This window comes from Indicator indicator, chromosome 20 (genome assembly GCF_027791375.1).
Source record: "Indicator indicator isolate 239-I01 chromosome 20, UM_Iind_1.1, whole genome shotgun sequence".
Lineage (NCBI taxonomy): Eukaryota > Metazoa > Chordata > Aves > Piciformes > Indicatoridae > Indicator > Indicator indicator.
Genome location: NC_072029.1, coordinates 6,353,576 through 6,497,129, shown reverse-complemented (window position 1 = coordinate 6,497,129; position 143,554 = coordinate 6,353,576). Strand labels below are relative to the sequence as shown.

Sequence of the window (143,554 nt, the reverse complement as noted above, 5' to 3'; positions counted from 1 at the left end):
ACCATGATAAGAACAAAGGATTTTTTTCACTGTCTTACTAATCTTAAAGTTTGATTGTATTTAGGTTTGCCTTTATTTGAGGAGAGGTTGTTGATATTCCTGATCTTCCTACAACTTTAATAGGGGGAGGGAAACCACAACCAAAAGTCAGTGTTTAGGAGTTAATATCTAAATCAATGTATTAATCAGCCTCACTTTTTGAAGCTGGCTTTCCTTCAGCAGTTATTTGACATATCCTATTAATCAGCTAGATTTAGAAATCCATGGCATGTGGTGAGAACAAGCCATATGCTGAGAGAAACTGAACTGGAGCACATCTAGGTTAGTTGAACTGTGTCTGAGGTTTGAAAGTAGTCTTTGACTGTGTTGAAACAACAACACAAAAAATATAAATAGGTGTGCTGCTGGTGATCATTTGTTACTTAGACTTGCAGCTCAAAGTGGAGGAATAGCCTTTATTGAAGAATTGAGTTTATATTCATGTTGAATGGATCCAGCATGATTTAAGGAGCACTTTGTCACTTACCCAGCTGCTTTGATCATAAAGTCTCAGCAGCAATAACATAAAACTTCAATCTCAGAAGCAATAAATGAGAGTTGACAAAAATATATAATAGATATATATTACAAAAACATAAACATATCTAAATACATAACTATATATAAATAGATATATAATACATAAATATTATAGAAATATATAATATACATAATACATAAATATCTTACCAGTTTTTTAACCAATTATCCTTCATTTTTGAGTTCTGCCTTCATTTGTTCTTGAATTTCAATCACATCTAAGAATTTTGACACAACAGTAAGCTCCACATTCCCTCCAAAACCTCTTTTTGTCCTTTTGAGGACCATATCTTTCTCAAGCAGGAGAAGATTTTATTCTTCAAAGCTAAAAGAAGATGCTTAAATACTGTGAGAACTGTCCTGCAACAGAATTTTTTCTAGTTTTGCACAGATGTGCATCCTACCCTCTGAAGATTATGTAGGGGTGGAAAATGAGGTCTCTTGAGAAACTTGGCTCATATAGCTGTGAAGCTGAGGAGTGTAGGGGATAAAGATCTGTAGGCAATAGTTAAGTCATTTCTGCATTGGAAAAGCCTGCAGTCAAGTGTTTCTGCATGCCTGGACTCTGACTGAAGGCTGCTTTCCAGCTAACCTTCCCCAGTGTCAGGCTGGTCTGTTTGAAAAGAGTAGAGCTGTGGAGCCAGATGCAGGGAAGGAAAGAAGTGAAACTGAAAAGGTAAAAAATTCCAGCTCATGCAAAACAAACAAACCAAAAAAATCACTTAATACTTGTGTATGAATCATTTTGTAGAGCTCATCTTTTATTCTGATAAAATTAAGAGTTTCACTTTTTCCAGGTGTAATTCTTGTGCTTGCAAATGCTTTTTGTCTCTTGCATCTTTTAGTATTTTGCCAATTTTCCTGTTATAAATGCATGAAAAAATCCACTCTTTATGGACCAAACTGTACTTGTCTGAAGATACCTGAGCAACCAAAGAAGCACTTGATAGTAGTTTTACCTTTAAAATGTTACTCAGAATCACAGAATGTTAGGGGTTGGAAAAGATCTTGGAAGATCATCCAGTCCAACCCCCCTACCAGAGCAGGATCACCTAGAGCAGGTCACACAGAAACACATCCAGGCAGGTTTGGAGTATCTCCAAAGAAGGAGAGTCCATAACCCCGCCCTGGGCAGCCTGTTCCATCATTTAGTTCTTCTCTTCTTAGAAATATTTTGAGAAGTCTTAAATACTGCTAACATTTTTCTCTCTTCTTTTAACACCTGATTCTCCTGACCTATCTGTCATCATCCTTGGCTGTATAATATCTTTTGACCAACTCACTGCTGCTGTCTCACAATCTTTTTCTTATGAGCTGTATTTATAAGAGTATCCTATGCATAATAAGCAGAGCTCTGTTATGTTCTCTCTGGTACTCATACTGTTCTTCACAGAACGACACAGAATACATCCAGCTGGAAGACACTTCCAAGCTCATCCAGTCCAACCCTTAACCCAGCACTGAAGGGTCAACACTAAACCATGTCCCTACATGCCAAGTCCCCAGGCTGCTTAAACACCTCTAGGGATGGTGACTCCAACACTACCCTCAGCAGACCATTCCAATGTTTGAGAACTTTTTCAGTGAAGAAATATTTCCTAACCTCAAGCCTGAACCTCCCCTGGTGCAGCTTGGAACCATTTCTTCTGCTCCTGTGTGGCAGTTTAGGCTGGGTGCCCCCTGCCACTGCTACATGAGATACACCTCTGGTGTCCTGGGTGCCCACTCAATAGGGGTGGACACAGGAAATGGCATATTTCTACCCATAAATCCTGTGCCCTATAAAGCCATCTGCAGAGTCATTCTCTTCCTCTTTCTTCCCTCTCTGCTCCCATGGGAGATGTCCTCTCTTATCGGGTAATGCCGGGGGAGTATCCTCAAGGCCTCTTAGGCCTGACTAGGCCTAATGCCAGGAGGAGAATGGAGGGGGGGGCAGTCTCAGACCTGGCCAGCCTGAGACTTGCCTAGCAGTGGGAGGGGGAAGAAAGAGCCCTGGGGGTTTGGGTAGACCCTCAGGTGGGAGGAAGAGAGGATTGGGAAGCCTTTGGGAATTCTGTGAGGGGTTCTGTATGCTTTAGGATGTTCTTTTCCACTATGCTTTGTAGTTTGTAGTTCTCTGTAGCTTCACCAATTGCTTTTCCATTTAAACTTTCCATCACTCTCCAATCCGTTTGTGTGAGTCTCATTCTTTTGTCCCTTTCGGGGCAAGAGACGATCTGTCTGGCCTCAAACCAGCACATCCTGTCACTTGACACCAAGGAGAAGAGGCTGCCCTCTCCCCACTCCAACCTCCTTTCAGGGACCTGTAGAGAGCACTGAGGTCTCTCCTCAGCCTCCTCTTCTACAGACCGAACACACTCAGCTCCCTTAGCCCTTTCCTGTAGGCCAGGTGCTCCAGGCCCTTCACCAGCCTTGTTGTCCTTCTCTGGACATGCTCCAGCCTCTCAGTGTCCTTCCTATAGCGAGGGACCCAGAACTGAACACAAGACTGGAGGTGTGGCCTCCCTGGTGCTGAGCAGAGCAGGATAATCACCTCCCTGTCCCTGCTGGCCACCGTGTTTCGAAGTGCCTGGTGCCTACAACCAGAATAATTACTATTGTGCTTTGAAGCACATCAGAGAGAATAGGATTTCAACCTGTTATGAAGTTAAAACTTCATTTATCAGAGCTGTGTGGGTTTATACTGATATTGATCAGTACTGGATTGATCCTACAAGATAGCACACGAAACCTCTGCACCCTTCCAATAGGAGCAAAGAACATTTCTTCCCTTCAGTCTCTTAAACATCCCCAGAACTGAGGACTCCTCACCAGCCATCACAAGGGGGATGTGAGGGAGTCCAGACCCAACCTGACATCCTGCCCATAGCTCTACAGTCCTGGGAGGATGGTGCCTCTCAGAAACCAGGTAGGCTTGGCCATGGCCTGAAGTGCTTTCAAGAGACAATCTGCTGTTAGCGAGTAAAGCAGTAAATGATATGGATAAGGTTCTGCTCTACAGCTTTTTAACTTCTGAATGCAGGTTTGAAGGAGCACACAATAGCACATTCAATGAAGTTCAATTACTTTTCAATTACTATTCAATTACTATTAAGTACACATATGGTGTTAGCTGATATTTTACTCCATGTTTGTACTGCAGCAGATTTGGTTGTGTGGTTTTGCTTTGTAGATAGAGCAGGGGACACCTGCATTCACCTCTAGACATTTTCATGTATCTAGACAGGGATTATATTTACACTGGAAAGGCCACTTTGTTAGAGATTCAGATTCTGAAAATAATACTCTCTTTCAGTGGTAGCTGGTGGCTGCTTACTTCACTGTTGATAAAATTGGAGATACATGCAATAAAAAATAGTATTTATTACAGAAATAAGAGACTAGAGATGGAGAAGAATACTAGATCATTCTATCTGGTCCTATCAATGGGGAGATTTTCTTCTTACTGAGTATTTTTCATTCTTTATTTAAACCAAATAATTCATATCCAAGTAATATCTTAATGGGAAGGGTATAAAAGTAGAGCAGAAGTAGTGTCCCAGGTAATAAGATTGCCAAACTTCCCCTAAAATCTATTTCATAGCCTCGTGTCTCTTACTAGTAGTTCAATCTCCTGGTTTCATTCTGGTTTTTAGCTTCCCTAAATCTCTTAGTACATACTGAACGGTTTTATTCCTTAGTATTTATATTCTTCAAGATTGTCATAAAATATTATGATAATATCCTAATTAATGGGAAAAAAAGAGCCCACAACATTTTTTAGAGTTGAAACCTGTCCTATTTGTAGTGTTGAGGAACATTCAATTTTACCAACCCTTTCTGAGCTTCAGTAGACTAAAAGGAACAAATTCTTTAGTATGAGAGGGGTGGAACACTGGAACAGGTTGCCCAGGGAGGTGGTTGAGGCCCCATCCCTGAAAATATTCAATTCAGGCTCAACAAGGCTCTAATCAAGCTGATCCAGTGGAAAATGTCCCTGCTCACTGTAGAAGGGTTGGGCTAGATGACCTTTGGGAGTTCCTTCAAACCCAAACCATTCTATGATTCTATGAATTTTCTACATGATCTTCGTGAATGTTTCTAAAACCATTTTGAATCCACTTGCATTGCAAATAGTGGAAGCTACAACTACAGCCAAAAAAAAAAAAAGAGGACAGTAACCTTTGGCTAGCACATAAATCATGAGAGTCTAGTTTGGTTTTTTTAATGCCTCAACTAATTGTAATTTCAAGACTGGAAGATTCTCAGTCAGGCCACTCTTCTACATTGGATATGAAGCAAAAGCCTATTGAGCCCTCTAAACAAGTCCATAAACCCATTGTATCTTCATCCATCCCCAGGTCTTTGTGGCTGTTCAGCCAGCAGCATTTAGGTTTAAAACCTTTCAAGCAAGTAGGAGGCTTGTGGAGGGTGAAATCAAATCATGAGTGTCCAACCCAAACCATTCTCAGAATCTATGAATCTGTGTGTCTTTAAAGTACACCCATGGATATGAAAGCCTTGTCACTAATTATCTTGATGTTAAATGCTGATGTGTCTGTGTCACCAGGATTGCTTCCACATGCATCAACCAGCTGAGACGTTAATAAGGCAATTTAAAAGATGCTTAAATCCTCCATACTCTGTATTTGTAAGGCTGCACCTTGAATTCCAGCTTCAGTTTTGGGCCCCTTACTCCAGGAGGGATAGTGAGGTGCTGAAGCTGGCACAGAGAAGGGCAGTAAGACTGGTTAAAGATCTGGAGAACAGGTCTGGTGAGGAGTGTCTGGAGGAACTGGGATTGTTCAGTCTGGAGAAAGCAGGGACAGAGGGGAGATCATCTGGTTCTCTACAACTCCCTGAAAGGAGGTTGGAGCCAGGTGGATGTCAGTCTCTTTTCCAAAGGAACAGGTGACAGGACAAGAGGAAATGGCCTCAAGTTGCACCAGGGGAGATTTAGATTGGACATGAGGAACAATTTCTTCATGGAAGTGTTGTCAAGGCCTGGACCAAGCTGCCCAGCATAGCAGTGGAGTCCCCTTCCTTGTAGAGGTTTCAAAGCCATGTAAATGTGATGCTGAGGACATGGTTCAGTGGTGACCTGGCAGTGCTGGCTTAGCATGTGAACCCACCAATCTTAAAGGTCTCTTCCAACCAAAGCTATTCTGTGATTCATATTTTGCAGAGACTAGGAGGAGGAGATGTTACCAAAACACCAGTTGCAGAATGCTCTTTCCTACTCAGTAAGTTCCAGTTGTAGTGTTTTAAAGTAAAGCCTATTTGAACAGTAGATGTAAAGCTTAATGAAGATGTAAAGTTTTACTTATTACATTCTTACCATGCTTAATTTGCTGAAAATTAATTATGATTACAGAGTCACAGAACGTTAAGGGTTGGAAGGGACCTCGAAAGATCATCCAGTGCAAACCCCCTGCTAGAGCAGGATCACACGGGAACACACCCAGGCAGGTTTTGAGTATCTCCAGAGAGAGAGAAACTCCACAACCCTCCTGGGCAGCCTGTTCCATATGGGAAGTATCTGAAAGGTCTTCCCTGAACTATCATTCCTATAATCACCATATTAATATACAACATCCTAACTTATGCTGTCAAGGAACTTCCCAAAGTTAAATGTTGGAATCCTGTTTAACAGAATCCATACTTTGATTTCCAGGCTTTATTTGCAAGGTTTAGCTTGAAGTTTGGGTCTTTTACACAGCCTGAGGTACTGAGGTGTGGAAGCCATGCTGCAAGACTGGCCAGCAGCTACTTGCTCTGCCAACACATGGTTAGTTTTCCCCTACACTAAGATGCACGAATCTATGCAATGAAATTTGGTGTTTTGGCAAACTATTCCTTTGCAGACAGCATGCCCTCGTGATTCCTGTTACATAAAAGCTTCCAGAAGTAGACAAATACATAGTTATGTGCTGGGAACACCTCATTAATCACCCAGAGAAAGGATTTCCTGTAGAACAGATGGCCCTTGGAGTGTTAACCAAACCGTTCCTCTAAACCAGCATTGTCTGGAACTTGATGCCCTCAGGCAAGGATCCGACCCACTTGTGGAGAGGCAGCATGCAATCCTGACAGATGGTCATGTGTTGAGGCAGTCCAAAGACCATGCATGTGTACCAAGGGTGGTTGTTGAGAGCTGAAGCTCACACTGGAGAATATTCAGTGGGCTTATGGCTATGGGGTGTCCTATTCTGAACAACATTCAGGTGGAAAAATGAAGGCACGTGAGAATTTACATTGAAGGGAAGGGATATAGCAATGGTTTCTGAGACCATCACCTGGGTTTCATTGGATAGATCAATAAGGGGCAGAAACTTGTTTCATTAGCTTCATTCAGAAAAGAATGAAGCCCTGAAGAAAAGGACCTGGGGGAGCTGGTGGATGAGAAGCTCAACATGAGCCACCAGTGTGTGCTTGCAACCCAGAAAGCCAGCTAGAGCCTGGGCTGCATCAAGAGAAGTGTGGCCAGCAGGGTGAGGGAGGTGATTCTCCCACTCTGCTCCACTCTGGTGAGACCCAACCTGGAGCATTGTGTCCAATTCTGAAGCCCCTATTACAGGAAGGATCTGGAGGTGCTGGAATGTGTCCAGAGAAGGGCCACGAGGATGAGCAGAGGGCTGGAGAGTTGTTCAGTCTAGAGAAGAGAAGGCTCTTGAGGAGACTTTTCTGTGGCTTTCCAGTATCTGAAGGGAGCTACAAGAAAGCTGGGGAGGGACTTTTTAGGGTGTCAGGGAGTGATAGGACCAGGGGGAATGGAATAAAAATAGAAATGGGTAGATTCAGATTGGATGTTGGGAAGAAGTTCTTCCCCATGAGGGTGGTGAGACACTGGAACAAGTTGCCCAGGGAGGTGGTGGAAGCCTCATCCGCGGAGGTTTTTAAGGCCAGGCTGGATGTGGTTCTGAGCAACCTGATCTAGTGTGAGGTGTCCCTGCCCACAACAGGGGGGTTGGAAGTAGATGATCCTTGATGTTCCTTCCAACCCTAACAATTCTATGGTTCTATGATTTAGCTTAAAGAGGTTATAAAATGTAGTCTTATCATTTTGCAGTGAGCTGAATGAGACAAGAATAAATACTTAGAGTAGTATTAAATACTTAGAGTGGTAGATTTCTAACATTTGAAAAGCCAAGCTGTAAAGGCACTAATGGTAGTTAGATCAGTGTCTAGTGTCTCTTGCATCTTTTAAATACAAACCTGAATAAAATCTTAACTAGTACTGCCTAAGGTTTTGAAGCTGAAAGATATGAAATGCAGTTCCAATAGCAAAGACTTTTCTGATCATTGGTTGCCTGCATTCTAACAAGGGTTGTCAGAGCTTCCTGAGTCCCTGCTACCAGAAGTGAACCAGAGCCTGAGAGCTCTGGGGCAAGATGTGGAAGCTGTAGGGTTTACAGCCAGAGGGAATTTGCTTGTGAGTGCTGCCTGGAATTGCAACACAGGAGAGCCCTAGCAGATGCCAAATGACTTCAGTACATTCTTAGTGGTGTCTTTGCTACTGTTGTAAGGATGAATCAGACAAACTCTATCTTCTACTTAATCACATAAACAATCCTATTTTATTCTTTCCAGGATCATTTTTTTCAGAATTTTAAGTTCACCTGGACTGATACCACTTTTTAAAGTACATTTCCCACCAACTGCACATTTTGCTGTCTTACAGACAGGTTGTTGGGTTTTTATCTCCACACCACCAACTGAAGACATGGAAACACAGTAATTCCTGTCCTGCAAACAGTGAACTGCCACGAATGTACATCCACTGCACAGCAAACTCTCTGTATTGTACATCATGCTTGTTTAGTTGGCTACAATATCTCTAAGGTCACTGGGGAGCTCCTCATTTAGTTCAGTATTTATTGAAATAGGCCCTGAGATATCTTCTTATCTGAAAATGGTGAGAATACACTGTGTTGATAACAGTGTTATCAGGGGCTTTAGCAATAATGCAAGTCTTTGTAAAAAAAAAAAAAAAAAAAGTTATTTTATTCTTACCAGGTCTACTTTAATGAGTATACACTGTGTTACCTGACCAGTAGGTACTAGAGGATTTATTTAACAGAGACCATTATAATCACTTGCTTAAATAAGAGATTCATTTGCCATTTTATACATAGCTAATCATTGCAACATCATAGAAACAGATTCAGTCCAATGAAAAGCCAATTAGTGGTGTGATATAAACAGGCTAGAAGAACATCCTTCTTTTTGCCTCAGTTTTGCTGATAGTTTATTAAAGAACCACACAGATTAGAAATGTGGTTTAGTGGTAATAGCTTAGCAAATAGTGGTTGGATTGTGAGCTCTATGTGAGCAGTTGGGCTTGGTGATCTCAAAGGTCTCTTCCAACCTCAACAGTTCTATGACTGATTCTGTGATTCTATGAAATTGTATTTTCTGGACATTGTGACTATCAAGGCAACAGATACTTGCCTTGAATTTAGCTTGTATGTTGGTTTGATTTTATTATACTAATTTCTTTCTTTTTTAATAACTATAAGATATGTGAGCCCTCATGTGGCCAAAGCATCTTCTGTGTTCTATGAAATCATCAAAACCTCTGTGGCCTGGTGGATGAAGTGCCTGAAAAGATACCTAGAGAACACTGAATGTCAATTTGTTTTGTTAGTATTTGTACTGTCAGCTCTCTTTCAGTTTTCATAGCAATCCAATCCATTTAAGTTTTCCTTTACAGGATCACAGGATGTTAGGGGTTGGAAAAGACCTCTGGAGATCATCAAGTCCAACCCCACTGCCAGAGCAGGACCATAGAATCCAGCACAGGTCACACAGGACCTTGAAAATCTCCAGAGAAGGAGACTCCACAACTTCTCTGGGGAGCCTGCTCCAGTGCTCTGTGACCCTCACAGTGAAGAAGTTCCTCCTCATCTTTCTTAATTCACTGTTTGTAGCTAAAATGCTCCTGAAGTCCTGAATTTGTGGCTAGACACAAACGTGGCGCAGAGCTACAAAGAGGGATTTTTTTACTTTAAAGTTTTCATGTATATCAGTGATTTGATTCATATGTGACTAAACATGACTGTCACTCAAAACTGTCTTTTAGTTAGTACTGAACCAGAGCTGAACTCTCTGGTGTTTCTGAATCATAGAAACAGAATCATTTTGGTTGGAAAAGATCTCTAAGATCAAGTCCAAACGTTCTCTAATCCTACCAAGGCTTTGGTTCAACCATGACCCTCAGTATCACATCTCTGCCTCTTTGAAACACTGCCAGGGTGGTAACTCTACCACCTCCCTGAGTAGCCTGTCCCAATGCCTGACCACTCTTTCAGTAAAGAGAGTTTTCCTAATATCCAACTTAAACCTCCCCCCAGACAACCTGAGGCCTTTTCCTCTTGTCCTTTTTACTAGGGAGAAAAGACCAACCCCCACCTCTCTGCATCCTCCTTTCAGGGAGTTGTAGAGAGCCAGAAGGTCTCCCTTCAGCCTCATTTTCTCCAGACTAAAGTACCCCAGTTCCCTCAGCTGCTCCTCCTCAAACCTGTTCATCAGCTTCATTACCCTTCTCTGGAGCCAGTCCAGCACTTCAATGTTTCTTGGAGTGAGACCCTCAAAACTGAACAAATTTTGAGGCAAAAGAGACTATATTTCATTGTCTCTTTTCACAGCTTCCTCACAAATTCAAAGGAAAATATTCCAACCTATTCAAACTACATCTTCTGTAAGAAAAATTCCTATCACCTGATAGAGTCATTTTCATCCTTTGTGAGATTTTTTTGCTTCCCTTCATTAAAAAGTTCTGCCTCTGCAGTGCAATACCTTTCTTTGTCAAGAAAGAGGAAAAACATTTGCAGCTGTTCAAATTACCTCATGCACTGGACCTTGAGAAATTAGGTAGCAATTAGATAAAATATCAGTACTCTGTGGTTAAAGTTATAGTAAATTTACAAGCAGGAACAAGATGGCATTGCAAATTCAAAGGGTGAATTCTACTCACCACAGATTTTTCCACTGCATGAGCTCTGTCACTTTGCTCACACATTTGACAACATATAATTAATGGAATTTTAATGTATATATGTCCTATGGATTGCTGAACACCTACTGCTTAATTGTACTATTTTTGCTAATCAATAGTGTTGCTTAATTATGTCCTCTGAGACATGAAAAAGATACCAAAAAGTACATTTTCTTTTCTATCTGGATATTTTAACGTCATACTGGAGAGTATTGGTTACAATATCTTCACCTCCTGTATCACAGTGATGTTTGTGGTATCTGTGGAGCATCATTTGTGACACAGTTCTATAGATGTGTTAAAGAAAAGCAAATTTTCTACCCATCTATTTACATTTTCTGGTTTATTCTGGTCTTTTATTTTGGTTTTCTGCTGTCAACCAAATCCTGGGCTGCATCCAAAGCAGTGTGGCTGGCAGGACAAGGGAGGTGATTCTACCCCTGTACTCTGATCTGGTGTGACCTCACGTGGAGTACTGCATCCAGCTCTGAACCCCCAGCACAAGAAGGACATGGAATTGTTAAAGCAGGTCCAGAGGACGCCACAAAGATGATCAGAGTGATGGAGAATCTCTTCTACAAAGTCAGGCTGAGAGAGTTGGGTCTATTCATTTGGGTCTGGAGAAGAGAAGGATCTGGGGAGAGCTTAAAGCAGCCTTCCAGTACCTGAAAGGGGCTACAAGGAGAGCTGGGGAGGGACTTTTGGCAAAGGAGAGACAGAGTGAGGGGCAATGGCTTCAGACTGCAAAAAGCTGGATTGAGATGAGACATTACGAAGAAATTCTTTACAGTGAGGGTGGTGAGGCACTGGAACAGGTTGCCTTGAGGAGTTGTGGAGCCTCCAGGCCTGGAAGTGTCAAAGACCAGGTTGGATGGGGCCTTATGCAACCTGATCTGGTAGCAGAAGTCCCTGCCCATGGCAGGGGAAATGGAACTAGACGATCTTTAAGGTCCCTTCCAATCTAAACCATTCTATGATGCAGAAACTTCCATTGAAAAAAATATTGCAGCTGAATTCCTATTATTTAAAGAATTCAGTCAATCTATGACTTATTACCCTTTGCTCTTCCCAATTACTATTTGCACTCATTCAAATTCTGAAAAATTAGACATATAACTGATTTTGGTGTGGTTTCTTTTCAGCACATTTGAAATAAAATTAAAAAAAAAAAAAAACATTAGATAGCCAAACAAGAATATTCACTGCAGCATATATTTTACTGAAAGAAAAATAATCCCTGAACTAGAGAAAATTACTGGAAACAAAATCATAAAATGACAGAATCATGGAATGGGTGGGCTTGGAATGCAGCTTAAAGCTCAAATCCCCTGCTGTGGGCAATGACACCTTCTACTAGACCAGGTTGCTCAAGGCCTCATCCAACCCGGATTTGAATACTTCCAGTCTTGGAGCCTCCACAACATTTCTGGGCAACCTGTTCCAGTGCCTCATCATCCTCATGGCAAAGAATTTCCTCCTAATGGCTAACCTAAATCTAATCAAATCTAAAATCAAAGTTCTTGATCATAGAATCATAGAATCATAGAATCATAGAATCATCTGGGTTGGAAGGGACATCCACAGGTCATCCAGCCCATCCCCCTCTGCAGTCAGCAGGGACATCCTCAACTAGATCAGGCTGCCCAGAGCCCTGCTGAGCCTCATTTCAAATATCTCCAGGGATGGGGCCTCAACCAACTCCCTGGGCAAGCTGTTCCAGTGTTCCGCTACCCTTATAGTAAAGAATCCGCTCCTGACCAACCTCATCCATTCTTCTACATCCAAGTTAATAGAAGTTTCCAGCCTGTTTGGCCAGATAGATTGTATTGTACCCTGTTTAGTCGTGGATATTGCATCTGGAGGGCATGAACAAGACACAAAATGTGCTAAGGAAATGGCCAAACTTTAAAGAAGAGACAAGCCCTATCTCTCACTTCTTCCCAATTTTGGGCATTGACCTACCTAGCTTTGATTACAAGTCACCCTTGCAAAATGCTTTACCTTCCCTCTGTGGTGGGACCATTGCCACAGACTTTCTGTGAAGATGTTGAACGTGCAGCTGTCAGCATGTGGAGGTAGAATTCAAGTGGTGTAAGTGGCTTCTTTCCAGAATGTCTCATTTCCATTTCTGTTATTGCATAGCTCTCAGTCTCTACAACTACTCGAAGGGAAGTTGTCTTGCAGTGCATGTTGGACTCTTCTCCTAAGTAACAAGAGGTGTGAGGCATTGGAACAGGCTGCCCATGGAGGTGGTGGAGTCACCACCCCTGCATGTGTTTAAAAGCTGTGTAGATGTGGTGCTTGAGGTTATGGCTTAGTGGTGGACTCAGTAGATTAAGGCTAATGGTTGGACTGAATGATGTTGAAGATCTTTTCCAACCTAAGTGGTTGATTCTGTGATTGATTCTGTGGTGCTGCATATTGTCTTTATCCAGTGCTGACTGCATAAGCTTTCTCTGGGTATCAGGGAAGATGCCAGGACTGCCCTGCTGCTGGGGAAATCTGAGAAAGTGTGGCTTCCACTTGTGTCTGACACTTAATTTCTCTTTTAATGTGTACTGGACAAGGAGGGAACTATGACACAAAATGTTCCTATGGGGGTCAGGAAAAGAGGGTTTTAGAGCAGCCTGAGCATTTTCTCTCAGGCTGGTTGTTCCTAACATGTTCCTGGGCATCTTCTCTTCTGGGAGAGAAGAGAGATTTGTAACCCTCAAGCCCCATTGAACCTATTTTAGCCCCACCAGCCTCAGGGAGAGTTTGGATTTGACCCAGGAGGCCAGGACTTGGTGTTCCTGCCCTTTCCTCATGACAGGCTGCTGTCCCCAGGCTTGGTGGTGGCTCAGAAGGGCACCATGCCAGCCTTTCTGACAGACAGGCCAGTGCTGAGGTTGTTCTGCCTCAGGGCAGAAGCCATCCCACAAAGACCACGTTCCTGCCAGCAGGAGATTATGTCATGACTTTCTCCACCTCCTGTTTTCCACATGCCAGACAGACACAATTTGTAAGCATGTGACAGGATTGCCCAAAAGTTCCTTCCGCAGAGTGTACTGAAATGATTTTTGCCTAGTGCCAAGTGTTAGATTGAGATGAAGTGGCCTCCAATTGTGCCAGAGGAGGTTTAGGTTGGAGGTTATGAAACATTTCTTTCCTGCAAGAGTGGTCAAGCATTGGAACAGGCTGCCCAGGGAGGTGGTGGAGTCACCATCCCTGAAGGTGTTCAAGAAACCTGTGGACATGGCACTTTGGGACATGGTTTAATGGCCATGGTGGTGCTGGCTTGAGGGTTGGACTCAATGATCTCAGAGGTCTTTTCCAACCAAAACAATTCTGTGATTCTATGATTTTTAATAACTTGGCAGCATCTATCCCAGGCTTCAGCTTGCCCATAGCTAAGAGCCGTCACCCCTGGACTAGATTGAGGCTGAGTTTTGTCTGTTCTTCTGAGTTCAGTCCCACTTTAGCCTGCAAGCATGGAGAAATATTGGAAATGTATAAATTGCAGCATTTGAAAAAAAAAATAAAATAGGCATTTTGTGTTCAGTTCTGGGGTCCCCTGTTCGAGAGAGTCTGACAGAGAGCCACAGAGATGCTGAAGGGACTGAGCAATCTCTCTTGCAAGGAGAGGCTCAGGGGCCTGGAGAAGAGCAGACTGAGAGTGGATCTTCTCAATGCTGATCAATAGCTAAAGGGTGGAGGTCAAGAGGATCAGGCTGGGCTCTTTTCTAGTAGTGCCCAGTGACAGGACAAGGGGTGACGTTCACAGACTGGAACATGGGAGGTTTCACTGGAACTTAAGGAAAAAACTCTTTGCTTTGAAGGTGCTGAAGCCCTGAACCAGGCTGCCCAGTTGGTTTGAGGGCTCTTCTTCTCTGGAGACTTTGAAAACCCACTCGGACATGTTCCTATCCAACCTTTTAGGCAAACCTGTTTTAGCATGGGGTTTGGACTAGATGATCTCTAGAGGTCCCTTCCAACCCCTACCACTCTGCAATTTTGTGATTTAATAACTTGGATATGTTAGGTCAGGAAATACTGAAAATCTGCACCTAGAAGTACCTCTCAACAATTGAAGGAACCTGTCCAGGGCATGGGATCCTTCATAGTCTTTTAATGAAGAGTTCCTCTGGGTGCAGTCATCTCTTTACAAGATGATCCATAAAAGCAGCTTTAAAGTCATCCCATCCAGGTCCACCACCTGGCAGGTGGGCTAATAATTAGCACTGTCATTTACAGAATGCTCAGAAGACTTGTAAAGCATATTTCACTTAAATCTGACAGTAAGGAATGATGATGCACAGAGATCCACCTATAGGAACTGCAAAAGGAAGCGTGCAACACTGGAGGGTGAAGTTTTGCCACAATATTTACCCTCTTCCTTGTTTAAAGATGATAAAGCCAAGCACCTAAACCCATCTATGCTCGCCATTGTATCACACCCACTGCTGTTGATTTTTATGTACTCAGGGAGAGTTTTCTCACAGTCCAGTGTTTGCATCTATTGACTTTGTAATCTGTAGACAGTCTCTTAATGAACAGAAAAGCCAAGAACCTGAGAGATAAAACCTTGGAAGAACAGTGAGCCTTTACAGCTTGTCAGTAAGAGAAAGCTCAAACATGAATATCTGATTTACAGAAGTAACACGACTTATTTTGATAGATTACATTGTTTCTGTTTCAAATTACTCTGTCAATCGAGGAAGAGGAGGTTAAGAGGTCATATAAAAAAATGTTTGAAAGGGCTCTTTCAAGGGATTTTTCAACCCCATACTTAATTACTTATTTGTGACAGTGCATAAGCTCTACTTTCCCTGACTAAGACGATGATCTTGTTCAACACTGCTTTACGAATCCCCTCAAACAGGCAGGAGCAGGATCAACCTCCCTATACACAGACAGAAGTGTGGTGATTTGCCCCACATGGCAATTCCTGGATGCTACCATGGTAGTGATAGGATAAAGGGTATGGGAGGAAAAAAATATTTCATCTTTCATATATAGGCTCCCATGGGGGTGCATGGCAATGTTTAGGAGTGATGTTGAGTGCCACCATGGCCAAGAGGGGTTTTAAAGCCTCCTTCCCCGCCTCTTGTTGAGTGAACACTGTTAAAAGCTGTCAGTGTAGATGACTCTCCACCATGACCTCACTTCAGCTTAAAGAGCCCATGTCATGGACTTTTTGACACAGATGAGGTTTCTTCTGTGTCTTCATTACACCTTCACATTTGATCTTTCTTACCTTGTTGGGTGAGGTTTTGTTATTGCTTTGAGCTGCTTTCCTTGAGAGCAGAGGATGTAGAACATGACATGGGCTTTTTAAGCCAGGAGTGAGGTCATGGTGGAGAGTCATCTACACTGACAGCTTTTAAAACAGTGTTCACTCAACAAGAGGAGGGGAAGGAGGGTTTGAAACATTGAGGCAAACATCCCTGTGGCCATGGTGGTGCTTAACATCGCTCCTGAGCATGGACACATACACCCACAAAAGTCTGTATGTGGGAGATTAAATGCTTTGTTTCTCTCATAGCTTTTACCCCATCACCCCCACAGTGGCACCCAGGGGCAGGGAGGACACCTGTCCCCTGGCCAGAGCCTTCCCCTCATCCTTGTCCTCACCTGAGGGGCAGAAGCTCAACATTTGTGCAGTACTGGGACATAGTGAAGATAAGTTTATCAGCAGCCTGTGACACAAGGGGGAGGGGGGCAGCCAAGGCCATTGAGGAGCTGCTGCTGGGGCACTGAGGCACCACGCTCTGGCTTGCCGTGCCTTGGCTGCTCCAAAGTGCTGGATTCCCCCCGGCAGCCGGCAAGAGGAATAAATTACAAACCCGCGTTTAATGTTAGTGACTCTTTAAATGGAATTTTTCATTCAAACTTTGTCATTACAATAGAAAGGCCTTTTGGCTGTGACCATACAAGCATAATAAATTGTATATGTTTGCGATACTGAATGAATCTTGCCCATATGCTGCACTGCAAGGCTACATGAATGAAGCATTTACCAAATCAAGCCCACCACATTAAACAGAAAAACAATCTTTATTCATGGTAACTTATCAGTTTCAATTAATCAACCCCAACAATAGAAATTCTGATGTGTTCAAGCAACTTGAAAGCAATAGGTCATCTCCAGGGCAGCCATGTTGTGTCTTTGTGCCTATGGTTTCAAACAAAGCAACATCTCCAATAAATGTACATCCCCACACACAGATGTGTGCCTATATCTGTACAAACATCCCGGCGTGCCAAGGGCCGTGGCAGACTCCTACAGCTGCATGGAGAAATCTTCATCTTTTGGTCAGACAAAAAAAAAAAAAAAAAAGTAATTGTTTTCTAGTTTGGGGGGTTGTTGGTTTGGGGGTTTGGGGTGGTGGTTTCTTTTTTTTTTTTTGGTGGGGTTTTGTGGGGTTTTTTGTTTTGGTTTTGGGTTTTTTGTTGGGTTGGTTGGGGGTTTTTTTTGGAGCTCGGCAAGTTTAAACAAAAGAAAAGAAATTTCCATTGGATGACCATCCTTTCAGTTTCTCTGCTGCTATGTGAATAGCATTGTGCAAACCATTCCAGTGGTATTGAAAAGGGGTAACCATTGGTTTGATTTGGTTACACGGTTTCGTAAAGAGCTCCCTCCCACTGCCTTAGGGTCTGTGAAAGGTCCGTGACCTGTTTAGAACTGCCAAGTGAAATGTCATGTCGCCCCTCCCAAATGGGAGTATCTGCATTCATTTGATCAGTATAAAAAATGATTGGGGATGGCGAGATCAGGGCTTTTGAATTGCAATTTATAGCAGTTTACAAAAATGCACATTGTTGGAGAAGAAAACATGGAAGTGTTGCTTTCTAAATTGCATTACCTGTGAAATGTCATTAGGGCTTTTTAGGATATTGCATTCTATTTTTTATGATCTCAGAGAGAGACTTAAATGAACAAGTTGAGTGTTTGCTGGAGATGCAAACGCGTGCAGCAGTACCTGCAGCCGCCGGGTAGGATTTGCCGTCAGCTGCAGGAGGCAAGTTTCCTTGTTCCTCTCCAGCCTGCATTTTTGGTTCTCGCTGTCATCACTTGGTGGTACCGTGTATTTCACCAGATCTTGTCATTTTAGCGAAGCGACACGAGGCTGCTGCTTTTCTGGAGGGTGGTTTGTTCCTGTCCAGGGCTCAGCATCCTCCCACCTCCCGCCGGGCGCTGTGACCACTGCCGCCTTGTCCGCAGACGGGTTCACTGAGCGCTTAATTTGTTACCCTTGCAATTGTCCCTCGCCGCCGTGCACGTAAAAAAAAAAAAAAAAGAAAAGAAAAGGCACAAACCCGAAACACGAGGGACCGGCTACACTTATTTCAAACTGTCCGCCCTTGAAGTTGTCGGTTCCTGCATCCACCCGGGTCGGGCTGCGCTCTTTATCCCACCAAGCCTGGTCGCTGGGGTACGCGGGGCCGGCGACTGGGCACCGGACTGGGCAATGTCCGTCCCCCTCCCTGCTCTGTGCTTGCCGCCGGCCCCCCGCACGGTTTAGCCCTCACCGTCACGGATGGCACCGACGGAACAAGGCGTGGGGCAGTGGATTACCCCCGCGGCACCGACGGGGCTGCTCCAGGAGAGACGCGGGATGGAGAAAGGCGGTGGGGAGGGAAAAGCTGATTGGAAGGGGTGTAGGGGGATATGTGAGAGGTAAAAGCGAGGGGTGAAGGTGCCCCAGGTCTGCCTGGGACAGCAGGAGCCCTTGGCTGGGCTGGGGTCAGCCATGCGGGAGAGGGCACCCAGGGTTGCTAGTGGCGGGCCCGGCAGTTGAGGAGGGAGACCGGGACCTGTTCCTCCTCCCGTAGGTACTGGGACTTAAGGTGAAGCCCCCCGCCTCACCTGGCGAGTGCTTTGCTGCCAGCAGCGCAAGAGGTGCCCACGACTTGCTCTGAACATCTCACCCTGTCCCCTGGACCAGCTCACCCGCGGTCTCGGGACTCGGCCACTGGGCCTAGACCGTAAGGCCAGGAGCTAAACGGTGCTTGTCTAAAGCTGAAACATCAACATAATAAGACCCTGCCCCACTGCGAGCCTGGGGAGCGGCAGCCCCAGGCTGCATCACTGCAGCGAGGACCCCGGGCAGCTCCTCGACGGCAAAAAGGGGACTGTGAGGGAAGCGTGTGTTCCTGTGTCCCCGTGTCACTGTGTTCTTTTGGGCTGATCCGGACCTCGGAGAGAGGGGAGCTGAGCTGCCGTCGCCAAGCCGGGAAAAAGTCTGACGCGATTTCCACCGCTGCGTTGGCTGGGTCCCGGGAGAGATGCTCTTTGTAGCTGTCGCCCAAGGCTTGAAACGTTTAAACGGGGCAGATAAATTATTAGGAGTAAAAGCCTTGAGCGGCTTAATTGGGAAAAGCAGTCCTGGTTCCAACCAATGTCCGTACAATTGCACACTGCAGTCCACCATTATTCGAGCTTCATCTACTATGCACTATATACCACCGCCTCCAAAGGATTGTTGCCCTAGAAACTTGTTTTAAATCTCCAGCTATATATCAACACCTTGTTTTAGCAGTCCTTGGCTGAATTACAGTTACACAGTTTGGCGCTTCTTTCAAATTTCCTCCCATCAGTTTGGCCAAAGAAAGGAATTTTTCTCCTTTAGAAATGAATTGGCTTAATTAGTAAGTAGATTAATGGCAATTGCTGGTGAGTTGGTTTCCAGCAGAGTTTCACCAGAGAGGGTTAATCGGAGTCAGGTCTGGAATCTTTCCCAGAACTGGCTGCCAGCCATTTCCGTCAACCAATCAAGCCCGCAAACAAACGCGCCATCCGCTGCCATCCAGTTTGTTCCTCACTGTCCCCCGGCCGGTGACACTGCCCCATACAGCCGCCACCTCGCACTGGGTTCGAAGTGGGTTCCCCTGAGCTGGGGGGCTGCTCATCTCCACCCATTTCCCCAAATACTCCGAAATCTTCCCCCGCCAAGGAAAAATTTGTTGGGCATATCGGCACGTAACCTGCTTCCAGCAGCCCCCGTCTGAGTTGTTTTTTCTTTTTTTTTTTCTCTTTTCTGATAATTCAAAGCAAAAAAAAACCCCATTTGCGTAACGGGGGGACCCAAAAACTCTTTTCTAAAGCCAGTTGCTCAAACTCGGAGCAAGCAAGAAAAACATCAGCATAGACTTTGACATCTTTTTTTTTCCAGCCTTTCCGCTTATTTTTTTTTCTATACCGATAAAACGCATTCATACTTCAGCTTGCAGCTGCATTAGTCTTGCAAAAAAAAAAATCCCTGCTGAGAAATGCATATAATAGGAAAAACAGATCGGCTGGACAGCAGCGTAATTAATGCCAGAAAGGGCTGAGGCCGGTTTCATAGTTTGTCTTTTGAGGATATCAAGACGAGACCTGGTGAAAAATGACGCATGCTTTAACATTTCAGAAAGCTGGCAACTAGCAGAGCTCTCCCCCCCTTCTCCGCCCCTCCTCTTTTTTTAACTTTATGCCTCTGAACAAAGGGGTCGGCAGAACTAGCTAGGTTGTAATGAGTTCTGTGTCCCTAGCACATTAAGTGCATCATGGAAACATATTGTATCGAAATAGTTTGGAGGAGAATACTGGGGATGAAAGAGAAAGGGTGCTTTGATCAGCTCCCTGGGGTCCTGAGTGCGCGCAGACCGACTTGCAAGGACTTATTCAGCTCCAGCGAGACACACTTACAACGCCATTCAAAGAAATTTGCATATCTGTAATTTATCACATTTGTCCCCAACATTTTTTGCAAGGTAAATAAAAGTTGGCTGAATAAAAAAAAATATCAATCATCACCGAGTGAGGGAGAGCGGGAGAAGGGCGAAGTGTTTGTTTTAACTAGACTTCCTGTGGAAAACTTTTTTCTTGAACGCGGAGTAAAAACCCACCCCGGAGCGGTTTGCAGAGGTTCTTTCCAGCCGGTGACTGTGCCTGTGGCTTGAGGCCGGAGCTCCGGCGCTCCGCAACCCTCTGCGCAGCGCAGCGCCCCGGTCCCCTCGGGCCGCCACCCGGCCTCTCCAGTACCCCGCAGAAACACAAAGTCCGAGGGGAGAAGGGGAAGAGGAGCAGGTAGAAGTATAACGTCAGGGAGGGTAGCCCTGTGGGCTTCGCGCCGGGCCTCCAACCGGCGGCGGCCACACTGCCATCGGCATCTTCAACTTGACCTTGGTGAGGGCTCCGCGCCTTCGCCTCATCTGTCACCCGCGCCCGGTGACAATGATGCATTTGGCGGCATTGTCGGGTTAGGGCACGGGGAGAGCCGTCGGGGACAGGACGGGGCCGGCGGCGGAGCGGGAGAGGTGTCTCCGGGCGGTGGCGGGGAACAAAAGTCATAGCGAGACGCCGGTGCGGCTAATTACGTGAAAGGCGCGTCCCGGTCCCCTCCGCAGGAAGGTCACTGTCGCAGGCTGCGCTCCGCCGAGGTGAGGCTGCAGGGCTCCGCTCAAACCCGGCCCCGCCGTCGGGACGGGCCCGCCAGCGCTCCCCAGGTGGCCGAGCACCTCCCGGTCCTGACACGTCCCGAGGGCTCCGTGTTTTCTTCCTCTCACCAAAACTCTGCCGGCCCGAGGCCCGAGCCGGCGGCGGGCAGGCTTCAGCGGGAATCCTCGTAGCGACCCGCAGGCGCGCTCCTCGACCGCACCGTCTAGCTTCGAGCCACTTCTCGGTTCCTCGGCGAGAAGCGGCTCCCGAGACCTCACTCCGGGGGCAGTCGTGGGGTGTCCGTGCCGCCCCGGGGTCGTGCCAGCCCGCCGTCTGCAGAGGAGTCGTCAGCCCCGGCCGACAGTTCTCGCACGGGACACTGCTGTTGCCGGGGCTGGAACGCGGGAAGTGGTAGCGGTGAGCGGCCGTCCCAAACCGGCCTCGGGCACCGGAGCAGTCTGGGGACAGGGGACGTTCGGGGCCCCCGGAGGGGACGTTCCTCCGAATGGGAAGCCGCCTCAGCCCGGCCAGTGAGTGTGGAACGCGGATGCCGTAGGCTCCCCTCCGCGCGGCCCTCTCACCGTGCCCTACAGCGGCAGCGGGCACGGGGCCCGCAGCGGAGGGCGGGGGCCGATGGCGGCTGCACGGACCCTCCTGTGCGACCCGCGCTCCCCGCTTTGCACCCGACGGGGAGCCAGGAAGTCAATCGCGCAGTGGGATGTGGCAGCGCCGTTCCAACAGGGTATCCCGGGGCAGCGAGGGACGAGTGCCCCAGGGCAGCCGTGGCCCGTTGGGGACAGGTAGGACAAGGCCGGGCAGAGTGGCCGAAGCCTCCTCGGGGCTGCGCAGCCCCCAGACCCCCCGCCTCAGCGCGGGGAGGGCGCGGCGGGGCCGGGCTTCCCTTGCCCTCTCCAAGCTGCCCGGCGTTATAAGTTGCGCGGAGCAGGTGCACCAGGAAAACAGGGTCCGCGGCGGCCCAGGGATGGGGGCGCGGGGGCTAGGGTGGGCAGGGGGGGGCGGGCGCTCCCGCGGAACTACCTCCCCCAGAGCCAGCTCCGCACCGCCCGGGCGAGCGCCGCGCCCCGTGCCGAGAGAGCCGAGCGCTGCCTCCGGAGCCGGCGCCACCGCTCCAGGGGCCGCCCCGGGGGGAGCCCCGCTCCTCTCGCCGGGGGCCGCTGGCAGAAGGGGCCTGGCGGCGCGGCTCGGCGGCTTCCGGCGGGGGCCCCTCCGGGGCCTCCCTCGGCACAGCCACCGCGCAGAGGCGGTGCCGCGATCGTCCCCGGGGCCGCCCGGCAGCCAGGCCCCCTCTTGGAGACCTCCATGCGCAACGCCGGGCCGGCGGTCGGGAGTGACCTGCCGCCGCCGCCCGCTGTCGCTCGCCGGGGCCTCGACGGCGGAGGGGCCGCCACGGGGGCTGATGCCGGGAGCCTCCTCTAACGCGGGGCCGCCTCGCCCGCCCCCTCCTGACCCGGGCGGCGGCGCGGGGGGCGGCGGGGAGTGGAGGGGCGCACGCGCGCCCGCGCAGGGTCCGTCCCCGGGGCGAGGCGCGCGGCAGTTTGGGACGCGGAGGCAGCGCAGGACCGGGGAGGGTGCGGAAGGGGGGCGGCGCGGGGAGCGGGGGGGCTGCTGGCGGCGGGGCTGGGGAGCAGGGGGAAAGGACACCCCTCCGTGCCCACCGGGGCGGCCCCCGGGCGCGGCGGCGCGCTCGGCCCCGCCGGGCGGTCTCCGGCGAGGGCAGTGGCGGCTCGGGCGCGCCTCGCTGCAGCAGGAGCCATTCATCCCCCCCGCCCCTCTGCAGCCCCTTTGTTCGGGCTGAGAGTAACGCCGTGAATTAAAAGAAATGACAATATTTCGTATCTGCTGGGCCGGCCCGGAGAAGGGCCCTTGAGGCTGGCAAAAATCAGGCGGATCATTCATCGTGCCACCCCGCACCTGTGGGCTTGGCATTGAAAACCCCGCGGACCTCTTCCTATTCAACTTAATTATTCCCCCAAGGCGCACAATGGTTGAAATGGAGCAGGTTGGAGTCTGTTTATTGGTCGTAAATGTTTTTCTGAAGATCTTCTGAATCTCATTGTTAGCTCGTTGTTTGAGGCTGCCCTCTTTCTTTCAGACGAGAGTAGCCTTGGACTTTTCAATTTTCAATCGTAACATCTGCTTAATCGTACGGATCAAAATATGGAGACACAAAACATATGTAATGGTTGATTTGTTAAATCCTGGTAATGAGTTATTAACAAGGGAAAACAATAGGGCAGGATGGTGAGAGCCTTATGGTAACAGAGTCACTTTATGTAACGCCTGACGTTTCCCTTCTTGATAAATGGAACTAAGGTCTGAGCGCCAGGTGATAGCAAGAAAATCAATGTCTTTAGGGGCCGGCACCGAGACTTTTTTTCTATGTGAAAAATTAGGAGACATAAAATTTAATTGGCTGATCAGGGGAAAGCAGTGGTCTTAAGTTTAATTGCCAGTAGGCTCAGCAAGGGAGACAAAACAAGATTTGGGCCTGTTTGTTTGCTTGCATCCCAGCGCCGAGTCCAAGTGTATCGTTGAAAATGTGTTTTATTATAACACATGTCATGCTTTACAGTTCCCATATTGTGTAAAGACAATAGTTAATGGTACATTAAAGACAAGCAAACCATGCCAACACGTCTTGGACACATTGTAAGGGCCTCTCTCTTTGCTCGCTTTAGGCAGCTGCAGTCCAGGACCCAGAAGCACAAAAAGAACAAGTTTGAAATACCAGGTGCATCCGAGAGAACCACGACAGGGATTGATATGTTATAGCCCAGGACATGAACCTAGCAATAAAGATATCATTGCGATTGTTTGCGGCTTCCACGCCATGTAAAGCCGGAGGCGCCGGAGCAGGCTGCTTTCTGGCAGCGGAGGCTCTGCCTCCCCGGGCTCCCCCGGCGCCCTCCGCCAAACCCGAGCACCTGTTGGCCAGACCCCGGCCCCGTCGTGGGAATCGCCTCCCGCCCACGCTTCCAGGTCCCGGCAGCGCGGTTTGTTGTGGAGTTATTTAGGACCATTCCCACCGGCTGCGGGATGCTTTGGAAAGCGGGAGGTTTACCAGGGGACACTCAACTGGTGTTTGTTCGACCTCGCAGCTGGTACTCGGTGCCCAGCGAGAGATGCGTGAATGAAAGGAGGGATGAGCTCCCGGGATGGGGGAGGCTCCACGCCCCGCGTCTCGCCGGGCGCCCGCCCGACTGCCGGCAGATGAGCGGCCTGGGAACCGCGGTGGGGCCGGTTCACAGTACCCGGGCAGCCTTGCCTGCGCACCGCGCTGCTCGGCGGGCACTCACAGCCCGCCTGGCCCCTTGCTGCCCGTGGTGGCCGATGGACTGTTGCCTCCAGCCCTGGGGCGTCGGGTGGGGCTTTTCTTGTCCATCTTTTTTTTTTTTTTTCCATTCTTCTTCTTCTTCTTTTTTTTTTTTTTTTTTAGTTTTTCTTTTTTCTTTCTTATTCTTTTTTTCCCAAAGAGACAATGTCCATTTCGAACAATTTAATTCCCTTCTCCCCTGGAGCACCACGGGTGACACTGGTCCTGGCGGGACAGCACCAGCCCACACACCCAGAGCTCGCACCTCCCTCCTGGGAGCCTGCGAGAAGCAAGTCGCTTGCAAGCGCCTCTAACAGCCCCCATTCCAAGACGAGCTGGGGGTTTCCCCCCCCCCTTTTTTTTTATTCTGTCCTGCATCACTTTGCAGTCCCCAGCCACTGTGGGGATGCGGGTAAAAGTGGGAGAAGGGGGGGAGAGCGAGCCAGTCCCAGGCCCGGCGTGCCTCTACTCGTGCTCCTGCGGTGCCGTCGGGGCAATACGGTGGCGGGGGTCGGCTCCCTGTTGAGCTGGTGCGGGGCTTGAGGTGGGCGGTGGGAGCTCCAGGAGTGGGGTAGGGGCGCGGGGGAGGAGAGGGGCGGCGCTAGAATGTGGCAGCGATCCCCTCGCTGACGGCCGCAGGAGTAAGCGGCTGGGAATGGGGACTGCGTCGCCATCAGTCCCGCCTGCCCCACACTGGTCCTTACCGCATCCAGCCGTGTTCGCCACCAACAAGCCCCCCTCCCGCCCACTCCAAAGCTGCCACAAAGGCTGCGAGCCGGGCTTGCGGGACCAACCAGGTCCCGCCGGGTCCCTGTGGGCTGGAGAGACCCGCACAGACGGTTTCCTCCTGCCCGGTGCGGCGGGATTCTGTGGCAGGAGCGCGGCGCCGGGGGTGAATGGATGATGGGTCGGTCAAAAGGAGCTGTCAGTCTCTTTGAAGATTGCGTTTAAAGGGACTTGCCAAGTCAAGACGGGAGAGTGACAAGATAGAGACCCTGGTGTTTTACATGCGAAGGGCCGGCTCTTCCGCTTCATCTGCACCATACTAAAGGATGTGTTGAAGCATTGAATCACCAAAAAAAAAAAAAAAGGCACGCCGAAGAAAAGGTGCCACATAACAATGATTGTAGTGTTTTAATTGTGGAGGACCGCATCACCAAAGCCAATTGAGACGGACGGGGCTGTACACAGAAGGAAACGGTACAACACTTCCATAACTTATAATTAAGCTGAAGTCCGACTAACATTTGACTTTCTAATGAGTGTAATGAGATTACATGCCTGATGGAAGCATTTGTGCAAAAGCGACTTTCTGTGTTTAATGAGGTCCTAATACAGGACAAGATCGAATTATAGGTCGGCTCTTTTTCTGGCTCAAAGAGCCCCGTTTAAGTTCAATGACACCCATGCCGCCCGCCTCCCGCCCGCTGCCGGACGGGGCGAGGCTCGCAGCCGGGCAGCCCGGCACGAAAAAGAGGCAAATAAATAAGCAAAGCTCCCTCCTCCCCAGCCCCCGCCCCGCCCCAGCCTTGGCGTGTTTGTATGGGTAAGTAGCTCCTCTAATTGCTATTGGAATAGATCCATGCCATCCACGCTAGGAAACTAAATGTGTCTAACTAGGTTAATGCAATTAGCATGCACGCAACATATTGCTCCCACTTTGCGGCAGCTTTGAAAAAAAAAAAGAGAGAGGCAGAGATGTACAGTATGTGATGAGTAATAATTATACCTTGGCTCACCCGGGCCGTTCCCATCCGCCTGGGCACCGCACGGGGACAGCTCTGCTCCGGCCGAGGGCCGGCCCGGGCATCTGGGGCTCTCCCGGGGGCCAAGCCGTCGGGGCTAAGCCGCGGGTACCACGGGAAAATCAGCACCTGCGGCGCTGGGACGAGACCCCAGCCTCAGCCCTGGGCCGTATCGTCCCTCCTCCTGCCCCGCCGGTAGCACTTGCAGCCCCCCGGCCCAGACAGCTCCTGCCGCCCCCTCCCCTCGCCCCCGGGCAGGTGCAGCCCAGTCTCCCCCCACACACCCCGCCAGCAGCCGGGCATGCTGAGTTGGGGCTACCAGAGCGACTCTGCCACCAGTTGCACGATGGCTTTGCCCTTCTAAACACACACACCCCGCCCCCAGCGGCATCTCCAGGGCGAAGGCTGCGCGGCTGTTTCCCAGGCCCACATAAGGCAGGGGGGCAGCCGGGGCCATGCACCCGCAGGACCCAAGGTTCCCGGCCCCCAGCCTGGTTCCCCCCTCCCTGGAACTTTTGGGAAGAGCTTTGTCCATTTTCCCCCATAGCGCCCATTCCCGTGGCTGCGGGGCTGGGAGTACAAGGCAGCGATGGGGACATAAACACACAAACACACCCCCTCGAAAAGTTGGTGTTTCGAGACCCGGGTCTTTTAGCTGGAAACCACAAGCAGAGCAGAAGCACTGAAAGGAGGGGACCTCCTAGAGACAGACAAAGACATCAGTTGGAAGCACTTCAGGACAGCACGTCAAAATGGGTGGAGAGAAGGAGAAAGTGTCCCCCGAGCCGTCCCCGTCCCTCCCCCGGCTGTATAAGAGCTGTCCGAGTCGGCGACGGGGCAGAGCGGGGCCAGCATCTGGTCAGAGGGAGCTCCTGGACCTGCGGGGACCCCGGGGCTCCCCGCTGCCTGCCTGGGACCGGGGTCGGCGTTCAGTGCGGGGCTTCCTCAGGATGTGGCGGGGGTCTCGGCAGCCGCTTCTCACAAATACACTGCTCCACAAGGTACAATCCGGGTTTATTATTAACAAACACAGGAAGAGTCTCACGTGCGGCAAATAAATTATTTTCACAGGTTCTGGCATTATTAATTTTTTTTCCAAAACCCAAAAAGGTGCTGGTGGAATTAACCTATTGCATATCTTATTAAAAAAAATAAATCAAGATAAATTATATAAATTATATATTAAAAACCAAACGATTCTACCTCATTATCACTACTCCGTAATAAATATATAAATAAAGTTGATTGCCCTTAAAGTCTGAATCTTAAATTACATTTACAATGTAAGTCTCTACATACAGCATGTACAGGCCGGGGCGGGGGCCACCGGGGGCCACCCGCACGGCGCCTCACGCCACGAAGTCGAAGGGAGGCTCATTCTCGATGTCGCTGAGGGAGGGTTTGTTGTTCACCTTCCGCGGGTCCTCGGGTGTCCACACTTTGGCTGTCCGGATGATGTTTTGTTCCTTAAGTTGCTTTTCATCAGTCCACGACAGCGAGTGACCGGCCAGAGGTGGAAGTCCGTAGTCGGGGTCGCTCGGGGAGGGAGATCCTGGGGGACAGGGGATTATTGGGGTGGGGGAGGAGAAGGGCAGGGAGTTATTGCTGGGAATGACGTTCCTGCGGAGCCAGGCCGGGCCGGGCCGGGCCGGGGCTTGCCGCCACTTACTTGTGCCGCGGTGGCAGATGATGATTTTCTTGGGCTGGCTGGGGCTCTCGCTGCTGGCGCTCCGCAGCGGCAGGTCGGACTGCACCAGCTCGCTGAGGAAGTTGATGTAGCCGATGGCCAGGCGTAGCGTGTCCACCTTGGAGAGCCTCTTCTCGTAGGGCAGGGTGGGGATGTGCGAGCGCAGCCCCTCGAAGGCGTCGTTGATGGACTGCATCCGCCGCCGCTCCCGCACGTTGGCCGCTTGCCGGAGCTGCTGCAGCTCCGCCTCGGAGCGCACCCGCCGCCGCCGCTTGGCCGAGCCCAGCGCCTGCAGCGGACCCCCTGGCGAGAGCAGCGCCGCCCCCGCCGCCCCGCAGCATTCGTAGGCGAAGCCGGGAGAGGCGGGCGACGGCGGGAAGGTGGTGGCCGGAGCCGAGCAGCGGTAGCCGTCCTCGGGGTCGCCGCTGTCGCGGTAGTACTCCTGCAGCTGCCGGCTGAGAAAGTCCACGTCCGGCTCCAGCAGTCCGTCGGCGGCCAGTGCGTCCCGCGGGGGCGGCTCGGGGAAGAAATCCTCCTCGTCGAAATACGGAGGCGAGGAGAAGGAGTCCAGCCCCCCGGGGAAGTGCTCCAGCAGCACCGTCTCCATGCTTGCGCCCGGCCCCGGCGGGGACAGGCCGGGACGGGACGGGGCGAGCCGGGACGGGGCGGGCAGCGCCGCGCCGGGACTGCTCCTTGCAGCCGCTCCTGCCGGCACCACTGGCCAAGCCGCCCCGGCGGTGGTGTGGTCCCCCGCCCCTGCCCTGCCCTGCCCGCCCCGCCGCTGGGTGGCCGGGAGGCCGGGCGCTGTCGCCGCTCTCCGGGGAGGGGCCGGACCGGCTGGCGCGGCGGCCCGGCACGCGAGCCCCTTATAGCGACATCCCCGGGCGCGTGCCGCTGCCCGCCGCCGCCAGCCAATCAGCGCCCGTCGGGGGGGTGGGGGGGGGAACACACGGTGGCGGGGGGAGACGGACGGGACAGCCCCTCCCCGACGTCCCTCCTCGGGGGGGACCCCGCGGGGCTCCCGCTGGGCGAGGGGCGGTGCCAAGGTGGGGACCGAGGCAGGTGGGGAGAGTAAGATCCGGCAGTGTTCCCCGCCCGGCCCAGCTCACCCCGCCGCCCATGGGTGGGCTTGGAGCCCGGCGGGACCTCTCCAACCGGCGCTGCTCCGCACGTAGGGCCAAGCAGTCCCGCTCCTTCCCCATAACCGCTGGTGAGCGATAAACGCGGGCTGGTTGGCAGCGACCTGCTCACCTCCGCAGGTAGTGCCCATGGCACTTTTCTCATTCCCAGGGGCCCTGCAGAGCCGCTGTGGGAGGGGGCACCAGTGGGTCGGCGCGTCCCGGCATTACCGCGCAGTCTGGGTGGAAGACAATTTTAACATCAGATTAAATCTCGGCAGCTCCTGCCGCCCGGCCCCGCGTCCAATCCCACCGCACCGGGCCCTGTAGTGTTTTTCGCTTCCCACCTTCCGTCGCCCTCTCAGGACGAGCTGGGTTTGGCGGAGGCTCTGTTAATCATTCCCCAACCGACTCTCACTGATTAAAGCCTTAAAACTTCTCACTAGGGTGAAATGGATTACCCGCCAGATTAGGGGAGGATTATCTCTGTCATTAGCGCTGCAATAGTTTGTCCGGCAGAGTCTGTCGAGGTTTATCGAAAGTGACTTTCCAGTGTGCCACCAGCACGGGCAGAGATCAAACCCCGAGTGGAAGCGTACCCCGCTCTATCAGCAGGGCAAGACAGGGCCAGCTCCGGAAACGTAATAAATGACTCGACTTCAAAGAGGCTGACAACGCCGTGATAACGGCAGGGAAACGCGTGAGTCACGGGAGGGAACAAAGAGCTTTGCAAGACCCACTTCTTAGAAAGTCCTGCCTGCAGACTGGCCACGCAAAAAAAAAACCACAAAAAAAACAAAACACCAAAACCAAAAAACCACACACACAAAAAAAAGAACCTTGGCGCGAAGCCAGGAATGTGCCCACGCGCTGCCGAGGGACCGCTGCCACCATCCCGGGACGAGGAAACCGAGGGAATCTCCCCACTGGGCGCGAGGTGGGGCCTGTGGGCTCAGGGAGCGCTCGGCGACCTGGATGGATGGATTGCCCGCTGCGGGCATCTCCACCCTCCGCTACAACCTGGAGTTGTGGAAAAAGGTTTTCCCTGTGTCCAGACTCCTGTTTCCATTCACGTCCGTCGTCCCTCAAGCCCGCCCCATGTGCTGCTATCAAGAGCCAGGCTTCTGGATGCCCACCCCGGCAGATTCTGGCCAGGTGCTGCGGGGCACCCCCGACATCACCGCTGTCCCGACAGAGCCAGCCCCACTTCCGCAGCGGCGTCAGCCTCCCCTGCCTCGTTGGTCTGTTTTCCCGCAGGGCTGCATTTCCTGTACCGGTTGTCCCAAAACTGGCCGCAGTACTCAGATACGGTCTCACTAGTGTCCTGAAAGGTTGTGGAGTCTCCTTCTCTGGAGACTTTCAAGACCAGTCTGGATGCGTTTGCGTACGACCTGCCCTAGATAATCCTGCAGGAGGGTTGTACTCGATGACCTCCGGAGTTCCCTTCCAACCCCTACCATTTTGTGATTCTATGAATGTGGGGAATAATCCCTTCCCTCGGTCTGTTGGGCTGTGATTGTGTCCATGCAGCCCAGCGATTCTGCTGCCATCCTGGTCTTCCAGGACACACGACTGGCTCCCGCCCAGCTCACAGCCTACCAGCATTCGTAACCCTTCAAATAGTGTTCGGTGTAGACCGCTCCGAGGTGCAGAGCGCATGGCGGGCAGGAGGCCCCTCATTGTCCCAAAAGGTAGCTTGGCAGAAGCATTGCTCGCCCCCGGAGCGCTCTTCCCGAGCAGTCCTGCCTCGCCGAGCCCAGACACACACCCGGGAGACCAAATGCAGTTTCGGCATCACACAGGAACCGCGGTGCTTCCCCACAACGCGCCGCGCTCTCCCCTTGCACCAGCAGCATCCCCTGTTCACCTCTTTGCGCTGGGGTGTGCGTGTATGTTACCGTGGCGGTCCCGCAGCAGAACGCAGTGAGGCTCTGCTAGAAGGACAGGGATCTGCCTTACCGACTCCTGAGGCTGCTGTGAGGGGTGGAGGAGCCGGGAGGGCCCACGACTGCCCCTCCATCCCCACTGACCCCAGCAGCACTGAGGATGCAGCTGGAGAATGTCCTTTTCAGAACGCAAAGAGCCAGCCCCTTCCCTCCCTGCCTGGCATAGCCTTATCCGGGAATGTGCGCTGCGTGTGAGGACATCATATCTAGAAGCACAAGTATGTAAATCCAGCACACGTCGTACGTGAAACTCTCTCGGATCCATGTCACTGTCACTCTTGGCCCAAAACACACGGAAAAAGAAGAAAGCAACATTCCAACAATGCTGAGGTGATTTAATTTTTTTTTCTGGCCACAGAGCTGGCATTGTTCCCTTCCCTGCATGCCCAAGGGGTCACCACCCATGAGGAGTCCTTGTTCCTGCCACATTCCAGATGGAGCCAGAGAGTTCAACGCTGACGAACAAACCGCGTCGAGTGGCCCCTGTCACCACCCCACCCACTCGAGACAAATACACGCTCCCACGATAGCCCACGGCCGACCTCGCAGCATTTCCCCTAGGTCATCAAGACCCTGAGACAGGCATCAAGGTGGTGATGAAGCATCTTCCCGATAGCCACGTCAGAAGGCTTTGGGGGGTGAAAGGTAAGGAGAGGCAGTGCCCCTGCTGTTGATCTAAGGACAGTATGTGCCCAGAGATGCTGGGGAAGCCCTGACCATTTACTGTGCCCGGAACTTCTCCCCCCTCCCCAGGGCTGGCTATGCCCCCTTTGCCTCGGCGCACGTTGGTACCCACAGCCAGGGTGAGTCCTACAGCGCTGGACAGTGAATGTCACACTCTGGAGATGGCACGACAGCAGTGGGCCACAAAATAGGAGGTCTAGGAAGCCAGCCAGCTGCGAGGCAGCTCCGTCAGGACCGATGGCCGTTTCGTTGGGGCAAGGTGTCTCCCGCGGCCGCCCAGCAGCTCCCGGTGATGAGAGTGCAGTGCAGGGAGAAGCAGAGGAATATTTTGGGAACCCGCTCTTTTCCAAAGTGCTGCGAACTCTAAACCTGTCTTGAAACCGTTCAAAGCGAGCAGATCTTTGCATAACTTGCGAGCAGCCCCCCAGGGGAGGTGAGCGATGTGTGAGACTCGTCTCGTACAGCCCTGCTCCCGCTGGCCCTGCATGGCCGCACTGCGAAGGCGATTGACATGACTCCCCTCGGCTCCGAGCAGCCCAGTGCCCACTACCGCGCCCGGCTCAGGGACATCTGTGGTTCCCTCACTATGCCGAGTTCAGCCTTCGTCCCTGCGGCAGCGCTGCCTTTGAGAAACGAGTACGGGCCGTCCCCGAAGGAACCGACCCAGATGCGGGAAGACTCCTCTCGGGTTGCCCAAGACGTTACGAAAAGCAGACTTGCGAAAACCAGTAGCCGGGACCAGAGCAGTCCGAGCGACAGCAATGCACCTGGGCCAGCACCGCCTGTGTCGTAAACGCCCTCCCTGCAATATTTGTCTTTGACCGGGTGTCTGACTGGGGGGTGTCTCACCGGTCGGGAGAGACAGCGGCGCGGTTACGGGAACGGCACCTACTCTCACCTCTCTCCAGCAAAGAAAATGTACGGCCAGCTCATGACACTTCGTCATTTCAATTCCCCGAGGGCAGGAACCGGGCGGCGGAGGAGGGGTGAGGGAGAGATGGATGACACGATACTCCAAGGGGTACACCGGCTTCCCTCCTGAGTCAATGACCACAAAGTCCAGCTGGCAGCCACCTTCACGAGGTCTAGAGATGGTGCAGGACATGGGGCCAGAGCAGGGCTTCATGCAAGATCTGGCCCGCCGGCACCCGTTCTCGACTATCGGTGGGTCCACGCAATGACTCCCGCCGGGAGAATCAGAGGAGGGAAGGCACCGAAGGGACCCGCAGCAGCCAGTCTCCTGCCCTGCTGTCGCAAAACAGCGGCTTTGCTTCTCTAGGACACGAATAACGAACGGCCTGCCCGCTGTGGTGTTCATCTTTTCCCGTTGACAGGCTTCATCTCGGGGTCTTTCAGGAGCAGTTCCTCGTCCCGGCGGCGCTGCAAAGCTCAGGATACTCGGCAATAGTTTGGAGGGAGCACGGAGGGTACGAGTTACCGGTTCTCTGTCTGTCCTCTTTTCCCCGGCGTTGAGCACGGCGGCCCATGTCGGAGGAACGGGGCCAAGGCGGTATTCGCACCTGCCGGGAATATGCCCCGGATCCTACAATCACCTTTGTAACCGCACACTCATGCCTGGCTGCCATAGTTGCTCCCCATCCCCTCTGTAAAAGTGTGAGCCCGGCGGTGAGAAGCAGTGCGTTACCTGTTTGTTTCTCCCGTGGCTGATCCAATGTCGTGAAACGACAGGCGCTATCCAATATTCTTACCCAATCTTTATCTCCTCCTCATCGTGTTAAGCAAGAAGTCTGGGGTCCGTAAAGCCACAGTGGGGCAAATACTGAGTGCGGCCGTTTTCCCCTCAAGGCCATATAACCCACTAGCTCACCCACTGGTACCCCTCGGTGTCCTGAATTAGTTCAGAGACGCAGTGTTTGATACAGGAAGAAAGAAGTAGGCTTTTGAAAGACCGGACCAGAGTTGGCCCAGTATCTATGCAAACAGTGTTTTATCCAGGAAACGACTCTCGTGCCCACCTCCCTCTGCCCCCCCAAACCTTTTGCAATTCCTGATTAGAGACAGCACTTTATTCAGTTGAAATATATAGCGTCTTCTCAGGCCCTTTTACCATTGAAAGCATAAGACAAGCTTTGCTCAGCACAGCCTTGGGGAATGGTGTATTGGTAATAAATTTTTGTACAACTTTCCTGCTCCAAGAAGAGGGGAGGAGGCCCACAGGTCTCGCTGAGTGCGTCAGGGAGTCCCACCGCCCGCCGGCACGGGAGGGCGAGAATGCTTTGCAGACACAGCTCTTTTACTTCGCGCTGGCTAACAAGCCTCCGCAGCCCTCTCCGTCTCCCGGCTATGCCCCACAGCACCCCCCGAGCCATGTATCCAGAACATTCCCGATCTCTGGAGGCAGATGCCCGGTACCAGTGATGCTCCCTGGAGCAGGGGCTTGGCCCGGGGGAATGCGGAGGGAGAGGAGCCGGCCGCGGCCAGCCCGTCGCTTCCCCCGCCGCCACGTGAGGCCCATAAATAAGGCGGGGAGAAGCATTCCCCCCCGCCTCGGTGCCGCTACCGGGGCGAGTGCGGCGCGGCGGGGCGGCGGCCCCACAAAGGCGGCGGGGTGGCCCCGGGCCCTCGTCCGCCCGCCCGGCGGAGGAGGAGGCACCTGCAGCCGGGGTCGGTCCGGCTGTGCGCCCTCCCCTCCGAGCTGGTACCTGGGCGCTCGGCTGGTAATGCACCATAAAGAGCCTCCTTTCAGACTCTTTTAAGCCGAGATCGCGGAGGTCACAGTGCCTACAAACCCCCCTCTGTCGGCCGCTCGGGACGGGGTGCCAGCGCGGCAAGCTGGAGAGCAGGCACAGCCCATGGGAATCCCAACACTTGTGCCGCCGTCTCCCCCGGCCCGCCCGCTCCCCCCGCTCCCCGTCCCGAGGAGCCGCTGAATGTAACAAATGAGCTGCAATCGATCTGCGGGCACGGGGGAAAATCAAATTATATGGTGCGGCTGGGCGGCCGCGGCCGGCCGAAGGTGCGGGCGGCGGCTCTCTTCCGCCCCAGCGCTTCCCGCGGCTCCATTTCTCGCTGCTGGAGGAGAGTGGCTGGCACAGAGGAGCGACCACCGACGGCAAAGCACCTGGGGAGTGGGGCACGGGATGGGGGGGCTGCAGCAATATCCTGCATCAAAGGAGTAGGGTGAGCAACAGGACAGGGAAGTGATACCCGGCATTGGTGGGGCCACACCTTGAGTCCTGGGTTCAGTGTTGGGCCCCTTACTCTAAGGACACTGAGGTAATGGAAAGTGTCCAGAGAAGGGCAATGAAGATGGTGAAGGGTCTGGAGAACAGGTCTGGGTGAGAAGCAGCTGAGGGAACTGGGATTGTTTAATCTGGAGAAAAGGAGGCTGAGGGGAGACTTTCTGGATCTCTACAATTTCCTGAAAGGAGGTCGGAGCCAGGTGGGTGTTGGTCTCTTCTTCCTAGTAATAAGCAATAGGACGAGAGGAAACAGCCTCAACGGCCTCAAGTTGCCCCAGAGAAGCTTTAGGCTGGAGATTAGAAGAAACTTCATGACTGAAAGGGCTCTCAACCACTAGAACAGGCTGTCCTGGAACCTCCAAGCCTGGAGGTGTTTCAAAGAGGCAGAGATGTGGTGCTGAGAGGCATGGTTTAACACCATCCTTGATAGAGAATGGTTGAACTCGATGATCTTAAAGTTCTTTCCTTCTTTTCTGACGCTGCTTTCAGCTCTCCTCCTGAGCCGCTCTTCCGCACCTGGGGCTGGCCAAGCGAAGCAGCCCCGTCCTGGCACCGGTGCCGCGGAGCCTGTCCCGCACCTGCGGAGCCAGAGGGGCTCACCGGCCCGGAAAGAGGAGTACCGGGCACCCTCCAGCCTTAGACAGGCAGCACCAGCCGAAGGGGCAGGTTGTGAGCAGCCGGACTTCAGTCAGCGAGCTCGTACCTGAGCCCTTTTCTGCACCCGCCAGCCCAGCTGAGCCGTGCGTGTGGGGATGGCCCCATTTGGGAGAGCCCAGCGCAGGGCCGGCGGTTGTCTGCGGGTCCATGGGAATCTGGCCACTTGTGCCGGCCGCAGCAGGGAGGGGGCTGTGCTTCCTTTACAAAAAGAGACACAATTAAGCAAAATGCTCAATGAACATTATAAATGATGTGCAATCGCCTTGCAGATTGCTTAGCAAATCAAATTATATGGTTGCTCGCAGATGATTTCTATGCGCTTTAAAACGCAAACAGGTACTTTCTGATTTTAGGGGGGGGGGTTGGTGTGGGGTTTTTTTTTCCTTTTTTTTTTTTTTTTCAGACAAAACCGAAAAAAAGCGCAGCGCTTTAAACATTGCGGAGCAATGCCACACGCTGAAAGGCAGCCGTGTGAATATTCACGTTCTCCTTTGTTCACCCCTCAAATTCACAATGGCCCAGGGAGGGCACGTCCGCTGCACTCTTGTAAATTTACCAATCTTTGACTAAAAACGCCAGGCACCTGCTTGGCAAAGCACAAAGCTACCCACTTTTCCACCAACAATTTACTGCTTCATCAGCTTCTACACTAGCCTGACAATCATAGAATCACAGAATCGTTTCAGTTGGAAAAGACCTTGAAGATCATTGGTTCCAACCATTCCCTAAACTCCACCAAGGCTGGTGCTGGCCCATGTCCCTCAGCCCTACATCTCTGCCTCTTTGAAACATCTCCAGGGATAAAATTTCAACCACCTCCCTGGGGAGCCTGGTACAGTGGTGGAGAACCTTTTCAGGCAAAAAGTTTCTTATAAGCTCCGAACTAACACCGTCCCCCCCGCCCCCCCTCCCCTCCCTCTACCCTGGTGCAACTTGAGGCCATTTCCTCTCGTCCTCATCAATAGAAGGTCTCAAAGCTATTATAATACATATCAATAAAGCTCATATCTATCTATCTATCTATCTATCTATCTATCTATCTATCTATCTATCTATCTATCTATCTATCTATCTATCTACCAATATAGCCCAAAGCTAATATCACTGAAATCAACGGAATGACCGAGTTCAAGACTCCGCTGGCCATGGAGGGTGAGGCTCGCGGCTGCTGCCCGAGTTCTCTTACGAGAAAGGTCCAGGTACGAGATGGGCGGGGCGGGCCAGGCCTGTGGGGCCAAGCCGGGGCTTCCCTGGGGTCAGGGGAGTTCGGGGAAATAGGCAGGGGCAGTGTGGGGTGGGTGCTGGTTTCGCTTGGCAGGGAGTGCGCAGCGACTCCTCGGAGGCATCGCAGCAGAATGAAACAAACCCAACCGGCTTTCCGCAGGGAACGGCTCCTAAAGGCGTTGTGATCTCCCGGGAAGGCGCAGGCAAGCCGGAAGCAGGGGCTGGCTCCCACGGACTGTCTGCAGCCCTGTAGGCATCTCCCAGCTGCGGCGAGCCCCGCCCCGAGCCACTCGCCCATCACGGTACTGGCCCCGGGTGTCCCTGTCCGCTCTTCCTGGGAGGATGGTGAGCAAGGCCACCGGAGCAGAGCAGTGGGCAGAAAGCACCTTTGGTAAGGAGCCTCTTACTCTCCAATACGAAAGTCCGCTCTCTCTACAACTACCTGAAAAGAGGTTGGAACCAGGTGGGGGTCGGACTCTTCTCCCTAGTAACAAGTGATAGGAGGAGAGGTTGGAGATTAGAAGAAACTTGCCCCCAGGGAGGTGGTTGAATCCCCATGTCTGGAGGTGTTTCGAAGAGTCAGAGATGTGGACATGGTTCTGCACCAGCCTTGGTAGAGTTAGACAATGGTTGGACTCAATGATCTTCAAGGTCTTTTCCAACCAAAATAATTCTGTGACTCATGGGGAGGTGGAATGGTTCTCTGAGGCCAGGTCTGACAGCTCTCTGCCCTGATCCAGAGTGAAAAATTCCACAGGACCCTCTAACAGCCTAGGGTGAGTTGAAACAAAACAAGGCAGGGTGACTGTTTTGGCAGTGAGCTGTGCAGCTCTAGAAAGGGTACCAAGGCTCCCTGACACCAGCTGGTAGGAGGTGCTGTGACTTGTCTGTAGCTGTTTTATTCCTGACAATTCCTAATGACTAAGACCCTTATGCCAGGGGAAAACAGGGCACTTTTCCATTCTGGTAAACAACGTGTTACATTATCTTTTCCATAAATATACCCAGCTCTAGATTAAATAGAAATAAGGATTTCCAGTCATTGATTCTTTTTGTGGGCTAGAGACTCCTTCTGCTTTCTAACCTCCTTCCTTGCTTTCCTCCTCCTTGCTTTATGTCCATTTCTCTTTGTGTGAATATGGCTTTCCATGGAAGATCTCAGTCTCCACAGGATTTTCCCCCAGGTTTATGTACAGCCACCACATTCCTTCCCAGCTCTCATTTTGCCAGGGCAAGCAAAGCAAGCTCAGGATTAGACTCCCTGCTTTTTGTCACTCAAATCACCTTTCCCTACCCTTTTCTCCATCTGAATTTATATGCTGGGCCAACCAGAACCACAACTGTGCACAGCCATCCAGATGAGTTCTCACAGCTCCTTGGGGAATGTCATCAGCATTTGCCTTTCTGCCCAAGCCACTCACTTCTTACTGCAAGGGTTGTATTTACCCTCCTCATGGCCATGTTCCAGGAGCAGCTCATGACCACGTTGTCACTAAATAGTTCCCCAAGGTCTTTTTCTTCCTCTATCTGGCAAGGACTACCCACACTGCAGCCACAGCAGATGTTCTCATCATGCATCCCAAAAGCATAATATCTTAACACTGGATTCCATTCCTGCTTGCTCCTGATGGTTTTCAAACCTCTTCCATGATGGGATGCCCTTCCTGCTCTGTGACTGTCAGTTGTTGTTAGCAGTCTTTCTTTTGTTCTAAAACCATTCATGACAATGTTCCATTGAGTCCATAGGAGATGTCTATGTTGGGCCAAGGCTTAGGTCCATCCAGTTCCTTCACATGCCTGTGCCAGTGGTAATAGCTCAGAGACTTATTTTCCCAGAGATAGTTCTTGTGTGTCTAAGAGCTCTTGGTGCATTTCTCTCTCTCTCTCTCTAATGGCTTTTAGAATTCAAGCAGCAAGTTGTTTTATTAAAATTACTAGATAGTGCTCAGTAAAGCTGGGGTTTAAATGAATGATTCCTGCCTTGGAAAGAGAAGCAAAGCTTAGAGATGCAGGTAAAGCTTAAAAGAATCTTAGAGGATCATGTTCCTCAAGAACCTCTCTTCAGCTACCATCTGCTCCCACAAAAGTCTCTCCTGAGGAGATAGCCGGCATTGTTGATGTTTTGCTGAATGGTCTTGGCTGTAATATTGATATGAAAACTATCTTGATGATTTTTAACTAGGAAGAGTGGACCTGCCATGCTTATTCAATCCCAGAAAAGGATTTCCAGCGAAGATCGCTCACCCCAACTTCTAAGTGCATTGTGGGTTTTCTGCAGCCCTGACTTGGACACCTTACATTAGCTGGCTCCCTGCTGAGCCTGCTGGCTCACTCTGGCATTCTGTGCTCACCTCTCACCATACCAGAAGCCTTGGGGCTGGGTGCCCAGCACCTACGATTTTGGCATTGCAAAACCACATCTCTGCATCCAGTTAGCCCTGAGGCTTTTATCTTTACGGCAAATTATTAACCAAGTCAGGGACATGAAAAACATCTACAGAAGGAGATGCTGCATGTTCTTTGGAAGTTGTCCACAAATGAAAAGTACTGGCTTAGCTAGCCTGGTAGCTCTTCTCTGCTCACCTTCCAGTAGGCATGGGAGAACATTGTTCATTCCACTCTATGAGAACCTTTTTCACAGTGAGGACTGCTTTCATGTCTCCTCTCAGTGACCTCTTCTCAAGACTAAGCAAATCCATACCCCTTCAGAATGCATATTTCAAATATCTTAATTTTTTTTTTGCTGTTCGCTGCTGATTTCCCTGAAGCTTTTCTTCAAGTGAAGTGTCCAAAAGCAGACACTACTTAGACTAAGCCTCACCAGTGCCAAGTAGAGCAGAATAATTAGCTCAGTGTTTTACCTAAAACACTGCTGCTAATATATCCCCAAATGACATTTGTTTTTATGCACAGGTTTTATCCCTCTTTACATAGCACCAGGTTCACAACAACCAGCAGATCCATTCCTGCACTATTGCTGCCTTATTAGGTGTTCCTCAGTTCTCAAACCACACATTTGATCTGTCTTTTGTCCCAGGACTGCATTTTGTACTTGTCTTTATAACAGTGCAGCTTATTGATTTCAGGCAAGCTCTCCAATCTGTGAAGATCAATGTGAGTCCTGATCCTGCTCTCTAAATCACCCTCTCCCCATCCGTGCTCTCAGGAGTTGAATTAAGTCCTCTCTTTTCCAGTAGCCTGTTTATTGTTGAAAACATCAGGGCCACAACAGATGCCTGCAGGACCCCATTTAGCACTTCCAGCTTTGACAGTGAACTGTGGATGAGTGCTTTGGTGCTAGGTTAGGGGTTGGATTGGATGATCTTAAAGGTCTTTTGCAGCCTAAATGATTCTCTGATTCTATGTTGTGCTCACTCTGATCCCCATTTCATTTACATCTCATGACATGGTTTTGTTGATATGAAAAGTAAGGTTTGTGACACTAACCAGACCAACACATATCACAGCTACCTCTTCATACACTTGGCTAGTTACTCCTTCAAATAAGAACACAGAATTAATTTGAAGTGATATGCTCTTGATTAATCCATGTTGATATGTTCTTCTGCCTTCTTATCACTTTTGTGCTTTCAAATTGATTAATAATTGACTTTCATTATCATGGCTGTGCTGATGGATTTACAGTCCCAGGATGCTCTTTGCATTTTTTTTTTAGGCTTGTCAACACTTGCCTCTGGCATCAATGTCCTCAAGCCACTCACTTACGGTGTGAGTTATCATTGCCTCTAACTTCAGCCAGTCAAAAGTTGGATAATAATTAGGAAAGGGATTCAGTTCCTTGCACACTGAAATACAACAGGCATGGTCTAGTATCATGGCAAGTAATAGTATATGATATCCAAGATATTTCTTGGGGCTTACAGTACCCACAGGGACCTATACCTTTATGGAAGCTCAGCTGGATCTTTCATCCAGCCTATCCATGTGGGATTCATAGAATGATTTAAGTTGGAAGGGATCTTAAACATCATCTAGTTCCAAACTCCCTGACATGAGCAGGGACACCTTCCACTACACCAGGTCACTCAAGGCCTCATCCAAACTGTCCTTGAAACCTCCACGGAGGAGGCATCCACAACCTCCCTGGGCAACCTGTTCCAGTGTCTCACCACCCTCACTGGAAAGCGTTTTGTCCTAATACCCAGCCTAAATCTCCCCTCTTCCAGCTAAAATCCATCCCCCCTCATCTTGTCACTACAAGTCATTGTAAAAAGTCCCTCCCCAGCTTTCTTGTGGCCCCTTTCAGGTACTGTAAGGCTGCTATAAGGTTTTCCCAGAGCCTTCTCTTCTCCAGGCTGAGCAGCCCAAATTCTCTCAGCCTGTCCCCATAGGGGAGGTTCTTCAACCCTCTGATCATCTTCAGGGCCTCTTCTGGACCTGTTCCAGCAGTTTGATGTTCCTCTCATGCTGGGGGCACCAGAACTTGACACAGTGCTCTAGGTGGGGTCTCAGAGAGCAGAGGGGCAGAATCACCTCCCTTGTGAGAACATTTAGAATGGGATAGGGCATCTATATCTATGTTAAAGTAACTGTACCCCTAAGTATAAGGTGTTTATTAAAAGCCAAGGAGAAAAGGTGGTGTAACAAACAACCCCCAGGGAGTCTGCTGGCTTTTGAAAATGCCACTCCTGTTTCATTTGCAATAGAAGGAAGAAAAAAATTAGCTTCAAGTTATCAGACATCATGATGATGATGATAATGATGATGATGATGATGATTATTACTATGACTGCTAGTACTAGTAGTACAAAGTGTTTTTTTCAGGGCATTTTGACTTTTAAATGGTTCAAACACCGAACAAGAGGAACTAGGTGCCTTGCTCCCAGGCTGGCCCGTGCTTGTCCTGGGTGATTTTCAGCACTGCTGAAGCTTATGTAGGAAGCTAATTACTCCAAAGCCTCCTGAAACCTGGAGTGCCTTCTCTACATGCTTATAGCCCTCTAACAATCACCAAGAGAACTTGCACTGATTAAACCTTAGCTTGGGTGTTTCTGTTGATTGAGAAGCAGCCAAGGTTTTATAACTCAGCCAGCCCTATCTGAGTTAACAGAGCCTTTTGCTCACTCTTGTGAGGAACCACATGAGCTGGGCACCCTGATCTGTGGTAACAGAGCCACATGCACCCAAGGCAGAAGGTTTATGACGCAGCACGTAGTACAGATTGCAGTACTGGCAACCAATTCACCAGAGCTTCCCACAGCCCTGAGCTGTGTTAAGACTTCCCTCCACAACTGCAAACAGGACACTGATGGCAGAACATATCCAATGCAACAGCAAATGCAGTGAATGGAGAAAGTATCAATGATCACATCAGGTGAAAATTGTTTCTTTTTTTGGTTACCAAAATATTCAAGACCTCTTCTGGACATAGCAAGTCCCAAAGGTACGTGAGCACTGTATACTCACTGCACATATACAGTCATGTTTATCTGATGTACAAGATCTTTATGACCACTTACAGCTGAATGAACGTGCTGGTGAGGAGGGGGAAGCTGGAGGAAGCAGCTTCCCCTTCATCTCCAAGGGAGATGTGCCTTTATTCACAAGCTGTCAGAAATGTGTAGGAATAATTCCACTGCCAATATCTTACAAGCTGTTTGATTTAATCTGTGCTCCCATCGGCTTCCCATCAACAGAGCCCACAGGGAGTTATCATGTAACAGTTGAGATCCAAATGAGCTGCTGCAGTTTCCCACCCTAGCATGAGGACTGAACCCGAATTACCCTAGGCCACCTGTCCCCTGCTCACCACTGCAATGTACAGTAAAGGGATTTAGCCCTGATTTGTAATCTTTTGTTTGCAGCCTTGTTTGGGTGGGGCTGCACCTGTTGGTGGGCAGTGGGAATCGCTTAATTAGGGCTGTGGGACTGGGCAGCAAGAGCTGGCACACAGAGGCTTAGGGGAATGTGTGTGAAATCAGTGCCCTCCTTATGCCATGCCAGCATTCATTGCAAATCCTCTGCAGGTCTTCACGGCTCAGCTCCTGCATTCCCAGGGCTTCTGTCTGATATTTCACATGCCAGATTGTCCTTTCTTTGAAGGACAGAGATACTGCCTCCCTATATTTTGGACTCTTGGGGTCTACAATTGTTTAGGAACAGTGGTTGAGGGACAATAATACATTTTAAGATGTAATTTTGGCTACAGCATCACCAGTTCTTTCCCATTACCAAATGTAAATTCAGTTAACTAGTGAGCATATACCCATTGCTTTGAAGTGTAATATTGATAATGACAGCTTGAGCTATAAAGACACTCCCCTGAAAGCTCAGAGATGGTACGACCCCAATCTCTTCCCTCACTAACCCTAGTTACCTGCTGAAGCCCCTGCCCATGCCACCTCACTCTAGTGAGTGCCTCATTCCCTCCCTCTCCTGCCCTCGACTCTTCTCTGCCCTTGGCATCTCATTTCCAGATGCCCAAAGCTGTCATCTCCTTTTGCTTCTTTTTCCAGGCCCCTACCCAAGCTTTACCTCTCTTCAAGTCAAACACTACTGTCTCCCACCAAAATGCCAGCAGAGAAGGCACAGATAGCATGGCCAGCCTTCACCTGCAAACTCCAGAGGCCAATGCCACAGAGACCTCTCCAGACTATAAATGAATTTGTGCCTAGAGCTTGTGCTCCCAGGATGAAATGTGACTTATTCACAAAGAAACTATGGTGTACCTGCTTGCCAAGAATCACAGAGTGGTGAGGATTGGAAGGAGCCTCTGCAGATCATCTAGCCTGAATTCCCTGCTAGAGCAGAATCACCGAGGAATCATCTGGAGTAAATCACACAGGAACAGCTCCAAGTGGGTTTTGAATGATACAGAGAAGGAGACTCGACAGCAGCCCTGGGCAGCCTGGTCCAGTGCTCCAGCACCCTCAAAGTGAAGAAATTTTCCCTTATGTTTATGTGGAACCTCCTGTGTTCAGGTTTGTGTCCACTGCTCCTTGTCCTGTCAGTGGACACCACTGAGAAGAGTCTGGCTCCATCCTCCTGACACTTGTCCTGTAGCTATTGATCAGTATTGAGGAGATCCCCTCTCAGTCTGCTCTTCTCAAGACTAATGACCAGCATTGATGAGATCCCCTCTCAGTCTGCTCTTCTCAAGCTAAAGAGCCTCGGGTCTCTCAGCCTCTCCTCCTAAGGCAGATGTTTCTGTCCCCTCAGCATCTTAGTGACTTTCTGCTGGACTCTCTCCAGTCTCCTTGTCCTTGTTGAACTGGGGAGTCCAGAACTGGACCAATCAACTATGTTTCTACTCAGCATGAATAGAGACATTTCCCAAACCCACAACACAACACTTTATTCCACCTTTTTCCACGCCAGCTCCCCAACTTTTGGCAATTCCCTATGGGGAAAGCGGTCCGGGCGGCTGGAGCCGTGAGCTCCACGCCTCGGGGCTCTGCCGCCATCTTGTGACGGCGCAGGGAAACGGCGCTGCCGGGGCACGGCCCTGGGATGGCGCTGCCGCTTCCCGCCTCCCACCGGGCCCCGCCATGGGGATGCTGGCGGCACGGCAGGCACGAAGGCCTGGGATCGGGGTCTTTATGCCCACCAAACCGTCCCCCATCCCGGGGCTGGGCAGACAGCTAGCTGCGGGGCCACTCGGTAAGCCCCATGGCTGCCAGCTGCTGTGAATCACACCAAAAGAGGTTAAATCCCCACCAATAAAACCGGGATCACCGAGGCACAGCAATGCCCAGAACACTGTGATATGGCTAAAGCAGCCCCGAACATGGTTGAAAGTTGAATTCTTGCTAATTCTTGCTAATAATGGTATTTCCCATTTGCTGTGCTGCTGCCTCAATGGCCTGAGGGTTTCTTGGCTGTGGATGGGGCTGGTGGATGCTCTTCAGTCAACATGGATTTCATAGAATCATAGAATCATAGAATTAAGAAGGTTGGAAGAGACCTCAAGGATCATCGAGTCCAACCTGTCACCCTAAACCTCATGACTATCTAAACCATGGCACCAAGTGCCACGTCCAGTCCCCTCTTGAACACCTCCAGGGATGGTGACTCCACCACCTCCCTGGGCAGCACATTCCTATGGCCAATTACTCTCTCTGTGAAGAACTTTCTCCTCACCTCCAGCCTAAACCTCCCCTGGCGCAGCTTGAGACTGTGTCCTCTTGTTCTGGTGCTGGTTGCCTGGGAGAAGAGACCAACCCCCTCCTGGCTACAACCTCCCTTCAGGTAGTTGTAGACAGCAATGAGGTCTCCCCTGAGCCTCCTCCAGGCTAAGGATTTGGTGTGAAGACTGAAGCTGGTACCAGATAATGACCACTGAGTCCCACCATGAACTACTCCTGCGAAGAGAACGAAAAGAGGGCTTAGCTGGTGCCTTCCTCATCTTGTTGCTTCAGAGCACCGCACCCAGAGACCCTTCTCCTCCCCCTGCTCCTCAGCAGCCTGCAGACTGAGTACCCAATATCCATCCTTTCTTTGAACCTTGTTGTTAGAACTGTGAGGATAACCAGGGCTGAGAGCCAGCTGTTGTGGAGTTTATGTGACAAATGAGGGGTTCAGATGTAAGATTGATAGCAATTAGATTGCCACCTGCTATTGCTTTAATCCATATCCCGGGTTTTTAATTGTTAAGGGGGAGGCTGTTGGCACAGGAATACATAAAGACTACCTCCAAAAGCACAAAGAATTAGGATTTCATCCCAGTCATCACAAATAGGCTCAATTTTTTTTTTCTTCCAGTTTTAGCTTCTACTGTGAATTTTGGTCTCTCTCTCTCTCTCTTTTTTTTTTTTTAACAGCATCATCCTGAGGTTTTTAGGACTTCTGTACTCTATGCTTCCATCCATGATTCTGTTTATCTGTCTATCTATCTATCTATCTATCTATCTATCTATCTATCTATCTATCTATTTATTTAAGCAACTGCAGGCTATTTAATTTTAGGCTGGGCCAGCTCTTTCCAGTTTGGCTTCCTGACAAACCTTCTGCTGTCAAGAGTCCTGCATTCATTTGCATTGTGCTCCGTTTTCAGCAGGTCCCTATCTGAGGCCTGGCTATCACCCAGGTGAGCAGTCCTGACAATAGCTGCCAGCAATTGGTACTTCCACAGGTTTGTAGGGTCAGGGCTTGCTTCTTCCCCTGCTTTGGATAGTGCTAATCTGCTTCCAAGGCACGCTTCATCAGAAAAGGAGACCGCCATGAAGTTTGAAAGGTTTGCTATCAGGTCCCCACAAAGGGATATGCTTGGGGGAAACATGTTGGTTGTGTTGGGGAGAGACACAAAACAGGCTATGATTTGCATAAGGAGCTACTGAGAGAGGAGAACTGAATGAGAGGTCGATGGAAGGGTTCTCATTGACTTCAAAGGGTATTGGATCAGATCCATGCGAAGCATCTGCAACTTCCTTTGATGTACCAGCAAAGTGGAGATAACAAGCCTCTCTTCTCCATTGTATGTCCTACCTAAGGCATTATGTGGAGAAAGACTGTGAGACTAGCAATGGCACAAGCTGGTCTTAGAAGAGAAAGGAGGTCCATATAATCCGTTTGGGAGAAGCTGTTTTCTCTCGTTGCAGGAGGTTTGAAAACCAATGTACCCTAGAGGTCACTGCAGATCAGCCATTTGAGCCCTTCTGTGTTCTGAGGGAAAAGGGTCAAAATATTCTGGAATATTAAAGTGTCTTAAAAAAAAAAATCTGAGGTGACTGTGAGTAGTCACTGTCCATGCCTCTTCAAAACCACCCAACCATATGCCAAACCTCCACAGAGCAGGATTTTAAAACTAACCTTTCTACTATGGAAGCATAGAATGGTTTGGGTTGGAAAGGACTTCGAAGATCACCTAGTTCCAAGCCTCCCCTCCTATGGACAGGGACACCTTCCACTATCTGAGGTTGCACAAAGCCTCATCCAGCCTGGTCTTCAACACTTCTAGGGATGAGGCATCCTGCTACACCTTCTACATCATATTCCCACCTACTATTTATATTACACCTCATCCTGTGAGGTCTTCCTTCTGTGGAGAAGCCCAGCTTCAGCATCCTGTTTGCATCACATCCCTCTGTCATCCACAAGCTGCCTCCTGCCCTCCATGGTCCAAATAAATTTGCCTTTTCCAACCAGAAGAACCATTCTGATAGCAGATACGTCCTTGCAGCTGCTGCTGTGGTTATCACAGGCTGGGAAATCACCACAAGCACAGCTGAACACCTCTGATCAGCAGCAGATAGCTGTGGTGGGGTGCTTAGTGGGTTTAGTTAAACACCATGACATGGACAGAGTGGAGGACTCCTTGGAGCAATTCATTTGCAATTGGTTTTGTTGTTGTTTTTTTTTGGCAATTTCTGCTTATTCTTGAAGCAGGTGTAGAGCAAGAAGGTGAAACCTCGCAGAAAAGAAGATAAATTAGCACAGGGGGTAACAGGAATAAGAACAGCAACAGGCCCCCTACGATAAGCCATCCTAAGCATGCCTGCAGCCCTTTTCATCTGTGGATGTCAAACAATTTGCAAGAGCTGAAGAAGCCAAGCCTCCCGGCGGTGCTTGTGCATCAGAGGCATGCCAGCCCTTTCACCTATTGCTTAACTGCTCTCACCCCTGCACCGGGACAGAGGAGCTGTTCATTGCAATTGAGGGTGTGAGAGGCTAACTCAAAGTGTTAAGACAAGGCAGCATTTAGAGTCTAGAGTTGGCCAGGCCACTCGCCTTACAAAAAGAGCCATGGATCTTTACCACCGAGTGGTCAGGCCTCAGTTTGACGTCTCAGCTGATAAAACAGGGAAGGTGAAAGCAGGGGCAGAACCAATCTTTTAACAGCTGGCTGTGGGAGAAGACAAATTTGTAAACTGAAAGAGGGACAAAGGAAAAACATTTACCCCCTGCTTTTAATAGAGATTCATCCATACAAGTAAAGCGAAGGCTACAAGGTCATAGAGAGTTACATGTGATCCAGTTTTGGAAAATGCCCTTCTTACAGACCAAGCCCAGAGGCAGAGGCTGCTTGGGCTATTGCCAAGGAGAAGTGTCATGGAGGCCCTTTTCTTCCTTCTCTGGGGGCCTAAGGAGACTCCAGCTAGACATATTGTACACGAGAAGCTTTAATGACCTTTGCTCATAATGGATCCAAGCATGAATACTGGAGTGCATTCAGGAGAGGCCCAGGACTAAGAGGTAATGGAAAGCCTGAAACAAGGAGGTAACGTTTTCTGGATTGGGAGTAGGGTCATTCCTGGGGCAGTGAATGTGTGAAGGTTCATTTTGCACCTGGTATTCTGATTAACAGTCTGGTCAATCTCCTGAGCTTCCCAAGCATGAACACCTGCTTCTAGCTCTGCTCAGATCCTAGCTCTTCACAAGGTTTTCTCCTTCAGTAATCCAAGAAAATGCATAGGCATCCCATGGCTCTGTCAGAGCTGTCCCCAGGAGACCCCAGGGAGGATTGATCTCAGCTCCCCCATTCCTGAGAGCTCACAGTCAGCTCTTTAGCTGCCATGCTCTACACGCTTTCAGTCCACCAGCTGTGTCCCCATCCTTCAGTGCTGACTCCTTCTAGAAATTGTCATTGTCCATCTTTGACTCCAGCACCTTCCTCTGTGCTGCCTTCACCTCTTTCTCAGCAAAATACCTTGTTCTATCCTGTTCATTCCTCCTGTCATAAAACGTCTGTCTCTATCTTCTGGTCTTCCAAAAAATGACACTGGAGCAAAGATCACCTGGCTGTGGCCCACACTTCTACATCCCATACATCAGTAATACGCCAGGGCAGCACAATCTTTGTTTCCAGAACTAAACAGGCTTCTTGAGCATCCCTGATGGCTTCCTTACTTTCATTTTCCTGATTTCTGTGGCAGCTCCTCTGTCCCTAATAAGTTTTTCTGGAAGTCACTTTGTAAATGCTGTGGACCTGTGCACACAAAGGAGGTGAACTGGGTGAGCACAGCTGATGCCTGCTCTGCCAACCTCCCCAGACCCTGCAGGCCAGCTGCTGACTCAGATGTGGGCACAGGAGTGTGGGTTTGATCATATCCCTGGCACCAAGGGAAACAGACTCAGTGTGTAGAACTAGGAGGATTCAGGCACAAGGTGAGGGTGAGTGCAGTCAAGAAGGCCAGAGCCCAGGGGATATGGCAAAGGGATTTCTGAAGAGGAGAGAGGAAGGATGCCACAGAGCAAAGAAAAAAACCAACCACCACAACAAAAACAACCAAGAGAAGACAGTAAAAGGGAACACAGTAATGGGCATGAATTTCTCCTGCCCCATGGCAGGCTGCCAGTCCCTTCCACACACATTCCTCAGCCCTGCTAAAACCAGTCCCCATGGACACACCTGCCCTGGGACAAATTCCTTCAGTCTTGAAAAAATCTGGGCACTTCTTCAATAAAGATCTCTGCTTTTAAACCACTTTGCCTTTGTGCATTTTGGCAGCAGCTCACACTTGGAGAGCTTTTGAGAACCTTTTCTGTAATCAGATTTCCCTGCCCTGCCCCAGGGGACTGTGGGAGAGTCACTTCCCACAGCTGTCCCTCAGCTTCCTATTCTGTGACATGTGGCTCACCACTCCCTCAAAGTGCTGGGGCTAGGCATCATTTGTGTGTGAAGAGCTGTGAAATCCACGAGGCTGCTGGGGTGCTCAGCAGGACATGCCATGCTGTGAGGGCAGTCTTACTTCAGCTCATCACTTGGGTATAGCAGGAGGTGGGACAGACACAGGAGTGTGGTTTAAAGCACTTGACTGCCTAGTGAAGGAAGGCATTGAATGGAAGAAGAGGTGGGTCAGTTGGGTGGTGACAGGATTCATTTCTTCTACGCAGTAGGGCCAAGGTTGAAGACCCCTGCTTACTGCAGAGGGGGTTGGACTGGATGACCTTTGGAGGTCCCTTCCAACTCAGACCATTCTATGATTCTCTGAATCTCTGATTCTGTGATTCTATGACCAGAAGATGCAAACATGCTTAGGAGAAGTGACTAAGTTGTCACTATCTTGTTCAAAACAAACCAACCAACCCCCAAAACCCAAGTCAGGACTTTTCTAGCTTCTTCTCATGCAGGCTGACCCCTGAGCCACCTCATACTGGAGATGTTCTGAGGTGACAAGTCTTATTTTTCCTCTGAGAACAGCCTCTTTTCTTCTCTTGTTCTGACCAGATCAGAGTAGGTTGCCAACAAGTGTAAAGGGAATGCAAATGATTTGCAGCATAGAATCATAGAATTTCCTTAGCTGGAAAAGTCCTCTAAGATCACTGAGTTCAGCTATTGACCTAAGACCACCACAGCCATTAAACCATCTCCTGAAGTGCAAGGTCCCCACATTCTGTGAACACCTTCAGGCATGGTGACTCCACCACTTCCCTGGGCAACCTGTTCCAATACCTGACCACCTCTTTCCATAAAGAAATTGCATGGCACTCGGGGCCATGGTTTAATGGCCATGGTGGTGTTGGGTTGATGCTTGGACTCGATGATCTTAGAGGGCTTTTCCAATCCAAACAATTCTGTGAGTCTGTGATGCTGGTCAGGCAGTAGCAGTAGGTGATGCAAGGGCATCTCTATGTGGCAGATCACAATGCAGCACAGACACAGCAGGCAGCATGCTGCTGTGTTAGCAGACACCTCTGATGGCAATGTCACCATCACCATCTATGACACCACAGAAAACCAGCAGCAGCCAAGTGTCTGCTTCATTCGTGCTGCTCCACACCTCTGGTGGCCTTTGTGCTGTTCTGGTTTAGGTTGGCTGGAGTGATCTCTTGTGTGATGCTTTTAGAAGTTCTGAAATTGTGGAGCTCCCTTGTAGGAAGCCCAGGAGAATGGAAAACTGCAGAGCTTCAAGGCAGAAGGAGCAAGAATCAATCCAGTGCAACACAGGTCTGTTTGCTGAAAGCATTGAACAGGTTTAAGATGATGCCAGGAAATGAGCACACCCAGCTTATGACTGAGACAACTAAAATGGGGAGAATGGAAACAGCCTGCTGTAGGTAAAGCCAAATGAGATGTTGCCTAGTAACTCTCAGCAGGGAAGCATTTCAACCCAGCCAGTTTAGGGAAACTGAAGTTCTGACTCCCAGATTATTTTCTCTGGAAAAAAAAAAATCAGAAACAAACAAAAGCCCCCCCACCACACCCCCCCTCCCCCAAAAAACCCCAAAACACAAAAAAAAAAACCCACCAAAAAACCCAACCCAATCAACCAACTCTGAAAGCAGGAAAGCTTGACAGGTCTGGTTTATTTTCCTGTTACAGTAAACCATGGTGACAATGCTTGGGAGAATACAGAGGTATTTCCAAACCTGTACAAGAAGGAACAACCAAGGCATGTTTGCAACAACAGCAGAACTTGACTGAAAATGGGGGTTGATGCTGATTTCCCCCCCCCTCCCCAAATGCAGTAAAGTCCACACTGAGTTTTGTTTTCAGATTCTGAAATACACAAGTGATAACAGAGGGCTGGAGGCATCACACAGACTGTCACGTTATTTTCATTCTGTAACTAGGTGGGGTTTGGGTCTCTTTCTTATCTGTCTTCTAGTACTCACCAAGCCTGGAGAAATGAAATATCCTTGAAACTTCCACTGTTATCCATGCAAGGCAGGGCTTCTCCCCCTGTACTCAGCACTGGTGAGCCTACACCTTCAGTACTGAGCTCAGTTCTGGGGTCTTCACTATAAGAAAGACACTGAAGTGCTGGAATGGGTCCAGAGAAAGGCAACAAAGGTGGTGAAGGGCCTTGAACACAAGGCTTGTGAGGAATGGCTGAGGGAAGTGGGATTGTTTAGCCTGCAGAAAAGGAGGCTGAGGAGAGACCTCATTGCTCTCTACAACTCCTTGAAAGGAGGTTGGAGCCAGGTGGGGGTTGATATCTTCTCCCTAGTACAAAGTGATAGAAAGAGAAGAAATGGCCTCAGGTTGCACCAGGAGAGGTTTAGGGTGGGGATTAGAAGAAACTTCTTCCCTGAAAAGGTTCTCAAAGACTGGAACAGGCTGCCCAGAGAGGTGGTTGAATCCTCATCCATGGAGGATTTCAAAGAGGCAGAGATGTGGTGCTGAGGGACATGGTTTAGCCCCAGCCTTGGTAGGGTTAGATACTGGACTGGACGATCTTAAAGGTCTTTTGCAATCAAAATGATTCTATGATTGTATGAATATCACATCATCTCTCTAAGAGGAAGTTCCTGGAGCAAACCTTTGCTTCAGCTCTGCTCTTGGACACAGAATTAAAGTCATTGATTTAAAAGAAGAAAAACTCCACAGAGTCAGAGTCATTTTGGTTGGAAGAAACCTCCAAGATCACAAGGTCCAACCCTTAAGCCAGGACTGCTAGGTCACCACTAAACTATATCCTTCAGCACCACGTCTCCACAGCACTGGAATCACTCCAGGGATGGGGAATCCACCACTGCCCTGGGCAGCTGACATGTCCACCTCCTGTTTAAAAAGTGCAAAGTAAAGTAAGAAGCTTCACTGATTTCATTGCCTGGAACAGTTTTAATTGTGCCCTTCTTGAGGGCTTTGCTTTTATGGGTTCATGGAAAAGTCACTTGGCTTGGGTAAAGGCCTTTCCCATCAGGGGAAAAAAAAAAAATCCCTCAAAACTTGTTAAGAGATTGTTTTTGCTTCCCTTGAGAAGAATATGATGACTTTACAGAAGTGTAAGCTCTGGCATGATCAACCAGGTACAATCTGTATTCCTGAGTGCCACAGCTACTGTTCAGCATAGGCAAAGACAGCTCCAGGAGAGCATTTCAGGAGCCTCAATCCACTTACTGATGATAGCTGTGAATGTGAATCATAGAATGGTTTGGGTTGGAAGGGACCGTCAAGATCCCTCGTTCCACCCCTTCACCATGGGCAGGGACACCTTCCACTAGACCAGGTTGCTCAAGGCCCTGTCCAATCTGAACTATTGCTCTGATTTTTTATGAATTAAAGAGAACCCACACTAAACAGATCAGCACTTACATCACACTAACCTCTGGCAGGCTGCCAAAGAGTTACCACCAAAAGATGTCTTTTATTGACATGGGTAAGAGCTGAAGAGCACCACTGCAGTGGCAGAACTACCAGAATTTGAGTTCCTTATTAAAAACATGCAAGTTTCTCAAAAGTTTGCTGTACAAGCAGTGAAAGGATGTTCTGTAAGCCACAGAGATCCACTTCTCACTGAGCAGAGCCTGGTTTGAAGTTTAAGGCAAGGCTGTTGATACAGAACCTCTGGCCAGAAGGTGCGGGGCCATCATCAAACACGTGGCCTAGGTGGGCATCACACTGCAACAGAAATGATGAACCACTGTTACCTGTGCAGTCAGGGACCAGCAGCATGCTGGCACCTACTGTGCTGTCCTGAATCAGGAAACCTCTGTCAGGAATTCACTGTTGAGTTCTCTTGGTGGAGGAGAGACTAGAAATACATCCTGGAATAATCACCCCTGGTCAGTGGGCAAATACCTGCCCCCAGACAAGCAGTTCCCAGAAGTGGAAGTCAAAAGGGAAAAAAAAAAAAGCATAGGAAAGAAAGAGGAGGATCTAGAGTTCTGAACATACAATGAAGATTTCAAGTCACTGTAGGTCCTTCTCACAAGTGAACTGAGGATTTACCCCACTCCCCAGACTGCTGCTAGGAAAAAAATTAGAATCAGAATAGCTGTCAGTGGCTCATTCTAAAATGAGATGGTTGTCTTCAGCTGGAGTTCTTGAAGGGTTGTTGCTGGATATGACTGCAAACATTAACTCTACCAATACAGATTAGGGGTCGACCTGCTGGAAAGCAGCTCCATGGAGAAGCACCAGGGAGGTATTAAAAAGATATGTGGATGTGGTGCTCAGGGATGTGGTTTGGTGGTGGTAGCTTAGCAATTGTGGTGGCATTGTGAGCTCTAGGTGAGTAGCTGGACTTGATGATCTCAAAAGTCTCTTCCAACCTCAACAGCTCTATGATTCTGAGTGTAAAATACAGCCACAAGCCAATCAGTGCTCTAAAAACCACCACATAAGTAGGAACAGCTGAAGGAACCCTTTCCAGTCTAGAAAAGAGATGACTGAGGGAGTCAAAATAGTTACCCAGAATAGAAGGGTGGCTCCTGTGAAACAAGAGAACCCAGAGAAAGTAGCTGTGAGGATGTGGGCTGTGCAGGGCAAATAGCAGTAAGTTTCACCAGCTGCAAAGGAAACTGTCTTTTCCCCAGTGTCTAACCAACAGTGGGAAGACATGGAGGTCACAGCTCATTACCTAGAAAGTCTGTGGACTCTGCATCACTGTGTATTTTAAGAACAGCTTCAGCAAACATTTAGCAGGACTGGATCAGGAAGAACCTCCTCTGTGATGGGGCAAATGTGTGGCCCAGTTCCCAGAGTCCCTTCTACTGTCTCTAGATGCTTGAGCTCCTCTCAATAAATTTTCTGTCTAAATTCTAGCCCTTGTCTGTACTCACACAGCTACTCTCCTCAGCCACATCATTTTCTTCAACCCATATTTGATCCTTGGAGCTCTGCTCATACCAAGAAGTGAGACAGAACGGTCCTGGTGTTACCATCATTGTCACTGCTGTATTTAGGTAGATTCATGAATGGGCACAAAGAGCTCTAATCTGTGGAGATTGGTGTCTTTGGGCATCACCTCCAACAGTGAACATACCTGTTTGCAGATGACTTCAGTTCTAGTTGAGCCCAGCGACTTATCCATTCGTCTCATGACATTGGTGTTGCTCTCATCTCTGCCACAAGCACCATAAGCCTCAGAGAACGAAGGCCATCCAGTCCCAGAGTTGTACTTCTTTGCTGAGCTAGAGTGGAAACCAGAGCTTGTTAATTAATAACAGAGATGTTACCAAAAAGTCTGGCTTTAATAAGAACTTTGGCTTTTTTCCTCATCCCTGTCTTGTACTACTATTAATAATATTTGGCACGGCAGGGATTTTCTCATTGGCATCAAACTGTGCTGGAAGCTCTTTTCCAAAGAGAATTCTTGGTAGACTTCTCTTTGAAAATGCCAAAGGGAATTCTTGATCAGCCCACAACAGGAGCTTTTGCCTCACTGTTTCTGTTTCACTGATGAGTTGGCATTTTGTAAGCTCATAAAGAAAAAAAAAAAAAAAAGAGTTTTGTTTTTTTTTTTCCCCCCACAACAACTGAGCTCATTGCTTAGCTGAATTACACCTGCAAAGCTGAAGCTCAAAGCCTGGCCCAACACAGCACAACTTCAAAGAAGAGAGTTTACAAAGAAATGAAGCATGAGAAATGGTTAGGTTGGGCCACTGGCCCAAGCTCACATCTGATGATGGCTTTGGCTTGCAGTCAGAGAAGAAACTGGTTTGGAAAATCAAATAGAGCCTTCCTCAAACCATCAATCAGCCACTGACAAATCCTCACAGCACAAGGACCTGCTTTTCCCAAGAGATCATCAGCCATCAAAAACTGTCCTACAGACTCCCAACTTGTTGATGCCTCCTCTTGACACCCAGGATTGCCAGCTCAGTTTCACTGCACGTTAAAACCGGGAGCACGTTGGAAACTATGACCAGGAAATAGCCTGGGGATTTATGATACAGAAATGAGAGAATCCCTCCTCTTTGAAGCTGTGCAAGCTTTGACAGCAGTAAGCACTTCCCCTGGTGAAGAGTGACCTAGTGTGAGTTAGAGTGAGAAATGAAGACAGGCTCACGTCCTGCTAGGATAAGTGGGCTGGAGACCCCCCACAAGCCTTCCCTTCCCATGTTCTAGCCCAGTTCCACAAACCCAAGGCTCTTACTGGCATCTAGTGGTAACTGGAGACATCAACACCAGCAGCTGCTCTACTCTGGTGGAGGGGAGGAGTCCCATTAGTCAATACAGAATTTAAAGCAAAACACCTAGCATGGACCACGTATTTTCCCGTGGGGTATTAATACAGCAAAGAAAACCACGGAAATCTTCCTTTCAGTGCTGTTTAGAAAGACAAGGCAACAAGCTGGGCAACAAGCATGAAGAATCCACCCCAAAGCTCAGAGCAGGCCTCAGTGTTTTACAATGAACTCTACAGGGCTGTCTTCAAGCAATGCAACTGTAGAAACAGAAGAGGATTTGCAAACACAGAATGACCAAAGCCCAGTTTTTGTGGGGGGGTCTTGCTCAGTCCTTAAATCAATCCATAAAGATCCATGAGAAATGCTCTCCCAGCTCATCCCAGCTCTCCATAAAACTGGGGAAAAAGGGGACACAGCACAGAAGCAGGCTGCACAGACTCTGCGTTTGCACAAGCAGATATTTAGGGCTGCAGACCTGTTTCTGTGTGGCCAAGGAGGGTTTCCTGCCTCCCCTGCTACAAAACCAACACCGTGCCTAGCAGCCACAGAACCTGGAGGAACACAACTGTCCCTACATGACTTCTGACTTTCCCTGACTTACACTTGTGCTGTTTCTTTTTTTAGTGTCTAAAGACTTCAGTCAGAACTCCTCATGTTTTTTTTTTGTTTGTTTGTTTTTTTAACACAAGGATCTTTCTGCTTATTCATACACAGAGACAGGAGGATCCTCTCTGAAACCCTGTAGAGTCAAGGAGGACATTTAATGCTGCATAGGTTTTGTATCTGACCCTGAGCAGCTCCATCCCTTCCATTCCACTCACAATACTTCTGTTCATTGTAGGTATTTTCTACAAAGGAAAGGATCAACTTCTTGAGCTGTTAAACTAACTCTCAACAGAAATGGTCTCTTTGTGGTTTTACTAACAGTAATAGCACTTAAGATTCCCTAATAGAAACATTTTACTACCCCAAAATATTGCTGTTCAAGATCATATTTGCCCTTTGAAGTATTTCACCACTTAATTTATGGCTAAGTGGACTTTCCCTAAACATCTGCATTAGATTAGCCTTCGACACACCATTCCTCCAGCACATGTCATTTGCTTTGATCCCTATTTCAGTCATCCTGGATGGAATCCAGATAATTCTAAAAACTCCTATTTTTTTATATATATTTTTTTTTTCTGTATGAATTTCAGCTGTAGGTTTGCTGAAGGTTTGAGATTTCATTAAAGCACCACAATTTGCTATCTATAAAAGTTAGGTTGGGGTGTTGGGGTGTGTGTGTGTGTTGTTCCATCTATTTCCAGCTCTTTATGAATGACTATTTGGTAGCAGAAGGTAATAAATGCTGCTGTAAATGTGTACACACATGACTATATGAAAGAAAGGAGGAAATGTTTCATGTTTACCTGCAGCTGGTGATCTGATGCATTTGAAAAAGTGATTTTTAATGCACTAGGAAATAAACATGGTGAATGAATCTCTTAGCAGATACCATTTTTTAGTGGCCTCCACCAACAGGAGGCATTCACAGCAAACACATTTTCAGACCCTGTTGCACAATGAATCAATTTCAATTCTCTTAATTTTCTTTTTCCCTGTGAGATTTATGATTTTCAATTTTAATTTCCTCAGATCAGTCTGCAAAGCTCAGCATTCTTTTATGCTTGAAACAAAGGTAGCCATATTCTCTGAGAGCTGGGTACTGCAAAAAAGCAGCCTGACTGTGTGGTTATGTTGCTGTTTTGATATTAATTTAGCAGCAGACGGAGTTCACTCCAATGATCATCTCTCTTCATGCTGCCCTCTCAATATCTATTGCTCAGGGAGGTGGTGGAAGCTCCATCCCTGGAGGTTTTTGCAGCCAGGCTGGATGTGGCTCTGTGCAACCTGCTCTAGTGTGAGGTGTCCCTGCCCATGGCAGGGGGGTTGGAACTAAACGATCCTTGACGTCCCTTCCAACCCTGACAATTCCATGATCCTATAAAGGATGCCTAAACTGAAGGGACACCTGAAGGAACTCTTCCTCAGCTTAATAATTTAAAATACCTCTAACTGATCTGAATGTTTCAGAAATATTTTTAGGTTTTGTATTTGTCCTGAGAATATTCTGAGATGCTGAAAGACATTTATTCAAAAGTGTGTAATAGCAAATATGTAAAGCAAAGAATTCAGTGAAGCAAATGTTGTCTTGCATAACAATAGTATCCTGGACTTGGTCAGAGGAAAAACTAACTGTCCACCATCAGCAGCCTCCCATTTTACCATTTAGCTGTTTAGTTTAGGTTGATTTCTAATATAATTTTCCCACTTTTCTTCCTATTCTGGTGTCTCTCATTCCTCACTTGAAGTTCTCACCCATGATACATCCTTTAAAGACTGCATAAAAATGGGCTCCATTGAACGCTCAGCTGGGAATGCACAAAGGCTACTTTCTAGATCAGAAATATGGAGGAACTGTCTTTCCTGGTTCTGTTACAGAGAACAGAAGCCCCTCTGCCCATCCCATTCCCAGGAACTCTATTTCCTTTGGCTCAGGCTTTAATGAAGCTGCACAATAGAGGGTATTGGAAAGAGCACAGAGGTTAACGGCGCAGTCGCTCGCAGTTAGGGTTTCAAAAGTGATGTAACCAAAAAGGCAAACCCACTGGAATGTAATTTAGGGAACAAGAAGGGGGTGGGCTTGAAGAGGAGGTCTCAGCTCCAGGATGAGGGTCCCAGCAGTAAGAACTAGGCTAAGGTGAACTAAAAGTCTGTGTAGCACAGTGGCAGGAGTGGGAGATTACTATGGAAGAACACAAGAAGAGAGCAAACAGTGATCCTCACACATCAATACAGGTATTTTGTGGCAGCTTGGGGCTTAGAGACCTCTGAAACAGAGAATTTATCAACCAAAAAGGACAGTGTGTGTGGCAGGAGGAAAAGGCAAACCTTAATGCAGTAGCTGCTATCTTGTGGCCACTGGAGAGCCTCCTATGCTCAAGAAAAGAACATACCAGATCCCTGTATCACCACAGGTGTCCTGGGGAGCTTGTACATAGCACTCTGGCACCAAGGGATTGCTCTTCTGATCTGCACATCCCATTCCTCTGATGAAAAGCACTGCTCCTCCTGCCACAGTTACGACATTGTAAGGATGCTGTGAAATCTGAGAGATGCGTTCAGTTCTGGAGCACCTGGTCCAGTTCTGGAGCCACTGTTACAAGAAGGATCTGGAGGTGCTGGAATGTGTCCAGAGAAGGGCCACGAGGATGAGCAGAGGGCTGGAGCTGCTCTGCTATGGAGACAGATTGAGAGAGTTGAGGCTGTTCAGTCTGGAAAAGAGAAGGCTCCACAAGGAGGCCTTCTTGTGGCCTTCCAGGATCTGAAGGGGGCTACAAGAATGCTGGGGAAGGACTTTTTAGGGTGGCTGGTAGTGATAGGACTGAGGGGAATGGAGCAAAACTAGAAGTGGGTAGACTCAGATTGGATGTTAGGAAGAAATTCTTCCCCATGAGGGTGGTGAGACACTGGAACAGGTTGTCCAGGGAGGTGATAGAAGCCTCATCCCTGGAGGTTTTTAAGGGCCAGGCTGGATGTGGCTCTGGGCAACCTGATCTAGTGTGAGGTGACTCTACCCACGGCAGGGGGGTTGGAAGTAGATGATCCTTGAGGTCCCTTCCAGCCCTGACAATCCTATGATTCTATGTTACCTGAAGAGTGGAGCATTGCAGCACACGCAGCAGTATATTCCTGGCTCTGTGTTATTCAGGTAGATCCCACTGAATGGCTTGGAAAAGATAAAATAAAAAAAAAAAAAGAAAAAGGCAAGAAAGAGAAGTTAGTAATGCAGGTCTTTAAAAGCTCACCATCTGGAACAAGCATGTAAGAATCAGATTTGAGGCAGGAGAAAAACCATAAAGAGAAGGCTTTGCAGGGGGGCTTTGAAGAACAAGCACAAGCAGACTAAAGAAACGAAGGGGAGGATGCCTTTGGATTAATAGAGAAGACTACCCCCTGCCCCAGAAGCTTCGAGACCAGGCAGATCCAGGTAGCAGGGCTGGAGCTGTGACCTCCAAGCAGCTTGTGAAATGTGCCAGGGCTCTGCTATGGAGTGCCACAGCTTCCAGGTGGCTCTGCAAAGGGACTCTCCTCCTCCCTGCATCACTGGGAATCAGGATCCTTACTTTACAGGTTAGCTGGAAAGCAGCTCTGATGACAAGCACCTGGGAGTGCTGGTGAACAAGTTCACCATGACCCAGCAATGTGCCCCTGTGGCTGGGAAGGCCAATGGTCTCCTGGGGTGCATGACGACTGTTGCCAGCAGGTCAAGGGAGGTTCTCCTCCCTTTCTATTCTGTTGTGGTGTGGCCACATATGGAGTATCATGCCCAGTTCTAGGCTCCGCAGTTCAAGAGGGACAAGGAACTACTGGAAAGAATCCATGAGAGGGCCACAAAGATGGTGAGGGCAGTGGAGCATTTCTTAAAGAGGAAAACCTGAGAACTGTGCTGCTCAATATCTAAAGGATGGGGGTCATGAGGATGGGGCTGGGCTCTTCTCAGTGGTGTCCAGTGATAGGACAAGAGGCAGTGGGCTCAAACTAGAACACAGGACGTTTCACTGGAACTCACAGAGAAACTTCTTTCCTGTGAGGGTAGGGAAGCCCTGGACCAGGCTGCTGAGAGAGACCCTGGAGCCTCCTTCTCTGGAGACTGCTGTAGCTCTCCTGTGCATACTGCTCTAGGTGAACTTTCTCTAGCAAGGAGATTGCACAAAACGATCTCTAAAGATCCCTTCCAACCCTTACCACTCTGTGATTCTGTGATTCTATGAGGGCAAGGGAAAACTCACAAAGCATCTAGATGGTGACAGCTCCCCAGAGCAGTTTTTCCTCTGCCCAGCAGGCAGAGGTGGCTTAACCCTGAGCAGTGTCTGCACCTTTACTTACCGGCTCAGTTCCTTTTTCTCTTGTAACGTAGAATTGCTCTGGAGTCAATTTTTTTTTCCAGTCTGTAGCAGCAGTTGCTTCAGATTGTTTAGTCAGAGAGCCCCTGCCTCCAAGGAGATGTAGAGAGATTATATGTGTTATTTTAACTTAGGCTCTGTTGAAGCTTTCCATCATCACCTCAGTCTCCTTGTTTCTGTGGGTACTGACAGAGCACAGGAGGACAGTTCAGGGGCATAAGAGCAGGGGTGAGTGCAGGACTTTGCATCTGCTCTCCCTTCTGTGTGCTGCACAGGGAGGGAAGCTCCAGCACACCACTTGGGAAGGCTCTGGATGGAAATAGACACCTCCAACCCAAGGTACCAGTCACTCCCAGTGCAGCCCTCTGTTCTGGCTTGGGACAACTGCTGGTGCTCCTTCTTCATCCTGAAGTATCACTGAAAGGTTTGGCAGAGTGCCTCTTGGAAGCCATCAGAAACCAGAGCTAATGCTCATTTATGGGCTGTTACAGACTAGCAACTGCCACAGGCCTCAGTGAAAAGTGGTGCTAAGAAGGAGCACTGGAAGGAACCAGCACCTACAGGCCGAGAGAAATGGGGCCATAATTAAGTGAGAGACCCTCAAGAGGAGAGCAGAAGTCATCCATCGTGGTGCAAACATCCAGAAACATCACCTCTGAGTCCATATACACCATGCAGAACATTTATGGTGACGTGGAATTGGCAAAGAATGAATATATTGGCAAAAAAACAATGAGTAAAAAATTAGTTTGATTCCTTTCTAATCCAAAAATCTGCAGTGGGCAATTCCTTCTACTACTGCTTCTACTTCTACAACTAATTCTACTCAGGGAACAGAGGAGGCCATTAAGATGATCAGAGGGCTGGAGCACCTCCCCTATGGGGACAGGCTGAGAGAGCTGGGGAGAAGGCTCTGGGATGACCTTAGAGCAACCTTCCAGTACCTGAAGGGGCTACAGGAGAGCTGAGGAGGGACTTTGTAAAAAGTCCTAGAGTGACAGGATGAGCGCAAATGGCTTCAAACTGGAAGAAACTGTCTTTAGATTAGACATTAGGAAGAAACTCTTCCCCACGAGGGTGGTGAGACTGCAATAGGTTGCTCAGAGAAGTGGAGACTCTGAACCTGGAACTGTTCAAAGCCAGGCTGGATGGGGCCTTGAGCAACCTGCTCTAGTAGGAGATGTCTCTGCACATGGCAGGGAGGAGCTGGAACTAGATGATATTTAAGGTCCCTTCCAACCCAAACCATTCTGTGATTCCATGATTCTATCCTTATCTCTGAGTCCTTGAAAAGAAATCAGCTCCCGAGTGAAGAACACTTGCCTGGACTCCTCTCTTGCAAGTCAGAGCTGATATGGGGGAGGGGAGGAATTTGCAAACCACAGTTTCACCATAAACCCCTCCATTTTAGCTCAGTTTCACCATTTAACCCCTGCCAGCTCAAGAGTGCTACCTCCAGCACTCTGACTTAGTCCTTTCCAACCAGCTAGAGACCACCGGGGATGAGGACGCCCTCCCCTCGCAAAGCAGCTCCTGCCTTTTCCCCCACCCTCCTCCTCCCCATGCTTTGCCTAGAGGGTACCTGTGCTGCTGTAGACACTGGAGCTCCGTGGCAGGGAGTGGAAGAGGAGGAGGTGGCTCCTGAGCATCCTCTGGAGCAGCCGAGCCGCCATAGCAGCGGGGAGGGACCGGGGGAGACGCCGGACGCGGCCGACTGGCCGCGTCCGGCGTCTCCCCCGGTCCCTCCCCCTTGGGCTGTGTGTCTAATCCCTGCCTTCAACCTAAATAACTCCTCCTCCTCAAAGCAGTGAGGAAAACACCCACTCAAACCCTGACACAGCGTTTGCGGCTGAAGGTTTCCATCTCCCCTTAACCCGAGAGGCTTAAACCCGCCGCGATCTGCTGCAGCCCCACGCACAACCATCTGCGTTTCCTTTGCAGCTGGTTTTTAAGGAGGAAAAGGTCTTTTTTTTTTTTTTTTTTTTAACGAGCCAAAGGGCTGTTGCTCTCCTAAATGCACGTTCTAGCTATGTCAAGAGCTGTATTGATGAATTGTGAAGGCAATAGTTGTATTGATCACTTGTGAAGGCAAGGCGGGGGTGAAGTGGTTGCTTGTGGTGTGATTTGCAGTCACAGCTGCTTGGACTTGGTCTATAAATACCTCTTTTAACAGGACACCTGTTTCAGCTTGGCCTCCTGTCCTTAAAAAGTAGATCTACACACACAAAAAACCACCTCATCCTTTGCCAGGTTCAGCTTTAATGCTGTTGTCTGCTTTTTCTAATTAATTGTTTATTTACAATTAATTCAAAGAAACTTTTTCCTTGAAAGGGCTCTCAAGCACTGGCACAGGCTGCCCAAGGAAGTGGTTGAATCCCCATCCCTGGAGGTGTTGCAGAGGCAGAGATGTGGTGCTGAGGGACATGGTTTAGCCCCAGCCTTGGTAGAGTTAAAGAATGGTTGGACTGGATGATCTTGAAGGTCTTCTCCCACCTTAACAAGTCTATGATTAATTAATTATTACTTAGTGACACAGAAGGAACTATTTTGTTTGCATCCAAACCCAAAGCTGATATCACAGAATGTTAGGGGTTGGAAAGGACCTCCAGAGATCATTGAGTCCAACCCCCCTGCCAGAGCAGGACCACAGAATCCAGCACAGGTCACACAGGAACACATCCAGACAGGGCTGGAAAGTTTCCAGAGAAGGAGACTCCACAACCTCTCTGGGCAGCCTGTTCCAGTGCTCTGGGACCCTCACAGTGAAGAAGTTCCTCCTCATATTGAGGTGGAACCTCCTGTGCTGTAGTTGCTCTTTGTCCTATCCATTGCTCCTTGTCCTACCACAGGGTGCAACTGAGCAGGACCTGTCCCCTCCCTCTTGACCCCCAGCCCTCAGCTATTTATAAACATTTATTAAATCCCCTCTCAGTCTTCTCCACGCTAAAAGCCCCAGGCTCTCAGCCTCTCCTACAATACAAAATTAACTCTTTTTAGTCCAATTCTTCTAATCAAAGGTAAAAAACCCACAACAGAATCACAGCATGGTGGGGTTGGAAGTGTCCTCCAGAGATCATCTAGCACAACCCTCCTGCTAAAGCAGGTTCACCTACAGCAGCTTGCCCAGGTGTTCCTCCAGGTGTGTTTTGAAAGTCTCCAGAGAAGAAGACTCCACAACCTCTCTGGGCAGACTGCTCCAGTTCTCCAATTCCAGTACATTGCAATTGCTCCTTGAGTAAAATGAGTGTGGTGGTGGTGGTGGTGGAAGAGACAGATCCTGTTCATCCCAGCAGCCATGAGCCACGTTTGAGGTGGTGCAGCAGCAGATCACAGCCTCCATTTTTCCCTCCAACAGAAGCCTGACCTGCAGTCCTCTGAACCAGCATGACAGGAAATGGCCTCGAGCTGTACCAAGGGAGGTTTAGATTGGATATCAGGAAAAATTTCTTTCCTGACAGAGTGGTCAGGAATTGGAACAGCCTGCCCAGGGAATCACCATCCCTGGAGGTGTTCAAGAAATGTGTGGCCATGGCACTTCAGGACAGGGTTTAATGGCCATGGTGGTGTTATGTTGATGGTTGAACTCGATGCTCGTAGAGGATTTTTCCAACCAAAACAATTCCATGATTCTATGACAGGTCTTAGAATCATAGAATCAAGAAGGCTGGAAGCAGAAACCACCTCCCTCCCTCCCCACCCCCCCAGCTGGAGGTATTTCATTTTTCATCTCTCCATTGCTGAAATCCCAAATCATTGTCCTGTCATGCTTATAATATTGACTCCCATGGTTACAGCACATAGCAGCCTTCGTAGCTAGGCAGAGAACTGGCCAGCATCACTCCCCATAGACTGGTCTAAAAGCTAATTAGGCTGTTACTTAATTTTCCTCCTTTATTTTTCCCTCTTCCTTATGCACAGGGGGAAGCAGTCAGAAGTCTGCATTATGCAAATTTCCCAGCGAATTCCCCCCGAGTTGTAATTCACTTGGAGTTATCGTGAAAAACGGTGCCCAAACCCTGCCTGTGCGCAGGCTGCAGGCAGGGAAGGGTCACTGCTCCGCAGCACAAGGTGCCACCAGCCCTGTGCAGCTGGGGGAGAAGCTCTCAGCCCCTCCTGCCCCCTTCCTGTGTGCCCGAGCAGCAGCAGCAGCAGCAGCGTGCGTAGGAGGGTGAGTGCGAGAGGAGGAGGGAAGCCGTCACGCTCCAGACTATCCTGCTAATATTTATTCGGGCTCTAACCACTTCCCAGCCCTGGCTCTGCCTTGACTGACAGCTTTGGGGACAAGCAGAGCATCACATAATGCCTACGCTGGCAGCTACTGAGCAGTCAGCCACGAAGCGGTGAGATGCAGCAATCAAAGGAAGCCTCTTCAAATTCCAGGCTCTGCTTAAGCATCTTTGGTTAATAAAGCTCCCGACGGTCCTGCGGACAGAGGGAAACGCTCAGACCGGGCTGGGTCTGCTTCAGATGCATTTGTATGCACCAGTTCTGCCCTGCTCATCTCGGCATACCTAATGTATGTACCCTCCTGTGGGGTGTTCCCATTGGAGCAGATGGGAGCCCAGCATACAAGCATTGTCTCGGACCTGCAGTATGCAGCATGCCCAGGATCCTGGGGAACCAAGAGAAGAGGACTAGCACCAGCACTTGGGTGGGGAGGTTGTGTCTATGGCAGGCTCCACTCTCCCCGCAGAAATCCTCACTGCTTTTGGAGGAGATGATGGCAGGAATGCCACATCCTTCCTCAGCACTCTTCCCTCTTGTCTAACAGACTTGCTATGACTCCACAGCTAGCTTCCAGCTGCTCAGATGTGAGGAAAGTCTGAGCTCCTGGTTTATGCAGACACTGTTTGTGCTTTCAAATGCCACCCAAAGATCTGTAGTAATGCTCCAGCGATGAATTCCAATCAAATTCATCAAAAGTCAGTAGCAGAAGTACCAAATCATCTTGGAAGAGGGTATTGCTGGCTTCCAGAGACACAGAGAGACTGAATGAGGGAGAGGAGAAAGAGAGGAGAGGAAGAGGAGAGAAGAAAAAGAGGAGAGGGAGAGGGAGAGGGAGAGGAGAGGAGAAAGAGAAAAGAGAGAAAAAAAGAGAGAGATTGGTTCCAGCTGGAAAGGACCTACAGGTTTTGTCGTCTGTGAGAAATACTTTGAGTTGGATTAGACCAAATGCCCTCCATAGGTCCTGCCCAGCATAAATTTTTTTTAGGATTCTAAAGGCAGATTTCTTGCAAAATTAAGTGAAATGGATATTTTGCAGTCACTCCTTGGTAGAAAACTCTAATTTGGCAGCAGCCCACTTATTCAGTTAAATTTCATCCACTTTCAGAAGCAGACACACACTCTGGGATGGAGTGAGCATATCTGCAGGGGCAGCTCTTGGGAAGCAGCAAGCCCAGCAATCCCTGAATTGCTCCATGCCTCTCCTGGAATACCCCATGCCTTCCCTGAATCATAGAATGGTCTGGGCTGGAAGGGACCTCCAAAGCCTGTCCAGTCCAACCCCCTCTGCAGTCAGCAGGGAACATCCTCAACTAGATCAGGTCTCCCAGGGCTCTGTTGAGCTTCACTTTGAATATCTCCAGGGAAAGGGCCTCAACTACCTCCCTGGGCAACCTGTTCCAGTGTTCCACTACCCTCATGGTAAAGAACCTAACATCCAATCTCAATCTGCTCTTCTCTAGTTTGAAGCCATCACCCCTCATCCTATTCCCACAGGCCTTTGCAAACAGTCTCTTTCCATCCTTCTTGTAGCCCCCTTCAGGTACTGGCAGGCTACTATTAGGTGTCCCCAGAGCCTTCTCTTCTCCAGGCTGAACACCCCCAGCTCCCTCAGCCTGTCCTCATAGCAGAGGTGCTCCAACTCCTTGACCAATCTTGTGGCCCTCCTCTGGATCTGCTCCATCAGGTCCATGTCCTTCCTGTATTGAGGGCTCCAGACCTGGACACAATACTCCAGGTGAGGTCTCACCAGAGCAAAGTGGCAGAATCACCTCTCTGGATCTGCTGGCAGTGCAACTTTTGATTCAGCCCAGGACTCATACCATGCCACATGGACAGCAACAACACATTCCCCAAACCTGTGTGTGATTTTTTTTTTTTTTATCCCTTGTACTTCAAGGCAGTGAAGAACTGTCTGGTTCTTCTTCCACCTGGTACCCAAAGCCTGAACAAAGCAGGCAATGAACGATTATTTGGCAGCAGCCACCACAGCAGCAGCTTTCTGTAGGTTATCTTAACGGATTTATCACCCTGAACTAAGCCCTGGCCATCTGTTCTATTCTCTAATTACAAATGCAGAAACAGCTAATTCACCACTGCATCATAAAAAAGTAAAATAGAAATGATTGAAGAGTAGGGAGTGTCATGCTTCACACGCTGACGGGGGGGAATTGCTCTCCTTTCAACAGCCTGCAAGCAGAGTTTGCTCAAATTGCAGCTTGGGTTGGAGATTAGGAAAAATTTCTTTCCTGCAGGAGCGGACAGGGATTGGAACAGGCTGCCCAGGGAGGTGGTAGAGTCACCATCCCTGGAGGTGTTCAAGAAACATTGACTTGGAACTTAGGGACATGGCTTAGTGGCCATGGTGATGTTGGGTGGAGGGTTGGACTGGATGATCTTAGAGGTCTTTTCCAACTGAAAGAATTTGATGATTCTGTGGTTCTTTCTCAGCAAACAGGAATTCCTGAGGAGCAAGGCTCACCAGAACAGGTTTTATTCCTGCTCATTCATCTCAGATGTACTTTTAAACATAGGCTTCGCTTAAGGACAGTTCTGAACCTTTTTTTTTTTCCTTCTCTCTTAGATGACCCCTAAAATATTTATTTTTTGATGCATTTTCTCATCAGGGAAAGCACAAAACCACACTCCTTAAAAATCTCTCCCAGACTCTGCTTTTCCTCTAGCTCACTTTTGCTGTGCTGAAGGCTTGTCTGGTGGAGTCACTCACTGGTTTTGTGCTGGTAACTCCTCTTCATTGCAATACTCTTGGTTTGGAAGAGAGGCAGAAAGCAGGGGACTGAGTGTGTGTGCCCTGCTTCCTAGAAACAGCCCCAAGTTCTGTTGTACTGCCACTGCCCAAGCCACCAGCAGCAGTAATGGTTTAGGTGGGAGTTCAACTTCTGATTCATGTGGATATGGACTCCTGGCAGCATCTGTCCTCTCTCCTCTGGAAATCTTACACTGAAAACTGGATGCAGTTGAACAAGTTAGTTAGAGGGGCCAAGAATCTTGGTTCCTGTAATTTTTATGGGGTACATCCTCCTGCCACCAGCACCTCTTCCCAGTGTAAAGCATTGTGACCTGGGTCTGCAGCAGCTTCATCGGAGCTTTCAGCACCCCTAAAGGCTGTGACCTGGCTTGTGGGAAGATCATCTAATTCTAGTCCCCATGGCACTGGCAAGGGCACCTTCCCTATATCAAGGCCTCATCCAACATGGCCTTGAACATCTCCAGGGAGGGGGCATCCACAGTTTCCCTGGCCAACCTGTTCCAGTGTCTCACTACCCTTACTGGAAAAAATTTCTTCCTAATCTCTGGTCAAAATCTGCCCTCTTCCAGCTTCAATCCATTTGAAAGACAAAGTGTATTGAGTTGATGCTGATGCTGCGAATGTCTTGGTCCATATTTCCTGAGCAGGAAGAGGGTCAGAAAGGTTCAGAGCAGGCTGCAGGTTTTAAGCAGACCTCTTCTTCCCACACCACCATTCACCCAGCAGGGAAAAGTACTGGTGTTGCTGGCATGCTGGTTAGCATGTGCTGCTCTGATTTTTGAGTGGCAAGGAAGGACACCTTCCCAGCAGAGCTAATGTTCAGTGGCATTTCAGTACCAGAACTGAGCACAGACCTGACTGACATCTGTGCTCTTCTCTGCTGTACTTCTGTGAGCAGCAAACACATGGCAAGTGGTAACAACACATCACATTGGTGCTGGCTCCTTTTTTATCCCTGGGTTCAGTTTTGGGGGCCTCACTACACGGACATCGAGGTGCTGGAGCATGTCCAGAGAAGGGCAACAAAGTTGGTCAAGGGTCTAGAGAATAGATCTAGTGAGGAGCGACTGAGGGAACTGGGGCTGTTTAGTCTGGAGGAAAGGAGGCTGAGGGGAGACCTCATTGCTCTCCACAACTCCCTGAAAGGTTGGTGACATGGGTGTTGGTCTCTTCTGCCAAGTAACAAGTGATAGAAGGAGAGGAAAAGGCTTCCAGTTGCACCAGGGGAGGCTTAGGTTGGAGATTAGAAGAAACTTCTTCCCTGAAAGGGTTCTCAAGCACTGGCACAGGCTGCCCAGGAAGATGGTTGAATCCCCATCCCTGGAAGTGTTCTAAAGAGGCAGAGATGTGGAGCAGAGGGACATGGTTTAGCCCCAGCCTTGATAGAGTTAGAGAGCGGTTGGACTGGATGCTCTTAAAGAGCTTTTCCAACCAGAATGGCTCTGTGATTCTAGAAGAAGCAGGGATGGTTGTGAGCAGGTGACCTGGTGTGCATAGCCTGGGCAAAGGGCTGATGAGTGACAGGACCTGCTGCCTGCTCTGATATGGTTGCTGTGCTCATCTTGCTGTGATTCCCCCAACATTTATCCAACTTCAAGCAAGAACTGGCTTCAATTATGCTTTGCACACGGTTTTCATAGATGGCATCTCTGCAGTCAGTGAAACATCAATGAGCTGGAAGAACTAGCTGGTTCATTAGCATGCAAATAAGCTCACTCCTTAACGAGAGAAAACCTTTTACTAGCTCATTGTGTCTCCAACACACTAATTTCTTCCATGCCCTACAAATAACATCTCTAGGTCAAAGGCACCTATGTGTGTGTCTGTCCCTTTGTGCTTCTGGCATTTCTCCACACACTCTGCTCTACCTGAGCTCTAAATTCTGCCTGGGGGACAGTGGACAAGGAAGGCCAGAGAAAACTATTCCAACATTTCTGCTGTCTTTCAGTGTCAAAGACAGTGTTTGTAGGACAGAAAAACAATTAGCTGCTGAAGAGGACTAAAGAGCTGTTAATTTATCTGCAAAGTTCTGCTGTAATGGGCATACTGGTAAAGAGTAGAAGAATCCTGTCCCAAGCCCACAGAGCTGCACTGCAAAGCCCATGGCACAATGGTGGAGCAGAGTCATAGAGAGACATTTTACAAGGGCTTGTAGTGATAGGACAAGAGGCAATGGTTCAAGCTGGAAGAGATTGAGACTGGAGATGAGGAAGAAATTTTTTGCAGTGAGGGTGGTGAGACACTTGAACAGATTGCCCAGGGAGGCTGTGGATGCTCCCTCCCTGGAGGTGTTCTAAGCCAGGCTGGATGAAGCCTTGAGCAACCTGGGCTAGTGGTAGGTGTCCATAGCAGGGAGGTTGGATCTTTGAGGTCCCTTCAACCTGAACCATTCCTGGAGCCTTCTTAGCAGTGGGTAATCAGAAACTGTGATGTGTAAGTTCTGTAAATCACACAGCAGCTGTTCCCTGCTAGCATGAAGATAAACCAAGTGCAAGGTAACCTCAGCGCTCCGCTGCTCAGGGATCAAGGGCAGGTGTCACATTTTCTTGCTTTACTGATGTATAATTCCTATAAATGTGCATGGGAGTTGAAGGAACAGAAGGGAAAAAAAAAGAAAGGGTATAGTGGATGTGGGGAGTAATTGAAACCTATTTAATAAGCATTCTAATGTTAAAATGTACCAAATGGTTTTGATCTAGCAAATTGTAACTGTTGTTTTACAGTTTAGTCTTTAAAATGGTGCCAAAAACTTAAGTAAATGTCTAAGCATTGAAGTCAGACACCTAAAATGTGTCCAACTAAATGTTTAGGGATGAACATACCAGATATGCACCTTCTTGACAGCTGGACTTGGTAGTCTTGAAGTTTTGTAACTATTAGCGCTGCTAACAGCTTTGCAAGAGCTGTTTTGGCAAAATGTGTCAATATGAAATGTATTTGTACAGATCTGCCTCTGCACTTCCCTCCTTTATCAAAGAGCCTGGCTCAAACATTAGGTCTACAATGTACTCCCGAGGAGGAAGCAGGAGCCCAGCTGCTCCTTGAGGAGAGTCCTCAACCAGTTTCACTTCGTTCCAAGCTCTGTTGTACTCCCCACGAACCAAAGTGCAGCCAATGCCAATTCTGTCTGCTAGCACCTAAAGAAGAAAGACAAAGGAGTGAATCACAGCTAATTCAGGTAGCTTCTGTGTAGCAAGCTGTCTTTTAAAAGGCAACAGATGCTTAATAAAAAGACAACAAATCCCTGAAAAGCCAAGAGCTTTCTTGAAACACTGGGTAAAGCTCTGGTGTTCTGTAAGCCTTTATTGTTGGATCTGCTTAGGAAGTGTAGGGTTTTAAATGTTATTTCTATGCACAAAAATATTAGTTTTAACTCTGTTCAGACACTGATATATTTGTTTAGCTGCCAGTTCCTCAGATTTCAGAATCACAGAATGCCAGAATGTTGGAAGGGACCCCAAGGATCCTCTGGTCCAACCTTTCTAGGTGACAGTAGAGTTGAAATGAGCTGGCCCAGCACCCTGTCAAGCTGAGCCTTAAAGCTGTCCAGTGTAGGGGAATCCACCACTTCCCTTGGGAGGTGATTCCAATGTCTCACTGTTCTCATGGGGAAACATTTTCTTCTGGAATCCAACTGGAATCTACCCAGCAGTACCTTGTCCCCATCAACCCTTGTCTTTTCCATAGGACTCCTTGTCAAAAGGGAGTCTCCATCCTCCTGGCAGCCACCCTTTTTGTGCTGGTCCGTGGTAACAAGGTCTCCCCTCAGCTTTCCCTTCTCCAGGCTGAACAAGCCCAGCTCTCTCAGCCTTTCCTCACATGGCAGGGCTGCCAGACCTCTGAGCATTCCTGTGTCCCTTCTCTGAACACTTCTCTGGACACTTCTCAAATGAAGTGCAACACCTACAGTACCCAGCAATGTTTTTGGCTAGCTGGAAGCCTTACTTCTGAATAACATTTTGAAGAGCTGTCTATCCAAGCAATGAGGTGTGGGCACACTGCACACAGAGAGCTAACAGGAAATACAAAGTGTAAGAATGCACCATTTTTATCCCTGTGGGTCAGGACTCCACTCCCAAGCACACTGCCTGCTTTTCAGCCCCACCATGGTGGGAAGCAATGGAATGGGAGGCAAGTGCCTGCTAGATGAAACACCTGCCTGTGCTCTCTGCTCTGCTGGCCACTGACAGACCTGTAATGGTTTCCAGCCACAGCACTGCTTTCTCATAATGCATCTGCTGTGAAAGGAATGGAATCCTGAAGGGCTTTTAGCTTGCTACAAACAGACAAAGATACTCATTGCTTAGGCTGCTGTGGCTTGAAGAGAAATGAGCTGTCCCTATAAGGGTTCCTTAGGACAGCAGAGGATGAGTGAACATCAGTGCTGCTTCAGCACAATTAATTCATGTCCTCAGACCTCCATAAAATACATCAGGAACTTTCTCTCCCCACGGATACCATAAATTTAGGATTGTGTACTGTTTCCTAGATCCTTCCTGCTTAATGTGCTAGACCCTTGCTTTTCTTTTCCTTTCCATGCAAGAAGCAGAAGAGTCCAGCTAGCCAACAGCCAAGGAAAAAAGGATGAGACGGATAAGCAGGCTGCACCAGTACAGCTTTACATCAGACAGAAGAAATGAGTCTTCCCAGTTTAAGACACTAGAACATGAAATCTGTTCTGTACTATCAAAGGATACTGGAGAGATCACAGATCCCAGGATATTAGGGGTTGGAAGGGACCTCTGGAGATCATTGAGTCCAACCCCCCTGCCAGAGCAGGACCAGAGAATCCAGCACAGGTCACACAGGAACACATCCGGACAGGGCTGGAAAGGCTCCAGAGAAGGAGACTCCACAACCTCTCTGGGCAGCCTGTTCCAGTGCTCTGGGACCCTCACAGTGAAGAAGTTCCTCCTCATGTTGAGGTGGAACCTCCTGTGTTGTAGTTTCTATCCATTACCCCTTGTCCTATCACAGGGTGCAACTGAGCAGAGCCTGTCCCCTCCCTCTTGACCCCCAGCCCTCAGCTATTTATAAACATTTATTAAATTCCTTCTCAGTCTTCTCTTTTGCAGACAGAGATACCAAATAAAAGTGTCCCAACAAGTTTATGTTTGCAGCATGGGGAAAAAAATTCAAAAAGTTGCATAATTCAATACCTCACAGTTTGTCAAAAATGTGAAATGTTTTGACTCCCAATCAAATATTTTGGCTTTTTGCTATTTTATCAAGCATTCTGCTGATGTCACTTAAGACAATTTAGTGACACCAAGAATGTTTACCAGGAAGAAGGGATGCTGGCTTCCATTCACTGGGAAATCAGCTTTGCCAGTGGAAAATGATACCAAAGCTTTCACATGGATATAAATCTGATGTTATACTGATTTACAAGATCCATTTAACATCAGTATCTTCTTGTAGTAAAATAAAGGTGGATGTACCTTGAAAAGCAAAGCCCTGTGGCAGAAGGTCCCTTTTTGAATTCTCCCGATGGGCACAACGTTGCACTTCAGCTCAGACTCCAGTTCACTGATGTGGATTTCCCAGCTGAAGTCATCCAGTCTGTCTCTTTCAATCGGGCCACCCATCTTGTCTGCAACCAACCTGTTCCAACAAACACCAGGGGCAAGTCAATTTCTCTTCTGTTTACCACCAAAATGTAGCAAAAGGAAATGTATGCAAGCAATTGGTGAAGGACACACAAGGCTTTAATTCTTTTGCTATGTTCCTTGGTTGTTTTCTTGGTGAAGGACACACAAGGCTTTAATTCTTTTGCTATGTTTCTTGGTTTTTTTTTGGTGAAGGACACACAAGGCTTTAATTTTTTGGTTGTGTTTCTTGGTTGCTTTCTTGGTGAAGGACACACAAGGCTTTAATTCTTTTGCTATGTTTCTTGGGTTTTTTTTGGTGAAGGACACAAGCTTTAATTTTGGTTGTGTTCTTGTGTTTCTGGTGAAGGACACACAAGGCTTTAATTCTTTTGCTATGTTTCTTGGGTTTTTTTTGGTGAAGGACACACAAGGCTTTAATTTTTTGGTTGTGTTTCTTGGTTGTTTTCTTGGTGAAGGACACACAAGACTAACTCTTTTGCTATGTTTGTTGGTTGGGTTTTGATGTTTTGCTCTCTTCAGTATTTTAAATATTGGGTTGGGAATTACTGGGTGAACCTGAAGAAGAGGGAAGCTCCAGGCAGTCCCTTGTGCTGCTTGTGCCTGCAGCCAGCCCTCAGAGAGGACTGCACTTGTTCCAGAGGAGACAGCCAGCACTGCAGTGTGTCCCCTCATCCAGCCTGGCTCCCTCCCCAGCAGGCACAGCTTTGGCAGGGGGGTTGGACTTGATCATCTCTGGAGCTCTCCTCCAACCCCTAACATTCTGTGGTTCTGCCTGATTCTCTGAACTCTGCTCATGCTGCCAGGCTGCTGAGGGCTGCTGCAGCTGCCTCCTCCTCCTCCCCTCCCCACTCTGCACACAGCATCCAGGCAGCTGCCTCAGATGGAACACACACACCACCCACCCCCCCAGACATTAAACTTCATTTCCCCTCCTTGTTCCACTGGGTTGTGTGTCTGCAAGGAGTTCAGTGCTGTGTTTGAAAAGCAGATCTGAAAGAGGATTTTATGGATTCCACCTTGAGGAAGGCAGCATGATTTATACACAGCTGAAGGGTTGAGGATGAATATCTGCTTTGCCAAACTTTGCAATCAACAGAGAAGTGGTTCCTTGGATCACCTTACTGAAAATAAGAGTTAGCAGAAGAAAGCAATGTGGTGAAACTCAGTGGGATTTGATGCCAAACTCTCCAGATTCAGGAGGTAGCCAGGGAACTACTGAGATACTGAAGGTTAAACTAAGGGGAAGATGAAAGCAGACACACTGCTTGGAGATGCCAGTGACTGGTGGCCAGGCTGAGTTATCAGTGAAACTAATGAATCACACATTGATAACCACAGTCTGTACAAGCAGCATGGCAATGCTCAGGCACTATTCAAACTTCAGGATATTTATTAACTACAGTAGCACCTCCAAACTACATCAGAAAAATGCCTCATGCTTTTGGCTCTACAGCAAACCAAACTGCAAGAGAGCTCCTGTCCCAGGGAGTTTCCAAACCAAGGTAAGAAAGATGATAAGAGAAAGAACAGATGTGATACAGATAAGCTGCAATGGTCTCAACTATTAGGTGAAGGTTTCAGCTCCTGTGTTTAGGCTCTGCAGGACCTGGGGCTCTCCTGCTCCTCGATACTATAGATGCCATATGCAGCTGGTGTGTTCCATGGAAAGGATCACTACAGATGTATAGAAATGTGAAAAAGCCTGGAATTGTCCATAGGATGAGACATTTATACCCTTTTGTTGTGATATTTTATTTCATAGACTTAGAGGATAGTTTTGGTTGGAAAAGAACTCTAAGATCATCGAGTCCGACCTTCAACCCAACACCACTGTGGCCACTAAACCATGTCCCAAAGTGCCATGGCCACAGGTTTCTTAAACACCTCCAGGGATGGGGACTCCACCACCTCCCTGGGCAGCCTGTTCCAATGACTGACTGCTCTTGCAGCAAAGAAATTCTTCCTAATATCCAATTTAAAACCTCAAACAAACCAAAGTCAATTTCAACAGAGTTAAACCCAAGAGGCTTAAAATCTAAAATTATGTCAAAATTCTGGACCACAGCTGCTTTAAATTACAACTAAGGATGGGAAGAAGAACACATATGGAGAAGTTGTCCTTGGGTGAGAAAATAGTTATTTAACCAATTCAACATTATTTTTAGAAATCTAATTTGGTACTCACTGTGCAAGAGCCACAACCTGTTCCCGGGTCGTCGGTAGCGGCAGGATTGTTTTGGAAGCATCCTTAATGTAATCCAGCAAAATGAAGTCAGGTGGTGGAAGCCAGCATGAAGTTTCTGGATCTGTTTCCTCCTGGACTTTAGGTGTAATCTGAATAACTTCTTTTGGTTTTTCCTCTTCTTTTTTCCCCTTCCCTTTTCTTCCAAAGCAAGCAAAATATACCTACTAAAGAATGCTGTAATCTCTAAAGTCCAAATTCAAGTACAGTAGTTCTCCAATGGGACATTTGAGACAAACTGATTTGGAGGGGGGAAGGAAGGACAAATCTATCAGTACTCCAAAGTCTACAGAGCTGTGGACAACACTTGTGGAACATACCCTCAGGAGAATCATAGAATTGTGTCAGTTGAAAAAGACCTTTAAAATCATCAAGTCCAACCATTAGCTAACTACCAAGGCTGGTATGAAACCACATCCCTCTGCTTCACATCTCTGCCTCTTTGAAACACCTCCAGGCATGGGGATTCAACCACCTCCCTGGGGAGCCTGTTCCAGTGGTTGAGTTAGTTTCTTCTAATTTCCAATCTAAACCTCCCCGGTGCATCTGGAGGCCAAGTCCTCTCTTCCTATCACTTGTTGTTAGGGAGAAGGACCCTCCCCCCCAGCTCCTTTCAGGGAGTTGCAGAGAGCCAGAAGGTCTCCTCCCATCCTCCTGACACCCACCCTTCAAGTATTTATAAGCCTCAGTCTTCTCTTTGCTAGACTAAAAATCTCTCCCTTTGCTGTCCCCTCTCCAGCAAGTCCCTGTCCTTCTTGATCTGGAAAACCCAGAACCAGTGACAGTATTCCAGATGTGGCCTCACCAGGGCAGAGTGAGGGGGAAGAGAACCTTCCTCAATCTGCTGGCCACACTTTTCTTGATGAACCTCAGGATGCCATTGGACTTCATGGCCGTAAGGGCACATTGCTGGCTCATGGTCATCCTGTTGTCCACCAGGACTCCCAGGTCCTTTTCCCCAGAGCTGCTCTCCAACAGGTCAGCCCCTCTACTGATCTACTCTACTGATCCTCTACTGATCCATGGGTTTGTTCTTTCCCAGATGCAGGACTCTATACTTGCCCTTACTGAATTTCATTACATTTCTCCCCACCCATCCCTCCAGCCTGTCCAGGTCCCACTGGATGGCAGGCAGCACAGCCTTCTGGCATGTCATCCACTCCTCCCAGTTTGGTATCACCAGCAAACTGCCTGAGGGTACACTCTGTGCCTTCATCCAAATCACTGATGAAGATGTTGATAGGGCTGGGCCCAGCACTGACCCCTGAGGGGACACCACTAGCCACAGGCCTCCAACTAGACTCTGCCTCACTGACTACAACTGTTTGAGCCCTCTCCTTTAAGCAGTTCCCAATCCATCTCACCACCTACTCATCCACATCATAAGTCCTGAATAATTATATTGTGAGATATGACCAAATTTCTGTCTTTTGTTTAAGAGTTCTGGCTTATTTTTTTCACAAATTCAGAATACTTCTGGCATTCTTGGAAGGAAAAAAAAAAAAGAAATAAAGAATAAAAAGGGGGGAAAGAATAAAAAAAAAAGGGAAAAAAGGGAAAAATAAACAAAGAAAAAGGAAAAAAGAAAAATAAAAAGGGGGAAATTAAAAAGGGAGAAAAAGAAAAAGAAAAAATAAAAAAGAAATTGAAAAAAGCAAAAAAAAAAAAAAAGAGAAAGAAAATAAAAGAAAGAAAAAAGGGCCAGCAGAGTACAGGGCTCCAGGACACGCTATCAATATTGAATGGTCTTCAGATTATTTTTAAGCTTCCAGAAGGAGCAGCACTCCTTAAAAGGAAGGCAGTGGACAAAGCAGAAGGACATTTACCATTATCAGCAGTCTAATTCAAGCCATTTGTCTTCAGGATGCTTTGCAAAGTTCTCTTTTACCTATTGAGACTGAACCATAGTCACAAAAAAGCCCTTTTCACATCACATTTTAGAAGGATAACCAATTAAGATTTAATCTTGAAATTATAGCAAAATTCATCACCCTCTTCCATAAACCATTCTGGTTATTAATTACACTTAAAGCTGAAAAAAAAAGCAGAGAAACAGTTTTCTTTATCTCATTTGACTCCATCTAACTATAGCCAGGGAACCTTAGAGTGCTAGATGAAGCAGCTACTTCCTCTCCACTTAGACACTTGTACCTTATGGTGAAGACTATTCTGGTTTAAACACAGCCCTGAATTATCCCCAGCTCCCTGGTGTCTGGCTTAGGAGGTTTTCCAAGCAACAGCTTTCACAAAAGGGTGTCGTTCTTGTTCCTTGATCAACTTCTCTTTGTCCCCTGCTCTTCCCCTCTATCCTCCCAGTACTTTCCTGTCCCTGTGCAAAAAGCACAGCTGCATCACCCTGCTGTAGCAGGTGCATTTGTTCCCTTTTCCTCAAGTGACTCATGAGCAACGCTCATTCTCCTTCTTTCAGGAAGAAAAGACTTGAGACAGAGGAGGCTGAACAGTGATTTCTTTGGGTTTTTTTTGCTGCTGCTTATTTCTTTGATGTGTTCTGTTCCTTGGTGGAATGGCTGCTTTAAGGCTGTCTTTCACACCTTACTCCTCAGCTCTTCAGTTCGTCATGATTAGGGGGTTGGCCTGCTGGAAAGCAGCTCCATGGAGAAGTACCTTGGAGTCCTGGTGGACAGTTAGTTATCCATGGGACAGCAATGTGCCCTTGTGGCCAAGAAGGCCAATGGTATCCTGGGGTGTGTTAAGAAGAGCGTGGCCAGCAGGTCAAGGGAGGTTCTCCTCCCCCTCTATTCTGCCCTGGTGAGACCACAGCTGGAGTATTGTCTCCAATTCTGGGCTTCCCAGGTCAAGTGGGACAGGGATATGCTAGAGAGAGTTCAATGGAGGCTATGAGGATGATGAAAGGACTGGAAGATATGTCTGATGAGGAGAGGCTGTTTAGCCTGGAGAAGAGAAGACTGAGAGGGGATCTTATTAATGTTTATAAATATCTGAAGGGTGGGTGCCAAGAAGAGGGGGCCAGGCTCTTTTCAGTGGTGTCCTCTGGTAGAATGAGGGGCAATGGATCCACACCAGAACACAGGAAGTTCCACCTTAACATGAGGAAAAACTTTTTTTACTGTGAGGGTGACAGAGCCCTGAAACAGGCTGCCCAGAGAGGTTGTGGAATATCCTTTTCTAGAGATTTCCAAGACCCACCTGGATGTTTCTGTGTGACCTGCCCTAGGTGATCCTGCTCTGGCAGGTGGGATTGGACTTGATGATCTCTAGAGGTCCCTTCCAACCCCTACCATCCTGTAATTCTGTGATTCTCTGATTCTCTGATTCTGTGATTCTCTGATTCTGTGATTCTGTGATTCTCTGATTCTGTGATTCTATGATTCTCTGTGTAATCCTTACCTCAGCAGGGACTGTGGAGATGCTGTCTGACAGCTGAGTGCTATAGAATAACCAGAAACCATTACAGTAGTCTTATACTGTCTTTGTTCTCTCCTCTTTTTTTGTTTTGTTTTGGTTTTGATCCCATTTTTATTTACCTGCAGGAACCATGACATCCCAACAAAATCACTCTCCTTCCCCAAAGCTGTCTTACAGCCCTGTGAACGCAGAGGAATATTGCAAAGGAGAACTCTTGGCAGTTGCAACACCAGTACAAAAGTCCAGTGGGTGATCAGAGAGTCAGTGTGAGGAAGAAGGCAGCCAATATGATATCATAGCACCAAAAGACAGCCATGATGTCAATTTTCTTTCCTTTGTCTCCACAGCTTAATGCCTTGGCTCTCTAGAAAAGGAGTAAATGAGCATTGGGAAGTATCTCCTTGAAGGCTGTGCTGGAGCACAGCATGGAATAAATGCCTATTTGTCAGCCTACATTAACTATCATCTCTTAGCCCAGTTGATGTGTGTATCAGATCTGCAGCTGTGTGATCAGAAAGGTGCTCTCTCTCTATGCAAATGAGTCCAACTCTCAGCTAGGCATCGCTCTGCTTCTGATTCAAACCCTTCCAGCAGACAATTACAACTGCCCTTTCTCTTAGCTTTCAACTCTGGTTTGTAGAAAGCAGCCTCACTTTCTCAAAATGAAGGCTTTCAGGTGTGTTCAGCAGCACTTTGCAAAAGAATGATGAACAGAAACATATGATCAAAGGGGGGGAAAAATACATAGGAAAAAAGTCTAAGCATCATTGAGACTTGGAGTCAGTGACTGACCTTCAAGTAACTCCCATATATCTCACAAATTAATAGTGAGGCATGAATTATGGACTCAAAATGAATGACAATGGGGTTATAAATCACACAATCATCATGACATTCAAAAGCAATTATTTCATACTTGAGGCCAAAAAAAAACCAAAACCCTTTGTATCCCTGCAAGTTTACTATGGCAAGCGGAGCCAAGGATTTGGGTTTGCCTAAAGAAAATATTTTGCTTTTTTAAAAAGAGTTATGGTTGCTGCCAGAGCAGTCATTGGCTGTGTAATGGACATAAATTAGAGCAAAAAGCAAGGCTAGCCTCGTCTCACACTGTAATACACAAACACATCATCTTGTCTGAACAGGTCTCTCAACTCTGCACAGCTGCTTGGGACTGTGCAAAATGGTTCATGACTCCAAAGCATCTTCTGAGGTGAAGGAATCCCCCACTGGTGCCAAGGAAACAGAGCTGGGGCTCAATATCTGCCCTTGCCCCCTTCTCTCTCTGAGTAAATTTGCATATGCATGGGGGGTGACCAGAGTATGCCAGGCATCAGGAGGACCTGCTAAGTGAGCAGAAGCTAGAACAGGCCTGCTAAGACACTCAGGATGCATCATCTCCTCTTCTGCATCCTCAAACAGTAACCATCCACAAGGCAATTCCTAGGATTCCTTTCAGATATCTATTGTGAAATGATTGAACTCCAGACATGCCTGAAGCCCAAATAACTACACAACCCTAAACGTCTCCCTTGTAAGCCAGGAACTTTTGGATAGACTAATCTCACAATTTGGGCCCTGATTTAAGTCAGAACCTCAACCCCTCACAGTCAGTAGCTGTTACCTGCTAACAGGTATGATTTGCATGTCAGTTGTAAACAACAGATGCACACAATTCAAGGTCTAATACCTTAAGCCTTTCTCTCTGGTGCTGCCTTAGCTGGGTGAACACCACTGCCCAGAGAACTCCTGCACTTCCTCTGCATCCAATCTGAATCCACCCATTTCTAGTTTTGCTCCATTGCCCCCAGTCCTATCACTACTTGACTCCCTCAAAAATCCCTCCCCAGCTTTCTTGTAGGTCATCAAGTCCAACCATTCTTTAACTCTACCGGGGCTGGTTCTACACCATGTCTCTCAGCACCACATCTATACACAGAAATACATAAGCAGTCTAAGAAATCAACCATTATCTCTTATCAGTGAAGAGCCAGTACAGACAGTAGCACATCACAGGTCATGGATGAGCTCCAAGCTAAAAGTTCCAAACATTTTATTTCAGTTCCCACAGCAGACAAACCATCTCTCTTTTTTGTTTCCAACCCTTCTGCACTCAGCATCTTGTAATGCTCACCACTGACTAGAATTCATGGCCCTGAAACAAGGCCAAGGCATCCTGCACCATAAACCAAGGAAAATCAGTAAGTCAGGATTGGGACCCACAGAAACCAGCCTGATAAGGTTGCTAAGGTTGATAAGGATGCTAAGGTTGATAAGGATGAGCGGCAAGGATGACTGGGGGACTCGAACATCTCTCCTATGAAGAAAGACTGAGAGACCTGGGATGTTTAGTTGTGGGAGGAGAAGGCTGAGAGGGGATCTGATCAATGCCTATAAAGATCTGAGGGGTGGGTGTCAGGATGAAGGTGCCAGGCTCTGTTGGGTGGTGCCCAGTGATAGGACAAGGAACAACAGGTACAAGCTCGAACACAGGAGATTCTCAACATGAGGATGAAATTCTTTTGTAAGGGTGCTAGAGCCCTGGAACATATTGCCCAGAGAGGTTGTGGAGTCTCCTTCTCTGGAGATTTTCAAAACCTGCTTGGATGCATTCCTGTGTGACCTGTCCTAGGTGATCCTGCTCTGGCAGGGGGGTTGGACTCAATGATCTCTAGATGTCCCTTCCAACCCCGAACGCTCTGCAGTTCTGTGATAAATGGCTCACTAAGCTAACAGATATCACCCCACTGATGGCAAGGAGGATCTGCTTGGGCCAGTTTTGGAATCTTGAACCTTCCCCAGGAACTGGGAACATGCACCTGCCTTCTCTGAAAGGCACTGCTGGGGCTGTGATTGTGCTGTTGTTTTATGTGAAGAACAGTTGGGAGACCATGCTTCAGTTTTCTTCCACAGGAACAAATTAAGATTTATTTTTTAATATATATTAAAATCCAATCAAGACAAGGACTAGAACTTTGGTGCCCTAACTGCTGAAGTAGAAAGCTCTGTTCATTACACCTCAGCAGTAGTGAATAGCTTCAACAAACCAGAACTAAACCCCAAATATCTTCTGATCAGCTGTCTGGAGGGAGAGGCTCAGATCCTCATTCTGTAAAAGAAGGAAATTAGTTTCCTACTACAAAGTGAAGAGGTTCTGACCAATGGTCTGAGCAGCCATGCCCACCAGAGTAGTTCCTCAGAAAGCACTGCAGGACTGTGCCCAGTGTATTGTGTGGGTCAGAAAAAGGCAATTTTAGGCTTGTTACTTTCAAAGCTGGGGCACTTCTGAGCTTTTAGCATTTCACTGGAAGAAATTTAATCTAGAAAGGCACATAGACAGTGTAGGAACTTTCTGTGGGTCTAGGTTCTAAATCAAGAAACTTCTACCCTAATTTCCCTGTGTCAAGATGTAAAAGAACAGCATTTCACTGCCTTCAAGAGATACTGGAAAGAAAACCAGCCAAATAAATGGGAGATCATAGACTCATAGAATGGTTTGGGTTGGAAGTGACCTTAAAGATCATCCAGTTCCAACCCCCCTGCCATGGGCAGGGACACCTTCCACTAGCCCAGGTTGCTCAAGGCCTCATCCAGCCTGGCCTTGAACACCTCTAGGTAGAGGGTAGGTGTTTAGATGTAGCATGGAGAGAGAGGACAAATAATTACTAAGACAGACAAAGGAATATTACTGCAATTAGGAGGTGAAAGAAAAACTCCAAAGGCACCTTCAGCATTGCATGTGAGCATTTGCACTCCATTTGGAACCACAATTCTATTTCTAATGTTAGAGCAATAACAGAACACTGACAAGGGTAAGTCTGAAAACCATACCTTCCTTTTTCTTTACTGCTTTTTCTTGAAGTAGGTGATGAGATTGTCTGTTCAGAAGATGAATCCTGTGTCTTCTCCCCTGCTGCAAGGCTGAAATGGAACAAGGCATTTCTGCATGTTATTTGCAGAGTTAGTGCATGCATGTTAAGCTGTAAAAATGGAGAGCAGCTCTGGGAAAAAAAACATCTGGAAGTCCTGGTGGACAACAGGATCCCCACGAGCCAGTCATGTGCCCTTGTGGCCATTGGCATCCTGGGTTCATCAAGAAGAGTGGGGCCAGCAGGTCAAGGCAGGTTTTCCTCCTCTTCTACTCTGTTCTGGTGAGGCCACATCTGGAATACTGTCTCCAGTCGCAGGCTCCCTGGTTCAAGAAGGACAGCGACTTGCTGGAGGGGGTACAGAAAAGGGCTACAAAGATGCTGAGGGCACTGGAACATCTCTCTTATGAGGAAAGACTGAGAGAACTGGGTCGTTTTAGTCTGGAGAGGAGAAGACGGAGGGGGGATCTCATCAATGATGATCAATACTTAAGGGTGGGTGTCTGAAGGATGTCTGAAGGATGTGGCGAGGCTTTTTCCAGTGGTTTCCAGTGACAGAGCAAGGGGTACTGGGCACAAATTTGAACACAAGAAGTTCCATCTAAACATGAGGAAGAACTTCTTTAATTTAAGGGTGACAGAACACTCGACCAGGCTACCCAGTGAGGTGGTGGAGCCTCCACCTCTGGAGCCATTCAAAACTTTCCTGGATGGGTTCCTGTGCAACCTTCTCTAGGTGAACCTGCCTTGATCTCTCCAGAGGTCACTCACAACCCCTACCATTCTGTGATTCTGTGATTCTGTGAGTTCTGATTTTAAAGGGCAGTAAATACCTTCACAAGTATATAAATGGAAGAAACAACACCACCACTAATAAATTGGATATTGGTTTGGGGATCAAAAATGAAGTATGGAATCCCAGATGATGGGCACAAAAGTAATTGAGGAGTAAGACTGCTGCCAAGGACCAAAGGCAAGGAAATGTATTGAAGTCAAAGGAAGAAAACCTGATAAGACAACTCTAGGGATCAAGGAAAAGCATGGAAATTTCATTTGTCACAGATATTCACAGACATTTTATGGTGTCATCTGCAAGCTTAAAAGGGAAGCTAATGATACTGTAAAGCAAATATGGGATGTGTTGACAGAGAAGAAGGTTTTGGACTTGCAGAATATTGGCAGAGGGTTCTTTGATCTGTGAGACTGTTTACAGGAACAGACTTCCAGTTAAACAAGCCCAATACCAACTTCCTGCATTCAAACCTAAGAAGATTTGTTAGTCTGGCTGCAACTTAAACAGAGAAGAAATGGACACAGGTTCCTTATCAAGCCTGCAAGCTCAGTGCTGGCTTTGTCCTGCCTCTTGGGATGTTGTGCTTAAAATTCTATGTGTTTGTCTCTGCAAGAAAATCATAGGTTTCACTGTTGCATGTTGCCATTCAGCTTAGATGCCGTAATTATTATGGCAGATGACAGGCTTTACTGTAACTAATCAAACGCTGGCTGTCCTGCCACCAGGAATCAAAAGGGTGTTCAATGAATGAGTCTTCATGGCTAAATTAAAAAAAAAAACAAAGCAACTGAATAAATCTTTTCAGGCTAGAAGGAATCACAGAACGATCACAGAACAGTGGGGGTTGGAAGGGACCTCTGGAGATCGAGTCCAACTCCCCTGCTAGAGGAGGGTCATCTAGAGCAGGTTGCTTAAGGAAATGGAGAACCCACCACCTTCCTGGGCAGCCTGCTCCAGTGCTCCACCACCCTCCAAGCAAAGAAGTTCCTCCTCATCTTTAGATGGAACTTTGTGTGTTCAAGATTGTCCCCATTTCGTCTTGTCACTAGGGACCACTGAAAAAAGACTGCCCCCATCCTCCTGACATCCACCCTTTTATAAGCACTGATAAGGTCCCCCCTCAGTCTTCTCTAGGCCCCAAGTCCCTCAGCCTTTCTTCACAGAGATGTTCTAGTCCCCTATGGGGACAGGCTGCAAGAGCTGGAGTTGTTCAGCCTGGAGAAGAGAAAGTTCCTGGGACACCTTACAGTAGCCTTCCAGTACCTGAAAGGGGCCTACAAAAAATCTGGGGAGGGACCTTTTACAAGAGTTTGTAGTGACAGGATGAGGGGCAATGGCTTTGAGCTGGAAGAGTGCAGATTTAGACTGGAGATTAGGAAGAAATTCTTTACAGTGAGGCTGGGGAGACACTGGAACAGGTTGCCCATGGAGGTTGTAGATGTCCCCTCCCTGGAAGTGTTCAAGGCCAGGCTGGACAGGACCTTGAGCAACCTGGTCTAGTGGAAGGTGTCCACAGCAGGGGTGTTGGAAGCAGGTAATTTTTAAGGTCCCTTCCTAACTTAAACCATTCTAAGATTCTATGACCTTCATAGCCCTTTGCTGCACCCTCTCAAGCAGTTCCCTGTCCTTCTCGAACTGGGGAGCCCAGAACTGGATACAATACTTCAGATGAGACCTTGCCAGGACAGAATAGAGGGGAGGGCAAACCTCCCTTGACCTGCTTGCCATACTCTACTTGATGCAACCCAGGATGCCATTGGTCTTCTTGGCCACAAGAGCACAGCTTTTTCATTTTACAACATACAGATCTCGTGCATTCCAGGACACGAAGCACTGTGCTGAGATTAAAGCAGATCCCTCCAGTCTATATGTTCACATGTGTATCTGTACTCTCTAGTTTGCACTGGAAGCAGTGGAAAGGATGGGAATGATGTCAGAAATGCTAGGAGACCAAACATGACTCACTCATCTTGGGCTTTAGCATTGATGAAGATTGTAGCCCGGCGGTCAGAAAGCTCTTGCATGCTCAGCTCCTTCAGAGAGAAAAATTTCACTCCAAGCCTTATCTACAAGAAAATCAGCATAAAAGATAAGGTGTTGGAGAGGAAGAGGAAAAAAAATACATTGAAAATATGCTTAGAGTGTAATTTAAAAATCCTAATCTTTAAGAGGTGACTTATCTAAGTGTGGCAGTTTAGGCTGGGTGCCCCCTGCCACTGCTGCATGAGATACACCTCTGGTGTCCTGGGTGCCCACCCACAGGGGTGGACACAGGAAACGACGTATTTCTACCCATAAATCCTGCACCCTATAAGGCCATCTGCAGAGTCAGTCTCTTCCTCTTTCTTCCCTCTCTGCTCCCACGGGAGATGTCCTCTCTTATCGGGTAATGCCGGGGGAATATCCTCAAGGCCTCTTAGGCCTGTCTAGGCCTAATGCCAGGAGGAGAATGGAGGGGGGGCAGTCTCAGACCTGGCCAGCCTGAGACTTGCCTAGCAGTGGGAGGGGGAAGAAAGAGCCCTGGGGGTTTGGGTTTACCCTCAGGTGGGAAGAAGGGAAGGATTGGGAAGCTTTGGGAATTCTGTGAGGGGTTCTGTAGGCTTTGGGATACTCTTTGTCACTATGCTTTGTAGCTTGTAGTTCTCTGTAGCTTCACCAATTGCTTTTCCATTTAAACTTTCCATCACTCTCCAATCCGTTTGTGTGAGTCTCATTCTTTTGTCCCTTTCGGGGCAAGAGACGATCTGTCTGGCCCCAAACCAGCACACTAAGCCATTCAAAATGTGAAATGTTCCTCTCCATTCGCACTTTTTCCCCATTAAGTTTCTTACAGAGACTGTTTATATGTCATTTAATTAGGAGTTATTGCTACTGTGTCATTCCAAACAGCTCAAGAATAAGGAACTTTACAATATAGGATGGAATTTTCCGAAGCAACCAAGAGCATTTCCCTGATTTTGCAGCAAGGCTGGGATTTCTAATTCAGCTGAGCATTTTGAACAGTCCTTCTTGGATTGAAACTGAGCACAGCACTGACAGGTGACAGGTGAGTCAATCTTGGTATGGAAACTCTGCTTTGTGACAGAAAGGGTCCTGCCCAAGGTGGAAGTACAAACTCTTTATTTCTTTATGAAAAATAAACAAACAAAAAGCCCAGAGGTGGCAGGTTAGTATTAAGTGTACTGCAGGGAAAGAGTCCAGGAGAACTAAGGCCTGAGAAAGGACCTGGAAAGGAACTGGGTCTGCACAGCTTATACAGGATGGGGATGAAGTTCTCAAGTGGGGAACAGCATGCAAATGACAAGATTCCATCATCCTGGGGAAGAGTGGTTGGAGAGCTGCTCTGCAGAGGAGGACCTGCTTGGAGGACCTCAGCCTGGAGAAGAGGAGGCTCTGGGGATACCTAATAGCAGCCTTCCAGTACCTGAAGGGAGCCTACAGGAAGGATGGAGAGAGACTATTTCCAAAGGCCTGCAGGGACAGGATGAGGGGCAATGGCTTCAGACTAGAGAAGGGTAGATTTAGATTGGATATCAGGAAGAAGTTCTTCACTGTGAGGGTGGTGGAACATTGGAACAGGTTGCCCAGGGAGGTGGTTGAGGTCCTTTCCCTGGAGATACTCAAGGTGAGGCTGGACAAGGCCCTGGGCAACCTGATGTAGTTGGGAATGTCCCTGCTGACTGCAGGGAGGTTGGACTGGATGACCATTGGAGGTCACCTCTGGCCTTGACCATTCTATGATTCTATGACCTGGGGATGTTCATGGACAGCTGAATGCTCATGTGGCCAAGAAGGCCAGTGGCATTCTGGCTTGGATCAGGAATAATGTGGCCAGCAGGTTTAGGGATGTGATTGTCATCATGTACTTAGCACTGGTGAAGACACACCTCAAATACTATCTTCAGTTTTGGGCCCCTCACTACAGGAAGGACATTGAGGTGCTGGAGCATTTAGAGAAGGGCAGCACAGCTGGTGAAGGGCCTTCAACAGTCTCATGAGGAAGAGCTGAAGACACTAGGGTTGTTTAGTCTGGAGAAGAGGAGGTTGAGGGAAGAACTCATCACCCTCTACAATTACCTCAAAGGAGGCTGGAGCAAGATGGGGATCAGTCTCTTCTCACATGCAGCAAGTGACAGGACAGGAGGATATGGGCTCAAGTTGTGCCAGGGGAGGTTCAGGTTGGATATCAGGAAAAACCTCTTCACAGAAAGGGTTCTCAGACATTGGAACAGGATGCCCAGGGAGATGATAGAGTCACCATCCCTGGAGATATTTAAAAGGCACATGGATGTGGTGCTGATGGATGTGGTTTAGTGCTGCTAGCTTAGCAGTAGTTGGGGGATTGTGAGCTCTAGGAAAGTGCTTGGACTTGATGATCTCAAAGGTCTCTTCCAACCTCACCAGTTCTATGGGCTATGATCTTCTATGATGTAAGAAAGATAATCAGAATAAATTAGTATAAAAGCTGAGAAACTTCAGCACAATAAACCTAAGTACTTCATGTAGCCAGGATCTGGCTATAGTACTCTTACTTTTCCTAAACCAAGGAAAAAAAATTGACTCTTTCTAAGTAGAGTGATTAATTTAAAGTAGCTTACCTTACCACAGTCATAGAACCCATCAGCAATGATATCCCTTGATGATAAATACCCCAACTGGCTGTACTTTTGGGGAAGGTTGTTATCAAGTAGCTTTTCTAGAGCAGCGTCGCTAAAGTTATTTTTGCGCCCTTTTGATAGACTAATTTCTTCTAGGACGTCTAAAGCACTGTAGAAAAAAAATACAATGGTTAATTGATCATTGAATACAAATTAATTATTATTATACAGTTAAGAGTTCGTTTTCAGCATTAGCAGATTGGTTTCTAAGTGCTAGCCTTGTGCCCTCTGGGCCAGCGGAAGGGCTGACTGTGCCGCACAGAATTCTTTCGCCTTGCAGTGCTCAAAAGCAAAAGCAATTCCTTTAGGCAGTTAAACTGTTACATCAACAAATGTGGACAGGAAGCCACAATCTTTTATCAGGAGGATGTTAGGCACCACAGAGAACTTGAGAAAAAAAAGGATGTAAAAAGTAGAGTGAAAGGAATAATGTTCAGAGCAGACCTCATGATGCAGTTGAAGGAACTTCTCTCTCTCTCTTGCTAACTTGCAGTGGGATTTGCAGATTCCAGTTGTGTATCGTGCAGTGTGAATCACAGAATGGTTTGGGTTGGAGGGACCTTAATGATCATCTAGTTCCAGCCTCCTGCCATGGGCAGAGACACCTCCCACAAGAGCTCAAGGCCCCATCCAACCTGGCTTTGAACAGTATCAGGTTTGGAGGCTCCACTTGTCTGGGCAACCTGTTCCAATGTCTCATCACTCTCATGGGGAAGAATTTCTTCCTAATGTCTAATCTAAACCCAGCTTCTTCCAGTTTGAAGCCATTTGCCCTCATTCTATCACTCTATGACTTTGTAAAAAGTACCCCCCCAGCTCTCCTGTAGCCCCTTCAGGTACTGAAAGGCTGCTCTAAGGTCATCCCAGAGCCTTTTCTTCTCCAGGCTGAACAGCCCCCACTCTCCCAACCAATCATAAGGGAGGTGCTCCAGCCCTCTGACCATCTTTGTGGCCTCCTTTTTGACCTGCTCCAGCAGTTCAGTGTCCTTGTGCTGCAGGCCCCAGAACTGGATGCAGCAGTCTAGGTGGTTTGGGACTGTTACTGTATTTGGGGCAGGCACAGTTGACAAAGGTTTGCTAAACACATCTGAGCCACAGATGTAGCTGTGTCAGCACCACCAGGAGGTGGAGGACTTTTGCAGTGTGGAGGTAGAAACAAATAGTCACGTGGGGACACAGGAGGACAGTGATTTCTTCAGCTGTTTCTGGTGCTGAAAGCCACATACTGATAAATTCTGACCTGAAACACTTAGGAATAGCTCACTAAGGAGTCATAGGAAGCCAAATCAGGAGAACAGAGCATAGTGTAGTTTTGGAACTTTTTAGGAATGAAGAAAAGAGGAAAAAAACTCAGTGATGCATTACAGTGTGTGTGTGTGTACATCCATCCTGCAGTTTATGTCTGTGTGTCTCTACATGCAGGCAGACATTCCTCGCATCCTAAGGAAGCAATTTTCCCTCTATCTCTACAGATAGATATAATGAACTCCACATTTAGACTGCCTGCTTCTCTCTGTGAACTACCCAGGGAGCCTCAGCTGCGGACATTTACAACATAGGCGTCTGAAGATATGTTGGATGAATTCCAGAGAATGAGTTCTTGAGGCAAGGCAAATGATAACCTTCTCTTTTAGATGGGAGCAGTGGGAGAAAACAGTGCAAGAGCAGTACAGACCATACAGCACCACTGCAGCAATGCCAGGTAGCAGGAAAGTAATTCAGGGAAGAATTTTAAAGGGGAAAATGACTAAGGAAAGGCTAATGTGTACAGCAAGTGTCTGAACCAGAAGACATTACGGGCACAGTGGCACCTTCCCCTCTTGAGGAGGAAAGAGAAGCCCAAACTGGACAAATTCAGGTGCACCAAAAACTCTCTGAAAACTCAAACATAATGAAAAAAGAGGAGTCATGTTGAATGGAAACACAGAAAAGGAAAAGTAAGGGACAATCCATAAAAAGACCCACATGCAAAGTGAGACAGGGACTGAAACAAAAATAAATGTTTCATATGCTCCAAGTCAGAGAGGAAAATGTAGGCCTATTACTCAGTGTGGGAAGAAAACTCAGAACAGATGGCACGGAAAAGACTGAAGTGTCTGCTGCCTTTTTTTGCTTCAGTTTTTGTAAAAAGGTTGCAAGCAGATGCCTGGCAGAAATATTAACAAGGAGGCAGAAGCAGGAGGCTTGACATAGCTAGAGTAAGTTTAAGGAGACAAAGTTAGCAGTCCCTGAGGACACTTACAGAACCATAGAACTGTTGCAGTTGGAAAAGCCCTCTAAGATCATTGAGTCCAACCATCAACCCAACACCACCATGGCCACTAAACCCTGTCCTACTGTGCCACGGCCATGCATTTCTTGAACTCTTCCAGGGGTGGTGACTCCATCACCACCCTGGGCAGCCTGTTCCAATGCCTGAGAACCCTGTCTGTGAAGATTTTTTTCCTAAAACCCAACCTGAACCTCTCTTGGCACAACTTGGGGCCATTTCCTCTTGTGCTGTTATTTGTTGCATGTGAGAAGAGACTGATCCCCACCTTGCTCCACCTTCCTTTAGGGTAGTTCTAGGAGGTGATGAGGTCTTCCCTCAGCCTCATCTTCTCCTGGCTAAACACTCCCAGTTCTGTCAGCCGCTTCACACAAGACTTACTCTCTAGACCCTTCCCCAGCTGTGTTGCCCTTCTAGTACTCTACAAATTGGCAAAAGCAGCCTCTGAACTACTTCTAATTGCAAAATTCAGGGAGGATAAGCTAGGTGCCAGGAGAGTGGAGAAGGGCAAAGACAATGTTAGAGTTGGAAGATGAAGAACAAGTGAATTTATGGCAGAGATCATTCAGCCAAATTTCAGTGGCCAGAGAACACCACCCCTAATTGTTAAGCAATCAGTTTGCAAGCAACAAGAGATAAGAAGTAGCCATTATGTATTTGTCAGGAATAAACCAAGCAAACCAATCTAATCCTTTCTGTGACAGACTTAATGTATAGGCAGAAATAGATGTGAGATAGGAGCTGACTTTCAGATGTTTTGACTTTAATAAGCCTTTGCAAACATTCCTACTTGAGTACTCGTGAGCAAGTCAGGGAAAGATGACCTACATGAGAGCAGCATGAAGAAGTGCCTGACTGGTTGGAAGGCTATGCTTAATGTATCATTATCAATAATGTGCTGTCAAACTGGAAGGACACATCAATTGGATTCCTACTCTGACACTGTCACAAAGAAAGGATTAAATAAGAGCAGTGTTATATGCAAGATACAGAAAACAATTCCTGAGCTTTATTGGATGGTGGTATTGACCTCAACCAAAGTATGCCATTCAGGCTGGGGGACAGCACTTCCAAATGGCATAAAAAAAAGGAAAGAAGTTTAGACGTGTGTGACAAAATGAGACAAGATTTCAAAACTCAAAAAAAGTTTAACATTCTTACTTTGTCCAGAAAAGAAAACTGAGAGAGGGACATGAGAAAATTCAGTAAGTTAAACTCAAATTGCTCTATAGAGGTGGTTATTCACCCCCACTGAAAGCAGGACCACATGATGAAGCTTGAGGAAGGGAGACTTAGACTTGATATTAGAAAGAAAGTTTTTACAATGAGAGTGGTGAGACACTGGAACAGGTTGCCCAGGGAGGTCGTGGATGCCTCCTCCCTGGAGATGCTCAAGGTCAGGTTGAATGAAGCCTTGAGCAACCTGGGCTAGTGGGATTTGTCCCTGCCAATGCCAGGGGGGTTGGAACTAGATCATCTTCAAGGTTCCTTTCAACACAAAGCATTCTGTGAACCTATGAGTTTGGATTCATTTGATGTAAGGGATATTTAGAACTCAGAGAACAATTCTAATTGTAAGGAAAGTCCAGCACTGCAACAGGTTACCTCAGCAAGCTGTAAAACACTGTGATTGGTATTTACACTGAATAAACAAAAATATGTCAGTGTACCTGATTCAGTCTTACATTGGGCAGATAGCCAACATCACCTTCCAGGTCCCCTCCTGATCTAAATTTCTCAGGGTCTCACTCTGCTTCTAGAAGCCCCTTAAGAGGTGGATTTGAAGTATCTGTGCAGCAATCAGAGAAATGTCCAGCAGAGGGAGCAGGGCAATTACAGATCTTTTAATTTAACCCTGTATAAGGAGTCCCGTGTCACAATTCTTATGAGCTAAACCATATTAATAGATGGAACTTGAGGCTCTAAGAAGGAATAAAATCGAGTCTCTTTTACATGACACTTCAGCACATCTGCAGTTAACCAGAGTATATAAATCAAATTTAGCCTGTATGTCATGAGTACAATTTACTGTATATTGAACCCAGCCTGAGACCTTAATTTCAGTTTCATATGGATGGGGCACTGAAGTCCTTAATCTTGACTGATATAAGCACATCTTTACTATAAAACTGAATTCAGACAGAGAAACAATAAACTTTATCATTCCAGACAGTTCTCTCTCCAGGCTTACATTTTTCCTTCAGATTTTTGTGACTTCAGATCAATACCATTTCAGCTGTCACATCTGTGGTGCAAAAGTAATTTCTGTTTACTTGGCTATTTTGCTATCAATATAGAATCATAGAATTGTCAGGGTTGGAAGAGACCTCAAGGATCATCCAGTTCTAACCCCCCTGCCATGGACACAGACACCTCACACTAGATCAGATTGCTCAGAGCCACATCCAGCCTGCCCTTAAAAACTTCCATGGATGGGACTTCCACCACCTCCCTGGGCAACCTGTTCCTGAGTCTCACCACCCTAATGGGGAAGAACTTCTTTCTAACATTCAATCTGAATCTACCTACTTCTAGTTTTGCTCCCTTCCCCTTAGTCCCATCACTACCTGACACCATAAAAAAGTCCCTCCCCAGCTTTCTTGTAGCCCTCTTCAGATACTGGAAGGCCACAATAAAGTCTCCTTGGAGCCTTCTCCTCTCCAGACTGAATAGCCCCAACTCTCTCAGTCTGTTTCCATAGGTAAAGATCTACTTAGCAGAGTTCTCACATCAAAATCTTCCCTCTGCCCTTTGATACTCTTTCTACTCACCCCAGCCTGCACAGTTCAACAGCAGTAGGTTCATCACTTGCACAGACCATAACAGCCCAAGAAGCATTTCTTCTGACTTCTTTGCTCTTAGAACGCAGCAATTCAACGAGTGGCCGCAGCCCCCCTGCAGCTCTTAGCTGTAAGAGAAATAAAGACATTGCCACGCATGTATTTCATCCATCCCAGCAAGAGCAGCCTGTGAAATTCACCTTCTGAAATGCTCAAGCTTTGTAGACAAGCTATGCTGTGCTGGCAGAAAGGCCACTGATGGGGATGCTGTGCTTCTGGGAGCTCTGCATAGGCTGAGAGCTGAAGTGAGCTTCAGAGTGGTACAAGGCACATCCCTTCTGGCTCTGCCATGCTTCTCAGTTGCTAGGTTGTGGTGTGGAAACTGAAGGGACCATGCAACCCAAGGCTGGCACAGGGTGTTACACAGCTTTTCCTGTGTTCTGTTGCCTCCCAGCAATTAATTTACATCACAACATGTTTGAATTTGTATTGCATTACACCTGTGACAATCTTATTAGCATCCCAGTCTCTTGTGTGCTACGGTCTCTTTCCCATACATGCTGCAGGAAATATTGCTCATTTGGATTGTGGAAGAGAAAGATACTTTAAGGACACTGAAAGAGGTAGATTAATTATCTATGCCCCTTATTCATGTTCTAATTAACAGCCCTGACCCATGAGAAAACACAAGTTGATGATTTATGAATGCACATAGCATCATCTTTATTTATGGAAAGAGTATGACCATTAATAAACAGCAACAAATTCAACTTATTGGATGCCTGATGAGAGGATTAATTACATTCACAGAATCACAGAATCACAGAATGTCAGGGGCTGGAAGGGACCTCAAGAGATCATCCAGTCCAACCCCCAAACTCCAAAGCAGGATCACCTATACTCATCCAGGCAGGTCTTGAATATCCCCAGAGAGGGAGACTCCACAACACCCCTGGGCAGCCTGTTCCAGTGTTCTGTCACCCTCACAGTGAAATAATTGTTTGGCTGAACTGCATTTACTCCATGCACTTCCAGGGTCTCGTTAATCAAGGTCAGACATTGCCCTTCAGGCCTTGAAAGTGGGCATCAGAACAACACATGGCTGGGGACACAGTTTAGAACCAGCCTTGGTGGAGTTAGATAATGTCTGGACTTGATGATCTTCAAGATCTTTTTCCAACCAAAATGGTTGTATGACTCTATGATTCTATGATTCTAACACTGAGAGAGAGGAAAGAGGACAGGACTTCCCATCTTCAAAGTTCAGCTGACAGTGGCAGCTGAAAGAAACCTTAACATTTAATGCTGATAAACACAGGGACTAAGACAAAGCCTTGGTTAAAGCTCACTGAAGCCACTAGAAAGCTCTAAAACATTGATCCGGTGCAAGAAAACACAGGAGTAAAAATTAAACTCTTTCCAAGTTCTCATGACAAACTGAACTAAATTTATCTGTACCAGCCTATGATGAAAACAAAAAGTATCTAGAAAGCCTAAGATTTTTAAAAAAGACATAAACTACAGGTTCTAGCTAAATAGGGAGGGAGGTGGTTGTGCTCTTGTACTCAGCTCTGGTGAGGCCACATCTTGAGTATTGTGTCCAGTTTTGGGCACCTCAATACAAGAGAGATGTGGAGGTGCTGGAGTGAGTGCAGAGTGCAAGGAAGCTGAGGAAGGACCTGGAAAATAAATCTGATGAAGAGCAACTGAAAGAGCTGGGGCTGCTTAGTTTGGAAAAGAGGAGGCTGAGGGGAGACCTTATCGCTGTCTACAACTACCTGAAAGGACATTGTGGAGAGGTTGGTGCTGGTCTCTTCTCACAGGTAATTAGTGGCAAAACAAGAGGGAATGACCTCAAGCTGCAACTGGGTAGGTTTAGACTGGACATTAGGAAATACTTTTTCCCAGCAAGAGTGGTCAGGCATTGGAATGTGCTGCCCAGGGAGGTGGTGGAGTCACCAACCTTGGAGGTGTTTAAAGGTGGTTTGGATGTGGTGCTTGGGGATATGGTTTAGGGGTGAACCTTGTAGAGTAAGGTTGTGAGTTGGACTTGGTGATCCTGAGGGGCTTTTCCAACCTGAATGTTTCTGTGATTCTGTCATAACATCAACCTGAGGAGCTAGCAATCTAGAAAACTTGGAAGAGTAATTTTACCTCAGCTCTTGCATCAGCATCACAAGCAAAGGCAGCCACAGCCCAGGCTGCTTTGCTTTGCACTTGGCTGTTGGTGGAGCACAGTGGCTCTACAAGAGCACTCATGATGGCCTGTCCCTGGATGCTCACACGGAGTGGCTCTTGCATGGCCAGGTTTGTTAGCACTGAGGCAGCATTAGCAACAGCTCCATCTCTCTGAGCATTCAAAGCATTCACTAATGGCCTGATCCCCTCAGCCTCAGCAACAGCACTAGAGAAAAGGAGGAAAAAAAGTAACATCTTTGTTATTTTAGGACCATTTTTTCTTAGTGTGCAGCATTTACTAATAAAGTTAACATGACACTTCAAGATTTTCTATGGATTTATGTCATTTATCTATGACTCAGGTGTAAAGGTCAAGAAGCACACGATCCCAAGCAGACAAACCTTGGACCAGCTTTTGGATTCTTTAACTGATCAGGGCATGGATTCTTCCTGAGATTTGAACAAGTGAATTAAATTTTGCATCTTTTCAAAGATGAAGACTTTCTGTATCTTCAATTCCAGGCACTCTGCAGGCTCCTATCACCTCTCACCATAACCATTCTAGCATAACTTGGCTGAGGAAACTGGGATTGTTTAGTCTGGAGAAGAGGAAGCTGAAGGGACACCTCATTGCTCTCTACAGCTACTGGAAAAGAGGTTGTAGCGAGGTGGGGGTTGGTCTCTTCCCCCTATTATCAGGTGATAGAATGGGAGGAAATGGCCTGAATTTGTAGCAGGGGAGGTTTAGATTGGAAAAGAATTTATTTCTTGCAAGAGTGGTCAGGCATTGGAACAGGCTGCCTGGGGAGGTGGTGGAGTCCCCATCCCTGGAGGTGTGCAAGAAATGTGTGGCCATGGCAATTTGGAACACGGTTTAATGGCCATGGTAGTATTGGGTGGATGGCTGGACTCAATGATTTTAGAGGGCTTTCCCAACCAAAGGAATTCTAGGATTCTACTTCTAAGGAGGATTATATTGTGCATGGAATATCACATTGTTGTTCTTTGTGCAGCCTCTGTTGGTGATCAGGTACCCAAGTGGCATAAACACACCAACTTTCTGCCTTTCTTACAGAGTAGGTGCACATGGTGCAGTTCAGTGCAAAGCATAAATTGAGCTGGTTTTAGACAAGCTGATGTAGACAGCAGGAGTTCAACAGACATAGAATCATAGAACTGTTTCTGTTGGAAAAGACCTCTAAGATCATCACATCCAACCATCAACCCTACACCATGAGTTCAGGGCTGGCTATGACTGTGATTCTACATCAACCAGTCTAGCACAGAATCACAGAACATTAGAGGTTGGAAGGGACTTCCAGAGACCATCAAGTCCAACCCCCCTACCAAAGCAGGGTCACCCAGGGTAGTCTGCACAGGAATGAATCCAGGCAGGTTTTGAATGTGTCCAGAGAAGGAGACTCCACAATCTCTCTGGGCAGTCTGTTCCAGGGCTCTGTCACCTTCACTGTAAAGAAGTTTCTCCTCATGTTGAGGTGAAATCTTCTATGTTCAAGATTGTATCCATTGTTCCTTGGCTTATTACTGTGCACCACTGAAAAGAGCTTGGCCCCCTCCACTTGACACCCACCCCTCAGGTATTGATAGACATTGATGACATCCCCTCCCAGTCTTCTCCAGACTAAACAGTCCCAGGGCTCTCAGTCTCTCTTCATAAGGAAGGTGCTCAAGTCCCCTAATCATCCTTGTGGCTCTCTGTTGGATTCTCTCCTGCAGGTCTCTGTCTCTCTTGAACTGGGGAGCAGCAGCAGATTAATTTTGAATATTCCCTCTGCTCCTAGATGCTGCCCCTCAGCAGTGCTGGGACAACCACTGGAGCAGCCAGGTTCTGAAGCATCTGTGCAAAACAACATGTTTGCAAATACAGCTGGGGGAGATTGTTGGGATTTTTTTTAAGGATCATTCATAGACTTAGGTTAGAGAACAGCCAAGAAAAAAATCCCAAGCCAGTTGATGAAGCACTACTAAGGAAAGAAGATTTTTTTTTTGCAGTCCTTGCCAAAACTTTGCTTTCTACTAAGCAACAGGAACTTATTTGTCTGTTTTATCTCATGCTTGTTTCACTAGTATTTTTTTTTCCTAATGTCATTACAAACCATCACATTATAAAAAATGAGTTCTCTTCCTTCTGGGTTTGTATGTGAAATTGGATCAAATGATTTGAGGCATATGTCCAAATTACTATCTGCTCTTAGTAATTATACATTGGGCTCATCTGTTTGTTAAACAAAAGTTGGCAATATTGTTAGCAACGGGAAAGTGCAGATGGCAATCTGAATTTTCCTTGCAACTGCTTTTCATACTTTCTTTTAGTACATTTTATCTATATCATAGAATCACAGAATGGTCTGTGTTGGAAGGGACCTCCAAAGGTCATCCAGTCCAACTCCCTCTGCAGTCAGCAGGGACATCCTCAACTAGATCAGGCTGCCCAGAGCCCTGTTGAGCCTCACTTCAAATATCTCCAGGGATGGAGCCTCAACCAACTCCCTGGGCAACCTGTTCCAGTGTTCCACCACCCTCATAGTAAAGAACCTGTTACTAACATCCAATCTAAATCTGCTCTAGCTTGAAGTCACTGCCCCTTGTCCTATTCCCACAGGCCTTTGTAAACACTCCCTCTCCATCCTTCCTTTAGGGCCCCTTCAGGTACTGGCAGGCTGTTATTAGGTCTCCCCTGAGCCTCCTCTTCTCCAGGCTGAACACCCCCAGCTCTCTCCTCACAGGGCCTGTGCTCCAGACCCCTCACCAGTCAAGCTGAGATGGATCAGCAGAGGCTATCAGGGTTTGTTGGTATGATCTCTGCCTCAGCTAGAAGGCAGTGGCAGCTCCCAGGTGGTGCTGGAGCATGCTGTAAGGGCAGCAGTCCCTGGACTGAAGGTCCAACCTGCATAAGCTTGGGTGCAGCATAAAGGCACAGGGCCAGTTTGTGGTTGGCTACTTAATCCTCCTGGAGCACCAGGAGCTTTAATGCAAGCACCTCAGCCTTTGTTCAGGAATGAAGCCCATGTTTCAGATGTCCTGCACTGTGCTCCTCAGACTGTCTTTAAGGAGCTGGATTTCCTGGTTGCTCATTTGTTTGCTTTTTCACTTAGGTAAAGCCACTGAATTGCTAGGTTCTCTGGTTAATACTGGTAATATTTGATCCAGATTCCCAGCTTTAGGAGTGCTGTAGCTCTATCCAGGCTGCTGGATATGAAGGAATGCTGGACATGTTGATGGCACATGTGAGGATCAGCTCCACAGCATGTGTTTCACAGCTTTACCAGAAAACATCCCATCCATAGCACATGTGTGATGATTTGATGGCTCACACTGACACAACATGTAACAAGGATAAGACATGCCTGCTGGCCAAGTGTGGGAGAGACTCACCATACAGAACCACAGAATTGATCAGGTTGGAAAAGACCTTTGAGATCATCAAGTCCAACCTATCACCCAACACCATCTAATCAACTAGACCATGGCACTGAGTGCCTCATCCAGGCTCTTCTTAAACACTTCCACCACCTCCCCGGGCAGCACATTCCAAAGGCCAATCTCTCTTTCTGGGAAGAATTTCTTCCTAACACCCAGCCTAAACCTCCCCCTGCACAGCTTGAGACTGTGTCCTCTTGTTCTGGTGCTGGCTGCCTGGGAGAAGAGCCCAACCCCCACCTGGCTACAACCTCCCTTCAGGTAGTGGTAGAGAGCACTAAGATCTCCCCTGAGCCTCCTCTTCTCCAGGCTAAACACCCCCAGCTCCCTCAGCCTCTCCTCATAGGGCTGTGCTCCAGAATCCTCACCAGCCTTGTTGCCCTTCTCTGGACATGTTGCAGCATCTCAACATCTTTTTGAAATTGAGGAGCCCAGAACTGGACACAGTACTCAAGATGTGCACACAGCCATGTACATAAGGCATGGCTGTAAGCTACCAGATTACCAGCATTGCACACATAAACCTTACCCAAGGCAAAAAAAAAAAAAAAAAAAAGTAAAAATAAGAAACCAACCCAAAATCAAACAGTTTTCCCTGGACAAATGATTACACAGGAATTCCAGGATTTGTGGGACAGATCCATCACTCATTAAACATATCCCTGCATCTCACAGGTGTTTGGATAGGGTTGGGTGATCGGTTGGACTTGACCTTGGAGGTGTCTTCCAACCTGGTTGATTCTGTGATTCTGTGATACCAAATGCTTCTGCAGTAAGTATGGGACTTAACAATTCCTACACTACACCAAAGAAACCAGGGATTTTCCCATAGGAAATCCCAATGATCATCCAATCCCTGACAGCCTGCTTCCAGGAGCTTCCACAGATCTGGATGACGTAGCTGAACACATTATAAGCAGATTTACTCTCATTTCCATAAAGGCAGAGAGTGCACAAGTACTTAACAAAAGAGCAAGGTGACAGCTCCATGTGTGTTCAGAGCTGACCTCAGCGAGGTACAGAGCACAGCCAATTTTCTCAAGTGCCACTCAACTTCAGAAAGGTTGAGAACCACTGATTTAGCAGATCATACATATTTATTTCAGCCCTGCATCCTGCTTCTGTGTGAATTCATGTTGAGCCAGGGTTTGGGGAGGGTTAATCAAGCAGCACGGTGGATTGCAAGGCAGAAAAGAATTCATGGGAGCAGGGACAACAGCAGGTGATGAGAGCTGAAGGTAACCAAAACCTTTCAGAGGTGTGAACACAGAATCAGACACACAGAATCAATCAGGTTGGAAAAGATCTCAGAGATCATCAAGTCCAACCTATTCCCTACACCTAACACCTCCTGACAACTAAACCCTGGCTCCAAGGGCCACATCCAATCTTTTTTTTGAACACCTCCAGGGATGGTGACTCCACCACCTCCCTGGGCAGCACATTCCAATGACCAATTACTCTTTCTGTGAAGAACTTTCTCCTCACCTCAAGCCTAAACCTCCGCTGGTGCAGCTTGAGACTGTGTCCTCTTGTTCTGTCACTGGTTGCCTGGGAGAAAAGACCAACCCCCACCTGGCTACAACCTCCCTTCAGGTAGTTGCAGACAGCAATAAGGTCTCCCCCGAGCCTCCTCTTCTCCAGGCTAAACACCCTCAAAAATGACAAAGGGATAAAGAAAGATGCTGCATTTGCAAAATGACCACACTTTCCTGAAAAGTGAGAGCTATCTGAATTACAAACAAGCCAACAAGAAAGCCCAGACAACATAGATGCAGACTCTTCAGAACTCAAAGTTAAAAGAATTCAAATGTCATGACTTGCCAAAACATGGTTAGGATCATGTGCCTGGCCTAACAGTGTTAGGAATTTACCTTAGAATCACAGAATCACAGAATCATTTTGGTTGGAAAAGCCCTTGAAGATCATGGACTGCAACCAGGATCTAACTCTGCCAAGGCTGGTGCTAACCCATGGCCCTCAGCACCACATCTCTGCCTCTTTGAAACACCTCCAGGGATGAGGATTCAACCACCTCCCTGGGGAGCCTCTTCCAAGGTTTGAGATCCCTTTCAGAGAAGAATTTTCTTCTAATGTCCAACCTAAATCTCCCCTGGTGCCATTTCCTCTCATTCTATCACTTGTTACTAAAGAGACCAACCCTCAAATGGCATCAACCTCCTTTCAGGGAGTTGTAGAGTGAGAATGTCTCCCCGCAGCCTCCTTTTCTCCAGACTGAACAAACCTAGTTCCCTCAGTTACTCTTCACCAGACCTGTCCCCCAGACCCTTTGTATTAGGAAAAAAATTCTTTCTAGTGAGGGCAGTGAGACACTGGAACAGGATGCCCAGGGAGGTTGTGGATGCCCCTTCCCTGGAGGTGTTTAAGGCCAGGCTGAATGGGGTCTTGAGCAACCTGGTCTAGTGGAAGGTCTCCCTGCCCATGGCAGGGGAGTTGGGAATAGATGATCTTGGGAACAGATGATCTTTAAGGTCCCTTCCAATCAAACCATTCTACAAATCCATGAATAATGCTCTGGTCCCCAACCAATCCTCATTGCTAAGACAAGGAAGGTTTCCTCAGGAGGGAAGCTTTTCTCCTGAAGAGAAGGCCTAGCCTAAGGGAGAAGGCAACTATCAGTGTTCAAAGAGCTGTCAAAGATCCCTGAGACTGCCTCCAAACCCATAACCTAAGCACCTTCCCATGGACGGGAGAGGGAAGAGAAGAGCAGAGGTGCAGCTACTGTTCACTCTGGATTTACACTGGTGAGACTGAGACTTCCTAAGAATGGTGAAATAGGTTTGGTTTTGCTTCTTCTATTACAACTGAACATAAACTGGCTCATATTAAATTGCATTCTTACTCACTTCTATGTTGTTTACTCTTTCTTCTTCTGACTGAGAATTTAATGCAATTTCTGTTCAGGAAAAACTCAGATTCTTCCTCCTCACAAAAGCCATTGGACTCCTTCTGGGCTTCATTTTCCAAATGTTATTTGCAACTGCCTGTTTAATTTCTGTGCAAAATTACAGTGATTGTGTGTGAGGTGTTTAGCTAGCCATGTATGCCTCTGCATATCTCATTTTCATGCATAATTGCATGTAAATTATGCATAAGAATTATGCATCTAATTAGAGACACATTTTTTTGAAACCCACTCTATCTGTGTTCAGCTTTTTCACACAAGGCATTTTTGATCCCAGCTCTGTTACATAATTTCAGACTGAGAGAGAATATCATAACCAGAAGTTGGACTAACCTCAAGAAATATCTTCTTGTTTACTTCTTAAATCTATTATTATTCATCAAGAGAACCATAGCCAGCAGGGCAAGGGAGGTGATTCTCCTCCTCTACTCTACTCTGGTGAGACCCCACCTGGAGTACTGTGTCCAGTTCTGGAGCCACTATTACAAGAAAGATCTGGAGGTGCTGGAACGTGCCAGAGAAGGGCCACCAGGATGATCAGAGGACTGGAGCTCCTCTGCTATGGGGACAGACTGAGAGAGTTGGGGCTGTTCAGTCTGGAGAGGAGAAGGCTCTGAGGAGAATTCTTGTGGCCTTCCAGTATCTGAAGGGGGCTCCAAGAAAGCTGGGGAGGGACTTTTTAGGGTATCAGGGAGTGATAGGACTGGGGGGAATGGAGCAAAACCAGAAGTGAGTAGATTCAGATTGGATCTTAGGAAGTTCTTCCCCATGAGGGTGGTGAGACACTGGAACAGGTTGCCCAGGGAGGTGGTGGAAGCCTCATCCCTGGAGGTTTTTAAAGCCAGGCTGGATGTGGCTGTGAGCAACCTGATCTAGTGTGAGGTGTCCCTGGCCATGGCAGGGGGGTTGGAACTGGATGATCCTTGAGGTCCCTTCCAACCCTGACAATTCTATGATTCTATGATTTGCCTTGTCAAGCCATCAGAATAATCATATCCAGGAAATGTCTTCTGCATTTACCACAAAATTTCACTGTGCCATTTCAGGATTTTCAAAAGCAGTTGACTACTCTACTTAATCACTTGTATTTTATTTAAAGACTAATATTACTTTCATTCATGTTCACTATACAATGGGAATTAATCTCAGCATGTTTATCCTGAGTAAGGGCATTTAGGAGAAGAGACTTTGACCTACAGTTTGGGCCCCCTTTGTGATACAATAAAAATAAAGATATCAACAAAGTATATTAATTTCTAATTTCAGGAACTGAACACTCTACTAGATTTAGATTGGATGCTAGGAATAAGTTCTTTACCATGAAGGTAGTGGAACACTGGTACAGGTTGCCAAGGGAGGTAGGTGAGGCCCCATCCCTGGAGATCACAGAATCACAGAAAACGTCCACTTGGAAGAGACCTCCAAGCTCATCCAGTCCAACCCTTGACCCAGTACTGAGGGGTCACCACTAAACCATGAACCATGTCCCTAAGCACCAGCTCCACAGGCTGCTTAAACACCTCCAGGGATGGTGACTCCAGCACTGCCCTGGGCAGACCATTCCAGTGTTTGAGAACCCTTTCAGTGAAGAAATATTTCCTAACTTCCAGCCTGAACCTCCCCTGGTGCAGCTTGGAACCATTTCTTCTACTCCTGTCACTTGACACCAAGGAGAAGAGGCTGTCCCCTCCTCACTCCAACCTCCTTTCAGGGAGTTGTAGAGAGTGATGAGGTCTCCCCTCAGCCTCCTCTTCTACAGACTTAGTAATCCCAGCTCCCTGAGATGCTCCTCCTAGGCTCTGTATTCCAGATATTCAAGGTGAGGCTCGGCAGGGCTCTGGCAATCTGATCTAGTTGAGCATGCCCCTGCTGAATGCAGAGGGGGCTGGACTAGATGACCTTTGGAGGTCCCTTCCAACCCAGACCATTCAACGATTCTATGATTCTACTCCTATTTTTTAATGTCAAGTATCCCAACAAAACATCAGCAACCCCAAAACTGAATAAACCTCATGGTCTGGAAACAAACAAACAAACAAACAAACACCTTTAAACTCTCTGGGTTAGCATAGCATAAAACCTGGAGTGTCATTTAGGGATACACAGAGATCTTTCAAGGTCTGTCACTGAATTCTTCTGACAAAGTTAGACACATCTCAGTTCTAAAACCAGAGTATATTTGATTTAAATTATTAAAGACATTGGTAATAAGCTATCAATTCATGATACCTCGGCCTTTCAATAACTTCTGCAACCTTTATTATGAATTTCTTACAATTCCACTAGTATGAGAAATGAAATTCAGCAAGAGAAACCCTTTTTACCCCTTATAGATCCCTTGTAGCTTCAGCCAGGATAAGCTCATTAAAAAAGACCCTCTCCCCTCTCTCTTTTTCCTGATCCAAGAAATAGTGCATGCACAAATCAGTAACTCAGCACAAGTGTTGAGAGTTTGGAATCCACATTCTCACAAAAACAAAATAAGAGGGAACATTCAGGAGCTGCCAGAGCAGCCTTCATGGAGGTAGAAAGGAAGGAAAGGAAAAGCCAAGAGGGTCCTCAAAACAACTCATCTGAAAACAAGGTCTGAGGAGACAGAGGCTCTCCTTCATCTTTGGAAGCACCAGCTAAGGAATGACAAAAAAGATGTCCCACAGCAGTCACTCTACACATAGTGCTCAGACTGTGACACTGGACCCCATCTTCCACTTCTGGATAAGTCTTTTCTGGACAGCTGTGAATTCACCTCAAATGCCAGCAATCTGTTTTGCCTTCCTAAAGGCTCATCCTCTTACGGTGATTCAGTGTGGAGAAATTTCTGCTTTTAGTTTTCTCTCTTGGCATTAAATCTCTAAGAAAGCACACACACTAGCACGTTAGGATGAAATGACTGAGGTGCAAAGTCAAAAGGTTTACAATTACTTGTGAAAGCTTATTTTTACCCCCTTGTGTGTATGACAGGCCAATTAGACAACATGCCACAGTCAGTGCACAGGTTAGATTCACAGCAGGACAGAATTAGGTTTGCCTGATCAGCCACAAACCTGCAATTGCCTGCTACACACTTTAGCCGAGTAACTTCACACTGTGCTGAAGGAAGTTAAAACATATACTTAAATAATTTGCATTTAATTCAGAAATATGCTGCAGACAGAGTGTGCAGCCAATCAAAGCACCAATACATCTGTCTGGAACTCACTTGGGTGTAAAATAACCCTTGCCACTTTTAATTCCAACAAGGTGTAATTCACCTCAGCTCACATCACTGAATGCCACTGTAGGGCTGCACACTCAAGAGTGCCACTAAGCACAGTTCTCTCTCCTAGGCTTAGGAGACTCCATTCCAGGAAGAAAAAAGTTTCACCTGATCCCATAAATGTGTATCCTGGGAATTTGCAATGTGACAACACACATGATCTGAGGCTTTCACAGCTAAAACAGAATCATGATGGAATTGTCAGGGTTGGAAGGGACCTCAAGGATCATCCAGTTCTAACCCCACTGCCATGGGCAGGGACACCTCACACTACAGCAGGTTGCTCAGAACCACATCCAGCCTGGCCTTAAAAACCTCCAGGGATGAGGCTTCCACCACCTCCCTGGGCAACCTGTTCCAGAGTCTCACCACCCTCATGGGGAAGAATTTCTTCCTAACATCCAATCTGAATCTCCCCACTTCTAGTTTTGCTCCCTTCCCCCTAGTCCTATCACTACCTGACACTCTAAAAAGTCCCTCCCCAGCTTTCTTGTAGCCCCTTAAGACACTGGAAGGCCACAATCAAGTGTCCTTGGAGCTTTCTCTTCTCCAGACTGAACAGCCCCAACTCTCTCGATCTGTCTGCATAGGAGAGGAGCTCCAGCCCTCTGATCATCCTTGTGGCCCTTCTCTGGACACATTCCAGTACCTCCATATCCTTAAATAGTGGTCATAGTGCAAGGATATGAAGGTAGGAGGGAACTAAAGGAGATGGATACAAGTAGGATGGAAACATTATTCATTGAAAGGCTTCTCAAACATTGGAATGGTCTGCTCTGAGCAGTGGTGGAGTCACCATCCATGAAGGAGTTCAGGCAGTGTGTGGCCCTGGTGCTTAGGGATGTGGTTTAGTGTTGTTTTGTGCTGGGTTGAAGGTTGGACTGGACAATCTTGTAGGTCTCTTCCAAGCAAATAGATTCTGGGATTCTGTGACTGAAAGGATTTTCAAAGACTGGAACAGACATGGTGGTTGAACAGCTGGTAGAATCCCCATCCCTGGAGGTGTTTCAGAGACAGATATATGGTGCTGAGAGACATGGTTTAGCCCCAACCTTGGTAGATTTAGAGAATGGCTGGACTTGATGATAATGATCTTTTCCCATCCAAATGATTCTGTGATTCTGAGTATGAAAAGCCCAAAAGTTTTTGCTGTATCCAGAACTTGTATATGGTTAATATTATCTCAGTTTAGAAGTGTTCTGTTTTCTGTCTGAAATTATTTTGGATAGTCTCAGGCTCTGCAGCACCTTAGATTTGTGTTAGAGATGAATGCTTTATATTGGTCTCTATCTTCACTATTACCCCTCAGAGGAAACAGAGTTTAAACAAAACAAGAGGGTTGGTTGGTTTGGTTTTTGTTGGTTTGTTTTGTGAAAGAAGAGCTGTACTGGACACAAAATGCATTACACTGCCTAAGACTGCAGAGGGATTTTTCCACCTGCACAAATCTACGAAAGAAAAACAACTGGCTGAGTGAAACATCTTACACCTGCAGGTCACAACTTAAGAGTACTGCTCGTGGGTTGCCTGTGAGTTATCTGTTGTGATGTCAAAGTCATAGTGGGAACCCATTTTTGAGTGCCAGCCCAGCATTAGGCCTTGGTTCAGTTTTTCTGACAAGGGAAACATTTAGCACAAACTATTTTGCCATTTTCAAAGGAAGTCAAAGTGTAACCTGTAAGGAAGAGCTTCTGAGCTCTTGGGTAATGACCACATTGAATTTTTTTCTTTAGAAAGCATCCATCACACTATGGGCAAATCAAGAATCTGATCATGGCATGAGTTAACTGTTTGCATTTGCAAAGGGCTCACCAGAATGGTTCAAGAAGGACAGGGACTTGCTGGAAAGGGTACAGAAAAGGGATACAGAGATGATTAGGGGACTGGAACATCTCTCTTATGAGGAAAAACTGAGATATTTGTGTCTTTTTAGTCTGGAAAAGAGAAGACTGAGGGGAGATGTCATAAATACTTTTAAATACTTCAAGAATGGGTGTCAGGAGGATGGGGCCAGTGTTTTTTCAGTGGTGCCCAGTTACAGGACAAGAATAATGGGCACAAACTTGAACACAAGAAGTTCCATGTACACATGAAGAGGAACTTCTTTAAAGGTGGTGGAGCACTGGAACAAGTTGCCCAGAGAGGTGGTGCAGTCTTTATCTCTGGAGACATTCAAAACCTGCCTGCATGTGTTCCTGTGTTCAGAGGAAGATGAACACTTCTCTAGGTGAAGCTGCCTTGGCCATGGGGTTGAATCCGATGGTCTCCAGAGGTCCCTTCCAACCTCTACCATTCTGTGATTCTGTGTAATGTAAAAAATAACAACAGAAACCCCAAAGCCCAACAAAATCCCTTTCGCTTGCAGCACTGTAGCTCCGAAATAGAACTCTGTCACTAGAGGTCAGTATGAAAACATCTTACCCTAACACAATGCGGCTCCTGACATTCTATTGTTGATTCCCTCCTTCAGAAACACGAACTTACCGTATAAAGAACTATTAAATCCTTTTTTAAAAAAGGGACTAAATCGTTACAATGGATTATTACCTATTTCTGTTCTTAAATGTAGCTCCCATGTACTAGAAATTTGTGTCCCTGTTCTCACATATTCCTGCAAAGATATCATTTTACTTAGTACCAACGCTTCAATATCGATCTGCTTATGTGAATTCAGTTTCATCTACAGTCTTGAAGGAGAAAAACTATGAGTGAATTTCCCATTTTCTAATAAGAATGATGACTATTATTACCTATTGGTCATAATCATTCCTTCCTAATGATAACGACAACAACATTTGAAATGTGAGCAAACTGGGCGTTCTTTAGGTATACTCCTTACAGCCATACACCTCTTAAAAACAATCCAAATCTGTTGTGGACACTGAAAATCTCCATTGAAGATGGTGAGAGACTCTCACTAAGGGTGGCCATTACCCACCTGGAATAGATGAGGATGTATTTTGGCTCATCAGATGAGTACATGAATTTCAGTTTAGAATAGGTGCAATGCCTACAAGGGAACAACTGACTTTCTCTCACAGGGCACTGCCCATAACTAATGAGTTCCCAACCTGTTTCCCTATCCCCAGCCTATTCTCAAATATTGGAAATATGGATACATATACAGGCTCCCCAGAGAGGCTGTGGAGTCTCCTCATCTGGAGGCTTTCAAGACCAGTCTGGATGCATTCCTGTGTGACCTGCACTAGATTGTATGGTCCTGCTCTAGTAAGGGGGTTGGACTCGAAGATCTCCAGAGGTCCCTTCCAACCCCTAACATCCCGTGAGCCTGTGATATATTCAGATGCTGTGACACTGCCTAGATGGACCTTATTTTTCTAATCTAAATAGGTCCACTGGTTCCTGTAAAGCTTGAAAGAATGATAAAATCAAATAACATCCAGCTTGCTGACTTTGCAAGCTTTGGGGTGATACCTTTGATATACTAAATCCAGATACAATACTCAGAAATATGTAACATGACACTAATTATAAACCCCAGGAGAAACATTCTGCCAGCTCATGAGTCTGTCAGGTACCACAATTTCCTGCAGCCTTTAGCAGAGCTGAACAAAAACCATCCCCTTTCCTTCTCCCCACCACCACCCCCTAACCAAAGTCTAACCAAATGCTATAAATTTTGCACTTAAAATAAACAATTTAAGACAAATATTATTGAGGCTGTTAATTAGTTTTCATGTCCAGTACAAAGCTCTAAATTTCAGAGCACATGTTTTTCTTTAGTGGTAACTCCATTAGGTGCCCAGAATTCAGCCACTGCCAGATTTATGAAGAGGGCTATTGGAAATGGCATTTGTGCTGCAACAATAGTGAAGAAAAGAGCTGCTTGAATTAATGTCTGGCTAACTGGTACATTGGAGAGCTTTATTTCTGTGTGTTGCTTCTAACTAACATCATATTTAGATTTAACAGGATTAGCTTATCCTAAATCCAGAAAAAGCAACGATAATTGATGAGGCTTTAAACAGGGCGGGGGGAGGAGGGAGGAATAGGCAGAGGTTGAAGTAAAAGGTTTATTGTGCAGTTGTAGAGAGCAGGATACTTTATTTTGCTGCCCAATAGATGGCACTGATGGTTCTTGGGTTGTGCTTCGTTTTTCCCTTCCTGCATTATGTACATCATTGAAGCGACTCTGTCTGCGTTTCCCTATGCTTGGATGCATCAGAAACAGATTTCATAGATGCTTCCAAAAGGCATTCTGCTGCCCAAATAATTGCATGAGGGTTGCAATACAGCAAGTTAGTGTTCTAGATTAAAAAATAAGTCAAGTGGATGCAAACAGGCAGCTGAGCAGAATTCTCTTCTTCCCAGCAGCAGCCCACAGAAACGAATTCTGACATAAACCAAGGATGGCTTCAGAGCCGTACACACAATAACAATCAAATAATTTCTTTATCCTCTACGTGGGGTTTTAATCTGCAGCATACTTTGCAGTTTTGCCTTTTTTAAAGCCTAATTATTGAGAAAGCATTGCTAGAATCAGAATTGTTTTGGTTGGAAAGGACCTCTAAGATTGTTGAGTCCAACCCTCATCAATAGACAGCAGCATGAAAATTCTGTTCTGCCTTTCTGGTAAAATTCTGATAAGAGCATCATCTGGGGGTGTCAGTCTGTAAATTAATCAGGCATTCGACCACTGGACTTGTTTCTAAGTGCTACTGAAGCATGGCACAGCATCAGCTCTGCAGCAAGAACTTCAACGTTGCAATATTTTAGGAGCTCTTTATACTATTTTGGGTTTGTTAATTTGTTTGTTTTTATGGGTTCAGGTAGAAATCATACTGAAAATCCACGTTTCCCTGTCAACCTGTAAACTCAAACCATTTGAATGGGCCTCATGTTCTTTTCTGCTCTAGATCTTTGGTTAAAATACTCCAGGGCTGGTGTAATTCATTAGTTTATTTGGGGTTTTTTTTTTTGCCAAATTGCGGTTGCTTGGGGACGTGTGCGAAACGACAAGCTGGTCTCTGTCCCGTTCATCTTGAACAGGTGTTCTAATTACAAAACCTCCCCCATGTTTGACACCTTTATTAGCTGTCTCGGTTGAGAAACAAAGGATTGATTGGGTAGGGGTATAGAACCAGCCTTTCATTGCTGTGGGGAAGCACCTAAAGGTCAAGGTTAATATACATTAGTGGGGGGTAGTATTGCCAATTGCCTATGCTGCTCTTGTGTTATTAATCAATGGAAGACTTTAGCCTTATGAGCTTGCTATTGTGGGAGCCTTAATTACACTATTTGGTTTAACTTGGATTTCTTTTTCCATATTATACAAAAAGCAGGCAAACGCTTCTGGATTTCTTTTCCCATATTATACAAAAAGCAGGCAAACACTTCTGGACCAAACAGCCCTAACAAGAACAACACAGCTCCAGCAAAACCAGCAGTGGCTTGTACTCTTGTCTGCATTCTGTAAAACATACTGTACAAAATGAAAGGGCAAGGTACACATCCTGCAGTCAATACAACACATGCAAAAAGCCTCATGAAATATGGCAGGGCACAGGGATACGAGTTCAACAAGATTGAATTTTTTTGCCTGGCCAGTAAAAAGGGAGAACATTTATAATAAATAGGCTTCCCCTTCCCTTTTACTGTAGCCATTTTGTTCTTGCCACATAAAGTCTACCTGCTACCACTAGCTTTAAGATTTAATATTCTTGGAGGGTTTATAACAAGAATTTAATATACAACCAATAAAAGGGCACCAGTCCCATTGGTCTCATTTGGGACCAGAATGTTGTCAAGATAATTACACAGCAAAGTCACATCATTATAAAAGTGTATCAGCATCTTCATTATATATACACTTATTTTCAGTGGTTTACAAGGCTCTCTCTCTCACACACCCCCATTCCAAAATGAAATATGATTATGGTAACTCAACCTGGAATGCATTTTCTCCAAACTACTTTTTTTCCTATTACCTGAATGTAAAATAAATACAGGCCAGATAGTCAGTCAGTGAGCTGGAACTGTACCAATTTGTATCAGCTGAAGGTTCAACTCTATATATTCATTTATAGATCCTAGTCACACTTGGACCTTTCTATGACTTATTAATGGTTTCGATTTAGAAATGAAGCTTGGAAGTAATTATACAATCACATGGCATTCATCCAAAATACATATTTAATGTAAATTATTGCTTCCTGATTTTTTTTACTGAAGACCTGTGATTAGATTATCTGGTGCTTTCATATTGTAGTTGGAGCTGGCTTGCAATAAGGGAGAAGTCTATGTGTAAGCCACCTTTACAATTTCCTGCCTCTGCCCAGCAAGAAACAAACACGGACTCCATTATAATGCAGAGGAACAGAGGCAGCTATTTCCCTGCCTGAGGTCTCAGAGAATTGTTCTAGCAGTTGAGCTAAACAATGTCCTGACTATCTCCTTGGCAAAAGAAACTGAATGGGTTGGCATAGGCTGCTACACCAACTCTAAACTCTCCAGAGATTCCCTTTTCACAATGTGAAACCTCAAAGGGCTGCGCTATGAAAACCAGCTGTAGTGGAGCTGAAAGTTTGACCCCTAGACTCCAGTTCTGTGCTCTTTTTATGTGTCTATGACTCCCACTGACACCAACTGAAGAGTCATGCACATGAGGGGAGCAGAATATCAGACACACACAAAAATCTACTATGTGAATCTGAGAACAGAGTATTATTCTCTTGTGTCAAATTATGGCCCCATCTGGTAACATTAAGTGAATACTGGTGACTATTAGAGCTGAATCAATAAATTGAAACCAATAATTTATTTGGTGAGTTATTTTACTTTTTCCACTTCAAAGAATCCCTGTGAATGGATTACAACTTCCTCAAGTATATTCCAGGAAACTTTTAAGGAATTTTATTTTACGGTTTGTTAGTTACAGGCGATGTCAGACCGCTCTGTTTCTTTTCCCTGGACAGAAAGTGTAATAGAGTTGGGGTAACAGAACTCCAGAACTGACAGCAAAATTTAGTTGATGCAATTATTTCAGAACTTACAGTCAGCTAACCACCCTTTGTTAGTTACTTTGGATACTGAAGTTATACTTCTTTTCTTTCAGAGAATGCTCTATGGGTGTTGGAATAAAATAAAAAGAGGAAGACAATGCCAATATTCAGAACATCCCACTGCTATCTCCCTCAAAGGCTGGATTTAAAACAGCCCAAAAATTGCGTGAACCATCACATTTTAAAGGATACCTTACTGATTTTGATGTCTTAGATCACGAGGCACATTTTCCTCGTCAAAATATGATTTGTATCTCTGCTTTCATTACACCTCCTTCATACCTCTCCTTGATAAGGAAAGTGTTAATAGAGATAGCTTAACTCATGTAACAGTGCTGAGAACCAACCTATCCCAGATGACTCATAAGCCCCCAAAAGTGCCTTGCAGTCCAACTCAAACAGAATTGCCTTGCAGGATAAGGACAAGGTGAGGCATTCTTTCAAAAATCAAAACATTATCACTTATGTTCAGATCAGTGTTTTAAATAATGTAATGATTGCAGACTCACCATGCATTACTGGGACTGGCTGCTGTCAAATTAGCTAATGCTGTCACTGCAGCTTCTTTTACCTCTTCATTGTCACTGCTTACCAACTGTACTAGCTGGGGAATCCCTTCAAAAGAAACAACGGTAGAGATTAACCTTTATTTAGTCTGCAAACCTGCAATATGTTCCTTATAAAAGGCCGAGAACAGATTCTCAGCTCACCCCTTCCCACCTTACCCTGCAGTCCAAATGCACGTTTGCTAGCCATATTCTCACACATGGCAGAAATGGCTTGGCAAGCAGCAACTTTAACTCCGTCGCTAGCAGTTTCCAAAAGCTTTATGAGACATTCCTCAGCCTCTTCCTCATGTAAGATTTTTCTGCTTTCAGCTTTAAATTCAAAAGGACAACAGGATTAACATGTGCTGGCAGCCCAGAAGGTCAACTGTATCCTGGGCTGCCTCCAAAGCAGTGTGACCAGCAGGATGAGGGAGGGAATTCTGCCCCTCTGCTCTGCTCTGGTGAGACCCCACCTGCAGCACTGCCTCTAGCATAAGGATATGGAGCTGCTGGAGTGGGTCCAGAGGAGGCCACAAAGATGATCAGAGAGCTGGAGAACCTCCCCTGTGGGGACAGGCTCAGAGAGCTGGGGGTGTTCAGCCTGGAGAAGAGAAGGCTCAGGGAAGACCTTATAGAGGCCTTCTGGTGCCTGAAGGGGGCTACAAAAAAAATGGGGAGGGACTTTTTACAAGGGCTTGTAGTGACAGGATAAGAGGGAATGGATTGAAGCTGGAAGAGGGGAGATTTAGACTGGAGATTAGGAAGAAATTCTTGACAGTGAGGGTGGTGAGACACTGGCACAGGTTGCCCAGGGAGGTTGTAGATGCCCCTTGCTGAAACTGTTCAAGGCCAGGCTGGATGAGACCTCGAGCAGCCTGGGCTGGTGGGAGGTGCCTATGGCAGAAGGGATGAAACAAGATGATCTTCAAGGTCTCTTCTATCCCAAACCATTCTGTGATTAATCTGTATCTATTTTCCCAATCAATGAAAGAACAAGAACTTGATTATATATAGCTGTTTCCAACATAACAGTTGCTTTGGATACTATGAAAATGGAAATATTTGGTAACAGAGGCACCAGCAAGTAAGAACTGTGCACAAAGGACCTGATCCAAACCCCATTAGACTTCAGTGAACTCTGAATCAAGCCCAAAAGATGACTATAAAATTCACCTTTAAACAATACATAGCTCAAGAGAAGACAAAGTTTGTTTGTTAAAACCACAGATTGCATTCAGGCTCACTCCAAAACAGATGAGGTCAGAAGCGCAGGTGTTTGTCAGAAAGAGCTTTGAGTCAAATTCTCAGCCAGAAAGTACTGGCCAGCATGGCTCTATAGTTGTGAGGATCAATAAACATTTAACCAGATGCATTATTTAAAGTGGATTAATTACATTCTCCCTACGTGGTAGAATTTTGAAGGGTATCTAAGAAATTCAAGTGTATCTAAGGAACTGAGAAGTCAGACGCACTTGGACACAGTTGGAAATCTTACCAATGCTTACTAATACTTTGAGGGAGATTTCTCTTATCGGAGCTGTTCTCTTACCAATAAAAGAGTTCAAAAAGGAAAGAAAAATATTATAAGTCTTCTTTAAAACAGAACTGAAGCTGGAGTGAAGAGAAATAAACAAACAGAAGTCCACAAAGCCAATGAAAAGAAAGTTTGACTGAAAACCTAGTTCCAGCAGAAATGGCTCTGTGCACATCCATGAGACAGGTTGCCTTTTTCTCCTCTCTAGGTCAGTTTTAAATATCTTTAACATCACAGCATGGCAGGGGTTGGATGGGACCTCTGGAGATTATCTAGTCCAACCCCCCTGGCAGGCTAGCCTAGACCAGGTTGCACAGGAATGTGTCCAGGTGGGTTTCGAAATTCTCCAGAGAAGGAAACTCCACAACCTCTCTGGGCAGCCTGCTCCAGGGCTCCAGCACCTCAAACCTCCTGTGCTCTACTTCATACCCACTGGGCCTTCTCCTATCACTGGGCACCAGAGTAAAGAGCCTAGCCTCACCATCAGCAACATGCAACTGAAATCACAAAGCAAAACCAAAACAGAAAGAATTTGAAATGTCAGCAGAACCTTGGCATAGCCTTGACTCTCAAGAGAAGGCCTTAACTGGGATTACAGACTGCTTGGACAAGCTCTCAAGTAAGATGCTGGCTTGCTGAAGCAGTCCATAGTACCTAATAACCATCTCTAGAGGTTCCTCATGCTTCAGGAATTCAGTTCTTGTACAGCAAGCTATTTATTACTATACAGATTTTCTTTACAATTACTTTTGCTTTTAAAGGCAGTTATGGTGATGGGCATGCATTTAATTGTAAAGATATTTTATGCCTGTGTGGAATCATAGCAACAACGATAATAAAAATTAATTCATCTGAAAGGCTTAAATAGGTGATCTAAAATATTTTAAACAGGCTGGAGAATTTTTCAGCAATGTGGAAACCCAGATTTTTGGATTTGAATTTACAGTAAAGAGGATGCATTTATATTTAGCTAGCTAGACAGAGGAAAATTATTAATATTTTAAGATCCAAGTGCCAATTCTGAGGGATGAGTATTTTCTGCTGATCACCTCTCTGTGTCACTTGTTTCCTTTGTTTCCTCTACTATAGAAAAGAATGCACAACTGAGAAGCATTCTTTGTACTTAAGCAGTTATCCTGTCAGTGACAAGACTATATTTACAGTGAATAACTTCTTGATTTGTTAGCAATTTTAACAGATTAACTTGAAGTAAAATACTCCTGCACACCCAACCAAATAGTTTGGAGTACCAACACTTCTGTCCAGTTTTTCATGTACAGAAGCCATCATGAGCCAACCTTTGTTTTTTTCAATGTATTTTCCTATTTTCCCTTCTTACCCCCAAATCATGATCAGAGTTTTAGTGATTGATCCGTTCAGATCACTCTCATCACCTTATGGAATAATTTATATTAATTTCAAATGGAGCAAAGTTAATGCTAAATAGCATCACATCCTCTCACTGATCATGGGTTGAGATAGCCTAGGTAAATAAAACCCTGTATTACGCAAAAACAGAGCATAGAATCATAGAATCATGGAATCATAGAATCATAGAATCATAGAATCATGGAATCATAGAATCATAGAAACACAGAATCATGGAATCATAGAATCACAGAATCATGGAATCATAGAATCATAGAATCATGGAATCATAGAATCATAGAATCACAGAATCATGGAATCATAGAATCATAGAATCATGGAATCATAGAATCATAGAATCACAGAATCATGGAATCATAGAATCATAGAATCATGGAATCATAGAATCATAGAATCACAGAATCATGGAATCATAGAATCATAGAAACACAGAATCATGGAATCACAGACTCATAGAACCACAGAATTGTAGAAGGGTTTGGGTTGGAAGGTACCTTAAAGACGATCTAGTTCCAGCCCCCTGCCCTAGGCAGGGACACCTAGGCAGACCAGGCTGCTCAAGGCCTCATCCAACCTGGCCTTGAACACCTCCAGGGAGGGGGCATCCACAACCTCCTGGCCAGCCTGTTCCAGTGTCTCATCACCCTCACTATGAAGAATTTCTTCCTAATATCCAGTCTAATCTACCCTGCTCAAACTTCAATCCATTTCCCCTCATCCTATCACTACAAGCCCTTGTAAAATGTCCCTCTCCAGCTCTCCTCTAGCCATCTTCATGTACTGGAAGGCTGCTATAAGTTCTCCCTGGAGCCTTCTCTTCTCCAGGCTGAACAGCCCCAACTCTTGCAGCCTGTTCCCACAGAGGTGCTCCAGCCCTCTGATCATTGTTATCATATCTGATCATGTTTAGAATGCTCTCATTTGAAAGGACTTTTGTTCAGATACATGCAAACAACAGGGAGAGCTTCAAGCCAGAAGTTTGCAGGCTGAGGCCAAACTCAGATTGTTGTGATCACCACCTTCTCCATGGACTCCATAGCACTTTGCTATTGATGGTGTCAGGCACTGTCAGGGTAAAGTCAGGTCCTCCTTAATCAACAGTCCAGATAATCCACTCACAGATATTCAATAATTTATAGCATTAAATTATACTTCACATTCTGAAATGACTGCATTATTTGCTGGGCAAGGAGGCAATCACATTAAAATTCACCACTGCATTGATAAATTAATATATTAAATTCAAAACGATGTTACAGAATGAGACAAATTTTCAGGGGCAAAGGGATAATGATTATGTATAGAAATATGATCAATTTTAACCTACTTAAACAGAACAGCAGCCTAAAGATGGTATTTAAAATTGAATATGGTGTTGGTACCATGTAATTTATTCTGATGTTTGAGAACAACTCATGAGGGATACCTCTGTCTTAGAACAACAAAGTAGAAAAGCTCCTTTCCAAAGGGGCTGAAAGGAGCATAGTCCAAAACTGTTTGATATAATCACATCTATCAGGAAAATAACAAAGCTAAACAGGGTCACAGGATCACAGGATAGTAGGGGTTGGAAGAGACCTCTGAAGATCATCCAGTCCAACCCCCCTGCCAGAGCAGGACCATAGAATCTAGTGCAGGTCACACAGAACACATCCAGATGGGTCTTGAAAGTCTCCAGAGAAGGAGACTTCACAACCTCTCTGGGCAGCCTGTTCCAGTGCTCTGGGACCTTCACAGTAAAGAAATTCTTCCTCATGTTGAGGTGGAACATCCATTGCCCCTTGCCCTATTACAGGGTGCAAATGAGCAGAGGCTGTCCCTGTCCCTTCCTTCCTGACAGCCAGCCCTCAGATATTTATAGACATTTATTAGATCCCCTCTCAGTCTTCTCCTCTCCACACTAAACAGCCTCAGGACTCTCAGCCTTTCCTCATCAGGCAGTACTCCAGTCGCCTCATCACCCCTGTAGCCCTCCATTGGACTCACTCAAGTAGATCCCTATCCCTCTGTAAACAACATTAATTTCCAAACCAGACACTGCTGTATGCTCAGGATTAAACCCTTAGATATCACAGCAGAAAGACATTTTTCATTCCAATGGAAAGCAGGTTTTTGGATTTTTGTGAAGTATGCAGGAACTGTCGGTAAGTTGCAACCACCATTAGCAAACCTGAAGAAGGTGGGCTACTGTATGGCTACTCTAAATTCAATGGAAAGATTGTAAAAGGTCTTAGAGTTGTGTTGTTTTACATTGGATTTTCACCTCTGCCAGGAGGACAGGCTGAGGGAGCTGGGGGTGTTCAGCCTGGAGAAGAGGAGGCTCTGGGGAGACCTAATAGCAGCCTGCCAGTACCTGAAGGGGCTACAGGAAGGATGGAGAGACTGTTTGCAAAGGCCTGCAGTGACAGGACCAGGGGCAATGGCTTCACACTAGAGAAGGGTAGATTCAGCTTGTATATCAGGAAGAAGTTTTTTACTGTGGGGGTGGTGGAACACTGGAACAGGTTGCCCAGGGAGGTGGTTGAGACCTCTTCCCTGGAGATATTCAAGGTGAGGCTCGATGAGGCTCTGGGCAACCTGATCTAGTTGGGGATGTCCCTGCGGACTCTGGGGTGGCTGGACTGGATGAGCTTTGGAGGTCCCTTCCAGCCTGGACCATTTTGTGATACAACAAGACAAGTATTAGTATAGTATACATTATTGGTGCAGTTTGATTGGGCTGTTTAGTGTATCGACAATCAGCATCCAAACACACAAACAAGAGCTGAGAGTTCTGTCCTTCTTTGCACTAAGATGCTGAGGGGACTGGAACATCTCTCATATGAGGAAAGGCTGAGAGCTGTGGCTGGTTAACTTGAAGAGAAGGAGGCTGAGAGGGCATCTTATCAATGCTTACAAATATCTAAGGGGTGGGTGTCAGGAAGATGGGGCCAGACTCTTCTCAGTGGTTCCCAGTGGCAGGACAAGAGATAATGGACATCAGCTTGAACACAGGAAGTTTTATCTAAACATGAGGAGGAACTTCTTTACTTTGAGGGTGGCAGAGCACTGGAACAGGCTGCCTAGAGAGGTGGTGGAATCTCTGAAGACATTCAAGACCCACTTGGACACATTCCTATGTGATCTGCTTTAGGTTGATCCTGCTCTGGCAGGGGGATTGGACTCGATGATCTCCAGAGGCCCCTTCCACCCACTACCAGTCTGTGATTCTGTAATTCTTATAATAGTCCCAATACTGCTTTTCTTTCCAGTGGAAGTCTGACTTTAGAGCAGTAGCTGTACATATCTGGAATAAATTCAGTAAATCCTGGGGTCATGTTAATCAGCAAGTTTTCTGGGCTGTGTTTTGCACTGCATCAGTCCAACGTGTTGCCCTCTGCTCTAACTGGTTGTCACCAAAATTCTACAGCTTGGAAGCAAATATTTTAAATCTTTTGATCTATTTTTCCCAGCGTGCTGCATCCATACCAACTGTCATAGGCTGAAGAAGAGAGAAAACCTCTATAATGAAGCCACATTGACTCCATTTGTAAAGAAGCATGACAAGAAGATGCATCTTCCCTGACGGTAACATCCCATGATATAAGATCATAGGCAGTACTGTCATATATTATATGTAGTTCTTGCCACTGTGCTTTAAAAATGGAGTGTTCAGACATGCAGCTGCTAACAGCTGCTAAAATATTAGACTACAAAACCTGAAAAAGGTGTGAAAGAAGGAAAAAAAGGCTCTGCTTATTAGAAAATAAATATGAAAAAGGAGTAAGATGCAGTAGAAACTAGTAGGAGCAAATATAAATCTGCTCAGCATGCTACTTACAAGCTTGTCACAGGACTATAAAAATGATAGTGACAGTCCTAAGCAGTATAATAAAATAACAATAGAGGAAAACACAAAGAAAGAAGGGTTTTTTCCTATCTTTGAGACCTAAACATTAATGAAAATAATTTTCAGTGACTAGCAAAGCTTCCAATACATAATGATAAAAGCAGACGGAAACCCACAGAATACTAGGAAAGGTAGATTCCACTCTCTTCACGTGTCTCTTGCAATCCAGACAATTATAATATCAGGCTGGGCAGGGACTGGCTTGAGAGCAGCCCTGGAGGAAAGTACTTGGGGGTGCTGGTGGATGAGAAGCTCAATATAAGCCAGCAGTGAGCACTTGCAGCCCAGAGAGCCAAGCAGAGCCTGGGCTGCAGCAAGAGAAGTGTGGCCAGCAGGGCTGGGGAGGTGATTCTCCCCCTCTGCTCCACTCTGCTGAGACCACACCTGGAACACTGCATCCAGTTCTGGAGCCACTATTACAGGAAAGATTTGGAGGTGCTGGAATGTGTCCAGAGAAAGGCCACGAGGATGATCAGAGGGCTGGAGCTCCTCTGCTATGAAGACAGACTCAGAGAGTTGGATGTTAGGAAGAAGTTCTTCCCCATGAGGGTGGTGAGACACTGGAACAAGTTGCCCAGGGAGGTGGTGGAAGCCTCTTCCCTGAAAGTTTATAAAGCCAGGCTGGATGTGTCTCTGAGCAACCTGATCTAGTGTGAGGTGTCCCTGCCCATGACAGGGGGGTTGGAAGTAGATGATCCTTGAGGTGCCTTCCAGCCCTGACAATTCCACTATTCTATGATTGGAAAGACAGGATGAGGAGAATGGCAAGGAGGTCTGAGATACTGTAGAAAGGAGAGACTATTTTAGCCATGTGTTAAATAACATATTTGTAAACCACACATAAATTAAAGCCATGATTCAACCATTAGATGATAGAAGTTTGAATTAAATATTTAAGCTTTACTGTCACAGTTAATGTCATCAAAATCCCTTTGACAGGCTTCAAATCTTCTATAGACAGAAGTGTGTGATTTTTTTACAATGCATTTCTTGACACAGCACTGCTGGGCATATGTTACAACACAGAAGCCAATCTATGGAAGGAATTTCAAATGCAGATTTATCTAAAGAGCATCCTGGTGGGCAAAAAACCATGATGAGCATCTTCTGCCTAATTCAGAATTCCTTGGTGAATTAAAGAAGAATGTATAAAAAAGTACTATAGGATGACAAAGAAACTATTTAACCCCACTGGGAATATTAATCTGCAAACCATTTGAAAGGCTTTTCTCCCCATGCCCTCTGTTAAAGGAATTTGTATTTGAAATTACCTGACATTTAGACAAGCAGTTGTGTGCAAAAGGGAGCGAGCTTGTGATAAAGTCTTTACTGATAGTGGGGAGAAATAGGGCCAGCAAAGGTGGCTTAAAATGGCAGTTAATCTGGCATCATTCAGCAAAAAAACAAAGATATTTTCAGAGCTCCATTTTCCTTCTTGAGGAAGGAATATTTTTATTTGCAAGAATATAGAATCATGGAATTATTTTGGTTGGTAAAGACCTTGAAGATCATCCAGTCCACCCATTCTCTAACTCCACCAAGGCTGATGATAAGCCATGTCCCTCAGCACCACATCTCTGCCTCTTCAAAACACCTCCAGGGGTGGGGATTCAGCCACCTCCCTGGGCAGCCTATGCCAGTTCCTGAGAACCCTTTCAGTGAAGAACTTTATTCTGATTTCCAACTGAAATCTCCTCTGGTGCTGCAGCCTGAGGCCATTTCTTCTCCTCCTGTCACTTGTTACTAAGGAGAAGAAACCAACACCCACCTCACTGCAACCTCCTTTCAGGGAGTTGTAGAGAGTAATGAGGTTTCCCCTCAGCCTCCTTTTCCCCAGAGTGAACACCCCCAGCTCCCTCAGCTGCTGCTCACCAGCCCTGCTCTCCAGACCCTTCATCAGCTTTGTTACTTTCTTTGGACCCATTCTAGCATTTCAATGTCCTTCTTGGAGAGAGTGGCTCAAAACTGAACCCAGTACTCAAGGTACAGCCTCCCCAGTGCTAAGTACAGGGGGACAATCACTGCCCTAATCCTGCTGGTCACACCATTCCTGATCCAAGCCAGGATGCTGTTGGACTTCTTGGCCACCTGGTCACATGCTGGCTCATCTTCAGCTGGCTGTTAATCCATAGCCCCAGGTCTTTCTCTACTGATATGCATATATATATACACACACACACACACACACACACACACACACATATATATACAGAATCACAGAATCAACCAGGTTGGAAGAGACCTCCAAGATCATCAAGTCCAACACATATATATACACATATATACATTTATCTCCTAGCATCCAATTACTCTGATTGGCAAGACTCATGTTGTAATGGGGAGGGGCTGTTTACAAGGGCTTGTTGTGAAAGGATGAGAGGGAATGGATTTAAACTCGAGCAGGGCAGATTTAGACTGGGTATTGAGTAGAATTCTTTAAAGTGAGGGTGGTGAGACACTGGAACAAGTTTCCCAAGGAAGCTCTGGATGCCCCATCCCTGGAGGTGTTCAAGGCCAGGTTGAATGAGGCCTTGAGCAACCTGGGCTAGTGGAAGGTGTCCCTGCCTCTGGCAGTGGGATTAGAGCTAGATGATTTTTAAGGTTCCTTCTGACCCAAACCATTCTATGAATCTATGATCCTATGAATTCATTCTTGCTAGTGTTTTCCTCAGCACAAGTATTACTCCCAACTACATAAAATGGCTTCACTGTGAATGAAAATTTACTTCACAAACAAATTCATGTCCATGGATTTTTAAAAGATCACATACAGTCATAAGCTGCTTTGGCAATTGCCTTTGCTGCATTCTTCTGAATATCAGGAACAGCAGAGACTCCTACAAATGAAAGTAGCTTCTTAAGGCCTCCTATCTGCTGAATCATTTGCAGAGTATGCACATCCTCAAGACAGTTTCCCAACACAGCAAGAGCTTCCACGTGTAGATCACTGAATTCCTAATAAGACAAAAAAACCCCAACAAACAAATAATCTTTTAATCTGTGTTAAAATACCTTCTGCTTCTAACTTTGTAGTATAATTGTCCTAACTTTCTTTGGGGCATTTTGTTCACACTGCCAAACACATCTTTTCGTACTCTGATTTTTTTTGGTATATTTTCTTTTTTCCATGAGCCTTAGGGTAGCAATTTATCAAACCCTGTAAAACCTCTGAAAGTTTCCCATTTACTTCAAAGTGGGTTAGGCAAGTATTCAGGAAGGACCCGTTATCCTTAAATTTACAAAAACCTCACAGATTTCTCTATACATTATATTTCCCATGGTGACAGCTGAACTCAAGACTGGAAGGAGTCTCATAATAACATAACTCTGGGGAGACCTAATAGTGGCCTTCCAGACCCTGAAGGGGCCTACAAGAAGGCTGCAGAGGGACTGTTTACAAAGGACTGGAGTGACAGGATGAGAGGCAATGGTTTGAAATTAGAGGGGATTTAGGTTGGATGTTAGGAACAAGTTCTGCACCATGAGGGTGGTGGAATACTGGAACAGGTTGCCCAGGGAGGTAGTTGAAGACCCATCCCTGGGCATATTCAAGATCAGGCTCAAAAGGCTCTGAGAAGCCTGGTCTAGTGGAGGATGTCCCTGCTTACTGCAGGGGGCTTGGACTAGATGACCTTTGGAGGTCCTTTCCAACCCAAATCATTCTATGATTCTATAACCAATGCAATTTCCAAAGCAGGAAATTCTGTTTAAGACCACTGATACCAAAATAAATTCAGAAAAAAAAAATTACAAAAGATCAGTGTTCAGACTAGGAGGCAGCACCAGAGTTTAGCATATAATAAAAAAATTGAGAAAACACTGCAAAAATCCAATTATATGGTGCATTTTTCTGATTTTAACAGCAGTTTGAGAATCACAGAATGGTCTGGGTTGGAAGGGACCTCTAAAAGTCATCCAGTCCAACCCCCTCTGCAGTAAGCAGGGACATCCTCAACCAGACCAGGCCCCATAAATGGATAGAAATGGACAGTAAACACAAACCAGGGTTGCTAATAGAAATGAACCAAGAAACCAACCAGATATATTCCAGTCAATTCTTAGTAGGCTAGGTATCCTACCTTAGCTTATCCCTACCACAGTTTGCTCTAAGGAACTTTCTCCTCTTTTATCACCCTTCCATAATATGAACAGCTTTTCACATTAGTCATACAAACATTAGCAGCAAGAACAAAAACCTTTTCAAGCAAGGAAACTTTACATTGTTTTCCAGTATCTTCAGAAGACAATCTAAGCCTTCATTTTCTCCCAGTATTGCCCTGATTTCTCTGTCTTTGCTGATTACTTCTAAGGTTTTTAGGGCTAACAACTGAATAATTGGGTATTCAGATTCCAGTAGTTGCAGCAAGGGTGGAATGACATTCAGCGCACGAACTGCAGCACGGCTTTGAAAATCCTGTAGTAAAATATTCAACAAAGAATGTTAGTGAGAGAGAGTGTAACAGCCCATCCATTTCTGGCTTTACTGAAAGAACAAAAATCTGATTTCAAGCACACACAAAAAAGTCAATATTCTAGAACTTTCCAGTTCTAAAGGTTTGTTCCTTTTCAGCTAAGAATCAAACTGATTACGAACAAGCCCCCCTTGACCTTAAATTCCAATTATTTTTCTCTTGACTAAAGTATACACTTAGAATCTCATGCTGCCTAAGGAAGTCTGTTTGCTCCAGGTTTTGCCATGTTGTGTCTCAGCACACATTTCATTGAGAAAGTTTTTAGTTTCATCATTTTTATTTACCTCAGTGAGAGTAAAATAAGTTTTTGCACTCTGCTGTGGTTGCTTGGTTATAGCTTCTTTTGTTTTAGTAATTAGAAAATGACAATTGAAAATGTCCACTTTAAACAGTGTATATGCAGCTTAATAAAAAAGACAGTAGTAGATGATATTAAAATGGGGGGGAAATTAACTAAATTACAATTTGCTTTTAAATAGCTCCTTGCACATGTGCAGCATGCAATTATCCTTATCAATATAAGCAAGCACCAGGTGCAGTTATCCAGATATACCCTGCAACAAAGACAGCCAGACAGTCAAAAAGGAGAAAGAGTAAAATGTGAGTCTGAATAGACATGCTCTGATGCCCCAAAAGAGATAGAGTTATAAACTGAATTCATTACTGAATTGATTCGCTTAAGCCATGGAAGAGAATTGCCACACAAATGCACCATTCTTTTGCTAAGCACCATATGGATGACATTAGTGCTGGACTGTGAAAGTGGCCAGGAACAAATTTATCCTTCCCAGCACGGAAAGGAGCTGTTGACAGCATTCACCTATCATTGAAAAGATGTTCCACACTGTGACTGTTGACTTGCTGGCCAAAACAAGGCACGTTGCAACCGCCAGTTCTTTAATTTACAGGATGATTCCAGCTTTTTGGGTAGAAAGATTATAAATCTCACTATCAGGATAAACATTTTCCAGCTAAGAAAACAATCTCATATTAAACAAAAAATCCCTGAATCTGATTCTGGTCTCGCATTACTGTATAGCATGGATAATTGCATTAAGTTCAACAGAATTTGAGTCAAATCAGCTCTATTTGCAACTAATATAACAATCAAGGACTTGGGTGTAATGTTTTCAACTACACTGATGAACATTGGGGAGCAAAAGAACCAAATAGGTAAAAATTCTTTATTTTTAAAAAATTTATAACTTTTGATTTAAAATTTAACCTACACTTAAAAGTTTCATTTCAATTGAAATTGGAATCCAAATGCAAAGTTTCATTTCAATTGAAGATTGAATCAAAATTTAAAGCTTCATTTCAATTGAAAGCAGAATCAAAATGCAAAGTTTCCTTTCAATTGAAAGTGGAATAAAAAGTTTCGTTTCAATTGAAAATTGAATTAAAATTGAAAGTTGCAAAGTTTCCGTTCAATTAAAATTGGAATCAAAATGCAAAGTTTCATTTAAATTGAAAATTGAATCAAAGTGCAAAGTTGCATTTCAATTGAAAATGGAATCAAAATGCAAAGTTCCATTTCAAATGAAACAGGAATAAAAAAGCGAAGTTTCCTTTCAATTGAAAATGGAATCAAAATTCAAAGTTTCATTTAAATCAAAAGTTGAATTAAAATTCAAAGTTGCATTTCAGTTTAAAACTGAATCTAATTTTAAAGTTTCGTTTCAACTGAAAAAAATTTAATTTAAACTTTGGTTTGCAGTTAAATTGAATTTTCAAATTAAAAACCCACAGTGGATGGCAGGGGTGGGGAGGAAGTGTTTATCCACCTCTGCAATTTAAAACAGCAACAAACTTTACCTGCACCAGGAGGTAGATACATTCAACTGAATTTTTCTGAACATCAGGATCAGGGCTGTCTAGCAATTTGATGAGTGGTTCTAATCCGCCATGCTTAAATATTTGTTCTTTTGTGGTATAGTAAACAGCCATATGTGCTAGACAGAGAGTAGCAAATTCATGGATAACTACATCTTCTATGAGGAAAAACAGAAAAAGAAAAATAATTATGTCGATGAAGTTTTATTCAGCATAGATTCTGCCCACTAATGCAGTTTAAATTATTATTGGAAGTCAGTAAAAATTAGTTTTTAGTCATACCTGACACCTCCAGAAACCTGTTGCTCCATCTGTATATGTTATGGGTTTAAGAAATTGGGATAGCTTAACCATAGAGTCCGGGGGCTAGAGAGATGGACTAGAAAGTGTAATCTTTTGTCATTCCATTCCCATAATTCTGCATCCACTCCCAGGGGAAACCTTACTGCTGTCTACAGCTACCTGAAGGATGTTTGTAGCCAGGTGGGGGTTGGTCTTTTCTCCCAGGCACCCAGTGATAGAACTAGAGGACACAGTCTCAAGCTGTGCAGGGAGAAGTTTAGGCTTGAGCTTAGAAAGAAGTTCTTCTTTCTAAGAAAGAGAGATTGGTCATTGGAATGGACAGCCTAGGGAGGTGGTGGGTTCAACATCCCTGGAGGTGTTTAAGCAAAGCCTGGATGAGGCACTTAGTGCCATGGTCGTAGTTGATTAGTTAGGGTTGGGTGATCAGTTGGACTTGATGATCTTGGAAGTCTCTTCCAACCTGCTTGATTCTGTGATTCTGTGATATATAAATGGGCATAATTGTAGTTTTGTCCCTTTTTCCTTTCTCTGCTCCCTTCCTGGCATGGGCTCCCTTATCTTTGCTGTGAGGGGGAGTAGGGCCTTGAGCTGGCAAGCTGAATTTTTACTGCGTCATGTGGGTCTGGGTAGGGAGGTATGGTGGGGAGCATCTGAGGTCTGGTTGTGGGGGAAGCTTTTGGGAAGGTGGTGGCCCAGTAGGGTTTTTTTGGAGAAGCCGAGACTGGAGAGCTGGGCTGAATATGAATTGTTGGGTATGTTTGTCTGTTTTTATACTATTATATTTAGTTGTGAGTAGTACTTCCATTTAAATCTCCAATCCTTTCCAACCTTGTGTGGAGCCTTTTCTTTACTCCTTTGGGAAGGGGTGAAGAGCATCTGTCTTGCTCCTTACATTGAGGACAGTACAACATAAAACACTACTCAGAGCTACTTCTATAAAATCAATTACCCATTTAACATGGTCTAAGACAAATCATAAGTTACAAGGAAGATTTGATTAAATTGTCCAATCAAAGGGCAATCATAAATTATTTCTGAGTGCATTCTTGCACAAGGGATGAATACTGCAAGCTACCTTCTGGCGCCAGCTGTGATATGAGTGAATCTATGACATCCAGTTCTTTCAGGAACTTCTTGACATCATCTACAATGAAATAAATAGAAACATAAACTCTTTCATTTGGCAGTCTTGGCTGAGTAAAGAAACAGACTTTGCTCCAAGGGAAAAGTACTTATGGTTCCTCCCTGAGGGACACAAAGATCTGACACACAACTGAAGTTCTACCAAGAGCATTATGGGCATACAAAATATAGAGGAGATTTTCAAGCACCCAACAACTTTCTTTGACATTTGATATATACAAAATTCCTCAGTACTTCATTGAAGCTTTAATCCTGGGGCTATTTAGTCTGGAAAAGAGAAGACTAAGAGGGGATCTTATTAATGTTTATAAATATCTGAAGGATGGGTACCAAGAAGAAGCAGCCAGTCTCTTTTCCACAGTGTCCTGTGATAGGATAAGGGACAATGGATACAAACTGCAACACAGGAAGTTCCACCTTAACATGAGAAAAAACTTTATTGTGAGGGTGATGGAGCACTGCAGCAGGCTGCCCAGAGAAGTTGTGGAGTTTCCTTCTCCAGAGATTCTCAAGACCCATCTGGATGCATTCCTGTGTGACCTGCCCTAGCTGATCCTGCTTTGGCAGGGGGATTGGACTCAATGATCTCTAGAGGTCCTTTCCAACCCCTACCATTCTATGACTGTATGATTCTATGTCCACATAGGTGGATATCTTATGCAGTCAGACTTTGCCTTGACAGACAATTCCAGTATTACACTATTTCAATTTTGCCCTCTCAAAACCAAATGAAGAGTCAGAGGAAAACTAACTTCTCTTGTACCCGTTTTTCAAGATCAGTGGAGTTCAAGCTAGCTGAAGGTGCTCTTTTAAGCTAGATTGTTAATACAGGATTCTTGTCACATGGGCCACCTATTACTTTGATGTCCACACTCACATACATTGGAGTATATTAAAAGATGGAGACTCTTACGATGGGAAGACATGATGCCCAATACCATGATGGCATTTCTGCGTACAATTGGGTCTTCATGTGAGAGGAGTTTATACAGATGTTCCACTGCTCCAAGACCAAGAAGTGTCACTTTGTTTTCGTCACCTGAAGAGGAATTAGGTTAAAAAGTCTATAAAACAAACAACAAACTCACGGTTCTAATGCAACAAAGCAAAACAGCCACCAAACACTTATTGGACTGGAGAGTCAAAGAACAAAGGACTGGACAGGACCTTGGGAGATCATCTAATCTATACCCCATCAGTAGTAGAATCAGAGAATGGTTTGGGTTGGAAGGGACCTCCAAAGGTCATCTAGTCCAACCCCCCTGCAGTGAGCAGGGACATCTTCCACTAGATCAGGTTGCCCAGAGCCCTGTCAAGCCTGACCTTGAATATAGTATGTCCAGGGATGGGGCCTCAACTACCTCCCTGGGCAACCTGTTCCCTCCCCTATCCTCACCTTGACAAACTTCCTCCTAACATCCAGCCTAAATCTGCTCTTCTCTAATTTCAAACCATTACCCCTCATTCTATCACTGCAGGCCTTTGCAAACAGTCCCTCTGCAGCCTTCTTGTGGGCCCCCTTCAGGTACTGGAAGGCTGCTATTAGGTCTTCCTGGAGTCTTCTCCAGGCTGAACAACCCCAGCTCCCTCAGCCTGTCCTTGTAGCAGAGGCGTTCCAGCCCCCTTACAATTTTTGTGATCCTCTTCTGGACCCAAAGGATGCTTCCATCTGTTGAACACCCCAATGGGAGACTGCAAAGAACAGCTTTCTAATTTAGCAAAGTACAGGTGGAGGTCATCATTAAGAACCTAATTTTATTTTCCTCAAATAGGGCCTTTAGAAGGACCTACAGACACCTTTGGAAGATCGGGAATTCTGGAGACTTGTTATGATTCCAAACACATACAGAAATAAGCTTGGTAAAGAAGGCTGAGCAGTCTCCAATAACTCTTAAGCCACAGAAGCACTGACATAAGAGCTATATGTAACAGTAAGAGAAATAGGCTAAAAAAAGTAATTTTCATTGAAACTTGAATCTTGAAAAAAAAAAACCCCAAAACACTACACTGCCACATAAGTTTCAAATCATAACATAAAAAAGGAGAATTTCTTTCCCAGTTGCAGGTCTGTTACTTGTAACAAAACAGATCTAGGTTATATTTAAATCAAGCTCTGCTAAACAGAGAATAGAAAATACTGCAACACAATCAGCAAAATTCCTTCCATGCAGACTGCAGATACAGGATTATAGATATTTCAGAAAACCCCCAAAACCTTGACAGAGACTTCTGAGATGAAATTAAGCAAAAACAAACAAACAAACAAAAATTTGTGAATTACTATCAAATTCTAAGCAATGCAACGGAAAATTCCTTGCACAAAGACTAACCTTTTGATGCAAATTTATATAGAGCTTCACATGCTTGAGCCAAAATTTCCTCTTCAGGTGAACCGAGCATTAGCACAACTGTTGCTACTGTTTTGCTTTCAATCAATAAGGGATCAAACTACAAAGGAAAAAAAAAAAAAAAGAAAGAACAATTTGATTTATAGTGAGCCTGCTGTGTGGTGTAGTAGATTCCTAAATTTAATTAAAAATAATTTCATCTGGTTAGCAATCTACACTGAAATAAAAATATTAATGTAAGTTGCTACTTACTTGGAGAAATTCTACTTTATAATAATAATTTGAGACATTGTTGAAAGATAAGAAAGAATAATTGACTTCCAAATATAAGCACAATTTCATGCTATGAGAAGATTTTGGGGAAACCTTGAGACTTCCCTCTACATCTAGGAACTCCTGAAGGCAACAAATTATGCAATCAATGTGGCCAGCAGGCCCAGAGAATTAATTGTCCCTCTGTACTTGGTCATAGCTTGAGTACTGGGTTCACTCAAAGAAAGACATTGTGAAGCTGGAGCAGATCCAGAGAAAGGCAACAATGCTGGTGAAGGGTCTGGAGAACAGGTCTGGTGAAGAGCAGCTGGGGGAGCTAGGGCTGTTTAGTTTGCAGAAAAGGAGGCTGAGGGGAGACCTTCTGGGTCTCTACAACTCCCTGGAAGGAGGCTGCAGCCAGGTTGGGGTTGGTCTCTTCTCCCTAGTAACAACTGATGGGATGAGAGGAATGGCACCAAGGGAGGTTTAGGTTGGAGATTAGAAGAAACTTCTTCCCTGAAAGGGTTCTCAAGCAGTGGAATAGGCTGTCCAGGGAAGTGGTTGAATCCCCATTCCTGGGGGTGTTTCAAAGAGGCAGAGATGTGTTGCTGAAAGAGATGGTTTGGCACCAGACTTGGTAGGGTTACATAATAGTTGGACTCCATGATCTTAAAGGTCTTTTCCAAACAAAATGGTTCTATGATTCTACTGCTATCTGAGGACAGTAAGAAGAATCACTGAAATCAATGTATGTTTAAGTAGTCAGAGTCCTGAGCAAGTCAGTGATTTGCTGGGAAGTAACATTGCCCAAACTATCATTGAACTGGATGTAACTTTTGCTTATCATATTGTCAGCATAGCTGGAGTTCCCCTCTCCTTTTTGTTTCATTAAAAAAATCAAGGCTTGCTCCTTACTCTTCACACATCAGTGCAAACCCTTCCTTTAAAGGCACAGACAGGACAGATTAGGTGCTAGAATAATATACCTGAAGTTACAAACAATCTTGCATTATATACAGAAATTTAAAGTGTTTATAAGCAACATTTCCAACATTCATTTTGTATTAAGATACAGCAAGTTAAATGAAAAAGAAAGCTCTGATTCAAAAACATCCCTGTGCCTTTGATCATGATTTTGGTGTACATTTGACTTCAAAGCCATTAGAAACTGCAGGAAATCTTGGGGGTTTTTGGCTTGCATCAACTTAACTTAGTTGAAATTGAAGGCAGTACAAAAATATGTTTCCAGTCAGATCAAAGATGCATCTAGCCCAGCACCCTGTCTCCCACAAAGGCCAGGACCAGGTGTGGGCAGGCAGACTGTTAAACCTGGCTCATACCCCCTCCCAGAATCCAGCACTCTGCAATCTGGTGAGCTGGAGGTTTTATCTGTGTGTTCAAAAAGTCCAAGGATAATTTTCCATCATTTAATTGACTAAGCAAATTTTGTAGCCACCTGGGTCTTAGCTGTCCTTAATATCGTGAGACACAAGTGTCACAGTTAATCATTCATCTGAATAGCTGCACCTTCATTTTAAAACTGTCCCACAGAATTGTATTTGCCCTCCATAGTTCATCCACACCCATTTGCCTTCCCCATACTACCACAATTTCATAACTTTCTACATCTTCCTCTTCACATCCACTTCATTTTTGGGCTGAAGAAACCTGCTCTCTTTGGTCTTTCCTGATACAGAAACCATTCTGCTTATTCTTTTTGTCCTTCTTAATACTCTGCTATAGTTCAGCTGTACCTTTTTCGAGATGGAAACATCAGAACCATTAATGGCATTCAAAATGTGCACATGTATTTGATCTGCCTGAATTACTGTCTAAGGTCATCCATCCAGAGATATTTTTCCTGGAGAAGTCCAGCTCTCAGAACACAAAATAATAAAAGACAAATCATGAAAGGCAGGGGAAGCAGAGATCTCAGAAAGGCTTTCTGAAGCATACAGGCAGTGGCTAGGCTAAGAGATGTGTTTCCCACCTGTTCCTAGAAGTCTATGAAGATTAGTGGTCACCTGCAGCACCATGTATTCTCAGAGCATTCCACATACACAAAGGGCCTCTTTCATAAGCCTGTCCACATTATCTCCAGGCTCCTTTCCTTGGACCTGACATTTTCATAAGCAGATTATCAATCAGAAGATCATAGCTAATACATCTTTGATTTTGTCTGCATCTCATTTCCTGCCATCTGAAATATCCAGGTGAAATTTAAGGGTCTGAGATTTGATTTTACATAACCTCTGTTAACAATATTCTCATAGCTAGAAGATTTTCTTGGTTGACAGTTACAACTAATCAATGATCTATTTTCATATTTAATATTGTTTTGCTAGGCAGCATTCAGGTTTGGGTTTTTTTTCACTTCTGACAGGATTCCTGGAAAAAATATGCTAGTCTTAAATACAATAAGGGCAAAAAGCTAAGCCAAAACCTGCAGATGCCACCTGGACTTTACTCTTTCCAATCCTTTCTTTTCCTATAGCTTTACTGACCTTTTTCTTCAAGTTTAATATTTTTTTCAGTTGCTGAAAAATATTCTAACAATATTCACAATTTCTAACAATATTCACAATTTGTTGTAGTAGTCAGTAGGCTGTACCAGACTTTTCTCCACAAACTCTAATCAGGTCTTTTGGATCTGGAAAGTGGTGCTGCTTCTGCTGATTTTCTAGATATTTACTGAACAGGTAAACTTCTATTACTCAGAGAGGGTTTTCTCCTCTGTATGCCTTAAATCTATTGTCACACCTTTCAATTTTCTTTCCTAGACTGCAAAAATGCTTAGTTGTAATTAGTCCTACCCACATACAACTTCTTTGTGTCTCCTCCTGGTTTTCTAGGCTACTCCATAGAGAAATGTCTTTAGATCAATTTATCCTCTCATGTTGAAGTTCTCTGTCTAGCTTCCTTTCCTAAGGATTTATTATTGATTGGAGCTTCTGAATTGTGTTTTTAACACTCATTTTGCACAGAACAGTCAGGCAAAACCTGATACCAATTGCTATGCCTCAGTGACACCATGGCTACTGGGCATACTCTCTCAGACAAAACGATTTATGCTTATTTAGTATTGAAGTTGTGATGTAGTTTTTGCTAATTAACTTTTCCAAGACATTTGGAAAAGCTCTTGCAGAACCATCACTCTTTACAGACAGATCCATTGGGGTTTTTTGACCCTTGGGAAAAAGAAAACATATTCCATTATTCCATGTTTGGCTTCAGTTCTTGTACTTCGTACTGTGGCCCTTCCAGTGATGCCTGAAAAACCTGAATTTCTGCTAAGGATTGTATGTCACAGAATGACAGAAGGGTAGGGGTTGGAAGGGATCTCTGAAGGTCATCGAGTCCAACTCTCATGCCAGAGCAGGATCACCTAAAGGAGATCACATAGGAAGATGTCTAGGCAGGCCTTGAAAGTATCCAGAGATGGAGACTCCACCACCCCTTCGGGCAGCCTGTTCCAGTGCTCTGCCACCCTCAAAGTAAAGAAGTTCCTCCTCATGTTTTGACAGAACTTCCTGTGTTCAAGTTGATGCCCGTTACCTCTTGTGCTGCCACTGGGACCCACTGAGAAGAGTCTGACCCTATCTTCCTAACACCTGCCTCTCAGATACTTCTAAGCATTAACAAGATGCCCTCTCAGCCTCCTCTTCTCCAGGTTAACCAGCCCCAGCTCTCTCAGCCTTTCCTCATATCAGAGATGTTCCATTCCTCTCAGCATCTCAGGGACCCTCTGCTGGACTCTCTCCAGTAGTTCTTTGTCTTTCTTGAGCTGGGGTGTCCAGAACTGGACACAGTACTCCAGGTGAGGCCTCACCAGTGCAAAACAGATCTTTGCTAAAGATCCAGAACACATAGCAGTGTCATTCACAATATCTGTAAAATTTTTAATTCAGTACCCATCTAGGCTCTTCACTCTCCCATCCTGAAAGAAAGGAGATGTCTCCTCAGTTGATTTCAGGTCACTCTTCTCCCTTCTCCTCGGATTTTTACAAATAGAAAGCTAATACTCTTCTTCAAATCAAAAGAAGCCTGGATTGTTTCATACATCACTGTTTGCAAAGCCTGCCAAAGACAACACTCTCCACATGCCCAGTCACTCTGGTTTGTCTGCTGTCCAAGAAAAGCAGAAACAGAATCATCTTTAAAAGACAATTTTAGAATGATGCGGGTAAGTGAGGAGAGTAATGAACCATATAAAGATGGTAGAGCTGGGCCTGTAATTGTGTAAGGTTTATTTTATAGCACATAGCAGTTTACAAACTTACCACATCCTTGGGTGGAGGCTCAACTTCCTTCTTTTCTTTTTTACCCATTCTGAAAAGCAAGAACAACAACAATAAATAAAAGCAGATAAACAAACTCCCTTCTGTACTTTATAGGAATCAGCTTCCAAGTGATTTAGGAAAGCTTGAAAGCCAGATTTTCTCATTCATCTCACCCAGCTAATCAATTTGAGGCTTTCTTTGACAGAGTAATTTCTATGTAGAAAGTTATCCCTTATAAAGAAAAAAAAAGTTTCCAACACTGGCACACATTTGGTAAAATACATCTAACAAAGACAGAACTAAAAAGGAAGATCTGAGACATCAAGTTGCAATGTGGTACAAACACACAGGTGTGCTCTAAGTGAGTTTTATCTGCATCTATAAACCATATATGAACTCAAAGGTCCTATTAAGGGGTTTCCCCATGTTTGTCTACACATTCTATGTTGGCAAACATTCTATCCAACTGCAGAGTGGACAAATAAGTTCTGCCTTGAAAATGTGGTTGGGATTATATTTGAATTCTCTATCCATATTGTCACAGAAGACCAAAATCAGGCCTGCAGGAATTAAGAAACTACCCTGTATAAATACATCCAACTTCTGAGGATATTTTCCAGAAACTTAGATATTTTACTACATGTTCAGAAATATTTTTGGTTCCTTGGTGATATTTCAAAAAGCAGCATGACCTGTAGCAACAAGCAAGGAAGAATTGTGGATTACACCCTTCACAGAATAATCTTCATTTCTTCCCCACCTCCTCATTTTCAGCTTAGTGAAAACCACCACGTGTTATAGAATGGTAGGGGTTGGAAGTGGTCTCTAGAATCATCATCTAGTCCAACCCTGCTGCCAAAGTAGGATCATCTAGGGCAGGTCACACAGGAATGCATTCAGATGGGTCTTGAAAACCTTCAGAGACTCCACAACGTCTCCAGGCAGCCTGCTCCAGTGCTCTACCATCCCCACAGTAAAGACATTTTCCCTCCTGTTGAGGTGGAACTTCCTGTGTTCCAGTTTGTGTTCACTGTCCCACAGGACCCCACCAAAAAGAGACTGCCCCCTTCTTCTTGACACCCACCCTTCAGATAATTTTAAACATTAATGGCATCCCCTTGCAGTCTTTTCTTTCCCAAGCTAACCAGCCCCAGGTCTTTCAGCATTCCCTCATAACAGAGATGTTCCAGTCCCTTCATCATCCTCATAGCCCTTCAGTTTGTTTCTGAGCTGCAGTTACCATTCTGGATTTCGATGCATCATGCCATCAAATGTTGGTGTTAGCTTTGTTCCTAGAATGCTCTCTGTATTCAGGGGGCACTCCCTGACTGGAGGCAATGATGCACACAGAATTCTTTGCCTCACTGATAATTAAAAATGTGTCTTTGGCATTGACTGTTAATTACCACAGACAATCAATGGGTAGTTTACAGGTATCGAAAGGCTACTGACCCAGAAAAGAACTTCTTATCCAGATGCCTTCCTCTCCATGACGACTGCCTGTTGTCTTTTCCTCAGTAGGGTTAGAACATGCATATCCCTGAGCCTCAGTTTACTGTGCTAAATATTTAGAAGTCAGAAAGTCTGCAGGATGATTTAGATTTTTAAATGTAATTAAATTCTGGGTCAATGTCACCTGAAAAAGTAGCTTTAAAAACCTAAAACTCTATTCAATAGTAAGTAAGTGTAATTAGTTTGCTAGTAATTAAGTGTCATTAATTCACTAATTAATTCCTGGGCTGTTTTCTGAAGCTGAACAGCTTGGTACACCTAGGATGAGGTATACTAAGTCAGGAGTGTTTCAGATGCTAAGCTGTAGAGGTAGAATGTGTTCTCCAGTTTGTGCAGTGTAGAAGATGATGCATGAATGTTAATAAAAAGAATTAAAGAACACAGGAGCAGCCTTCCTAAATCACACAGTAACTAAGAGAGGTCTCAGCACAGAAAACCCTTCTTCAATGACTGAGAACAGTCTTCCACAGTAGATCAGCATCCAACCTCCAGAGTGTTAAGAGCCAAATGCTTCTGATAAACGCACGAAACCAATCCCAAAAGTCAGATTTCTTCCATCTGTTACAGGGGTTTTATTTCCCTAAAGTATGAAAGTTTAGGTCTCCTGAAGTTTTTATGTTCTTCCTAACAATAGCAGCTGGTTTTACTGTCCACATAAACACTTAGTCCTTTTAGTCTCCGTTCTTAGTCTGACACGACGTGGCACAGGTCCAATTGCCAAGTGTACTGTACAAGGAACTACTTAGATTTTGAAAGTATGTAAACAACTTTAAAGTGTTACTCAATTCAACACCAAATCTCCTTGGTCTTGTCTAGCAACTTGTGTTAAAGATTCTCTTGCCTCTTCTTTATCTTTTCTTTTTCCTGCGATGCATTAAGAGGAGTGTGGCCAGCAGGATGAGAGAGGTTCTCTTTCCCCTCTACTCTGCCTCGCTGGTGAGGTCTCACTTGGAGTACTGCATCCAGTTCTGGGCTCCCCATCTTGTGAAGGACAAAGAAGTATTGGAGAGAGTCTGGCACAGGGACATTAAGATGCTGAGAGGACTGTAGTGTGTTTACAATCAGAATCCAAACACACAATCAAGAGCTGAGAGATCTGTTCCTTTTTGCACTAAGATGCTGAGGGGACTGGAACATCTCTCATATGAGGAAAGGCTGAGAGAGCTGGGGCTGGTTAGCCTGGAGAAGAGGAGGCTGAGAGAGCATCTTATGAATGCTTACAAATATCCAAGGGGTGGGTGTCAGGAAGACAGACTCTTCTCAGTGGTCCCCATTGACAGGACAAGAGGTAATGGGCATCAACTTGAACATAGGAAGCTCCATTTAAACATTAGGAGGAACTTCTTTACTTTGAGGGTGGCAGAGCACTGGAGCAGGCTGCCCTGAGAGGTGATGGAGTCTCTCACTCTGCAGATTTTCAAACCCCACCTGGGTGTGTTCCTACATGATCCTGTTCTGGCAGTGGGGTTGAACTTGATGACTTTCAGAGATCCCTTCCAACCCCTACCATTCTGTGATTCTCTGGTTCCATCAGAGATGGTCTCACTATCTCTTTTCTCCTTTCCTTTATAATTTCCTGTGCATTCTGATTTATCACCTTTCTAAACTGCCTTAATTATTTTTTCCACATAGCTTTTCGAGATGTATATGTTTCTTGTCTCAGAGTCCCTCTGTGACTGTTAAATCTTTCTCAGGTATGATGAACCTGACCTGAAATATCAAAATCAATTCTAGAACACTATTGATTTATCCCAGTGACATTATAGGTTTGGGGGGGGGGTGGTGGTGTAATAATTTTTACCCAATTTCCTCAGTGAAGATTTTCCCTAAGCTATTCATAGATTGCAAACAGGTCATTTCCCTAGTTGATCACAATTAATTTAGGTTCACTACTGAAGAGTACCTTATTCCAAATATTCCTGACAATGTAAATCACATTGCTTTCATCAACAATGAATTTTAGCTGCCATGGTGTTACCAGTTCCCCTAACCCAGAAGTTTCCAGCAGTCTCCTTTAGCCTTAACATAAATTATTTTATCTTACCAGAAATTTTTTATTTCTCTATGTTGTTGCTCATTTCCAAATGATAATGAACATGTCAAATAACATCAGACACAGGCTAAACCCTTGGAGAATCCAAGTTGTGACAACCTGAATGAAGGAGATGCTGAGAAATTACGTGTGCCATTTTTTAAATGTCTCACTGAGACACGCAGTGAAATTTCTTCATCCCAGGAGAAAGAGACTAAAGAAAAACTGACTTGAACTAAAACAAATGAGAGGGAGTAGCTATGCAACCACTGTCTGAGCAATAACAGCAGGAAACTTTTCCCACAAGAGTCAAAGATGGTTTGTCTGAGGAAGAAAGACATTTTAAAGACACTGAAGTTTTCAGCCAGCCGTGCCAGTTGACATGTCATAAAATGAGTGCCTCCTTCTGCCAGGTTCACAGGGAAATCAGGTGAAAGGGACATTCTGAATGATCAGAGTCATTCCCCTTCTCACATTGATCCCACCAGATATCTATCCTGTTGTATCCTAAAAGCCAGTTCTCTCATTAAAGAGCTGTTCCACAAGGCACCCAATCAGACAGCCAGGGACCTTCTTTAATTTTTAGCCTACATTGATTATATGACTAAAGAGGAGCCAGCAGCGTGCTCAGGTGGCCAAGAAGACCAACAGAATCCTGGCCTGGAACAGAAACAGTGTGACCAGGGAAGTGATTGTCCCCTTGTACTCAGCACTAGGGAGGTCAAACCCTGAGTACTGGGTGCTGTTCTGGGGTAGAGGAAAGACATTGAGGTGCTGGAGTGGGTCCAGAAAAGGGCACTGAAGATGGTGAAGGGTCTGGAGAACAGGTCTGGTGAAGAGCAGCTGAGGGAACTGGGGTTTAGTTGGGACAAAAGGAGGGTGGAGGGAGACCTTCTGGCTCCCTCCAACCCCCTGAAAGGAGATTGGAGTCAGGTGGGTTGGTCTCTTCTCCCTAGTATCAACTGATAGAATGAGAGGAAAGAGCCTCAAGTTGCTCCAGGGGAGGTTTAAGTTGGAGATCAGAAACCTCTTCCCCAAAAGGGCTCTCAAGCACTGGCACAGGCTGCCCTGGGAGATGGCTGAATCCCCAAACCTCATGGTGTTTCAAAGAGGCAGAGATGTGGTGCTGAGAGATACAGTTTAGCACAAGCCTTGGTACAGTTAGACTGGTTGGACTTGATCTTGAAGTTTGTTTTTTTTTTCCCAACCAAAACAGTTCTACAATTCTGCTCATTTACCAGGCTTTAATGTATTAACAATTAAAAACAACCAAACAAACAAGCAAAAAAAACCCCAAACATTTCTTAATTTTGGGCAAAAATCCAGGCAGCAGGTTAGCAAACAGAAGTAGGAGCTACAGCTTAGCAAACAGAGTAGGAACCACGGTACATTTAATGTTCATCATGCTAGCAGAATGTTACCTAAAAGAAAGCAACTAATAAACAGAAATGTTGCTATCATCAACAAAGGGGAGAATGTGAGCTTGCAAAGTCAATGGGTAACAGAAAGTAGATGCATTTATCTTGCATAGGGTAAGGTAATATCAGACTACCTTACAGAGATGATAACTTCAGGTTAGCAATCAATTATAAAAGAGTTGCTCTACAGCCGATGCTCCTCTGCCAGCAAATCCATACTTCCTTTGGAAATTCTGGTGTGCAGCTGCCCCCAAACCTTTGAAACATCAATAAACTAGGTGAGATTTCCTCCCTAATAACCTAATCACTTGTTTGTGCTCTTTTGTTCTTTAGGATAAAACTCCTGTGTGCAGAATTTGATTCCTTTTTTAAATTTTTCTCCCCTTTCTCATCTGTTATCCATACAATTTTAGGTCTCTTACCTTTCATCTTACTGTCACATAAATTCTACACATCTTATCTGCAGCACACTGTTCTTTCTTTGTATTATGACATTTTAAAAAGGAAATGTTTTTCTCTGCCATATGAGTTTTCTAAGGCAGGTCCCTGAAGTTTCTTGCTTCCCAGTTCACACCTGCAGGTACTGCTCACAGTTACCTTCTGTTGAACTAGTCCACCCAAGTGCTTCCCTACCTTTGCACATATTCCTAATCTCCCAAGTTCTAGTAGGAAATAGTGTCAGGAGCCCCAAAGTGCAGGATTTGTTAAATTTTATTTACGTTCATTCTGATACCCTTCAGCTGTTATTAAATCTTGCAATTTTATTATACATCTTGCAATTGTCACTGCTTTTCTGCAAGGTGCAGATGCTGTAATTTAGATGATTGGTTTGTTTTTTTTTTTTTTTGGTTGTGGTTGGAGGAAATGTCAACACATGACTTTTGAAAGTCTACCGATGCATGGGCCTCAGTTTGCTGACACAGAGCTAAGGAACCAAACCCATCAGGAGGTGAGGCACCAAGGGAGTTAAGGAAACAAACCCATCAGGAGGTGAAGCTCCAACAGAGCTAAGGAACCAAACCCACCAGGAGATGAGGCACCAGCAGAGTTAAGCAACCAAACTAATCAGGCAGTAAGGCACCAAGAGAGCTAAGGAAGCAAAGCCATCAGGAGCTGAGGCACCAACAGAGCTCAGGAACCACACTAATCAGGCAGTAAGGCACCAAGAGAGCTCAGGAAGCAAACCCAGCAGGAGATGAGGCACCCACCGTGGAGCGGACCGGCAGGAGCGGACTCTTAACAGCCACCTCGCTCCCGCCGCCGCCGCACCGCCACCCTCCGCGGCGCTGGCAGCGCAGGGACTCTAACCGGTGCCCGGCCAACCGTACAAGCTCCCTGGCAACCGGCAGCGCCCGAGCCCCCTTACCGCAAAGACATTACCCCTTTCCCTGGCCCGCTCCGGGTCTGCCTTGGACCGCCCTAGAGAAGCGAGCCGAGAGAGGACGCCACTCACCCGCCGCGGCTGGGCACAAGGCAGGATCCGGAGGCCACCAGGCAACAGAAGCCACCAGCCAGCAGCGGCCACCAGCCTTGTGTCGGCAGTTGCCAGGAGACGGCCGCAGCGCATGCGCTGACCGGCGGCCGGGAAGGTGGCACTGGCGGCGAGCACGGCACGGCCGGCCTGAGGGGAGCACCTCCGGAGCACCTTTCCCCTTTCCCTTTCCTTTTCCTTCCCCGTCCCTAGACAGCAGTTTCTATCACGTCCCTGTAATACGAACACCCGCAGTCCTCAGGGAGTGGTTTCACTGTGACACAGGCATTAATCCAACTCTTCACAATTTATCCCAACCTCAGAGCGCTGGTTGTGTTGGGAAATGTTTACAAATTTAATTAGCTTGGGCAACTTGTGCCCTCTCAGCAGTTTTAACCACATCTTGATTGCCTGCACCTAACAAGGAGTCGGTGCATCTTTGTCACTGAAGCCCCTACGTGTATCTTTCCTTAACTACCAAAGTGTCCTTCAAAACCAGAGAAAACCAATTAATATAGTCCAGGACCTGGCAAACTAGGTGATGATGTAACTTGCAACCACATAAGGACAAGGAATTCAAAAGTTCAAATACAGCTCAAGTTTGAAAGACCATCAGAGACCCTGGAGACCACACCTCCTAGCTGGAAGACCCCCTGCCCAAAATGAACCTCACCCTCTGAGCATGCACAGTGAGTTTAAGGGAAGCGAAACCTTTAATGTGAAGTGGGTATGAAATTGACCAACAGATGGTTATTAGGTGTTGACATGAGGTGTAACTTCCGTGTCCAGTTTTGGGCTCCCCAGTTCAATAGACAAGGACTTTTTAGGATGTCAGGTAGTGATAGGACTAGGGGGGCTGGAGCAAAACTAGAAGTGGGTAGAATCAGATTGGATGTTAGGAAGAAGTTTTACACCATGAGGGTGGTGAGACACAGGAACAGGGAAAGAAGGTAGAAGAAGAAGATAGAAGCCTCATCCCTGGAGGTTTTTAAGGCCAGGCTGGATGTGGCTCTGAGCAATCTGATGTAGCGTGAGGTGTCTCTGCCCATTGGCAGGGGGGTTGGAACTAGATGATCCTTGAGGTCCCTTCCAACCCTAACAATTGTGTGATTCTCTGATCTGCTGGAAAGAGTCCAATGAAGAGCCATGAGAGTGGTGAAAGGACTGGAACACCTCTCCTATAAAGAAAGTCTGAGAGACCTGGGGCTTTTAGTCTGGTGAAGAGAAGACTAAGAGGAGATCTTATTAATGTCTATAAATATCTGAGGGTGTCAAGATGAAGATGCCAGGCTCTTTTCAGTGGTTCCCAGCAGCAGGAACAATGGGTACAAGCTGGAAGACAGGAACTTCTCCTTCAACACGAGGGCACACTTCTTTATAGTGAGGGTGATGGAGCCCTGGAGCAGGCTGCCCAGAGAGGTTTCAGAGTCTCCTTCTCTGGAGACTCTTAAAACCTGTCTGGATGCATTCCTGTGTGACCTGCCCCGGGTAATCCTGCTTTGGCAGAGGGGTTGGATCTGATGATCTCTGGAGGTCCCTTCCAACCCCTAATATTCTGCGATTCTACATTTCATTGTATAAATGTCCCCCAGGGATTGCACATGGACTTGATGATCTCAGAGGTCTTTTCCAACCTTAATGATTCTATGATTCTCAGCTCTGGGTTGATGATGGAGAAAACCATGCTCTGTGGATAATTGTGCTATTCTCAGGGCAGGAATTCATTGTAGCATTCTCTATTGCCAGCCAGGGCTATTTTGGGAGGAATCCTCAGCCAAATTCTGAAATCAAATAACATTTGCTAGCATGCAATGCAGCTTCATTGCTATCAGTAACTGCAGAAGCAACAGGAAACAAGAAAATATAATCATTTTAGGGCCTCAAAGTCAGGTAATAATAGGTAAAGAAATTACAGCTGCTATCAGCTCTCCTTTGTGATTCTCTTTTATCACAAATCTCATTGCTTTCTCCACAGATTTCTTATAAAGTTGTACTGCAAGTATAAATTTAGTTCTATTTTTATAAGCTGTATCAATCTGTTGAGATCATAGCACAAAGAGGTCCTGGCCTTGATGGTTTGTACTGTGATAAATGTGACTACCATCACAGCAGAGGAGTTGGTGAGTCATCTCTAGCTGCAGACAAGCCACGTGTGTGAAGGTGTGTGTTGACTTTCTGTGGTGGGGGGAGCTACAGGGGTGGCTTGTGTGAGAAGCTGCTAAAAGATTCCTCAGCTCTGAGCTGGACCTGCTGCTGGGCAAGGCTGAGTCAATCAACAATGGTGGAAGCACCTCTGTGATGTTTAAGAAGGGGAAAACAACCCTAATGGAAAACCTGCGAGGAGGGTGCTGTGAGAGAAACAATCATGTGGATACTGAGGGCACTGAAGAAGGAGAGGATGGAGGTGCACTGGTACAGATATTCCCCTGCAGCCTGTGGTGAAGACCATGGTGAGGCAGGCTGTCCCCCTGCAGCTCATGAAAGTCAGTGATGGAGCAGATCCACCTGCAGGCCATGGTGGTGTAATGGTGGAGCAGACATCCACCTGAAGCCTGTGAAGGTTAGTGGTGGAGCAGGTATCTACCTATAGCCCATGGAAGTTAACAATGGAGCAGATATCCACCTACGGCCCATGGAGGTTAACATGGAGCAGATATCCACCTGCGGCCCATGGAGGTTAACATGGAGCAGATCTCCACCTACGGCCCATGGAGGTTAACATGGAGCAGATCTCCACCTATGGCCCATGGACGTTAACATGGAGCAGATCTCCACCTACGGCCCATGGAGGTTAACATGGAGCAGATCTCCACCTACGGCCCATGGAGGTTAACATGGAGCAGATCTCCACCTACGGCCCATGGAGGTTAACATGGAGCAGATCTCCACCTACGGCCCATGGAGGTTAACATGGAGCAGATCTCCACCTGCGGCCCATGGAGGTTAACATGGAGCAGATCTCCACCTACGGCCCATGGAGGTTAACATGGAGCAGATCTCCACCTACGGCCCATGGAGGTTAACATGGAGCAGATCTCCACCTACGGCCCATGGAGGTTAACATGGAGCAGATATCCACCTACGGCCCATGGAGGTTAACATGGAGCAGATCTCCACCTATGGCCCATGGAGGTTAACATGGAGCAGATCTCCACCTGCGGCCCATGGAGGTTAACATGGAGCAGATCTCCACCTACGGCCCATGGACGTTAACATGGAGCAGATCTCCACCTACAGCCCATGGAGGTTAACATGGAGCAGATCTCCACCTACGGCCCATGGAGGTTAACATGGAGCAGATCTCCACCTACGGCCCATGGACGTTAACATGGAGCAGATCTCCACCTACAGCCCATGGAGGTTAACATGGAGCAGATATCCACCTACGGCCCATGGAGGTTAACATGGAGCAGATCTCCACCTGCGGCCCATGGAGGTTAACATGG

At 46.3% G+C, this 143,554-nt stretch overlaps 3 protein-coding genes across 3 annotated transcripts; all 3 read right to left on the bottom strand.

Annotated features, from left to right (window-relative positions):
• Positions 1–27,385: 27,385 nt before the first annotated feature.
• Positions 27,386–28,330, bottom strand: PTF1A (pancreas associated transcription factor 1a). The gene is made up of 2 exons (XM_054390192.1): positions 27,706–28,330; positions 27,386–27,588 (listed from the first exon to the last, which is right to left on the bottom strand). Exons 1-2 carry the CDS (start codon positions 28,328–28,330, stop codon positions 27,386–27,388), a joined length of 828 nt encoding a protein of 275 aa, XP_054246167.1.
• A 24,148-nt stretch (positions 28,331–52,478) lies between these two features.
• MSRB2 (methionine sulfoxide reductase B2) lies at positions 52,479–61,933 on the bottom strand. The gene is made up of 5 exons (XM_054389964.1): positions 61,843–61,933; positions 60,244–60,350; positions 59,007–59,083; positions 54,165–54,312; positions 52,479–52,798 (listed from the first exon to the last, which is right to left on the bottom strand). Exons 1-5 carry the CDS (start codon positions 61,931–61,933, stop codon positions 52,691–52,693), a joined length of 531 nt encoding a protein of 176 aa, XP_054245939.1. The 3' UTR covers positions 52,479–52,690.
• Positions 61,934–70,175: 8,242 nt separating this feature from the next.
• On the bottom strand, positions 70,176–133,723 carry ARMC3 (armadillo repeat containing 3). Its single transcript, XM_054389963.1, has 17 exons — positions 133,676–133,723; positions 129,126–129,243; positions 127,709–127,834; positions 126,728–126,796; positions 125,332–125,507; positions 123,264–123,458; positions 121,816–121,999; positions 112,410–112,562; positions 112,194–112,299; positions 95,016–95,265; positions 92,853–92,989; positions 87,753–87,921; positions 85,120–85,220; positions 82,324–82,413; positions 75,052–75,249; positions 72,696–72,858; positions 70,176–70,391 (listed from the first exon to the last, which is right to left on the bottom strand). The coding sequence occupies exons 1-17, from the start codon at positions 133,721–133,723 to the stop codon at positions 70,176–70,178; spliced, it is 2,499 nt and encodes an 832-aa protein (XP_054245938.1).
• Between the last annotated feature and the right edge of the window lie 9,831 nt (positions 133,724–143,554).

Bases quoted from the DNA above. Each gene is read 5' to 3' on its own strand.
- PTF1A (XM_054390192.1), bottom strand. From the start codon at position 28,330: ATGGAGACGGTGCTGCTGGAGCACTTCCCCGGGGGGCTGGACTCCTTC. The intron at 27,589-27,705 runs GTAAGTGGCGGC...CCTGTCCCCCAG, and splicing joins CATCTGCCACCGCGGCACAA to GATCTCCCTCCCCGAGCGAC.
- ARMC3 (XM_054389963.1), bottom strand. From the start codon at position 133,723: ATGGGTAAAAAAGAAAAGAAGGAAGTTGAGCCTCCACCCAAGGATGTG. The intron at 125,508-126,727 runs GTAGCTTGCAGT...TTTTCCTCATAG, and splicing joins ATCACAGCTGGCGCCAGAAG to AAGATGTAGTTATCCATGAA. The intron at 122,000-123,263 runs GTAAAGTTTCCT...TTGTCTTATTAG, and splicing joins TGAAGATACTGGAAAACAAT to GAATTCAGTGATCTACACGT.
- MSRB2 (XM_054389964.1), bottom strand. From the start codon at position 61,933: ATGGCGGCTCGGCTGCTCCAGAGGATGCTCAGGAGCCACCTCCTCCTC. The intron at 59,084-60,243 runs GTAAGTAAAGGT...ATCTTTTCCAAG, and splicing joins GAGAAAAAGGAACTGAGCCG to CCATTCAGTGGGATCTACCT. The intron at 52,799-54,164 runs GTATGTTCACTG...TTTCTGTTGCAG, and splicing joins CTGAAGTCATCTGCAAACAG to TGTGATGCCCACCTAGGCCA.